Source organism: Dunckerocampus dactyliophorus, chromosome 9 (assembly GCF_027744805.1).
Source record: "Dunckerocampus dactyliophorus isolate RoL2022-P2 chromosome 9, RoL_Ddac_1.1, whole genome shotgun sequence".
NCBI classification, from domain to species: Eukaryota; Metazoa; Chordata; class Actinopteri; order Syngnathiformes; family Syngnathidae; genus Dunckerocampus; species Dunckerocampus dactyliophorus.
In genome coordinates this window covers 23090469-23214533 of record NC_072827.1, presented here as the reverse complement: position 1 = coordinate 23214533, position 124065 = coordinate 23090469, and the positions used below count along the sequence as shown (strand labels likewise).

The window sequence follows — 124065 nt, the reverse complement described above, 5'->3', positions numbered from 1 at the left end:
ATTATTCATGTAAGAGTATGACTGTTTTGTCTTAACATATTGTTCATTAACATTTTTTCAATATGACCTAAAACTGCTTTATTTTTGTGGCATTACATTACATAGCGTTTTTCTTGCAGAGTAGCCACTTTTTTCTCAGAAGGTTACAACCTTTTTTGTAAGCTTTAAACTTTTTCCACGTAACATTACAACATCTCTCTCGTAACACTACGTTTTCTCGGTAGTTTTAGACTTTCCACATAAGATTACAACATTTTGATGGTAATGTTACAACTTTTATAGAGTAAGCTTTGGACTTTTTTTCACGTAACATTACAACATTTTTCTCGTAACGTGACAACGTTATTCTTGGAAACTTCAGACTTTTTCCATGTTAAATTACATTTCTCTCGTAACGTTACATTTTATCCTTAATTTTAGATCACAAGTTTAAGATTACAACATTTTCCTCGTAATGTTACAACTTTTTTTTGTAAGCCTGACACTTTTTCCACGTAACTTTCCAACATTTCTCTGGTGTTGTTACAACTTTTTTGTTGTAAATGTAGATGTTTTCTAAATAACTTTACAACATTTCACTTGTAATGTTACAACTTTTTTCCCCAGAAGCTGTAGACTTTTACAACATTTCTCTCAGAATTTTCCCCTTCATTGTGGCCCTAATACTTTTAAGCAGCTGCTTGGTTACACTGGCTCTGGTCTTTTACGCATAGATGATTTCATCTATGTTATGCAAAAACGAATGCCAGTCGTGTTCTTTCTCTTCCCCCCATCTTGGTGGCAGTCACTATGGATGAATGGCTGTAACTTTACAGTTGATGGGACGCGTTGTGCTTTGCAGGAAAACTTGAATAGGCGACGTCACAATCAATTAATCAATAGAATGTCGAGCAGATTTGTCTACCATGTCCTCCAGCTGATGATTGTACCTCATGTAAGGATCTCTTATACAGTTTATTTCGACGCGCATCACCATCTGCCAACGGGTATAGATGTAATACAGAAACATATTTTTATTGTACAGATTAGACAGTCTTGCGCTCAGAGAAGCATCCACACTGTTTTGATTTCAGGACTCAACATCCTAACCTCAGTGACATTCACTGTGTTGTTGCCATGTTGTATCCAGGCAGATTTTGACATGCTCCTCAGCAGAAATACTTCATTTATGATGATTGTTGTATCCCACCAATGTGTCTTTTTTTAAATTTTGACTTTTTTCAAAATTGAATTAATTAATGTACCAACTTGCAGCTCCACACAAATTATGATTGTCTGCTTGTCTGTTCCAAACAATGGGACTAGTTTTTTCATTCAAGAATACTGTTTTTTGGGGGTTTTTTTACGTCTAGTTGCAATCAGCAACTTGTCTGTTGGAAAGTGTATATATATATAAAAAAAAATGTAGACCATTTTTGGTGGGACACAGTGTGGTCGTCTATAATGCATTTATTTATCATTTTCAAACACTAACAACACTTAATTCATCCATGCATGCCTGACACTGTTTTTAGTAACTTTAGTATTGGAAATCATGGGGGGGAACAGCGTATGTTTGGTGGGATACATTGTGGTTGTCTATAATGCATTTCTGCATTGTTTCTTTTCATTCAAAGACTGTTGGTTTGATGTGCATCTTCAATGCATTTAGATTGTGTTTCTTTGCATTCAAACACTGCTGGTTCTATTTTTCACTTCCAGATACACTTGAATTTTGTTTTTAGCAACTTGTTTATTTGCAAATCATCGGGGTGAAATACAGATGTCTGATGGGATGCATTGCAGTCCTCTACAATGCATTTATACTGCGTTCTTTGCATTCTAGCACATCTATTTTTTACCAGCCTTTTTGTGTTGTCCATTATGCACATTTCCTTTGCTATGTTTGTAAATCCTATAGAGAAGATTCTATTTCTATTCTAAGTCAATTTTATTTTCTAGTGTGGGTTAAAGTTTACCAAAAGGGTCAGTAGAGATTTATCAGTACACACTGCACTTTGTCATACAGATTTACCCCCAAAAACAAAGGTCTGTTGTCTAGTCAGCTGTCAAGGGGTTGTTTATACTGTAAAAACTCTTCCTCACAAGTTATTTTTCTAATAAGATTGTAGTGGGTGAAGTGACCAAATAACTTGACTTAGCTGGACTGGACTGTCCTCTGTATAAAAAATCTCACCAGCCTTTTTCTTGAATGTGGACGCCACCGCCGCCGCTTTCTCTGAAGTCCATCAGCACAAGTGCAGGTGTTCAATCCTGAGGTCTCCGAGCATGACAAAGGTGCCAGAGAGGTCACGTACCTTCCTTACAACACTGTTTGTATTATTATTAACCAGTTGAGAGTTTTTTTTTTCCTTTGAATAAATAAAAGATTATTTTTTTCCCCTATATTGACTATTTTTGCCAGCCTGTCTGTAGCAACTGAGGGTTAAAGCATTGTATTGTCATTCTGCTTGGAATAAAGAAATAGTGAAAACACTATATGAAGATTTCTTGTATTTATTATCATTATTTATTATTTACGTTATTATTATTTTTAAGTGAGGGATTCTGATGAATAGTCAGGATTACCTATTAAATTGTATTTTTAACGTTATTATATTTAATGTACTGTATTTAAAAATGTATTTGTCTAGTTTGACCCGAGTGCTATGGAAAAACCTCACTATATTACTACTATTATGTGTTGTTAATTACCCACGTTTTAAATACATTAAACTATGTTTTAATTATCAATGATTTAAGTTCACGGTATGGATTTCTTCAGCAAAATGCAAAACTACCCTTAAGTGTAGTGCAATGTTTCTTGCAGCCAACAGGGGGCGACGAGGTCTGATCGCCCAAAATAAGCAAGGCTTTGGGGTATTCTTAATTTGCTCACGTCATTTGTAATCTTAAAAGACAATGACAGAGGCTATTATCAGATATATTTAAACATTTTTTCCAGGTGAAAAGTTTTCAAAATACGGTAATGTAAGCCACCTATTTAGTATCTATTGGCAAATTTGCTGTTGTTTCGCACCTAGCTAGCTAATGTATAGGTAGCGCTGACCGTAAATAAAGCTTAAGGAGATATAAAAAATGTGATCTTTTATCGTTTAGGAGCTGAAAGAATGGGTCAGAATAGCGCGTCACACATACTTGTGCAGTACGTTCGTTCTTTGTTATATTTAGCCTCGAAATTTAACATTTTTGAAAATTGACGAAGCGCCCTTTTTTGTTTAATGTTTACTGTTTTCACTATGCAAACTCTTCCATATTACTGTGTTATTCATTGTGACAAAACAGGACATTTTATACCATTCATAAAGGTCCTGTTTGCAAGAAAAGACTGTGGGCTCCTACTGTTCTTATACTTGCCTGTGCCGAGCTCATTTCACTGCGGGCTCTAAGCTTGTACAATTTGGACACGTGTCTAGTCTCTTCCCACTTGTTTCTGTGTGAAGTGTGAAGTGAAGGTTTGTTAAAGCATGTTTACACGTTGTTGCACGTTGTTGCATGTTACGTTTAATGCAACGTTACGTTTAATGCAACGTACAACTAAGTTTACAAACGATAACACTGTCGTATCATTATAATTTGCAGTGTGGGGGGCATTCAACTGACGACCCGCTGACGAAATCATGAAAGACATCAGGTGGGCCCCTGAGTTCACTTCAATTGCAGTAGATCCTTAAAAACAGGAGAAGCGGCATAGAAAAGGAATGGATGGAATAACTGGTGTAGGTCCAGTAAATGTTATTGTACGTGCATATTTTGCCCACTAGATGTCACTCCTGTATCAGTTTTTATATGTGAAATCGAGGCTGACCTATTGTTTTCCCTCCCCCACGCTAGTGTGCCAACAGTGCACAGGTTTGCACCATCACGCGTGTCGCAGCTGATGCATCACCACCATCATCATCCCGCTCCAGCTCCTCCCTGTCTCCTTCTCCACAGCACCCTCCCTTTCTCCCTGGCGGAGGACGTGTCAAGGTAGCCTGGCTTGTGTGGGGCGTCGGCATCACTTCCTCCTCAAGCATCCTCTCAGAAGCCGAATACACCCATGCAGATTCAACACCCTTATCTATGATTCTTACAAGACTGCGACTTGAGAGACACATCTTGAGTTAGCTGGAGCTAGCCACCGTCTTTCCCCTTCTCCCCTTTCACCACCCCCCACCCCCACCTCTTCCTCCCTTTACCAACCACTCTCTGAGGAGCCGTCCAGTAAAAGCAGGCAAGCTGTCTCTTCTCCCCAGGAAAGTGTCTCTCGGCTGGGCTGCTGGTCTCCCGCTGCCCCTCTGGAGGATGATCCTGTGGATGAAGACAGAAGAGATGGACCTGGGGGAGCTGCTGGAGAGGCTGAGGACGGTCACCAGGAGCATAGGTGGGTGACGACACCCTACACACGTACATATAACCTGTATACACATAATTAACACTATGGATCCATGAAGAGGTGACACAATGATACGTACAGGGCTTTGGTCTTTATGTCCTTGTGAAGACGCAAGGGGTGCTAATACTGTACAATATATAGCAATGGCCATGCTATCATTTTGCCACACAGTTGATCAGAAATTAGATTAAATGTACTTAAGCTTAATAGGTGTTAGCACATTCTCTTCATTAGGTTCAAAAACTCATGAGATCCAATACAAAATTCCTGCCTTTGTTTAGGTAATGATACTAAATATTGAAGTTAATGCTACTAATATCATTTCTGATCCATGAGATAACTCCAGAGTTTAATTATGGAGCATTATGAGCAAGCGAATACGATAATGTGGCATTACACTGCAAGTGATAGCGACTCATAATACTGCTAGCCCCTCAGCTTTGAAAAATGGCACAACATAACTGTGTAATAAAACCGGAAGCCCCTTCCTCCCCTTTCCAGCTTGCAGTGAGTGGGCAGACCACCAGAGCATGATGAGAAAATGCAGTTCAATTAATACTGCACTCACTGAATGTGCTTGCAGTAAATGTGGGCCGGTGTCTTGCATGCAGTTGTTACTGTGAAATGGCTCGAGTTATGGTGAAAGAAGAAGATAATAATCGAATAGGACGGGAGAGAGAACAAGAGGCAAATAGAGATTCAGTGAAGTCAAAATAATTTAGTACAGTCTTCTAAGATGAGGGTTTCTAAGATGAGTTTAGTAGTAACTCCGTCCATCCATTTTATATGCCGCTTGTTCTCACTAGGGTTGTGGGGGTATGTTGGAGCCTATCTCAGCTGACTTTGGGCAAGAGGTAGGGTACACCCTGGACTGGTGGCCAGCCAATGGCAGGGCACATATAGACAAACAAGCATTCACACTCACATTCATACCTATGGACAATTTTGAGTCTCGAAATAACCTAACATGCATGTTTTTGGAATGTCGGAGGAAACCGAAGTACTGGAGAAAACCCACGCATGCACGGGGAGAACATGCAAACTCCACACAGAGATGCTCAAACGGCGATTCGAACCCAGATCTTCACGATCTCCTGACTGTGTGGTCCATGCTAACCACTAGGCCACCGTGCGGCCTAATAGTAACTAACTTTGTTAAAAAGAGGAGGGCGTGAGCCTTGCACTCAAATTGACTGATCTGTAGAAGATTGTCTTAACATCTTTGGTTCCATTATTGCTTTCGCCATACCTACATCTGTCCAATAATCTGTCCTGGCGTTAATCAATCCCTAGTATCTATCCCTGCAGCCATCCTGGCACATGTCCTAGTATCCATCCTTGCATCCATTCTAGCATCTGTACATGCACAAATGCCCAGGGGAGAATCGAACCTAGGTCTTCCCGATCTCCAAGCTGTTACTGTGTTGGCCAACGTGCTAACCACTAAACCACCGTGCAGCCCAGCCCGGCCCTGTTGTAGTATCCTTTCTTTCATTCATGCATCCACCTGAGCACTCTTTTACTATCTTTCCTAGCGTCCATTCTTGCATGCATGCATCCATCTTAGCATCCAGTCTAGTATCCATCCTTGCATCCATGCATCGACCCTAGTATCTGTCCTTGCAGCCATCAGTGCACCATAGCATTCTTTCTAGCATTTGTTGTAGTATCCTTTCTTTCATTCATGCATCCACCTGAGCACTCTTTTACTATCTGTCCTAGCGTCCATTCTTGCATGCATGCATCCATCTTAGCATTCAGTCTAGTATCCATCCTTGCATTAATTCTACCATTTGTCCTTGCATCCATCTGTCCATCCTAGCAGTCTTTGTAGCATATCATTGCATCCATGCATCAATCTTATCATCTGTTCTTGCTTCTATCAGTCCATCCTTGGGGTGTGTCTAGCATTTGTCGTAGTATTCATCCTTGCATCCATCCTAGCATCTTTCCTTGCATCCATCAATCCAGCCTAGCATCTTATCAATCCATCCTAGCATTCTTTTCTAGCATTTGTCATAGTATCGAACCTAGCATCTCTCCTCGTATCCATCCGTGCATCCATGCATCCATCCTTGCATCTACCCTTGCATCCATCAATCCATTCAAGCATTCTTTGTAGCATATATGCTATGGTAGCCATTGTTGCATCCATCCTAGCATCTATCCTAGTATCCATCCTTGCATTCATGCGTCCTCGACTACTAATGGCTCGTTTGACCTACTTCCAGTTGATTTAGAAGGATGCCCAGATGATCAGTGAGTCACATGCCTCCTCCTTTCCTGTAGACTTGTTTTCATACAGACCCAGGCATTGCTCTTTATTATTACACTGCATAACAGACATGACACATTTATCTGTTCATACTGGATGTGCTGGTTCCCAGCCTAGGTGCAGGGACAGGAATTCTGTAAAAAGTGGGACAGAACCCCCAAATATTATATACAGTATATATATGTTTGTTTGTGTGTGTGTGTCTGGTTCTGGTTCCCTCTTTTAACCTCAGGACACAGGTAGCCATGGGCCGGTAGATTCTGACAGTATGGCAACCTTGGGCAAAAATATCAGGGTTTGACGGTTTCACAATATTGTAAATACAGCTCTAAAATATGGTATTTAAAATATCTTTATTGAAAAGAGAAAATAAGTCAAGTTAAAACAGTCATTTTTACAACACATCATATAACACGATGAAAGTGGAACATACACTCCCAACATTTTTAAGTGTTAAGATGGTCTGTCTCGCTTCCATTGTTAATTCCCTTTTTTCTTGCCATTTTTGTAGCAACAAATTACTTTCTCTAGTACAATGTTGTTCAAATGATGTTCACGAGTATATAGTAATACAGTGTGTTCCGAACACTGTTTTTATGCAGACAGAGGAGGTAGTAAGTACTCCAGAACCTGGAACACATGTAGGAATTATTTGCACCAGCTGCCAAGGCTTGATCAACCTCCATTTCTGCAGAACAGCTTTAAATTGTTGACCCATTTTGTGGTCCCCGAAACAGGCCTTTTTGTATAATTCTGAAATACACATTATTTTTCAGTTTTGGGTAACCTTACCTTTTTTTTTAACCTCTGGTACTTCACCACTTACCTTTGTACCATTTCAATCTATTCATTCGACTTGAACCACACAATTTTAATAAATAGCTGGAAAAAATTGGGGTGTTCTAAAACTGTATTTAAAATAAATAACAAAAGCTAACTAGAATTCTTTCTAAATAAATAATAAATTCAATGCCATTCTCAATGCAGTCTACTGTGGCTAAGCCTGCAGATCAAGTCAACACAATAAATATAAAAAAAAAAAAAAAAATGCAAATAATTGCAATTATATGGCTCAAGAAGGTCACAACATAAATAATAAAAAAAAACCGCATAATGTTACGTTATTATTTTGTAGTGGCAAGGCATACTTTTCCACAAACGTCTGTTTCCGGGGTCATGTGATAAACGGGTTATACCACTTAACCTCGATTCCTGTCTCGTTCTGAAACACATCTCCACATTTGGTGACCCTCGATGTGAGTAATGTGACAACCGACAACAGCACACCATACCGGCGCCGCTAAATGCTAACGAGGCAGGTAACGACTTTTGCCAACTTTTGTTGGCAAAAGTCGTGTGTTGTTTTTTCTTTTTTTTTTTTTTTTTTTTTTTTACATTTTTTTCATTTTTTTTCTTGTTTCCATTTATATTGTTAATTAGGTATACTTTAATTTCCATATCTGACTTTCACTTTATGTTTTAAAGCAGCCTGTTGTGGCACTATTTTATCCTGAAAATTTACTCGAAATTGATGCCATGTTTGTTGTAAAAAAACACAAGCCTTTCGGTCCCTTCAGCATCACAAACTCGGCGTAACACTTCCCGTATTTGGTACCTCTGGCCATCAAAATGAAAGCACAGCAGTAAAACATGCACCGTTACGCGACACAATCAGTCCACACTTTTCATTCAGAAAACTGGCTTGCTTTGCAGCATGTTTTATAAAGCAGCGTTTTCTCGTTCAAAAAATCTCACCCAGTTTCACCTCTTGTTCTTCTTTGCACATACTCCAACACCCATCTATACAGGCATCGATTTTCTATGCCGCTTATCCTCAGTCTGCTTGCTGGGGTATGCTGGAGTCCACCTTAAAAGAACCGCTGTTTTTTACTTTGGCTTGTTGAGACGCTGTTGCACTGCCCATTTGTTTCGCCATCATACAGGGTTAGCAAGCAGCATTAGCTATATGCTAACCTGCAAAACAGCAGCATGTACCATGTAACACGCTGTTAATGAATTGATTGGCTGTGGAAGTAAATATGTGCAAACAGGATCTTATCATTGGCTGGACAGTACTAATCATTGTGGTATATGTTACCACTTGCTGTTGTTCCCTGTCCTTCACTGCGTTGCAGTGCAAAATGGTACAGAATAAATTGTTGTTCAGGTTGGATTGTATTTTGTGCGCAGAATGTTTTTATGGTGGGCAGAGAACAGTGCACGATTGTGCATGCGCTAAGCTTAGAGGGAACATTGGTCACCAGATGGATTGTATGTGACATTTGCTAGTGTCAAACCATTTGAAAGGAATTCTGTGCAGCCCGGTACCAAATGACCCATGGCCCGGTACCGGGCCACGGCCCGGGGGTTGGGGATCCGTGCTGTAGACCACCCCTCTGCCTTGGTCAATAGATCTAACTGTGCATGAATAGATCAAAGTCGGCATGAAACCGTACCTGCGAGTCCTCATTGTAGGCAGAATTCCCCATGCAACACAACGTGAGTTGGCGCAGTGAGATGCTCGTCGCTTTATAGCGTACTCTTCTCCAGCAGCTATAAAGGTGATCTAGCTGTGCGTCGGACAGACGGCACGTTAAGTTTGTGCTCGATGTCCTTCCCTTCCTGCTCAAGCTTGGCCAAGTCGTTTACGTTAACCTTTTACAACTTCAGTGGTCAAAGACCCTCAGTTACATTGTGCTTGTGTTTGTTGTATACACAACACATAATTAATAAATAGCATTGCATTACATATATTATAACTCCAGCAATGCCTTCTTTTTACACATAAAGCAATTAGAGTGGCCATTCAACCCTGCTCTCACACACATCAGCTCGCCTGCTTCTGCTTTGTTGTTCATCTCCTTTCTTCTTCTTTTGAAGTTAACGTCGGTTGGCAACCTAGCTCATATGCGTATTACTGTCAACTACTGGGCTGTGGTGTGGAGCAGAAGTTTGTCAGCAAAAAAAAAATTCAATAATAAAATAAAATCGGGAAAATAACATATCGCACAGTAGATGAAGCATTTACTCGCTATGTCTAAAATTTTAGTTGCAAAATGTGACCATTTAGTTGCAGTTTGTAGCTCTGGGTTGACTCCACTAGAGATAAGTTTTGGAGGTATCTGTGAAGACAGAGAGCGGGGAAAGCCAAGGCAGATTAGTGGAGGGGTGGAAGAATATAATTAGCCCAAGCAACAGAAGGGGATTTGTGCTCTACCGGCTGCCTTCCCCACCAGTCCTCCTGTCTTCGTCTATAGCGAGACTGTCAATAGTTACACTTGCAATGAGGTATGTGAGTCCACCGCAGTCTGTGTGTTCATGCAAAGCAGGGCCTATTCTTGCCTCGAGCGTCAGCAGCGACCATTTGTCTGTAGTGACTCAGCTCTTCAGTCCTGCCAGCTTTGCACTTAAGTCCCCGATGTGGATCTGCAGGAGAAGCCGGACTTGTGTGGCGTGCACCGTGGTGGTCTCGACTTCGCTGGAGGCATGCAAGAGCATGTTGACCTGATCCTGAGTGACGGTGGAAGTTTGTGAGGGTTTGAGATGTCTCTGCACGAGTTCTTGCGGGAGGGCAGCGAGGCGTCCTACCGGATCATGAACAGACTCAGTCTTCTGATACAGAACTTGGACATCTCAGGACTTGGTTCTTCTTTTCCTTTCAGCCCTGGCAGCCGTAAGAATTCCTGGAGAGAGTGGGATGGTAAGAGGAGAGGAAGGACAGGCAATTCCTAGTGGGGGAAGAGTGCAAAACTTAAATCATGGCGATATTTATGTTGTGTTGTTTGTAGAGCTTATTATTGTTAGTGTCCTGCCTAAGCTACAGTAGCTCTAGCTATAGAATTTAGTGGCCATTTGCACACAGTACAATAGAAAACACTCATATTTTTGTCCATCAATTTTATATACCGCTTATCCTCACGAGGGTCACGGGGGTATGCTGGAGCCTCTTCCAGCCGACTTCGGGTGAGAGGTGACAGACAAACATAGACAAACAACCATTCACACTCACATTCATACCTATGGACAATTTAGAGTCGACAGTTATTCTAACATGCATGTTTTTGGAATCTGGGAGGAAACTGGAGTATCCGGAAAACACCCACACACGCACGGGGAGAACATGCAAACTCCACACAAAGATGCCCAAGCAGAGATTCGAACACAGGTCTACCTGATCTCCTGACTATGTGGCCAACATGCTTGCCACTCGGCCACCGTGTGGCCCTCATATTTTTGTTACTGATTAAAAAAAAATTACCTCTGCAAGCATAAATCACAAGGTGGGAGGTCATGTTTTGGTCACCATTTGTTGGCTAGTTAGTTAGAAGGGCCTGCTAATGTCGGTACAGGTCTGGATAAGAGGGCAAGGAATGTATGTTCACCATTACAGTCTGCTAGCATCGTGGCTAAGTGGTGGCAGTGACACACCACATCCAGCAGACGAGTGTAGCTAAGTTAGTTAGCTATCAAAAAAGTGTGATCCAAACGGTAATGTAAGTTTGATCGCCATTTATCGGCTAGTTAGCTAGAAGAACTTGTTAAATGTTGGTGCAGGTCTGGAAAAGGGTGCAAGGGATGTATATTCACTTTTACAGTTCGCTTGCATTGGCTGGCAACCATCCCAGGGTGTTCCCTGCCTCTCACCCAAAGATAGCTCCAACATACCTGTGACCCTAGTGAGGACAAGCGGTAATAGATGGATGAACAGTCCACTTGCATCAGGGCCAACCAAGTGGGGGCAGTGATGCTTAATAGATGGATGAACAGTCCGCTTGCATCAGGGCCAACCAAGTGGGGGCAGTGATGCACCACATTCAGCAGATGGAGCAGTGGTGAGAAAAAAGCTTTCTGTGTGTACAGCAGTAGGTACTCATTTTGTAGTGCTTGTTACTGCCACCTACAGAAATGGAGTAGAATCCTCCTGCACGTTACCTTTTTGTTTGTTTTTAAATCATCTTTGTTGTATAAGGAGTTATTTTGTAGTGTGGAGCTAGTATAGTTGCAGGGATGTTCGTGTTCACTTTCATTCATGTCGTGTTCATGTTGGTCGAAAACATTGCTTATTTTTTGTACTATTTTCTACTAAATCATCGCACAAGCACATTGTAAGTCACCATCAAATAAGTGTGCATTAATCTTGCTGGTGTACAACTCTCTCTCTCTCTCTCTCTCTCTCTCTCTCAGTCCATTGCTGTTTTTGAATGCACCACAGTGTGTGTCCATGTGTGTGCGTCAAGCATATAAATGTGAGCGTCTGCACAGTGCTTTTTGCTGCCATTTGGGTTTTTGGCTGCAAAGACAGCAGCTTTAGTGCGGCGAAGGGAGTGTTTGCCGTTCAGTTTGTGTCAGTGTTTCCACTGAGACCCTCTGTGGTCCTTGCAAGACGCAGAGGAGGAAAGAATGGTGAGGAAAGCGAAGAGGAATGCTTGGAAATGGGAAAATGGCATGCCAATGGTCACCCTTAAGTCACGTAAGTCAGAAGAAATACTGATTTTCTTACTTGTGCTCTGGCTTCTTATGCGAAATTACCTTGTATGGTCAATTTTCGGTTGTGCACTACAGTATTTCATGGACATCCTTATGGGTGGTCTTTCTCTGGAAAAATACCAGGGTGTCCACATTTAAGAGTCTCAGATGAATCTGTAATATAAACGCAGCCTAGGGGTTGTATATACAAGAACAGTGCTTTGTTTCTGCCAGTAGTTTACCACACTAAGACACTTAGGAACCTAAAAATGCATTTGCAAGCTGGTCTCAGAGGCATGAGACTATTACCTGGAATCATTGTCGTGTTGGTGGGTTGTTTACCTGACAGCAGCATTGCCTGCGTGTTGCACATTTTTTAAAAATGTCTAAAACACTAAAAATGGCACCAAGTGAAGTCGCCAACTACTGGTCTGGCATGATTAGGCTCCAGCACACCCACGACCCTAGTGAGGACAAGGGGTATAGAAGATGGATGTATGGATGGATGGATTGTTCTGTGTTTGTAAAACTTTGGTTCCTTCTTTGAATCTGTGTAGTACACGTATATGTGTATCCGTTTACGGGACAACGACAGCCAAACATTTGAAGCCCCAAGAATCTTTTTAACTGAAAACATTGTTTTGGCGGGTTAGTTACATGACAGCGTTTCACAGCCTGGATGTTTAAAACATTTTGAAAATGAATGAACAAATCGCCAGCTACTGGCCTTGCAGGCATATTACAGTGTTTTTATAGTTTTGTGTGAACACTGTGCTTGTTTCTGTACTTTAGTAGACCAACTTGTGCATGCATGCATTTAGTAGACCAAGTCGTGCATGTCTCCAACCTGTTGGCTTTGGTGTTTGCTCTCCCCATGTTTATTGTACTGATAACCATGTGCGTACCTTGGATTCATAGGGGCAAACCAAACCCCCCATCCACACGATACACACTTGTTTAAACTACCCAGCTGCATTAAGGGTGGACTGTATCTTCTGATACAAGTCACTGAACTTAAATTGTCACATTGCAGTTGAGGAACAGTGCTTTTCTTTGAGGGTCTCTTGAGAATTACTTCTTTCAGTAAGATAGTGATAATGGAGTCTTTTGAGTGGTGTAAACAAGGCAGAGAGCTCTCAATGGTTAATCAATGGTTAAAGGGGGATTCAGGCTGTTTAAATGGAGGCTTTGTACTTTTAGGTCCACAACTCCTGAGATAATACAGACAAGGAGGCTGGCCAAGTATTGACCACCTGACTACGTTATTATTCATCTAACCTGTGCAGTGCAGCATAATAGAAAGCAAGCAAACATAACTATTTTTTTTTGGTGTTGACTACTTTTACAAAGATTTCAAAGACCACTTCATCAGGTATGCCTACATACTGTATCTAAAGAGATCCAATAGAAGAACCGTATCAAAAATTATGCTTTTATAAAGATAATGTTCCCTTTTGATTGGTACCTTTGAGTATGACATAGTGCATCTCTACACCACTGCAAACTACAACCACAACAATAAATATATTTTCAAAACTGAGCTTTATTATCTCAGTACACTGCTACCTCGGTTTTTGTTATTAATCCGTTCCAAAGTGTCTGTGTGAAACCAAAATGTACGCAAACTGAAACAATATTTCCCATAGGAAACAATGGAAATCCAATTAATCTGTACCAGATATTCAAAAATGTTAACACCAAACACTTTTAATATTGAACAATTATAGTTTTACATGCAGAAAATGCAAATGCATTTAAATGACGAATGAAAGGGATAAATCAACATTTACCGTCACCTTGATTTGACTTTTGTTCATAAGGACTGGCACGGACCGGAGAGGCAGGATGGGAGGAGAGAGCCACGCTTTGCTATGATTTATTTCTTGAGCTCAGTAGTGTTCTCACCTTCTTTATCAAAGTGCTGGCTTTTTTGCGGCTGTACTCAATAGAAAAGTGGACAATTGTGGTGTAATTGTGTTAGTTTGCAAAGAAGGTACATTAGCAGTGTGCTGCTGAGCTGGGCGAGGGCAGCGCATTACCCTGCTGGAGGAAGAAGTTATGGGTATCTAGGCTGGAGGGAGGGGTCAAACATGACAAGGTGGCTTTTGTCTGCTATGGGGAAGGTAACCTGAGGTAGAACAGGGAAGTAGTACAGCACAGTTACTGCAGGCTGTAGATTGCTTTGAATGTGGGGAAGGGGAGTAAGGGAGGGGTCCGAATGAGAGGGAATCTTTTGCGATGACTGGAACAAGTGCAGCGAGTCAACAAGCTTGGAGCAGCAGGACGGAAGCAGAGGAGATGTCGGATTCCGGATCTTTTATGGACGTTGAGTTGGACTCTGGGTTTTGCACTGAAGCGGACTCAGAGATGAGTCCTGCAGGACTTGAGAGGGTGGCTTCAGATGAGCTTCAGGACAGTGATGAGCTGGATGGGTTTGGATATGAAAAAAGGGATAGATGTTCAAAAGGCGATAGATGGAGGAGGAATGAAGAAAAGGGAGAAGGACGACCAGAAGAAGACACGAGTGGACAGCTGGATGTTTGTTTGCAACCTATGGACATCAGCTGGGATCACGTACGCATCTCCCTGGAGGAGGTTGAAAAATACTACAGATTTTCCCGCTACTGTCACTGGTTGAGTGGTAGGTGTCAGATATCTTCTCGCTTTCTTGGCCACTTCATTAGATACACCTGCATAATGTAATTAGATTGACTTATGTTACCCGAATTCCAAATTGTATGACTTCAGGACAATTTAAATTCAGAGGTTCGACTTAATCTGTTGGTTTGTTGTGTCCAGCAGGACTTAAAGGAAAACTTCACTTTTTTTAGAATTTTGCCCATCATCCACAATCCCTATGTGAGACAAGAACACACGTCTTTCTCTTTTCTGTGCATTCTGGATTCATCAATAAAGCCCTTTAAAAAACATCCAACATCTAAAGATCTCCAACAACATTTTGTATACATGCTGTACCATGTAGTAACAGGCACATTCATGATATCATGTAGAGTTTTATTCGTTTTAAGCATTACCGGAACTTCTTTCCTGGGTGCATTGATTTTGCAGAGCGCATAGCAACTAAAGCTACTTCCGTGAATAACAGCATCGAGAACACATTTGCAATCACTAATCATGGCAGACTTAATGACAGCGATTACTACTTTGGGACAAATGGAAATCCAGAAACCTTACCTTTCGATCCCAAGTATACAGAGGATGAGTTGTAAGCAGAGCGGCCAAGAAGAGAGGCCACCAGACGGGGGCTGAGAGAGTCAGGACCGGCATGACTTGGAGCTTTCCAAGCCATGCCAACAGAAATCAAGTGTTTCTGCTGCACTGAGTGGCACACAATGTTAGCATCAATTGTAAGGCTTTGTGTATCTGGCGAGGACACTGCTCCAAGAGACTGCACTACAACGAATGGAGAATTGTTGGCCCTAACAAACCCTTCAGTGGTCACCACATTCAGTGGACATGTGCAACTGTGAATTGTAATATGTGATGTATTCCAATGTAACTTGTATGCATGTTCAAATAAATGTAACCATAACCATAACAATAGTTTCATATTGTAGAGTAAGGAGAAATATGAAATTGGATTCAATAGCTACAGCCATTGTCATTTAAAGTAGTTAAGAACGTTTTGAGACAAAACTTGGCGCCACTCTAATGTGTGTCAGTAGTAGCAGGCGGTCCAGTCCAGGTGTGTGACCCACTAACGTTTGACTCGTTTCCCCACAAACACGAGCTGCACAGTAATCCCCTGTTGTTAAGCCCTTTAAAGAACATTAGCGCCTCAAACAGCAGGTGGCGTGCATATGTATGCATGCATTGGTGTGTGATAGGCATGAAATATAGTATCTTGCTTTGCCAAGACAAGAGCTGCTGTATTTTGCAAACATACAAATAGTAAGCTCAGTAATAAGCTCACTTTTAATTGGCGCTTGCCTTGTAAGTGTGCGTAATAACAAAAAGAATGTATTACACGCAGGTACCTAATCACAAAGTGTCATAAGGTCTTTGTGACATCACTGATACTTAGCAAATGAGTAGAGTAACACAAAAAGAGGTCTGAAATCCGACTCATGGACTCACAATAGTAGAGTGGTTTCACTATAACGTACAATGGTGTTGGTCTGGTCCCATTCTTATTGCTCGCAGGGTTTGGAATGATGCGGATAATAGGCGTGGATGGTGAGTGGTGTTAAATCTACATTATGTTGCTTTAATGAGCTGAGTTATAACAAATGCATTAAGTACAGGACTGTCGAAAAAGCCTTTAGATCTGTTGTTTTAGCAATGCTGGATTAGCCTTATCTGATGATTGCTCTGCCTCTATCCTACAGTAAAGTCACAAAAAGGAAGACAATTATGAACATCGTGGTGCGATGATTGTCATTGTTTCTGTCCTACTATTTACTATCAAAAGGATTGCAGTGGAGAAAGGTAATAAAAACATCAAAGCTAACGGTGGCCACAGACTTTTGGTCAGTATTGAAGATAACTTAATCTAGAAGCAGAAAATATATTGTGAATTTTTGTATGAACTATAATCATTGTAAATTGGAATACAGATATATGACCAAAACTGACATTTACTGACATTTTAGGAGGGGGGATTTTTACTCCTTTTGAAACAAAGCACAGTGGGTGTTGGTTTCGATCTTATGTGTGGGAGTCGCCGGGGGGCTAGGGTGTGGCTGTCTGACTGAGTGGTGCGACCGGGCCTATTTGAGCACCCTGCAGATGTCCCATCACCTGGGGCAACAAGTGGCCATTATCGTCCAGGCGGCACTGCTTTCTACCAAACATCAGAGATGAGGTCGTTTGTCTTGTTTCATTCATCCATGTCCACTGTTGCTTTGTTCGCTTTGTGCACACCCCCGCTGCAGGTTACAATGAAAGGAAACAGGAAGCTGTTCCTCAAATGCCTGTTCTTACTTCACAATCAATAACTGTCTCTTGGAAAATAAACCAGTCAATAAGAACAAGCTTTATTGGTTTACCTGGCAAGTGAATTTGAGACTCTTTAAAGCAGCCATCACCAAATGGCGGACCTCGGCCCGCATCTGGACCCAGTGATGGCCCTTCCAGACCTGTGATCAATTAGAGCAAATGGAAAATTCACTATTAGAGAAGCATTGGTTAAAGGGTGATGTGCAGGATTTCATTACATTTGATATTCATGTGAGCTCGTCTGTTTGATGCAGTTTAAGACAAAATAAGGTTTGGACCTTCGCTCTGAAAACATTTGCATGAACGAACCTTATTAAGACCCCTGCTTTAAAGCAACAATATGTAGAAGTTTAACTTTAAAATTAGTTTATTTACATCTCACAAAAGTGTACCAATGTAATTGCGTCTTGCCCACAGTCAAGCATGGTAATGGTAACATCATGATCTGGGGCTGCGCGATTGCTAACAGCACTGGGGAGCTGCCGTTAAGGAAAACATGAATTCCAACATGTACTCTCTTGACTTATTTAGTTCTTGCTCCTTTATGGCTATTTATGCTACACCATTAGCACTCAAAATATGAATTGAACAGGTAGCTGCCACCATCTTAATTCTCTCAGTGCTTCACCAGATCCCTGATTCCATGTACAGTCGTTTCAACATCCTTCCCTCACTCTATTGCGGTTTTTCGAAAATTAATAAATGACCGCTTTTTCATGGTTGACGATGAAGTACTAGTCCAAAAATATTGAAAGACAAGTTATATGTAGTATGTTACACTGTAAGACATTACCTTAAATGACATTACCTTAACACTGCATGGTGTCAGCCATGGCATGTCCGACATGACATAGTGAAAAAAAGTTCTCCCATTCCGTGTAGAAGTGGTAGATTTTTGGCTTCTAACTTTGTCCTTCTTCCCCACTCCATTTGAAACCTTTTCTTGTGTTTAGAATAAACAAATTGGAGGCTAACTAGTTAGCTTGGTACAATGCTATGCTTAAAGCGGCGGCCATCTCCTGTTGTAAACAAAGAATAATATTAGCGTAAAGGTGACTATAGGGGTGTTATCTCAAGTCTACAGGGCTCTAATAATGGTAAAAATTGTATTTAGAAAGTCAAACAGGTTTTCTGTGTTCTAACAATGAAAATATTGCATTTATTAATATTGAATGTACTTAGCAGAAATTGACTTTTTGCAATCGGGTCTGGAACGAATTAACCGAGATAAACGAGGGACGACTGTACTCTGATTTCCTCCCACATCCTAAAATCTTGCATGTTTGGCTAATTGTAGGCTGCAGGTTGTCTATAGGTGTGAATGTGTGTGTGAATTGTGGTTTGTCTATATGTTCCCTATGTTTGACTGGTGAGTCATCTGGGATAGGCTCCAGCTCACCAGCTGACCCTAATGTGTACAAGTGGTATAGAAAATGGATGTATGAATGAATGCATTCATTGGAAATCATAGTAAAGTCAATTTTGAACACTTGTTTTGCTTCAGTCACCAAATATGGTTCACTCTGCCATGTCTGGTCCACTCAGGGTGACATTCAGGCCCATCTTAACCAAATACCTTTACAAATGGAATGGTGCTTGTGAACGTCAGAATGACCTCATGTGGTTCGTTAGTCCACTTGACTGTCCTCTTGACAGTCGCGAGGCTTTTGTCCAACGAGGCTCCTCTGGTTTGACCACAACTCATTAGTCTTTTGATTTTTTGGCTTCTTCCAACTTTCAGCTGTCATTTTCACTCTGAATCCTTTGCTACTTTCCATCCAACAAACACTGCCTAATAGGTTTTACATGGTCTGAAGTCAGTGTGAGGTACAGCAGATGGTGATACACTCCTGATCTAAATTTTAAGACCAGTTGAAAAATTGCACAAATTTCCATTTTGCATTGTTGGATCGTAAGGAGGTTTGAAGTAGAGCTTCAAAATGCAAAAAGAAGAAATGGAAGTGAGACAAAAAACATTTTCCTGGTAGACCCAAAAAAATGTCACCGGCCCTGAGCCAGAGGATCCGATTCGAGTGGCTGTCCATCAAGATACGGGACGTCCCTCGGTCCAAATGAAGGTTGTAACTGGTGCCGAGTGCAGTCCAAAAACCATTAGATGTCATCTGCGAGAGACGGGTTTTAAGAACAAAAATGTCTTCAGAGGCCTCGCCTCTTCAATGCCACAGAATTGCCCGTTTGAAAACACTGGTATAAAGTATGTCCGAACCAATTTTTTGGGTTCTTAACAAGAAGGGCGGAACTACCGGTACTCATTACTGAGTCCTTTTTTGAACATTCTATTTCTATTTTAGGGGGGTTTCTTTTGATTTTGAATTTTTATCAGGAGTGTATCCAGGTCTAAGTTAAGAAAGAAATAATTGCTTATTCACCTTAATTTTTTCTGTGTGTTTCTTGCCTCCAGATGAGATCATGCAACTGGAGAGCAGTCCTCTGCAAGCTGCTGATATCACGCCTGAACTCAGGAAGCAGTTTGCCTTTCTTACAGGTGACACATTCATTATTATTACTTACAGTACATGCTTTTTTAACCTTATGAGTCATATAAAGTGTACATGCAAGCATTATGTCAGGTCGCATATCTCAACCAAGCTACTTCTCACTTGGAATTACTACTAAGAAGAAATCTGTTCATTTATAATTACCATATTGACCCAAATATAGTACCACCCTGAATATCTGACGACCCCTTGTATTTTCTTCTTTGGTTTAAAGACAAGATTGAGCTTTTTTGTTTAAATGAGGTTTTCAACAACTGGTGGAACATAAGGAAAGACATATTGTTTGCTAACTTGCTAACAACCTTAGAGACGCTTCATTCCAGTTGGTCTCAATGCTGCGTCTCTCCAAGTCACTTGTGTGTGTGTGGATGACAGGAAGAAAAGCTCTGACTCCCTTCGGGAGAAGTCATTTTGTACCAACTTGATGCTTTGCATGTGTAAATGTGTAAATCTCTAGACCTCGAACACAAAACATATTTTTCAGACTTTTTTGAATAAAAAAAATATTTTATACTGGGGTCAATATATTATAATATTAATGTTTGTTATTATTTATTAACATTATTAATAAATATTAGTATTTTTCAAAGGTTATTATTTCTCCAGGAAACAGCATCAATATGATTGTCTGACCCAAGATATTCAAGGTAGCTGAGGTCAAAGGTCTCCTTTCTTCCTCAACTGCTCTCAGTTTGTAACAAATGTCACCAACCTTTTCTGGGATTATTTTCTGGTGTGTCATTTATTTTGAATTATGAAGACTTGAGCTAGCTGATGTCAAACACCAAATCATGGTATTTTTTGGTGGTATTCTAGCGGGTGCATCTTTTAGCACAGTTTTTCAGTGATGGCAGCAGTTTTCCAGTCCAACGCATCAGCTTTTTTTTGCATTGGCATAGTTCCCGTGACCTATTTTTGTTCTTGCCAGTTAAAATGTCACCTAATCTCTTTCTTGAAACACAAAATGGTAATGGATTAATTCAAAGGACATGATCTCATCTTCTCGATTTTATGATTTATTTTTATTGTTATTATTATTATTTATTTGCTTAGAGATGCATGTGTTGTGATACTTATGTTTTTTCTTTAACGATAAATCAATATGTTCCTCCACCTGCATGCATTTCCTCCATAAACCATGCTGTTACCTTGCGGCCACAGCAGGGTAACAGGAACCATTTTGCAGACAAGCGGACAATATTGGAACCATGACCGTGCACTTGCTGTTGCCATAGCGACAACAGAAGAAAAGGCAGGCGGGATTGATATTCCGGGCACATGTGCTGACAGAGCAGCTGTTAAACACAAGCAGGGTGATTGTGTGTGGAAAAAAAGTGTGATTGGCAGTGTAGTCAATAATGAAACCAAAAACAATGACCACTTCAATTTTTTACTGTTTTATTTTTATGTCAGCTTTTGTCAAATGTATACCATTTTATTATGAATATGCAATTACAATACATTTTGGAATGCTACTGTAAATGCGTGACCTAAATATGACCGTCTTCGACTAAGGGTTTTCATAGTCACATCTGATTCATGAGCTTTTGTCCATAGTCCATAGTGGGTTTTTTGTAAGAGCAGAGCTAATGACGATCCCGACAAATAAAATAAATGGCATTTGCGGCTTTTTCCACATCAAATAAAAAGGCTGAAGCACACAGATTAACAAATAAACATGGGTAGGTGTGCAAACAACAGTACATTAATTTATTTAGCGACACAGAAAGCAAGATAAACAAAACTGAACAACGGTCATGAGAGTCCTGTTGGGTAATACAAATGTAAAGGTGAGAATATGGGTGTTGTTTCATGTCTAAAGGGCTCTAATAATGTTAAAAAACGTATTTAGAAGATCATAAACAGGTTTTCTAAGCCATAACTAGAAAAATATTCCATTCATCAATATTGACTCCTATTAGCTGAAATTGACTTGACTATACCACATACAGCAATGTAACATTAAGTGGGACAGGAGGATAGTGGGAATGTTGCTCCAGGAGCCAACTAGCAAAGCTATGTGAACTACTGTGCTAACATTACACTCAAATTTAACTGCAACAGCATGCTTGATTAGCCTATTTGCTGAAGAAAAACATGATCAAACTTATAGCTCCCATGTCTGTGGCTGACTGACAGATATTTGGCAGTGCAGGGATTCATTTTAATATATGTATTGAAGCCAGCCTTTTTGGTTTTGTTGTTTTTTTTTTAAGCCATCCAAGAAATGGTGAGCATATACAGTACACGGGATGAGGTCATGTAACTATGGTTGGGTCAGAGGTGGTATGACGCAGAGGTGTGGACTCGAGTCACTATTTTGATGACTTTGGACTCGATTTGGACTTTGACATCACTGACTCGGTACATAACGACTTGACAATACGTCAGACTTTCAGTGTGTTGAGTAAAATGCGTCCCCATTCAAAGTATCAACTAACCTGATGATCATTATGTAGTTTGCAGCAAGACAACATATTTTCCCTTTGAATCTGCCTCATTGAATGTATCTATTAATGTCCAATCAGGTTTAAGAAAAAAACAGCGAGTGTGGATTACATTTCTGTGGTCTGACTAAATCCTGAATGCTATGGTAGCACTCTTTTTCTGTGACTGTGAAGTCTTGTCACACTGGTCTTATTTTATATTTAAAAAAAATAAAGCATTTCACAAAGCATTCATTGTATTTGTCAAATTTAATAGATTGCCACATTGTTAAAAAAAAGCATTTTATTCGGGAGACACCAAACACTGCTTATGACTTGTATGGGCTTGTAAGCCTATGACTTTGGACTTGGACCGACTTTTCTTATTGAGACTTGCACGTCTTTACTTGAGACATGACTTGAGATTAAAGACTTGAGACTTACTTAAGACTTGCAAAACACTGACTTGCTCCCACCTCTGGTATGATGTCAGAGAGGAAGGAGGTCATGAGGTCATGAAAAGCCCCAACTTCATCAGCGAACGTTTGACTGCCTCTTCTCTCAAAAGTGGAGCAAACGTGAGGGACATGATAGCTTTGTCTCACATTTGGTGCGTATGATCAGGATGTAGGGACTATTACTTTTAGAACATCATTGAAAAAGTCACTTGCATAGTAGGGTACCATTAAAAGCACAGGTTAAAGTTGCAACAACAAAAACAAACAACTGGATGTTTTATGTATTTTGTTTGTCTTTGTATGTACTGTATTGTGTATGTGTTTTTCTTTTTTGCAGGAGGCAGAGGAGACAACGGAAGCCCCATCATTGTGTTCCCAGAGTTCCCATCCTTTGGCGAGATCACCGACAGAGAGTTTCACAACGTGCTCACCTACCTGACAAGTGTGCCCAGGTATGCCACCTCGATATTACTGTATAGCAGGGGTCACCAACGTGGTGCCCGCGGGCACCAGGTAGCCCCCCCATGACCACATAAGGTGCCCACAAGCCTGCTTTTCATTCAGGTTTTCAGTTAATAATGAAAGAACAGTAGAAAGAAATGCATTCTGAAATACAAAATGTGAGTTGTGGACACCAGCATTTTGTTAATGTTCTGGTAAAACAAGCATATTCGCTTTGTTTGGGTTTAAAATAAGCTCTGAAAATAAATGTTACAAAAATGAGTAGCTCTTGGCCATTTTCATTTTGTAAAAGTAGCTCTCACAAGGAAAAACGTTGGTGACCCCTGCTGTATAGGCATGCTGCTGCACACACAAATTGAAGGAATTAGTCATCTTCATGTCTGCTTCAGGATACAGCTGGGTGATATATCAATATTTTTAAAATATAAACATTGTTCATATCGATGTAGACTTAATTTGCGCTGTTCCCATGTATCTTGACACGGATGTCTCACTCTTCACTCTGGGTGTGTCAGTGCTCTGAGCCGGGCTCCTGCTTCGCCCCCCTCCATGCATAAAGGAGGAGCTCTTGGTGACAAATGTAGCTACTTGGAGAGTTTTCTGGTATTTGGGGACTTAAAAGTGAAGTACGTATTGTTGTACAGTTTGTGTTTTGTCCACCCCGCCCCCAAAGCAGTTGCAAGCCGTCTGTTCAGCCGTTAGCTCTCTTGAGGCACGATGCCACTTTGGTGTATCTCACCCTGTTTTACAGAGCGGGATCTAAAATGTAAATGTTTCCTAATTTTCATTAAATGCCTATTCATTACACACAAGCCTCATTCGGACTCAGTTAACTGTTAATGTGTCAGAACTTGTGATGGAAGAACGATGTGTGATAAGTAAACAAGTAGTCCTTACTAGAAGACACAAGCTGGAGGCGAGTCTGGATGTAATTATTACGCTGTCTGGACTTTGAGAGGCGCTAGCTGAGATAAAATATGAAAATTATTTTATTTGGATGGCCAATTTTAAATGAACAAACTAAGAATCAATATTTGTAGTTCTAAATGGAATTAAGGTGTTTTCACTCACTTTTTTGTCTCACCTACAATGTTCAGCTTTATAAAAAAAATTAAAAAAAATTTAATGTAACAACTTTACATGACATATTTGACTTTGACTTTGTCTACACTCACTTAGTGGAAAAAATATCGGCATTCAACATATATTGAGATAGGTGTTTTGGTCCATATCAACGAGCACTACTTCAGGAAGACTGGAACTAATTGAAATGACGATTGATCACCATGAAGTGACATTATTCGGTGTACCATTTTAAAGGTTACTGGTTCATGGGGGTGTAATGAGCCTCAATTCGTTTTGATTATTAAAGACTAAGAGGTCTTCATCAGGGGCCACTGTTTGACACCTATCATTAGCACCGCAATTCATGAAACTGGCCTATATTTTTATTTTCACAAGCCATTTCATTATACTGTATAAAGATTGGACATTTTTTAGGCACGCATGCACAATATAATGAGGTCGAATACAAAGTTAATAATTGTATATGTTTGTCTATAAGGATGAAAGACCATTATGACTAGATAACACTCCTGTTTACAGGGAGGCCTCGTCTGAGACCGCCCTTTGCTCTTGCTCTAAGAGCTGCTCATCACTTTGCAGCAACCTTGTGATTGGCTCACAATTCAACAGCCTCCATCACTCATTGGACAGCTGCCAGATGCAGGGGAGGGGAAGGAGGTGGGGCTTAGGCTGAGTATATGCAGTGTTTACACAGTGGGATCTACTGTACCTTTGTGGAAGGTGACTTGAGTTTTGGGACTGCTCTTTTATTCTGTTGCCTCGCTGGAGAACTGCTGTTCCTGTTACCCCCAAAAGCATGCAGGGAGGATGTTTGCTGATGAGACTATAAGGATTGTCAGCTGAGAGTGTTTATTGTCTTAATTACCCTTCGGAGTGGGCATCCATTGTGGAGGGTGGGCACAGGGAAGGGGGAATCCGGGCCAAGTCATCAGGAGGTGCGTCCTTGTTTGAGAAGATAAAGAGCGACACAACACTCTGTAGCTTCATCACTTGACTCACAAGGAAAAAGTGTGCACATTGTTTTGCATTTGGCTTATAATTTTATAGTAAATCTTCTTTTGTGAATGGGTTTTCCTTCACTGTGGTACTAGTTTGCCATCAACAGACGTGGGCTTCATCCTCGTCATTGATCGCCGGCAGGACCGATGGGCGGCCGTGAAAGGGACTCTGCTTCGGATCGCGGTGAGCACAGTCTTTGTTTTGGGAATGTTTGCAACTCCCTCTCAGTGAGAGACACTTACCTCTACGTAGTCCGATATCGGAGTACAGCAGGAGACCATTTGTGTCCCTTGGAGTACAAACTACATTAATGTACCACATAATTGGATTGATTATTGGACCGCTATAAGTGTCAAAGGATCAAATATAAAAGGTTACATGATGATGTGATATGAAAATTGGAGCTCATTGAATATTGGAAAAGCTGTGGATGTGTCTGTCTAGGCTTTTCAGTACAATATGCCAAATTTGACATTAATTTGACAATGAAAGCAGGCTACGTTACAGTACTGTATTTACCTACATCCTAAGACAGTGAAACCTACAAGGTTAAACATTCATTCCAGGACGCTGGTTGACCTTTGAATTGCTCATATTTGAAATCAGTTTTTCACCATCATCATGTAGCATACCCTAAGTTAAGGTTGAGTTGCTTCACATAAAGACTAGAGCATTGGTCGGCAACCTCATTTTTGGCGTTCATGATTATCTTACGACGGGGGAAAAAAAGACTTCTCGCTACCGCACGCAGACAGGTACACTACGACTTTCCCTCCCTCAGAACTCAGCCAGGATGCATTAACAGACTTACAAATACAGTCGTCCCTCATTTATTGCAGTTAATTGGTTCCAGACCCGACCGTGATAAGTGAATTTCCACAAAGTATGATTGAATTTTAAAAACAGATTATTTTTGTAGACGACCTGTTTTTGATGTTATATATGGAGTTTAACATTTAGAGCCCTGTAGACATGAAAAAAACACCCCAATGGTCACTTTTACACTCCTATTATTCTTTGTTTACATCACATTGCGTCGGCTACGGGATCACTGCAGTGACATATCAGACGTCCGCCTCTAGCATAGCAAGCTACTGAGCTAACTAGTTTAAACAAACTTACCACTTCCACATGGAATGAGAGGAGAACCTTTTTTTCACTCGATCTCAGGCATGTCGGCTCGACTCTGCTGGCTCAGTAGCCAGTCTCCATGCAGTGTGAAAGGCAATGTTATCTAGCATCATGACTCATAACATCACTGATGCCTAGTGACCAGAATACTACATATAACGGGATGCCGACAACTGGACTAAAGTATCTCACAGAAGTTACCACACCCCTCACATTTCAGCCACCATTTTATTACAGTATATGGTTTGTAGGGACAACACTAGAGAAATGAAGCTTGATACTACTTTACAGTAGTCTGGGTTTTTAGTTTGTACAGCAATATATATATGTTTAGTTTGTATAACGAGTAGGCACTAAGTAATACAAGTTATAATAAAAAGGTTGCTGAAATGTGGGGGGTGTGATCACTTCTGTGAGATACAGTATGTGTGGCTACTTCAACCCTCCAAATTGCAGTCCTCCATCGCCGTGTTTGATACTACATTATGGTGACAGTTTAAGCTTAGAATAGATTGTTATAATTTAGATTACTTTATATGGGAAACAATCTTGGAGGTGCCACTATGTTATGATTTAAGTAAAGGCTGTTTCCCTCTTTTGTCCATCCCTCTATGTCGCTACCAATGAATGATGAATAGCGCCTGTGAAGAGAGATGATATCAGAAAGTGACGTCATCCTCAGCGATCTGAATCTTGCATCTCCCCTCCCAGATTTTGTTTCCTTTTGCTGTTTTTTTTTTTTCAATTCCATGTTGAATCAGTCATGTTATACAGTGGAGGAAACAAAAAATAAGAAATAAAACGGGATGTGATTATTTTCCGCTCAAGCTGCTCTCTGGAGACACTGATGGAGGATGGTCGCTCGTTTTAAATTAAATCAGCTTTATCTCCCCAGCACAGCTTGTGAAGAGGAGCTTTCTGCCCTCCTCTGCTATAATGTTCTGTCTGAAGTGATACATGGCTGTGTTCATAATGAATACAGACTCTATCTTGTAATTAGATTATATACTGGTATTGTTTTGATTGCCGTTGGTTTATTATTTTTTTGTTAGCAGAGTTACACAAAAACAACCTAAGACATTGCTGTGTATTAGGAGGTACATGTGACAAACAAGACCCTGTTAAATTTTGGACTTAATTGGGATGAAAATGCTGATTTTTTTAATGTTTTGAGTCACAATGGAACTAATTGGAAATAATTTCAGAGTTCAATTGAGACAATTGAGATGGAAGCGTCACCTCAACCACCAGTTAAAAATGGTACAGCCCAATCATCCTCCCTCTGTCATATGTTATGTTTTGCCTTTTTGCGTTTGACTTGTATTTAAGATTATATGTTGCCTCGTGCCACAGTCTCACCACATCACCTACAGCGGATTGTGGAAATGAATACTTGCCATGATGTAGGCAGACAATTAAATCTAGCTTTTTTTTACATTCGTTAATAGTTCAATCTTTGCAGATGTCTGCACTTCAGAGAAGAGGATTGGCCCTATAATGATTATGATTCACCTGAGACACCTGGCTGATCAGAATATGAGCATTACAATCCAGGCAGAATTTTTATCCATCTCCTGTATTGGATCTCATCTTATTACACCGTTCTCTTACCTTAGGGTGCATTCCCTGGAAACCTCCAGCTGGTTCTGGTCCTAAGGCCCACCACCCTCCTCCAGCGCACACTCTCTGACATCCTCTTCAAGTTCAACAAAGATGAGTTCAAGATGAAGGTGCCGGTATGTTTACACGCATGGCTTTTGCCTTATGTGACATGGTTCCTTTTAGCAAAGTTATTCTGGCGAATGTATTGTGTGTATGTTCACCATGTTCTTCTTCTCCAGGTGATCATGCTGAGCTCAGTAAGTGAGCTTCACTCGTACATTGACCACACGCAACTGACCCAAGAACTCGGGGGAACGCAGGCATACTGTCACGAGAAGTGGATCTCTCAACGCACGGTATTTACACACAAACTGGCTTTTTACACTTCCAACAAGCCATTGAAAGGTTTTATTGAAATACAATACTGTTGACGGATTTATTTTAGACAGTTTTAAACTCTAAATGTTTTCTAATCACTTAGAAAATTACCGACTCATGTTAAAAAAAATGACTAGTTAAAATTGTAAACAAATAACCTAAGATATAAAAACAAAGCTCTAAAAAAGACCTCAAAAAGTCATGTGTGGATTTTTAAATAACCAACATTACTAAATCAGCCAGATAATTAATTTAATTTAATTTAATTTTTTTCTATTTTGTTTTTCTATTTTTTCAATTTTATGTCATATCTATGCAGCTCTCAATGCAGTATCACTTTGTGGTCACAAGATGGCAGCAAATGACCATAAAGTGGCATCAAGGCACAAGTCTCCGTGGTGGGGCGTGGATTGTGTTTGGCACCAGCATTTTATCACTCTTTTATACAAATCTTCTTGATTGTTGTGTTGGCAGGCCATTGAAGGCTTTGCATTGATGGTGAAGAAGACGGCCCAGGCTCTGCAGTCATTTGGCGCTGAGCTGGCTGAAACAGAACTCCCCAATGAGACCCAGGCCACCACCGTCCTGCTCAGTGCACACGGCAGTAAGAGAGACAAGATGAAGGTAGAACACACAGACACACACATACAATTCTTTTAGATTTTATACAAGTAGACCTTTGTGGAGATTATAGTTTGGTGTCTGTGTGGTTGTGCAGGATGACCTGCTGGTGGCTCTGAGGCAGGGCAGCAGACTGCTGGAGAGCATAAATGCCCCTGTGATGCAGAACCCAGACCACAACATGAACCAGGACGAATTGGAGAACCTGGCAACAGTGCAGAGGTAGGTCGTGTGGCTCGCAAAAGAACCAGTCAGCGTCTCTTGAGCGGCCATCAGTTTTTAACCATCATTCCGTGTCCTCTACCAGACTCCTGTCTCAGGTGGACGAGACTGAACGAGCTTTTGACGAGTTCTGGGGGAAGCATCGGTTCAAACTGGAGCAATGTCTCCAGCTGCGTCACTTTGAGGACAACTACAAGGAGGTGAGTCAGTCACATTAACTCGCAGCTTGACTCGCGCTGATATCCCTGTTCCTCGTCTTGAATGTGTTGCACTTGTGCATCAGGTCAGCATTCTGCTGGATCAAGTGTCCGAGAAAGTGTCCACCTTCTCTGAGGTGGGCATTAGCCCTGCCCACGCTGACCATATCTTCAGCGAGCTCACAACCTACGAGGAGACAGTCTGCGTAAGTGACAAAGTCAACAGTTTCTTATCTCACATATGAGTCAATATGTGCTCCTGAGCATTATTCAGATAAACAACAAAGACAACAGGGTGTTAACTGAAATCAGGTGATGATTGAAGGGAGGGTATACTTTCAGAAATTTGAAAACTCGTTGAAGGGAGTGTATAATTTCAGAAATTATATATAAAATTATATATATCTATACAAGTTCATTTTTTTTACTTTAATAATGATTTGCAGTGCAAAAGAAAATGCGTCTCTGTTTGACCACGTGGTCATTTATTAAGAAGTATATTGCACAACAGCAACAAACCTAATGTAATTGCAGTAAGCCATCCTTAATAGCGCTGATGAGTTCATTGTAAATATCAATAGCATAAGTTTAAAATGCATGAGTTTCAGACCAACAGCTCGTCTGTCACCATCATCTTGTGAAGTTCCAAAAAACTACATCAAGAGTGCCTACAGCCACAGCCACTAATTTCAATGTTTTTTGACCTGGCTTGAATGAGATACATGGGGTTATTTGTTTTTGTAGACCACGCGCTCGATGACATTAGGAGACTCAGCGGTTAATTGAATAGAGGCGTTAACTGGAGCATTTACTGTAAATGACTAATGCATCATTGGACTTCAAGGGAGAAATAATTAATTTTAAAAAATCACACTCTCACTTCATTATATTTCATTATATTTCACTTGTGAAATCACATGGTTCTACTTCTTGGTCTATTTTTAACACCCAAATGGCCTGATAAAGTGTTCCTGTGCTCCTTCAAGTTAGCAGTAATACAACCTGTGATTGTGGTCCACAGGAGGTCCTGGACAGAGCTTTGTCTTTGGCACGTGAAGGTGATGACCTCATCGAGAAGGCTCACTATGCTCAGGATTCTATTCTGCCCAAAAGTAGTCAGCTCCGAGTGGTGTGTCAAGACCTGAGTGCCGAATTGAAGGCCAAGAAGGAGCAGCTCCTTAAAGCCCGAGATCTGCATCGCTGTTTGGAGAGGGTGAGAAATAATAGACCCCAACTCACTCACACACAGTTTTCTCATGTGTCGTCTCATTGTCACCTACAGGCTTCAAAGTGGTGTGACGATGGTATTTACCTGCTGGCGTCTCAGCCCGTGGATAAGTGTCAATCACATGAGGGGGCAGAGTCAGCTCTGCAGGAGCTGGAGGGTTTCCTGGCTGACACAGGCGAAGAGCGACTGTCAGATCCGAGTAACATCTGGACAGATTATGAGGCAGTGCTCAACCAGCAGCTCAAGGTAGGACCCCCAGCCTGAACATCTATTGCAAAATGGGACACCCACCTACTGTATTGTCCTGACGTTTAAAACCTACGCCCACAGGACCAAGTGGAGAAGGTCTTTCAGAAGCAGGCGTCAATGCAGGAGATGTTTGACAAGAGGAGGGTCAGCCTGAAGAAGTTGGCGGCCAAACAGACCAGGCCAGTGCAACCGGTTGCCCCCAGACCTGAAGCTTTCATCAAATCACCCCTCAGCTCACCTGGTCAGTCCTACCATCTTTTCTCATTTATTGTGGTTAATTGGTTCCAGACCCGACCGCGATAGGTGACCTTCTGCAAAGTAGAATTCAATGTTAATAAACTGAATATTTTTGTAGTTAGAGCATAGAAACATCTTTAAGACTTTCTAAATATGTTTTTTAAATTATTTTACTATTATTATAACACCCTATAGTCACTTTTACGCTCGAATTATTCTTTGTTTACACCACAGTGCGCAACACTAATGTGCAGGCCACATGATCACTGCAGGGACAGAGAGACGGCCGCCGCTCATAGCATATAGCAAGCTACCAAGCTAGCTAGTTACTTTACTGTAGCTTCCAATTTATTTGTTCTAAACTTAAGACAGTATTTCAAATGGAGTCGGGAAGAAGCCAAAAACTTACCACTTTCACACAGAATGGGAGGATAACTTTTTTTTTACTCCAAGGTAATGTAATCTAAGGTAATGTCTCATCAGTGTAACATCACTGATACTACATATGACTTGTCTTTTGATTTTTTGACTAATAATAAGCCATAGTCAACCATGAAACAGCAGTCATTTATTAATTAATACATTTTTGAAAAAACGCAATAGAACAAGAGAGCATTGTTCAAACCGCGATGTAGACTTTGCGGTAATAATTTTGTGGCTTGTTTTGTGGTTGAATACTGCCTATTATTAGTTAAATCATATGCATATCTAAAATACAATTATAAGGCTTTCAAAAGACGCATTCAAAGACATTGACGTAGTATTCTACACTAGTCACGAGGTGTCAATAATGTTCGATGAGACACACAGTATAGGTGAGATTGATATAGTGAACCTGTGTTTGATTTGCCCGTGTGGGCATCTCTCTGTGGAGTTTGCATGTTCTCCTCGTGCGTGCGTGGGTTTTCTCCGGGTACTCCGGTTTCTTCCCTTATTCCAAAAACATGCATGTTAGGTTAATTGGAGACTCTAAATTGTCCATAGGTATGAATGTGAGTGTGAATGGTTGTTTGTCTATATGTGCCCTGCCATTGGCTGGCAACCAGTCTCTTGCCTCTTGCCCGAAGTCAGCTGTGTTAGGCTCCAGCAAACCCCCGCGACCCTAATGAGGATGAGCATAGAGAACGGATGGACGGATGATATAGTCCATCCATCCATTTTCTGTGCCTCTTATCCTAATTAGGGTCGTGGGGGAGTTTTAGTTCACGTGTTATAATGGGCTCTTGTAATGTTAAAAACTGTATTTAGAGGGTCGTAATCAGGTTTTCTATGCTCTAACTATGAAAATATTGCTTTTATAAATAAGCAATGCTACTTCACAGAAATTCACTTATGACGGTCGGATCTGGAACCAATTAACAGCAATAAACTAGAGATTACTGTAATAAATAGAAGATTTGGGTGTTCACACTAGCCCAATCCTACCGGCCTGTACCCATTTCACACTTCAATCTGACACATTTGACTAGCGTGAGCTCACTGATACCTTTATTAGGTACATCTGCACGGTCCTCTAAGATCCAAAACAAGAGTAGTGAGGAAATAGAAAACCTTAAGACTGCCTTAAGAAGTAGAAGTCTGCCGGTCATCTGCTGGATCTGACAGGCCATTATGGAATTTGCTAACTAACAAATGGCAAAGCAATACCTCGTGTGTTTGGCTGGGTTATCTTATTTAACTACATGACATGGTCAAAATATTAGAAACACCTCCAATGATGCAGTATAGTTACATCTTTGCAAACATATTGTTAGATTTACAGCTCTGACAGTGCCAATCAAACTGAGCATTGTCATATTTATAAAAGCACATTTCTGGGGTTGAACCTCATTATTAGATTGTGCAGGTGTACCTAATGTGGTGACCGGTGCGTGCAATATTTGTCCTCATCATGTCATCATACTGTAAATGTTTTGACTCATCTTGGGCTGCAGCGCATCGAGGTAAACTTGATAGAAGCGCCTCTGAGGGAAACAATGGAAGCTCTGACAAAGTGAGTAGGCATGATTTTACTTGGATCGATGAGTATCCACTCCAGGTTAGCTCAATCATTTTGTTTTCCATCCCAAGGCAGACGAGCAGCTGCAGAATGGACACCGTAACTGCAGACACGGCTCTCTGTCGGAGGAGGATGAGAACCTGGCTGTGCTGAGGAGGTGAGGCATCAGCCGTAAAATCGTCCTCATCATTACAACTGATGGATTGAGAGCTTTTCTCCCACATCTTCCCTGTGCAGGCATGTCATGAACGAGCTGTTGGAAACTGAGAGGGCTTACGTTGAGGAGCTGCTGTGTGTGTTACAGGTGTTTATCTCTCCCATAAAGCCTTGTTTTGATTTCTGACACGTGTGTGTCATTATTATTACAATAATACGTTTATTTCAGGGTTACGCCTCCGAGATGGATAACCCAGCCATGGCGCACCTCATCCCTACTTCTTTGCAAAACAAAAAGGAGGTTCTGTTTGGCAACATGCCTGAAATCTACCACTTCCACAAGAGGTGAATTCACTAAACTAATTGATTTCACTTGAATTGAATAGCCATAAAATAATCATAATAATTAAATTCAGTAATTCAGTAGTAATTCAAAAAACATTTTCTGGTACTCTCACTCACATCACTTGCAATAGGAGAAGTAGCACGTCTACTACTACCATGGCAACACTAGACCACCTACTCTAGTTGTCTTCATTATTTCTGGACTAGCCTGGCTTGATCTTGTAATGCTTATTTTAAGACAATATGTGAGAGCTCCGATGGCTTTTACACCTTCATTCACTCAAATGTCAATCTCTCAAATGTCATTTGGAAAGACTGATAAGCACTGCAATAAAATAATGCATTAGACAGTCATGCAAATTAGTCCGTCCCAGGGTGCAACTGTCATCGTAAATGATTGTTAACTGTACAGGCACTGTATTGAGTAACATTAAACTGTTCTTGGCAGGAGCTTCGTGGCAGTTTTAGAGAACAAAGTCCTTCGAAGCCCATAATGGCGCCTTTGTTCGTCAATGTAAAGTGAAATTGGCAGAATGTGTTTTCTTAAACATGCGATCTCAGTATGTATAAAACCAGCAATGTAATGTTTGCCATTGCACACATTAAATTGCACTTATCTAGTGTGGAAATGACGGCAGGTAATTCTTACGTCATCTGTCGGCAACAAGCCAAAAACTCACCGTCCACACACATAAACTGAAGCTACACTTTTCAAAAATCTTCACCCTGGCAGGAGTTATCCAAAACCTCAGTTTTTAAGGACAAAAACCTACATCTGCGTGTGCATGAGAGGCCAAAACGCATAGAATTATTATTATTTTTGTTTAAGTTTTTTAAATATGTTTGTTTGGACATAGTCTTATTGTTGCTTTAAGCCATATTGTACTGAGTAGCCAGGACATAGATACAATAAATTCAGTTTCCAGTTCTATGGTCATTATTACACTTTTACTCTTTGCCATCCCTGGCTGTGGTGTGGTGTGGTGGCTCCACAAAACATAAAACAGGCAAAGAAAAAGCATAACACACTTGTGGAGTTAATCCTTCAGATTCTTACTGGGTTCCAGTCTGGCATGATTACGGTATTTTCACTGGACTCCAAAATGTAACCAACATTGTTTTTGGTGTACTTGTACTCTAAAAGGCAGAACCTGCATCAATAGTCTCTTAAAAATGTTTCTTTCTATATTTTTCAGGACGTTTTTGAGGGAGCTGGAGCTGTATGCCGACTGTCCAGAATTGGTTGGCAGATGTTTCTTGGAAAGGGTGAGTGAATGGTTATATTCTACCAGCCCAGTATGCCAACATTAAATGTTCTAGACACAACCTGTCTTTCCTCACTCAGATGACAGACCTACAGATCTACGAGAAGTACTGCCACAACAAGCCTCGCTCCGAAAGCCTCTGGAGACAGTGCTCCGACGCTGCCTTCTTCCAGGTACTTTTTCAGCACAGTCACTGTTGTCAGCGTTTTGCTTTGTTTTTGATGTCCTTAATTTTTTCCCCAGGAGTGTCAGAAAAAGCTGGAGCATAAACTGGGTTTGGATTCATATCTGCTGAAGCCTGTACAGAGAATAACCAAATACCAACTGCTGCTGAAGGTAACATGTCGAGGAACTGCTAATATACATTTGTGCTCAAGAGTAAGGTTTTTTTGTTGGTCCCTGAAGGAAATGCTTAAGTACAGTAAAGGTTGTGAAGGGGCCGAAGACCTGCAAGAAGCTCTGACGTCCATCTTGGGTATTCTCAAGGCTGTCAATGACTCCATGCACCTCATCGCCATTACAGGATATGAGGTAAGATGTTAACCAGAACAATGGACCAGCAAAATGCAGTCAGAACAACACAATTCACAACAATCAGATTCCATTGCATACCACTTTTTTGTATCCTTTTGTTGGACTACAAAACCACCACAGTATTTTAAATGTGAAGGAGATGCACTGTATTCAGTTAAATTACTAAATGTACAAATGGGTCATTATGAATGAATCCCAGATTTAAAACTCTCAGATGTTCTCAGCAATGAGATCAGGCATTTTATTATTTAGTGCAATTGGAGTCCACAGAAAGATTAATTCTACAATATTGGGCATTTATTTGTTCAAAGTGGATAACCTTTGTGGCCATTAATTGAGACATGGCATTTACAATTAAGAGTGGAGGTTCCTATTTAAGGAAATATGGTATTTGCAATGCATGTATCGTCTTTTTTTGTACTGTGTTGTGCTGAAGTGACTTCATTTAACGTGTTAAATTCAAGAAAGACCTAGAACAGTTTCTCTTAATCCTCATTGTCCTTGATCAGGGGAACCTGAGTGAGCTGGGCAAGCTTCTGATGCAGGGCTCGTTCAGTGTGTGGACTGAACACAAGAAAGGTCACGTCAAGGTAAAGGATCTGGCCCGTTTCAAGCCAATGCAGAGGCACCTCTTTCTGCATGAGAAAGCCCTCCTGTTCTGCAAGAAAAGGGAGGAGAGCGGGGAGGGCTATGAGAAAGCTCCATCCTACAGCTTCAAGCAGTCACTCAGCGTGAGCATTGCTACTTTTTTTAATTAGTTCCTTCCAATATTGATTGACTTTAATTTCCCTAGTCTGTTTGCCACAACAGATGAACGCTGTGGGCATTACCGAGAACGCAAAGGGAGGAGATAAGAAGTTTGAAATCTGGAGCAACTCCAGAGAAGAGGTCTACATTGTGCAGGTACAGATGTGGATGGATGTAAAAGAGTGTCTGTCCTAGGCAAAGTCCAATTTGCACTTTTCAGTCTCGTATTCTTTGTTACTCTGACATTTTAGGCACTGACGACTGAAGTGAAAACCACCTGGGTGAATGAGATTAGAAAGGTTTTGACCACACAGCTGGAGGCTTGCAGAGGTAAAGAGGGTACTCTTATTTTGGAAGCACCTGTTACATTTTTGTCCTCTATCGAAGAAAAAAACCTTACTAACATAACTATGCCCGACTAAAGATAGTTTGCACTGCAGAATACGCTCTTTTAAGGGAGGAACGTGACAATGGCAACAGAATAATTAGTATCCTTAGGAGCGATTGAGATGACATAACAATAGAACTAAAATGTCTTGTTTTCTGTGATAATTACAAAAATAAAATATTCTACATATGTGTCTGTCTGTCTCTTTCTTTCTTTCTTTCTTTCTTTCTTTCTTCATGTCTTACAGAGGCCAGCCAGCAAAGGGCGCCGGATCAGGTTATCCATTGTCCCCCTGCAGCAAGTGGTCCAGAGAACGTAAGGTAGGTCTGCAACTTGCTTGTAACTGTGTCCAAATGATGTTCTTAACATGTTCCTCTGGGCCAGCAGCAGTCCATTCAAGATGCGCCAGAAGAGTCTAAAAAAAGGAGACAACAGGAAAGAAGATCACTACGGCCTTGATGGCAGTTCCTCTCCTTTGCCAAAGTCAGCAGGAAAAGGTGAGCTGTTTCAAACTCAAATTCATGCATGCATATTACACTTTTAGTCCAGCCTCTTGTCTTGATCAATATATTCCCTTATGTTTGCTTCCTGCCTCTTTTAACCCTTGCCTTGCATCTTTCCTCCTCTTCTTTATCTGTCCTTTCGTTTTGCATTTCCTCAACGTCAGATGAAAGAGCCACAAGCCCTACCTCAGACAGAACTGCCATGGCTAAAAAGCGATTTACTTTACAGGGCTTCAGTAACCTCAAAGCCCAGAAAGGTAACTGCAGGTTGTTTTTCATCAGATCAGATCAATATGCCACTTGTGGGACAATCACATTCAGCGAGGCATCTTTTGTGCCCCAAACGTACCCGTCATGCTCACTAAACTGTTTTCCTTAGCAACCTGGGCAACAGTGTTTGACTGTCCACACAACAGAGAAAGGACAGAGAGTGGGCAGACCTTACAGGATTTCGCAATGTTACGATCAATAAAGGCCTCAAGGAGTGCTCAAACACGCACGTTAGCTGTTTAACCAGTCAGCGTCCCTGCATCACCCACCCACGTCCTCACTTCCTTGTTTACATTGACAATGATGTCGACATGTGATGATAATCTCATAGTTTCTCATTTAACAACAAAAATCACTGCTGTAGGTCACGTTAAACAGTTCCCCAATGTTCTCAACAAAAGCGTGGCTAAACTATGCAATGAGTTGGAACATAAACAAAAGTTACCTATGGACAAGCACTTTTCAATCCCAAAACATACAGAGGATGTCTGCAACTTGTGGACGACAAAGCAGACAGTGGACAATAATGGAGCCTCTGGTGGTGTTTGTTTTGCATGCACTTCTATAAATTGGTCACATGTACAAAAATGGCCGCAGATGGGACACACTGTAGGTAACTGAAAATGACCTTACTAGGTATGTGTCCATAAACAGTATCTCACTAAAGTGAGTATACTGCTCAACCATTTTACTACAGTACATGTTTTCAAGGGAGGATACTAGAAATGAAGCATGGATATGATGTAGTCAGTGTACAGCTGGTAATAGAAAGTGATAAAGTGTCATTTGTATAATAATGTTCCTAGTGAACGTCAGCATAAATGATTTAGAACTATTTGTTTTCTTTTGAGATATAAGATATCATTTTTACTCTTTTCCTTACAGCAATACAGGCGTACTTTGTTGTGGCCGAATAAAAACTTCTTTGCACATTTTTGTGTGCCACGTTGGTAGGATGGTTTTCTCAGTCTTTTTGTTCTTTTTATTTGTTAAGTAATGACTATTTTTCATTGAATGTCCCAAATATAATTACACAAAGTGAAAATCACAACCATCTATGGCAACTTTCACTTTCTCATGCAAATCCTAAAAAAAAACATCCATTGCAATTTGTCAAAAATGGCCTGTGAGATCCTGGGGGAACTGGAAAATTGCTGCAAATATTCAACAATGTGGTCTGCACTTGAGTTAAATGTGCAAATTAAGCATATATTTGTTTTGATTTGTTGAAATCCTGTGCTTTTTTAGGTTAAGGTTAAGAACAGTTAAAACATTGACAACAAATTCATAAGATCACAAGCTGATGCAATGTTACAAAAACAAAAAGGCTCAAATCTTTGCAACTTTTTCCCCAACTTTGTGAAAAGCCTGCCACAAAATCAGACATTTTTGGCCACAGCAATCACAAAAATAGCCTGTGCCAATGAGTGTGGTGTAACACGTTGAACAGCTGAATAATACAACATTTTAAAGCACATGCAGATGTAGCTAAAACTGCTGGATGCTAACCACTCGTGATACTTCAAATGTAGCTACCGCCATATTGTAGAGTAAAAAAATTACAACCGGAGGTTGCCTACAGCCACAGCTGTTTTTGACCTAATTACAGACCCTCGCCATTATATGCTTTTATAGCCCACGCACCTACGATAAAAAACTCAGCGGTGAATTCAATCGGGTTGTTTACATTGACATGGCTTGAGTATTTTGAAGAGGTTTATAGTATGTAGTTTATTGCGAGATCATGGTTAGGTCCAACACTTGCATGCTTCCCTCCACAGAGGTGCCGACCACAGATGATAAGAGTTTCACCTTACCCATGATCCCTCTGTTATCTCCAGGTATCACACAGCAGCTTTAGTAGTCGGAGTAGTAGCAGTAGATCCTTTCAGTGTGGCACAATTTGATTGGATAATTACATACTGTATTAATCATCCCATAAATCAGATTAGCGAGTCCTTCATTAGGATTTGGATGATGTCTTCTTTCCTTCATGCTCTAACACACATATCCCTTCCTCCGCGAATATCTGTAGGTTCTCCAACTAGCCCCGATCACAAGACGAAGCGCCAGAGCGACCCGACACCATTTGGCTTCAAAGGTACCGTCAACGTACATGCCATGTGAAGGTGTGATTGGCTCAGCCAGGCTGTGTTTCCTCAAATGCAGCTCTTTCTCTCCACCTGAGCAGGGCGAGATGGTTGAACACCTCTTAGAACCTCTCTTAGAGGCTAAGTTGAGAGCTACTCTTGACAGCAGCCAACCTTTCGTAGACCCACCCTGAGTTTTGCCTGCGTCTCTGACCTTTGGGGCTTTTGTCACAGAATTACAAGCTGTGGGTAAAGGAGGTTAAACTGAAATTATGGGATACCCGCTTTTCCTTCTTTTTCTTGCCTTATACACCTCTCAACACAGGTTGAACATATGTTTTTTTTCCCTCTATCACATTTCCTGATACTTCTTTTTCATCCATTCAGGCTGGAACAAGACGTCTCTATCGCTGGATGCCTCGGAGGAGCATGAAGGCTACTCTAGTGGCGAGGATCCTCTTAACTCTGACCCAGAGGATGACAATGGCAAAAAGCTAGTGAGTCACACACAGACTGAAGTTAACAAGCCAAAGGTTTAAAAAAAAAGGTTGTGACTTTAACCCTGAAGACGGGTGTGTCCAAAGTCTGGCCTGCAAAACAAGAGCTCATTTTTTATTGGCCCGTGGGATATTCTAAACACAAAATTAAACATGGCTTCACATAGAAACAATTAGAAACTATTTTCTTTTTCTCCTATAACACAAAACTGAGTTAAATGTATTTAATTGCATCGCACATTATGACCTACATTGCATTGGTTTATGCATCTAATTAAGTAAACAAAAGGTGACGGATATCCCCGCATACTTAATTTGTTATGCATATGGTGCTTGGTGCCTTTATAGGTCCTTTAAATTTTCCCCAAATTGAAACAAAAACTTAAAAACTAAAACTAATCTAACAAAATTATAAAAGTTAAAATAATGACAGCAGTTATAGCTGCTGCTACTGATCATTTTTTATTTCTATATGTAGGTATGGAAAGACACATGACACAGATTGCAGTAGATTAGTTTTATGTTTAGGCTAAAAGAACTACAGTTCCCATGATCAGTTCACATGTTTGATAGAAGTCTTATGCAGCAATTGTGTTTTGATCTGACAAATCTCAAGTTTTGATCAAGTGTAGAATTACTGCAGCTACTGCTTGGACCGCGGCAGCTGTTGAACTCCGGTGAAAAAAAGCACTTGCTGAGAGTCACGTTTTAATCTTGCGAGATCCACTAATATATACATATACATATTACACACACACACACAGTGTCATTAATCCGTTCCAGAAGGTCTGACTCTGGCTGAAATGTACTCTAACCAAATACATTTTTCCCATAAGAAATTATGTAATTCCGATGACTCCAGCCAAAAAGCCAAAAATATTAACAAAAAACACATTTTTATAGTTTGTATAGTTTGTAGTAAGCAGTGATTGTTGCCAAAGACACAATGTGGCAGCGAGATCAACACGGACACCACCATAGTGTTATACTATGCAAGTTATTTATTGAATTCAATAGTGTTTTTCACCTCAAGTCTCTGCTTTTCTTTTGATCACGGCTGCAAAATTACCCAAAATTAAGCCAAAGAAAGTTGAAATTGCCAGCATTTTGATGAAGAAGATGAGAAACACAATTGAATTCAATAAATAACTAATGGCAAAACACAAAGGTGGTATCCATGCTGATCTTACTGCCACATTGTGTCTGGGAACAATCACGTCTTCAGTGAAAGTAAACGTAACCTTATGATCATTTATCCCTTTCATTCATCATGCATTTACAATTGTTTTTTGCATGTAAAACTATAATTGTAAAACTATAAAAATGTATTTTGTGTTAACATGTTTGAGACTTGTTGCGTAATTGTGTTAGCAAAGAACTACAGAGTCAACCGCTGATGACATCATAGATGGGCGATGGCGCTGACTTCCGCTTCCTGTTTCCATGTAGTGGCAAGCCAATAGGCGGCTAACAATGATGTTTTGTGTTAAAAATATATTAAGAACACAATTGGAGTCATGCAGTGTGTTAACAACACCAAAAGACACTAAATGAGGAATGCTTGCAAACCGAGGCAAAAAAGGATCTTTTTTTATTGAAAAAAAAATATATTTTTTTAACATTTACACCATAATCCAACATAAATAGCAACACACACACACAGTAGCAAGGCAGAAAACAGTAAAAGGTGTGAAAATGTTGCCGCATGCTTTGAACTGGAAAAAGTAGCAACAACTGGTGTACACATATAAAAATATAACACAAAAAATATAAAAAGGTGTGTTTTTGTGAACAGTGTGCTGGTAAATACACGGCAACGGGTGACTACGAGAAGGCTTCCACTCAAGACGTTGCGGTGAAAAGCGGAGACGTGGTGCAGCTGGTGAAGGAAGGGGAGGACGGACAATGGTGAATGCAACAGAAGACACTAATGAGTCACAAATCACTGATGATATTGACTGCCTTTGCTCTGGTTGTGGCAGGTTAGTGCGGAACCTGAACACCTCCATGGAGGGCTGGATGGCCTCTGCTAATCTGGTGACACTCATTGCTAAGTCCAAGTCGTGTCAGTCTCTCACCAGCTCAGGTACTCAACATACAGTAATATGGAGGGGAAACTACAGGGGTGGTCACATATACAGTTGACTCACTGGCCACATAATTAGGTACATTCTAATAGGATTCAATACAAGACATGCATGTCTGCCTGTCTTGTTGGAGAACTCAAAGTGCAAGGCCACACTGTTCCATTATAGCACTGTACTACAGGTGAAACGCCATCTGCTGGATCTGGTTGATTACTGCACCACTTGATCTTAATGCAAATGTATGGTAACAGCAAAATGTGAAATGACATTGTGCAATGTAGTCATGATTCAAATGTATGTAGTTTATGCACAGCATTATTAAATGAAACTTATTTATATAGCGGCAATTGACACTGGCAGTTATCTCATGGCACTTTACACATGATAGTCACATTCATAAATGAAAACAGAGAACCCAACTGACACCCCACATGAGCAAGCACTTGGCGACAGAGGCAAGGAAAAACTCCCTCTGGGGAAGAAACCTTGAACAGAAGCCATGCTCTGTGGGGTGGCCATCTGTCTCGACCAGTTGGGTTAAGATATAAAAATAGAGTAGAGGGATAGATGGTAGACCACGCCAGAAGTCTTAGCCTTAGTCCAAGGAACATAAAGGGATGTCTCTGATACATATCAGCGTATCACGGCTCAGTTCTAACTATATGCTTCAGCAAAGAGGTAGGATTTGAGTTGATTATATCACACTGTTCAGAATAACGTTTTGAAAATACAAAAAAAGGTCTGTTGGCAAAAAAAAATAAAGACAACTACTATGCACACAAGAATACTGCCACAGTTGTAAAACATTCAGAATGTGCAAATTGTTTTTATATTGTATAGATATGTGCCTTGCTTTGCATGATAAGTGCAATGCTTTTAAATGTGCAGAAAAGAGGTGAATTTGTCTGCATCTTTACCCAGATCGACACAGTGTTATTTGTACTCGGTCGGCATACTGTATGTGCCACCATGATAGTTTTTGTATATGGTAATGTGGTAAATGCCATATTTTATGTGAAATTGCTCAAAATTACGGCTGAGTTATGCCAGTGTATGAAGGCATAATCATAAAATACATTTTGTGTCACTGTCCAAATACATGCACCTAACTTTATGAAAGTGTTTTGCTTTAAATTTGGATGATTTGGCTGAAAAATAATTTTCTCTCATTTCTCATTTAAGTGTACCAAATATTGAATGTCAGTTTTCTTTTTAAAACAGAAGGCAGTGGATCAGGACACCTCAGCACATCATCCAGTTGCAGTGAGACCTGCGCGCCTTTCTCTGACATCAAATCCTCAGCGTAGCTCCTTCCCTCCTTCCTGCCTCATGAATGTTCTGTGGCTGTCAGTGATGTATTTGTCTACATTGAAACCAGCATATTTCACCCACCTAAAGCCTCATGTCCCCCTAATGTGAGTAAGGTTTTAACAGAGGATACATCCCATACAGGAATGAATATGTTTATTTTAATGACATATGATGAAGTTATAGATGTAACGGGCCAGCAGGACTGATCTCAGTTATTACAGTATTAGTGTATGTGGACCACCCGCATCAAGTCACCCACAATGAGAGCACATTTTAAAACCTTTGATAATAGTTGTGACACATTTTTATTTATTTGTAAAAAAAAAACACTAACTTTTGTCACTTTTACTTCTAATATCATATTTTTTTACTCTGTCCTTTCAGGAAAGTCATGACTGTAGATTATATTTTGCCATCAGCTTTCCAGACTTGTTTGTTTGTCTGTCAGGGTTCCCAAAGGCTCCTCAGCTGTGTTACCTGTACACTGCAACTAAAAAAGAAAAGAAAATATTGTTTATAATCAGAGGTGACTGTATAGCGCTATAACTTATTCCCTTCATGCTCTGAATGTAGATACTGTTCATTAATGCCTGTCCTGAGATGTTTATTATTGGAGCTGCTATACTGTACATTATGTATGGTGATGTCACAGCCCTGTGACATTTTTATATATATTAAAAAGAACTTGATGATAACGTTTTTTGCTTATTTCTGTGTAACATATCTAATACTAATATATTTGCGTGGCACCTTTAATTTTCTTCAGCGCTGGGTGTCTGCCCCAGTCCCCACATCAGTGGCAGTTCTAACTATGCGCCACATGGGCAATTGCCCATGGTTTGCTGCATGTAAAAATCCGAGACCATTTAGGTTGTCTCAGATTGACTCTTAAGCCATGTTGCCAGCTGTTATGTTAAAAGTTTATATTAAAATGCTTTGGAAGCATCTGGATTGCTGGATTCAAATGCTTGGAGGGCCGCATGTGGCCAGCAGGCCGTAGTTTGCCCATCTCTTTATGTAGACCATATCATGGAATGGATGTGATCAATAAGCTAACGTTACTTGGTGGCTACAGGCTAAATGTGGCGCATGCATACTAACAGTGATTGGATGTTTACTATGGGGGGATCTGGTATGTGAAGACATGCAGGAGCGCCAGAAAAATAATTGCCTATTCTAATTGTATTCTATTTAATAAGTTTTTTAAAAAAATATTACATTTTGCACCTTTTGTATAACTTTGGTTTTTTTTTTATTTTATTTAATTTATATGGGGGGAGGCGGTCCGTCCAAGGTGTCATACAAGCTAGAAACGCTACTATCACAATGCCTTCTCGCACGGATCCGGAATCTCTGCTCCTTCACCGTCACTGTTGCAGTGTTTCGCTGCGTGTCTATGCGTTGTGACTTTTTTATGTGAATCTCTTGACATCTTGTCCCCGAGATGCCTCCTAAAAGCTCTACTTCTTCCAAGGTTTCTGGCAAGCGCCAGAAGAAAGTTATGACGCTTCAGGAAAAGGTAGCATTGCTGGATATGCTAACGGAAGGAAGAAGTTACGCCGCAGTAGCACGCCATTATGGCATGAATGAGAGTACCGTACGGTACATAAAGAAGAAGGAAGCAGACATAAGGAATACCGTCGCGGTGAGTAGTGTCTGCGGAAGTGCCAAGACCGTTTCGACTGTTCGGGACAAAGGAATCGTGATGATGGAGTCGGCCTTGGCGGTGTGGATTACGGAGTGCAGTATGAATAGCATTGCCCTGGACGGTAAGGTCATCCGTGAGAAGGCGCGGGAGCTTTACAAGAACTTTACGAGTTTATCTGAAGGCGCCAACGACCCCAAAAAGAAAGAAACAGGACCGTCGTCGGCGCGGGAAGGTTTTCAGGCAAGCAGCGGGTGGTTCGATCGTTTCAAGAAACGCTTTCAACTGTGTAGCGTTTCTTTGCATGGGGAAGCTGCATCCACAGACACGAAAATCACCGATGAAATTGATTGCCGTCCAGAGCAAGTGTTCAATATGGACGAACCTGGCTTGGTCAGGAAGAAGATCGTGCCTTCGAGGACATACTTGATCAAGGACGCAGCCAAAGAGGTAGTACAGTAAACTTGATTGTTTCCTGTATTGTAGGCTACTGAATGTACCAATGTTGCCCCTATCTATACGTTAAAAGAAAACGGTAAGTTTTGAATACTATAGGAAATGGGCATCATACTACAGCACTGTGTGTAATTATAGCGGTAACTTGCCTTGTTGTGTGACTTAATTTTTTGCCGGACTTCCGGTGTCACGTGTCCAAACACAGTTGCCCCGGATGTTACGTTGGCGTTTGGACGGCGTTTGGACTTCAAGTTTGAAAAGTAACCGAAAGTCGGGCACCTGTCAAAATGGTTCCCGGGCATAAGTTGCACCGCTGCCTCTTTTGTGGAGGCATCGAAGAGACGACTGTAACCGGGGATCTGCTTCGCAAAGAAAATGTCATAGCTCACCAGAACTGTTTGGTAAATATTACTACCGTTCGCTTGTACGGATTGTGTTAGCAAAGAAGCAAAAGTTAGCTAGCTAACGTCATATACCATGTATAGCTGCGTTGAGTTTAACCTACAAAATTGGCAAACATTAGAATTAGTTGGTCATTTAGTTATGAGTCATGACAGGGTAGAAGACAGTAGTAGTCCATACAGTGGTCGAACACACCCCGTTTCCGGTCTAGCGCAAACCTCACACTTAGGCTGTATTTCAGTTTCAATTATGCTTCAGAATCGTGACTTACAATACTACACTAAAAAAACTTGTTGACTAGCTATTTAGCTTCCGTTGTAGTAGTAAACAATCGTAATCCAGATCGTTGCTGGAGCCCGAACTAATCGATGTGGAACGTCAATCACTTTTATTGTACATGCGGCTCTGAAACCACTCATTTATGTCATATTCATAGAACTTTCCATATTTGCATATTTATTTTCTGAGACATTGCTCCTTTTGTTTGGTGGACTTTTTCACGCTTTGGCGGAGAGAAAAAACCCGGAAATTATGTCATATCGAAAAGCCGACCAATCGCAGCTAGTGGTCCGCGTCACCTTTGACTATTTTGGATTTTTTCGGACGTGCATATCGCGTAAAAACAGTGCCAAAATCCACGCACATAATAACCATAATAGGTGCACATAAAGATCACTCTCTTCACGCTTGGGGTGTACTGTCTGAATAACCGCTCACAACAGCATAATAGTAATAATCATAATAACATGGGCTATTGCTGCGGTTGTAATCCACTCAACTCTAAACACCCATTGTCACTTGTCCTCCACACATTCGTAACACTTGTATTGCAACACACACTAGCGTGAATCTTAGTAATGTCTTAAATGTCTTATTTGCGCTGATTATGCCTACTATATTGGTATAATAGGAGTGTAAAAGGTGACAGTAGGGGTTTTATTTATCTAAGTTATTGCTCTAAGAATATTAAAAATCATATTTAAAAGGTTGTACACACATTTTCTATGCTCTACCAAAATACTGTATTTGATTTATAAATAAGGAATCCTACTTCACAGAAATTCAGTTGTCACGGTTGGGTCTGGGACCAATTAACCGTGATAAACGAGGGATTGCTGTATGATATATTGTCATTGGCTGTAACCTGGAGACAGTAGGCATTTAAAGTGACCAATCAGAAAGGAGGATGAGTTGGGGCTGTCTAGTCAATGCCCGCCCTCAGAGTGCCAAAAAATGTGCCAGGAATTCCAGGCCCCAAGAAAAGAAAATTTGGCCTCCCAAGCAGCTGTGGTCACTACATCTCTAGGACTTAACTGACCCTTAAAAGCTATTTTTATGCTATTTAACTCGAGCCTGAATTTGGTTAGATGCATGTTTTGGAGTAATATGAATTTGCCGTTAAAGTTCATGTAAAGCACCTCGTCATTCATTATTGCCACTGACATTTTACAGACTATTTTTAATGATCTTGTTCATGAAGCAAAAATTGTTTCCCTTTCAAACTCAAAACGGGACACGTACTTCTGTTTCTAAATACAGGGCCATTCTGTTTTGCAACGCAGCCCCAGTAGTACTATCCAATCTCCTCCTTCTCCCTTTCTCTTCTTTGTCGCATCCCTGTTTGAAAAACAAATTTTATTTCAGTACTAGGCAACATTGTATCTCTCGGGCTGCTACGAAGCACCGCCACGCTAAGGCAGGACCAAACCATTTCATGCAGATATAGGGGGTGGTTGGTCAATTTTGGCCAATATTTACTTTTACTGCAAATAAAGGACAAAGAGATAATTTTTGATTGTTTTATGACTGTATTTGAAAAAAATATCTCAACCCAGATAGCATAATCATATTTTAATTTGTACCTTTTGTAACTTTCCCCCCTTTATGGCGCCCAAAGCGTAACGCCTTCGAGGCATCTCCTACCCACTGTCGGATAAAGTCTTTCAGCATTCTATTTCTCCTACTTTTTATTACCGTAATTTCCAGTGTATAAGCCGCGACTTTTTTTCCTCACGTTTTGAACCCTGCAGCTAATTTGTGGTCGTGATCTGGTCTCGCGACATCTCGTGTGCTTCGGCGCAGTCATTTTGCTTTGTGTGCGCGGCCTGATCATTAGTCAAGTGTGATACCACTGATTTCTTTTCCTATTAGATGCTAGTAAAATTCAGGCTGATGTCAGCGATATCGATACACCTAACGTGGTGTATTCGGTGTGGTATGGCATGTTTATTTGTTTCAGAAATGCGTAACAAGTTATATGAAGCAATATCACATGGTTACTTTTGCACAATTCAACATGTCTGAAAAGCAGATCTTATATTTCATCCTACCACTTCCCTATGTCTATTACTGATAATTAGTCATTCATTCACACGTAACTTTTACTTGTTGACACTTACAATATTTCACTTTTTGACATTTGTCCTTTTTTTTCCACTTTGTATGCAAGGAATGAATGGTAAAAAAAACAAACTAAAAATAATCAAGAAGCAAATAGGAATTGAAATAATGATACTATCAACCTTGAATAGTATTAATTGAATAAATAAAACAAGAAAAAGTTTTACAATGTATAATAAACGTTTGATGGCGGCAACAGCTTGATGCCAGAACAGACTACATTTGTGTTTCAATTCGTACACGTCTGTACTTACACTTCAATATGTATACTATGTACACTGCGTACTTGGTTCCGGAAGGAATTCATTTTGACAGTACTGTATAGTTCTGTCCAAAAACAATTGCTGTCATTGCGCACATTGGAAATGACAATCTTAATATTTATCTGCTTCCTCTTCACTCCTTGTTAGGGGCCATCACTGCACGCTAACCTTTTGAGAATTAGTGGCAGTAAAACGACAAACAACATGGATACATGTATCCCAATGTCTGGCAGGAATAACAATACAACACAAGGTAGCATTGTGGAGGTGGAGGAGTAAGCTGAAACAAAGTTCTACATCAATGAGCATCTGACAAAACACAATGCTGGCATCGCAAAGAAGGCAGGTGACTTAAGGAAGCAAGGGTAAAAAGAAGTAAACTGTTGTATATTACAACTTTATAACTTACTTAATTTAGCAATATTTTACTGAGGAGATAGTTCCATTTGCTATCTTAGGTTGTCATCACATTTAAAAAACGTGTGTTAGGTTAATTGGAGACTCTAAATTGTCCATAGGTGTGAATGTGAGTAGTTGTCTATATGTGCCCTGCGATTAGCTGCCGACCAGTCCAGGGTGTACCCTGCCTCTCGCCTGAAGTCAGCTGGGATAGGCTCCTGTACACCCCTGCGACCCTAGTGAGGACAAGCGGTGGAGAGGATGGATGTGTGGTTGTCATTACACTTTTACACATGAGATGTCCCATATTCAGTTTCCCAGTTTTTGTGACTTTTGAGGCACATTTTTCCCACAAATGTTGGTCTCTTCCTGGACACTTTGAAAATGTTACTTCAATCTTACTGATCTTGTTTCTGGTTTCACAGTTGTTCTCCTCGGGTATTTACTGCAAGGATTCGCCGCAGTTTGACGACCTTTTTGGCTTTTCCGTGGAAGACGTGGAGACCGAGGTGAAGCGAGGAAACAAACTGGTAAGAAAAGAAAAAAACAAATAAAATAATAGACAAACCCATTCAATACCAGAAACAAATTTTTTGGTTCATTTGACTGTCTCAGAAGTGTGCCAAATGTAAGAAGAGTGGCGCCACAGTTGGTTGTGAGGTGGACAAGTGCAAAAGATGCTACCACTACCCTTGCGCAATTGAAGGCGGGGCAGAGCCTGTGGTGGATGGTGACAGAGGCGAATATGTGTGAGTTAAAAGTACCAGGGCTCCAGACTGCAACTAAATGGTCGCTTTTTACAACTACAATTTGAGACATTGCGAGTACATTTTTCATCAACTCGCCATGTGCAACCAGATATAAATATGCATCCCGTTTTGATTTAACAAGGGACTCACTTTGTCCCAAAATACCATGAGAATTAAAAATAGTTTGCAAAATGTGGAGTCAATTTATGACAGCTTGTCACAGACGAAGCCTATCAATGGCAGTGTTTGTGGTCGCTCACCTTTCAATCTTATTGCAGTTCAACGTTTCTGACATCTTTGTTTACACGTTTTCCCTGGAGGTCACTCTGCCTCACTGGCGGCAGCTAGTTTTCGGTCTAGCCTCTGGTCTTTGGACCCCAAATGTGACTTTTTCTTTTTTTTTTTACCACAGTGGCATTTTGTCTTTAAAACATACAAGCAATGCGGTGAGTTCAGAGCTCGTTTTTGTCCCATAGGGAAGCTACAAGTGGCTATTACGTTACTTACTTTTTAAAGTGTCACTTAACAACCTTTCCTCTCTTGTTATCAGTATAATAATTATGTCTTGTCTCCAAAACACTAGTTGTGTGTCTACATTGTTTTAACATAAACACAGAGTATCCAGCTTTAAAACAGTGACGCAATCACATGGGTCTCCAACAGATGGCTCGTGAGCCAGCAGTAGCTCGGCTGCTGATGTTGAGTAGCTCACCAAATAATATTTGCTTCAACTCTTAGTATTTTTTGACAGGCATCATGTCTGAATTGAGCAGTATTTAATAACAAATAACCATACTGTTTGAGTGGAGGTCTGCTTTGTAAATAAAGTACAATTTTTAAATGTTACATGTTATGACTGTTGACTGCATCATATTTTAAGCTACTGGTATATATGATGCCACCAAAGACGCCTTCCAGAAGCTCGGCAGAGAAACAGAGTGGTTAGAGAAGACAGTTGCCATTTATTGTTCAAGTATTTATTATTTTTATTGTCTTTTATTAGAGAGAGAGAATGTGAATATTTACTTTGCAAGTTGATTTCAGTGTGTGCTTCTAAAATGTATTGACATTTAATTTTAAATTATGGGCCAGTGTGCTCCTAGTAAAAAAAAAAAAAGTTAGTCTGGAGCCCTGTGTATAATTTTTAGCTGCTGTTTATCCTTAGTGTTTCATCTTTAAACATGTTTGCGTGTTCATCCCATAGGCTGTTCTGCTTCGAACACTCCAAAAATGGACAAAAGAGTAAGTTTGGCTTGTCTTCAATGTACATCGTGCACATTTTGATGTAACATTTAAGGCCTGTTCATGAACAGGAAAAAATGGTCCCACAAATAAAAGTGACTCTGTCAAGTCTGGATCAACCACAAATTCAAAGGAACCATTTAAGGTAAGTTGATTAGAATGACTCTTGTATTACTGATACTTTTATTTCCTGTAGATACACCTGTATAATCTAATGGGATACAATACAACTCTGTAAGGTATGATGTTTTGTATTGGCATGAAATAAGACTTTTCCCTTGAAAGACCTTAAACTCAATTTACCTGGGGGCCGCTAGAGGTAGTCTGGGTGAGAGTGAGCAGCATCAAGTATTGGGAGTAGGGCTGGGAATGTCAGGGAATTTAGGATTCTATACGAGTCGCAAAACATGGCTCACAATAATATGTCCATGCATATGACAATAAAACTCTTGAATCTTGAATGCGGTGATAGGGTGGGAAAAAATACAGTTTGGATTTTGCTCCATTCAGCTGGAATACGCTTCAGCTAACCCGTGACCCTACTGAGGACAAGCGGTATAGAAAACTGAATTTTTGCTGCATATTTTAACCAGAATACAACCAGCAATGCCCTGAATGAGACTGTTTTAGTGCAATTTAAGTGTCAACAGGATTTCAGGTTTAGGTGTCTTGACAAACAGTAAGGCTATTTTAAACTCATTCAGAAAACACATCTCATGTCTCTCAAGCAGATCAACTCTATAATGTAGAAGCATAACAACAATAAATATTTAGTGTAGTTTGGTAGTGGTGACATATTCACCGGAAAAAGATGCAACATGTAGTAATGCCAGGTAAAAAAAAAACATATTTTGCACAATCAGATTTTAATTAAATTTTGTCTGCAGATAGATATTAAAGTGTATTAATATCCTATAAACCTTTTATCTTGTCCTAAAGCTCCAATTCATGAGTTTGAAAGGCTTAAAGTTGTACTTAACTTTCCAAGCACTCTTTTTATTTGATGTGGTCCAACACTCAATAGAAATCTGATACGAAATTGAAGATGAAGTAATCTACCTAACAAATCGAGGGAAAGGCTGTACGACTCTTGTACGACTGAGAGCCTACACATACGCTACCTAACAAATATGTATACGAATGAAAATACACCCGAACACACATTAGTTCCTCATAAAATAATTATTATATACCTAATATTTTGATGGTGTTAATGTCATCATTACGTTAAACTTTCCGTCTGGAATTACAGCTATGAATTTTCAACATAACTTGATCCCCGTTTTAAGTGTTCAGCCACGGCGCGCCTCGTTCCACTGACGCTGTTGACTTGCACTCGCTCATCTTCCTCTTGTTGGTAATGCCACTGCTGTGTCCTCCAAATATTATCATGTTTTTACGGACCTCCAGCTCGCCAACTAAGATTTCCACCTCAGTTTCAGTGAAGTTCCGCTTCTTCGTCCACAGTTTCTCAGCAGCCATGATTCAGAAGAACCGAGCGAAATGCAGTCAAGGGTCATTAAATATGGACACCGCATTCATGAGCCACTTCGCATTGACCATTTATGGCAAATTGAAAGTGTGGAGAGGGTGTGACCTGGGGTTGAGTTGCGTATGCCACTTTTTTTTTTTTAGGTCTGAATATTTTTGTCCATATGCACATTTTGGGTTTCTGGCGTATGCAGACTTTGAGTCAGATTTCCACGCACAGTTTTATAAGTGAGGCCCCTGGTCTAGAGGTTTATACGAACCAACAGGTGGTGCCAAAATAACTTCAAGTCAGAGCTTTTCTTTCTGTCATTCACACACACCAGTGACCTGGAGACATGCAGCCATGACACAGGAACCGACTGGGGAGAAAGTGTGTCAGTAATTGTTAGGAAGTGACCAAACAACAGGAGTTACAATGGTCATTTTAAGATTATGCTGACGCAGTGTCATCTAACAACCATCCATCACCTAAGAAATATGCTATCCCGTCACCCTAATTCCATGCACCATCACATCCACACCTATATATGCAACACCTCCATACCGCCACCCAAAGATAGCATGGGATAAATGGCTCATACAATCATAACCCCTCCCTGATGTTTGCTAACAATCTTTGAGACACTTCTTTCCAGCAGGTCTCTGTGTCACTACGTCTGTTGTGCCTGTGCGTGTTTGTGATGGGAAGAAAAAATTTGAGTCGCTTGAGGACAATTCATCTGGTGCCACCTGTTGGTTTGCATGTATAAATCTCAACATCCTGACTATAAGCCAACGTGTCTTTTTCAGACTTTTTCTCGGGAAGAAATACAGTCTTGTATTCCGGTCAGTACAGTATATTATTGTGGGCAGTATTGGACCTCACTGACTGCCTCAATCAAAACTGAGCTTTATTTGTAAACATGTTTGATACGACTTGTCAGATTGTGTGACATAGTGGTGGCCCCTTTAAGCAAATGCCTTTTAAAATAAAAACCTTCAGCCTGAGGTAAAGTAATGACATTGTACTGTATTCTTCTTTGGGGGAGTTTTGCCCTACTTGTGAGAAAGAGAAAGGAAATATCAACCTGGAGTGTTCATCTCTCACCTTTATGTGAGTACTATGATGACTCAAGACATTTGTAACCTACGTGTGCGACCACACAAGCCATCATTAACCACATGCGTGCTTTCAGGCTGTATTGCGATAAACACTCCATGGCATCAAACAAAAAGGGGACGACTTCTGGTGAGACTAGAAGTATTTTCATCAAACCGTTGATCTTGTTGATTTGTAAAAATGTAATATTCTGTGTTGACAGGTGATTTAACAGCAGCCTATCTCCGCCCAGATTCATACCTGACTCAGCCTGTTGTCGCTTTAAAGGTACGATCCCCAATTAAGAGGTGCCACAAGATCTCATGCCATGAGATCTTGCAAGATTAAAGACGATATTTCTCATGTAGAGAAAAGCTGTCTCGCGGGAACAGAGCAGCTCGAAGTCTATCAGACTGTGAACTATGGCATTGCTACAGTGAATGACAATACACATAATATGGAAGTTGCAGTGCACGAGACAGGATTGGAACCACACGTTAAGTGCCTTACGCACACTATAAACCATGTAATCCTACCTTCACTCGGTGTTACGTGCCGCTGTTAATGTCCAAGCAGTATGCCAGATATTATTAGAGTGTCAAAAATACATTTTATGTCCGTCTCAATTCCGCACATTTATCGTGGGTGGTCTCACGATGCTCTTCTTGGCGAGTCAAGAAGCCAAGAAGAGAAGGGATCTGCTTTAAATGAAATGTCTTTTTTTTTGTCATGAAATGATTCCATTATTGTCCACTGTTCTTTTTACAGAGACATCGGGTTTGCACTAACAAGTAAGTGTGTGTCTACCCTTTTTGTGCCATGTGCAATACCATTAGCATCGACTGCTTGTGTGCCATCATTTTAATGAAGTATATTACCTTATTGACTCCAAGAGAAGACAACCCTGAATTAATCTTCAAGACCCGCTTTGAAAAATGTTTTCAGACAAAATTAATCTTTTATTTAACCATGTTTTCAACGTCAGTGAAATTGTATTCATCAAATTTCTTAGCTGATGGACAGTTGTTTGATGGCTCAGCTTGATTGATCAATATTAGCTTAAAGTTAGCATCAGAACGCCACCTCTCTTTACTAAGGCGGTATTGACACTTATGGTTGGGCATTTTGGTCCAGACAAAACATAAACATAAAGATACTTGGTGCACTTTGGAATGTGCAGCAATGGCCTGTTGGGTGCATGTATAAACATCAGTACCTTTTTAAATGTAAGATAACCCCCTTTTTCATCCAATACACTGAATTCATAAGGCATAGTATAGTAGCCAGGGAGTTGGCATTGATATTCATTCTTATACACCCACTGCCCACAACATTTAGGATACCTGTGCATGAAAAAGTGAGCCTTATTGTGCAGTACCTAATATTGTGGCCGCATTATTGTGTACAACAGGGGTGCTCACAATTTTTCAGCCTGCGAGCTACTTTTAAAATGACCTCCTTTTATGTAAATTCCACTGAACGTGAAGAATTTATGAAAAGTTTTTGCATCGTATTACGTAAGAAATTCCATATAACGTAAAGCGTCAAGTCGGTGCAAGTTCAGAAATTCGATTTGAATAGCGCGCGCGACAGAGTCATGGAAAATTTTTCCCTTTTTTTATTTCAATCAACTTTATTAATGCCTTACAAATTACACTAACAATGCATCAAACCATGGGCATTAACAAATAACAGTTGGATAACAAAAACACAAAATAAATCATACAGAAATCGAGATTAAAGAAATAAAAACGTAACAGAACCACAGATTTTTTTATGTAATGCGTCTTATTTTTCCATAAAAACTTGAACAACATCTGATCTATGCATTGACTGGTTTTACTGTTAATATGTAGTGAGAGGGCAGCATAAGTAAGTCTAGATATTCCTTCTGCTTTTGTTATTAGCGTTCTGCCTCTTAAAGACAGATCTCTTAGGAGCCAGAGATTAAACCTTTTCTGACCTTTTTTTAGCATTGGGATACAATTTAAAGCATTTCTGATCTTTAGCGATGGAAATTCCTAAATATATAACAGTATCTTTGACAGGGATGTTTGCTGTGGAGTGAGTAGCTGAGTCTTTTACTGCCATTAACTCACTTTTGTTTACAATCGAGTGTAGATCAGAAGCTTTAGAGAACACATTAATTATATTTAGAGCAAGAGGTATTTGAGAAGAATCTTTAAAAAAAAATGGTTGTGTCGTCTGCAAGTTGACTATTAATGAGTTCTCTTTCTGCTAGCTAGAGCTTGATTTAATGTGGACAGCTAAAAGGTGGGTGACAAGGAGAAAAAGGCAGGGGGAGATAGGACAACCTTGCTGAATTCCTCGTTTGACGTCAAAACGTGGGGTTGTGCCGGAACTCATTTTAATAGAGCAGTTACTATTTGCATATAATGTTCAAATCGCTTGGCTAAAAAACTGCCCAAAACCAATTTTTTTCCAAAGCACTAAAAGTAAACTGATGTTCAAAAGAATTGAAGGCTTTGTAGAAATCTAAAGATAGAATATAGCTGTTGTCAGAGATTAAGTCAGAATAATCTAGTAAATCTAAAACCAGTCTTATATGATTAGTTATGTGTCTGTTGTTCATGAAACCAGACTGTGATTCATCTATGACAGTATCCAAAACTAGCTGGACAAAAGCAATGGCTAGCACCTTATAATCATTATTCAAAAGACAAATAGGGCGCCAGTTATCAATAAACTCAACATCTTTTTTAGGCTTCGGAATAAGTGTGATTAAGCCTTGAGTTAGTGTTGGGGGAGCGATTCATTATCTATGCTTTCTGTGAAAACTTTCAGTAAAAATGTAGCTAACTGTTCCACAAATGCTCTGTAAAATTCAGAAGTGAATCCATCTACACCAGGAGATTTGTTATGTTTGAGGCTACTGACGGAATCAATTATTTCTTGTAATGTCAAGGGAGCATCACACAAATCTCTGTCTGCATCATTCATGTTATTCACCACAATAGAATGTAAAAAGGCAGATGCACTTCTTTCACAAAATTGAGAAGTATAGAACTTGCTATAGAAGTTTGAGCAATATATAGCAATTAATTTGGGGTTATCACATAAGGTATTATTAATCTTAAACTGCTGGATAGAATTAGTTTTGGAGTGAGATTTTTCCAACCTGAAGAAATAGGCAGAATTTCGCTCTCCTTCCTCCATCCATCTTTGTCTCAATCTGATAAAGGCACCCTTTGCTTTGAGTGTACAAGTATATACTGTAGGTTGTCAAGCTTACTTTGATATTCAGTGAGAATTTCTTTTTCGTTTGTAGAAAGTTAATCCGGGGGCTTTTGAGAGAGGGAGGTTATGATGGATACTATCTCATCCTCCTCTGCATTTCTACGTTTGGCTAGATCAGAGCTATATTTTCTTAAGTACTTGGCAGTTTCAAATTTCATAAGTTCCCATTTGCTACAATATTTATTGTCAACTTGAGCCTCATTCCAGTATTTTTGAATAAGTCTTCTAACTTCAGTCTTTACATAATTAAATAATTTAAAATGGAGCTATTCAGTTTCCAATAAGAAGAGTGGTTGTGACAGGCAGAGGGGAATGGGGAGGTGATGATATGTATAGTTTTATGATCTGTTAATGGTGTAGCTATAATTTGTACTGTTGTCTTCTCTTTAAGGCTCCTGGACATGAGCCAATAGTCAATTCTAGATTGGGAGGATCCCGTCTTGTTAGACCAAGTGTATACTCTGTCAGTCGGAAATGTTTCCCTCCAAATGTCTATCAGTTCAAATCTTTGCATGAAGAGCTTTAAATGGGAGCTTTCATTGGTGTTTTGTCTTGATGGCCATCTGTCTAATGCATTATCAAGAGCAACATTAAAATCCTCACCTATTAAAAGGAGGGCATTGGGGAACTTGTTTAACCATATTAATAACTTTTGTTCTATAGTGTCAAACAGGCTCTCATTTCCTACTTTAGTGTTATATCCATAAACATTATGGACAATCAAAACAATCTTGTCAATCACTTGACATACAAAATGACCATTAATATCAATATCGGAGTGTAAACTACTGAATGTTCTGATCCGTGTGACAACCAGATATCGTTTGCCCACTGTGACCTCCAGAAATTAACCTCATTAGCTGTGGAATGAGTCTCTTGAAGGAAGAGAAAATCTGCTTTAAATTTTTTACCATATTAAAACAAGGCTTTGCGCTTCCCACTATCCCTTAGACCCCTGGCATTTAACAAGACAAAAGATACACAGTTTGAGAGAGGGAAAAAAAACAACACAAACAAAAAAACAACTAAGTAAGCTATAGACAGTTAAGTCGCAAGTAACTTACCACAAACTATTATAGTACCATCGAGAACTGTACCATAAACAGTCACAATGGTGTGAATTTTAAAGCAAACGAAGTGGCCTTTATGCTTCTTTAGTGTGGGTAAACATAAAGATGAGCTGGAATAGGAAAGGTTAACAACTGGGCTTTTCATCTCAATTAGGGAGGGATGTAGTGTTCATAAAATATTCAGGTCCTCTTTCAGGCACTTGTGGTCAAAAAACAGAAACAAAATAAAAAAGTCCATAGATGCATTTCGATATAGAAAAGAGAGCAGCTTCACTTTTCCCTCCTGAGCTTGTATGCTGAGCTGCATAGCATATAGTAAATTTTAATGCTTTAGATTAAGACAAGCGAAAGAGCCCAGATGTACTGGACTAAAAGTAAAGTGCACTTTAATTGAGGTGCATTCAGGAATGTATAGGCACTGTTTCCCCTTTGAAAAAAAACAAAACGAAACAAAAAACGCAGCATCATGGGTTTTCTGTGTTCATCAGGACAACGGGAGACCATTTCTCATATTAAAATAAGAGTGAGTGCACAGTCTGATAATAACCATAGGCTAACAGTTTGAGTATTGAGGAGAGTGCATTCAGAGTAAAAAAGGAGGGAAAAAAAAGTCCCTTGGTTTTGCTAAAGCAAAGGATGAATATTTGGTAAATGTGCTGAGTACCTCGTTAGATATTTTCATTTTGGAGGAAAGATTTCCTTGTTCTCAATAAAGCAGCGACCACCAACGAAGTAAGCCACTTTTCCTTCCTTTCGGGCGGCTTCAATGCTTCCTATTCTCACTGTCGATCTGGCAAAGGTCCTCAGCGAAACGCAGACCATGTTCACGCAGGTACTGAGTTTTTGGCAGTTGTCCAGACAGCTGCTCTGTGGACCCGGGACGAGAACTGAATGATGACGCTTCTGGGCCCCTTCGGATTCTTTGTGCCAAGGCGATGGACGGTGTCGATCACTTCTGGTAGTCGTTTTTTATCCTCTGGCAATATGGCCTGACAGATTTTAATTACTTCCAACCGTACCTGCTGGTTCTCTACTGTCTCCGGGATGCCGTTGAGCCGCAAGTTCCAGCGACGAGAGTATCTTTCCAGGTGTGTGATTTGTTTCTTCAGGTCCGTAATCACCGTTCTATTTTCCTGAATTAGTGATTCAAGCTTGTGACCGAGTGTTAATTAGCTTGGCAAGTGAGGAGATAAACTCTGGAGCGTCAGGCAAGTTATTTTCCATGGCGTTGCCGGCAGTATCTTCATGTTTACCTTTCTTGCTGGGTGGTTTAGCTGGGGTAACTGGTAAGTTGGGAAAGTCATCTTCATCCATCACGCTGATTTTCATTCCTTCTTTTTGCCGCATAACCGTGGTAGTTGTCAATCAGAATATTGCAGCTAACGTTAGTTTTGTTAGCCGATTTTGCCTCGTTGCTAGCTTCTCCCGCCTTTCCGTCGCGCTGTTTTCTCTTGTCCATAGCCGTTTTCGGCATATTTCGCGTTTGTTTTGACAAATTGAAACGGAAAACGTACGTGGCAGTTCTTAGACAGAGGCAGGCTCTATAACTTAAGTTATTCACTCTTAACTTAGCTTTGGTAGCAGAGCTCGATTTAGGGGGAGTGCTGACGGCGCCATCTTGGGTTCCCCCGGAAAATGTTTCCCTCTAACAGTACAGTACGCTTAAGCTATCAAGACTATAAATCTGTGCTCCAACTTCAATATCCTTAATTCAATTTAATTGTCATTGCTCATGTCCCCCGGTGTATCTTATTTTAATTATTATTATTATTATCTTCATTATTTTTTTAATGTATTTATTTGACTTTTGTGTTACGTTTTTATTTCTTTAATCCCGATTTCTTTATGATTTATTTGATGTGTTTTTGTTATCCAACTGTTATTTGTTAATGCCCATGGTTTGATGCATTGTTATTGTAATTTGTAAGGCATTAATAAAGTTTATTTTAAAAAAAAGTACAATACACTTGGTGACGCCTTCTGACGCTTCACGCTCTCATTGGCTGATTATCGGGGCACCGCCTATGCTCTCATCTCATTGGCTGACGTACAGTGCGTGCGTGCCTTTGTGTGAGAGAAGGGCTTCTCCCTTCCTCTTCGCAGTCGCCCTTAAACTACTTCGCACGCGTTGAAATCTCTTAATTTTTTTTTACTTTTCTTTGTGTTAACTTAACGTAAAATTACCGTAATCATGGGCCCTAAACCAAGTGTAAGTTATAAGAAAAAAAGGGACAAGTTGTGGATAGAAACCAAGCAGGAAATTATCCAGATATATGAAGGTGGTATGAAATTAAGTGATGTCGCTAGACTATATGGCCGTACTCCATCGACCATACAAACAATTATCAAACAGAAAGATGCCCTCAAAGTGATGAAGCCTGCGAAGGGCGTCTGCAGGATGTCCAGCCAAAGGTCCAGTGTAAATGATGAAATGGAGAGGCTTCTCCTGATTTGGATCAAGGAGAAGGAAATAGCAGGACACTTTATAACTGAGGCTGTCATCTGCGAAAAAGCCACCGCCATATTTGATGATCTTTCCAAGGCCGAGGGTGGTGAAGGCGGTTCGGGAGAGCAAGATTTTAAGGCCTCGCATGGATGGTTTGACAAATTTCGAAAGAGGACTGGCATCCATTCCATTGTAAGGCATCGCGAGACATCGAGTTCCGACAAACAGGCAAGATTGTATTTGTTTTTCAGTTTTATTCATTTACAGTAATCTTATTTTATATTGGAATGTTACTCTACTATGTTTATGCTAAAGTTTTCTTATATTTTCCCGCCATATTTGGTGGACTTTGAATATTTTGAAGGGCCAAAGGGGTGAGTTTGGGAAGATCTTGGAACAGATTAGGCTATTTACATGTATTTTACGCTTCGTATAACGTAACGTATATTGTACATGTATATCAGATGTGCATGCACTTTTTCAGCATGTTATAAGTCGACATGATCTTTCTCTTACTATAAAACAAACTGGTGTGAAAAAGTGTTTGCCCTCTTCCTGATCTATCATACTGGAACATCTTATAATGCCATTTCTAAAACTCCAGCGAACCACAGTGAGAGCCATTATCCACAAATGGTGAAAACATGTAACAATAGTGAACCTTCCCAGGAGTGGCCGGCCAACCAAAATTACCTTAAGAGCGCAGCGATGACTCATCCAAGAGGTCACAAAAGACCCCACAACAACATCCAAAGAAGTGCAGGCCTCACTTGCCTCAGTTAAGGTCAGTGTTCATGACTCCACCAAAAGAAAGACGCTGGGCATAAACGGCCTGCATGGCAGAGTTCCAAGACCACTGCTGAACAAAAAGAACATTAAGGCTTGTCTCAGTTTTGCTAGAAAACATCTTGATGATCCAGAAGACCTTTGGGAAAATACTCTGTGGTCTGACGAGACAAAAGTTTAACTTTTTGGAAGGTGTGTGTTCCATTACTCTGGCATAAAAATAACATCGCATTTCAGAAGAACATATACCAACAGTAAAATATGGTGGTGGTAGTGTGATGGTCTGGGGCTGTTTTGCTGCTTCAGGACCTGGAAGACTTGCTGTGATAAATGGAACCATGAATTCTGCTGTCTACCAAAAAAATCCAGAAGGAGAATGTCCGGCCATCTGTTGATGACCTCAAGATGAAACCAACTTGGGTTCTGCAGCAGGACAATGATCCAAAACACACCAGCAAGTCCACCTCTGAATGGCTGAAGAAAAACAAAATGAAGACTTTGGAGTGGCCTAGTCAAAGTCCTGACCTGAATCCTATTGAGATGCTGTGGCATGACCTTAAAAAGGGGCTTCATGCTGGAAAACCCTCCAATGTGGCAGAATTACAACAATTCTGCAAAGATGAGTGGGCCAAAGTTCCTCCACAGAGAGAGTAAGAGACTCATTGCAAGTTATCACAAACGCTTGATTGCAGTTGTTGCTGCCAAGTGTTGCCCAGCCGGTTATTAGGTTTAGGGGGCAATCACTTTTTCACACAGGGTAATGTAGGTTTGGATTTTTTTTTCTCCCTTAAAAATAAAAGTTTCATTTAAAAACTGCATGTGTTCTTTGTGTCATTGACTAATACTGAAAGTTGTTTGAAAATCTAACCGGTAAAATTTGAAACGACGATACTAAATACTAATGATTAGTATTTCACATTCACCGTTTCAAAGTTTACAGTTAATCAAAGTAGTTGATATCAATAATTCTCAATTCAATATGGCAATAAAAATAATTATACATAATTCCTCAATAGTAACCTGAGTACCCGTAATATGTCAGTCAAAACAGCTACAGAGCGTTCATTAGACGAAGTTCATACATTACGTCCAGTTAGCATTTGCTATCAAACATTACAGATGTGCAGGAAATGAAAATGATTATGCAAAAGACACTGCAGCCGAAGTCAAGGCAACATATTAAAAAGTTTTCAGCAATGACACATTTTCCAATTAGTCATGAAATTCATAGTTTTACAAACAGAAGTGTAGAAAACCTGCATTTCTATAGTGGAGTTGATGACGCGAAGCAAAGCCATCAAACAATTCCCTTTTTTTTTTTTTCTACATACCAAGCCGCTACTAGTAAACGGATAGATTTTGTTGTAGATGTTGGCATCCTACCGCTGAGTTAGTTTATCCATAATGGGAATAATAAAGATGAAAGTTGCATCTCTGTGTGTAATTTGAGATGTCTGTTCGCCATTGTGAATCAGGAGGGGGGAGCTTAATGTCAAATGACTGATATCATATGACACATACAAAGTGACGTATATGCAATCGACCCAAACTACCTTGGCGATCGACTTAATGGGCACCCCTGGTGTATTAAACTTTCTTATGCTCTGTAACTTCACATCAAGTTGTGAGTTTAAACGTTGCACGTGTTATGACATCTCTTGCAGACAGGCTGACGCCCCCCCCAAAAGGAAACGTCAAAGCTTGAGAAGGAAGATACAGAACCTATTAGACTCTTCATATTCAGGTATATGTGACAAGTTGGTTAGTATTTCATTGTAATCTGCCAGTACAGTGATACCTCAGGATTCACCTCAAAGCTTCTAATAGGTGGATTTCAACACAAATTAATACCCCCCACCACAGGTGACGAGGAACCGTCTCAGTTGTTTGCACCCATAGAGGATTCCGATTCAGACAATAGTTCCGACTTGGCTTCAATGGACCAAGTAAGTCTTGGCTGTTCATATCATCGTCATCATGTGAGAATGACTACTAATGTGACACATTTCTTCCTTTAGTCTGTTTCCTGCACGGTGCTGCCTCAGTCTGTCAGGTACGATCACTGCTTCCTTACCAAGTACAGTGGAACCTTGGTTTTCAAACGCCCCAGTTTTTGTACGCTTCGGTTTTCAGCTTAAATATTGCCCCAGTTTTCATACACTTCCTCAGTTATCGTAAAACATTGCTTGTTAATAAATATTCAGTTTGCCCTGTGCTGTATCATTCCACGGAACTCAAAGTCCCCAAACAAAGCACTCACTTTACTTTACTGTCACTTTTTTATATGATTGGATGATTGTTTGTTTCCTGCTGCCAGTTAACCAGCACTTGCATTTTCAAGTGCGTGGCTTGAATTTGGTGCTAGGACCGCTTCTGCACGTCTGCCAACTTGACCGACTAGACAATGCCGGCTGATTAGCCACAGGTAGCAGGGGGGGCTGACTCCAATGGCGCCCAGCATTACTCCATCTCTCAGCTGCTTGGTCTCAATCGGTGATCCCAGTATATACACAGAAGCTTCCCGTAAAAGGTTCGTTTGCCCCTGGTGCCGCTAAAACAACAGCTGCTAACAATGTTGAGAAGTTGCTCCCTCACTGTAGTGTCAACAAGTCCTCAATGAAGGTGAAAGTGATGTTCATTTGTCCATTTAATTTGTAATTTTGAATTATTTTGCATTGTTTTCTGCATGTAAAAGTAATTCTTTAAAATGTATTTTTTGTTAATGTTTTTATTATTTCCTAGGGATAAAATGTCCCCTGCTTATGTACGTGTCCGTTTTCGTCAGACCCTTTTGAAATGGAGTCTTGATGAAAACCAAGGTTCCACTTTATACAAAGCAAGTAAAGACATGCAAAATAGCTTTGGTGTTAGAGTTGGGTGGCAGCAGTGGTTGATTATGGGGTGGGGTCAGGTTTTGGGTAGAGTTTTGAGGTCTCCTTTTGGTGGGCTAGGCGGGGGTAAGGATAAGGATTGGGCACTGAGTCTCGAGCATCGATGGGAACCGGAACTAACATGCTGATTCTCCCAGCGTCGTTCAAATGTTTTTATTGTGATACCTAGTTCCAATGAAATAGCCACGAACACCAACAAAGAAGAAGCAGCTAAAAAGTTTGGCTTAACTTCATTAAAAAGAACGGTCAGCTCAGTGCAACATAATAGCATGCAAACGTGGGTGCACAATAAACACGATTACTATTCACACATTCATGGTGTAGAAATACCACAGTACTTCATCTTTCATGCGCTACGTCGGACTTCCTCTAAGCCAGGGGTCTCAAACTCGCGGGCCATTTGCAGCCCGCCAAGTCACATTTTGTGGCCCGCGACTTGACGGGAAAGGCTACTGTAAATGCGGCCCGCAAGGTCTAAATTAAGCCAATAATGCTCACAGGGTTGGTAGGTACCAGCTCTTAAATTAAACTTCAATTTAAGAGCTGGTATCGAGCAACTTCCATGGTTTTCTTGATAACAACCAAAATTAGACGTGTTTCCTGCAGCATAACCGATATCGTTATAGATATTATCGTTATCGTGAGCCTTACTCCCAATACTTGATGAGGCCCAGCCTCACCCAGACTCTAGCTACAGTGGGTTTGAGACGCCTGCTCTAAGCACTCAGGATATGCCAGGTAGCCATCCACATGCATAGTTAAGCAAGTGCAGTATATCTCTGCCCGTAAGGGTAGGCCTCTCAACTGACCAACATTAAAGTTAGAAAGCACATGTGTACAAGGATCTTTCAAGATGATGTTCTCTTTCAGGGAAGATGAAGTGACCTCTGCTGGATCCTACAAAGGTACTTGTGCCTGCATGTTCTACAAAGCATCAAAACGACTAATGTAAATTCCCTTGTATAAGCAGCACCCACTAAATTTAGAGGAAAAAACAGATTTGTACATAATTCACACCGGTGTGTAAGATGCACATGTCATAAAATGGCATATTGTGGCGTGCACGAGTTCGTAAGGACTAGCCAGCTCTCTCAAATCATGAGCTATGAAAAAACTCTCGACAAACTTGTCAACCCATGGGAGATTGCAAGAGGTCATGGTGACATCTTAACCAACAACATTAAACTCATCACACAGCAACTTAACACTCAAAAGTTATAACTCAGGAAATATACAAACATGTTTTAAAAAAAAAAAAACTAATTTGAAAGTTTTTTCATAAGGCACTGTGTTTTCAACATTTCATTGGAGGAGCATAGACAGCATAGAAAATGGTGGATGGCGCTGCAATGTTGCCTCTGTCCACCGGAGGGAGCCATAGGACCCGGACTCCAAAGCCCAGAGGGAGGGTGACATCATTGCAGCGCCCCAATGAATGCGTTGCTCAGATGCAATACCTTTATGGGAAAACTTCAACATTTTAGCGTCTGTGTAGGCTCCCAGTCGTACAGGAGTTGTCCAACGAGGGAAAGGCTTCTTGACGTGACGCTGACGAAGCTCTTCGGATGAGGAGCGAAATGTCCGACACCTTCTTCACAGAAGTACAGATGACGTCTCAAGAAGCCTTTCCCTCGTTCAACATTTTAGGTTGTTTTTCATTTTAAACTCATATTGGTGCATGTTTGTATATTTGTATATGCACCTTTTGAGTGTTACATTGCTGTGTGATGAATTTAGTGTTGTTAGTAAAGTGTTCTTTGTTAGATGACACTGAGTCAGACTGTTATATATGATGACCTCCTGGGATTTCCAAGCTCGTTGTGAATGCACTGATAGCTCATGACAGAAAGAGTTACCGTTTCCTCACTGACTCTGATGTCACGAGATTAGAATTTAGCCATAAATTAGCCGCACGCTGTATAAGCCGCAGGGTTCAAAGTTTAAGAAAAAAGTAGTAATTTACAGTACATAGCCTACGTGTTCTAAAAATGATGACATGAGGTGCGGTATGACATTTTTTTCAGACATCTTCCTAGTAAATTTAATAAATTGAAAAAATATGTATAAAAGTCACAAAACATATCTGCCTCTTCCTTTCCCCAGAACACCAGACAGCAGACGTGAGTGGAGATGAGGACCCTGTGAGTTCTACTCAGTTGCACACTCTGGAATGTTCAGAACTGTTTGGAAAATAGCATTGAGTAGGCCTGCATCGCACACTTCAACACAGTGACTCTAATAACAAATAACACCCTTTTAAAGTGACATAGCCTTACAGTGATAGTACAACAAAGCATGCTGGGAAACATGTAATCTGCCCATTCCACTGCTGCAAACCCTTCCAGGTTAAACATGTCACGGATTGTGATGTGTTTGTTGATTATAAAATACTGGAGCTTTGGCTCGGCCACCACAGCTGCCTGGTGCATTATATTGGTATGTTCCAATCCCAGCACTGGTGTGCAGGGAACCTGGATAAAAGGTATGTAGGCTGCTTATCTATTTGTCGATGCTGTTTTCCTCAAGGTCTGACCATACCAACTATTTTTTTAGCCTGGATTATCGGGGCATGTTGTGTCACGCTCGTGACATCAAACGAGTGTGCGTGTGTGTGCACTGATGATGCATGTGAGTGTGATACATTCACTAAGAATGTTGGTTAAAAGGACAAGAAGGTTTTTAATATTTTCAATATGCAGAAATATACAAATGATGAAAATATCAGGATAAATAAGATACAAAGTGCGGGAAGTTTGTCCCCCGGCCTGCGACCTAAAATCGGCTTTAAGTTTTGGCCCCCTGTGCAATTGAGTTTGACACCCCTGTAAATGTGAATGTTCCCTTTTAGGATGCTGAGTCCCAGAGTCTATTTCCTCTTCCCAAGGAGCTCCCTGCTATGTCACCTGCCCCTCCCACTGCAGCTGAGGCAACAGATGGGAAAGACAAAGGTATTTTTGTACCTTTTGTTTTTATGATAATGATCTACAATAGACAAAATAGGGGTTTATGATGTAAAAAAAAAAAAAAAAAAAAAAGTACAATTTAATAGAAAAATACATCTTTTAGGGTATGTCTTAAAAACTGAGTTGTGCTTTTCAGGTGCTTATATAAACCTTGTTAAAAAAAGAATACTATTCAGTTTGATGCATTGATTTTAGGGTATATTATTGACTTTTTTTTTTTTTTACTTTGGGTCCTGTCTTTAGGAACACCACCTGCTTTGGACCCTGGTAGCTTCTGGAGAAGCTGCAACGCAGCAGGCTGCACGCAAGCCATCTTCATGGATTTAATCATGGAAATGAGCAACATCTCCACGAGGATCCAGTCGGACCAGGCCAGCCAGGAAGGTGAGCCAATTTGTGTACATGTGAAAAACAGACTTCCCACTGGACTTACAAAGATGTTTTCTGCTGGCACTGCAGATTACGACACTGCCCTGAAAGTCATGATGGCGTCTGGGAAGTTGACACACCTGGTAAAAAAACAGAAGAATGGTGAGTTGAATATTTTGCATCATTTAACATATAAACTTGTATGGTGGCAGTTCAGGTCACCTTGTCAAGACGTTTCAGATAGCTTCAAGGAGGTGTTTTGGGGTTTTTGTTTTTTTTAATATAAATTAAAATTCTAACTTGAACTTTTGGTTTTGGTTTTGACAGCACTGAAGGGTAAACAAATGGAGCTGCAAAAGTCACTGGCAGCCATGCAGGAAGTGGAGTCGGCACTGATGAGATGACATCACTTTCCTGTCTGATGGTGTCCCTCTCATTTTTGAAGAATGTGTGTGTTTTTATATTTAATTGTCATCGTACAGCATTAACTGTTGTATTCAACATGCTGACATTTCATTGACAGTGACAGTTATTGTGTCAGTACGAGCTAAGAAGATGTCGGACTCAATCAACTTGAGTCTTTTATTTTTTATTAAATTTTCATACAGAGGTCAGAAATTTCAAACTGGCACTTCAGAGTACTCACTGGGTTGTCCCTGTTTTGCTAATGCTATGAAATGAAACTGGTATTCTAACCTCTTGCTTATTTCTGCCTTTCAAAAAGACAAGTTTGTGGATTTAAAGACTGGTCTCCATTGGAATGAAAGTGTCACAGCAGTAGTGTAGCTGTAAATGCCAGTTATACAACGTCAGCCTGAATAAATGGAGGAAAGTCTCCCTAAAAACTCACAAGTTCAGTTCCAACATTAGACAAAATAAAATAGCTTTGTAGTCTAGCTGCACAAAGCAAATGTGATCCACATGTAAAATGTCTCTTTCCACGCCTGTAACAGACTGAATGTGTCTGGTAACCTGAGGTCCAATCTTGAGAGCAGCTATAGAAGTGTAAGTGCTACTAATAATAATGAAGCTGTTTGCCTCCAGGTGGTGCGTTTAGACTTTGAGAATAAGTTTAAAAAAGTGCAAAAACTTAAATAACTTGGTCAGCAAATATTGCAACATTCAAGTCTTTTGAATTGGGGGGCTGGGGGGCGGGTGTCCCTGAACCCATTGTTGATGTATAGCTCCAGGCCACGATCAGTTCTTGAAGGCGCCACAGCGGCTTGCTCGACATATGAAGTCTTTGAGCAGGTTGCCGTCGATCTGCCAGAAAGCTGCTGTCTGGGTCACCTGGGTCAGGTGGTTCACGCAAAATTTGAAGCAAAACTCCTCCAGGTCCTGGATCAGACAATACAAAGAATTGAGGACTGAAGATGGATGGATGTATTATGATCAAGTGGAGGGCGGAGGCCGACCTCGGCGTCGTAGCGAACGGCGGCGGACAGCAGGGTGAAGGCATTCTCCACCGTGATGCCCCTCTTGATGATGTGCTGGCACAGACGCTTCAGGCGGTTCTCGCAGTAGGAGGTGGCCAGGTCTAACAGGCCGATTGCATCCTCTGGAGGCAGCTCCACATTGTCTGTGTAGAGGAACTCCAGGAATGAGCGGTAGACTGGGAAGGAGAACTGGTCGATCTCTATCACCTCCTTCGTGTCTTCGTTCCAGTGGGACTGGAACATGGAGCGGAAGTGTTCACACCTGTAACACACAAGCACGCACAGAGGATCCTGTGGATACACTCGTGCAAAAACATCAGTGTGAAGCTTCTTCTCTCCCGCTTTCTCTACCTGATCTTGAGGACTGCTTTGTGTACGTAGATGTATTTGCCATCAACGCAGAACTTGAGGTCAGCTGTCTCTGGGTTGTCAAACTCTTTCTTCAGAGACTGAGCCACCGTCAGGAAGTCATCATACTCTTTAAAAAAGGTACACACACGCAAACAGTGGTATTCTAGTCCCAGTTCTTAGTGCTGAGTTATGTCCTAATCTACTTAGAATAAGACCCGTGACCTGATTTCAAGACTTAATGATAGGCATGGTTTCCACCATTGTGATACAGTCCAGTGTAGGCTCTTACCACATTCAAGAGGGCAATTTATGTTGAAAATTGCAGACCTTTACACCCTGCATGTGGTGTACGTAGGTGGCACAAGACAAACTGAACTGTACTTGATGTTTGGTACAAACAAGGGATGGGAATTTGATGACATTTCTTTGATATGCTATTGGGAAAATCAAGGATCAATGACCGTTCTGACATCCCGTGTCCATGCCAGTGTTGAAAAATAACACTCTCCTTAGGATGGAGGGGGTCGCATGCAGAAAAATTGAAGAATGCGGAAACCATTTTGATACATTTGAAGAATGCGGAAACCACTTTGATACATTTTGTGCATCAAAGATGCTAAAAGAACAGTAGGTGTTTTTTTGTTTTAAGAATATATATTAAAAAAAAAGCTTACCCATGGTCAGAAGCCTCCACATCACAGAGGGTGTGGCAAAGCAGGCAAAGACATCATCAGTGCAGGCGAAATGAGTGAGGTGGGGCAGCAGTATGGACTGGCCCCTGCACTGGCCCCACATGTACACCTGGCCGCTCTGGGTCTTTGCGGCCGACGTGTGCGTGGAGTGACAGGCAGCCACCTCCACGATCCTGCACAAAGATGTACTGTCAGTGATGATGTGTGGCTGGAGAGAGGAGGGAAGCAGTCTTGTCCGGACCTCTCTTTGTCAGTCATGATCTGAACCGGACTCAGCTGGTTGCTCTTGTTCCCGGTGCCCAGTTGTCCATACGTGTTGGCCCCCCAGGCATAGAGGAAGCCTTCATCGGTCAGTGCCAGTGAATGCGTGTAACCACACACAATCTAGTGGAAAGAGAAACTAACATTAGCTACAACTGTGCCATCTAATGTCAAGTGTGTGTGTTGACCTGCTCACCTGTTGCACACACAAACCCATCAGACCAATCAGTCGACATGGCGTGAGCTGGTTCCCGTTATTTCCAAGTCCAAGCTGTCCGTTGCCGTTATAGCCCCAACCGAACACCTGCCAAAAAATGTTAGGGTTACCATTTTTAGTGATAGCAGCAGCAAAAGTGATGATACAAATGAGGTCCGTCACCTCTCCATTGTCCACCACTGCCATGGATGAGGTCTGTCCACAGACGATGCTGACGGCCACCTTGTTCTGAAGGAGGCTGGAAACTCGGCGCGGGTGGGGCTGGTTGGCTGTGGAACCAGAACCCACTTGGCCGCAGTTGTTGTAACCCCATGCGTACACCTAGCAGGCAGCCACAGGTACAAGGAAGGACTGATTCATCACGGCACCACTTCTACCTCATGGGATACACAAGGCATGGCCCTACATGATTGTTGCAATGTTATTACAATACATCTGGCTTGTATTTCTGATGTCCACATCAAATAAACAGAATAAAACTTGTTAAAAAAAAATAAAATAAATAAAAAATGCGACACTTCCAATGAATGGCGAAATACCATGATGATTACAAAGACGCGAGAATCATCGAGAGCCAGGAAGTATGGATAGTGCTCAGCCATTGGCCACATTCAATCAACATTGGGGTTTTTATTTAGTCTTTTTATGCAAACAAAACACTGTCTTCTTCCTCTGTGCTTGTATTCACATGCATCTGCTGATGCTATTTGCCACCTACTGGTAACACTTTTGTTAAAGCTTCTCATTACAAGCATGTACTGTACATGCTATGCTTTATTATTTGTAACTTATTACCAGCAGAGTGAATAAGATGGGTTTTGTGCAAAAAAATAGGCTACTTTCAGAGAGAAAATGTGCTAATGAGAGGGATAAAAACAATTTTTTTACCATAAGCCATTATTTTTTTCAATGTTTAAGCCACACCCGACAAATTTAGAAAACACATTTGTTTTGATATAAGCCACACATGTCCATGTCATAAACTGACATGTTGCAGCGCACACAAGTCCATGAGGACCAACTTCGGCAGCTGTTTATCTGACACGAGTCAATTATGAGCTACGTGAAAACGCACAACGAGCTTGTCAACCCATTGGAAATCACAGGTCATTACTCCTGTCTACTGCCAGTCTGGCTCACAGTGTCAACCTACAAAAGGAAGGTAATATAATCACACAGCAACTAACACTCAAAATAACAACATAAATACAATAACATTCAAATAAAAATCAATTATTACATAGAATGCATCACTGCAAGCAGAGACATTCATTGGTAATAGCTGCCTGCTGTCGGGCTCCAGGTCAGCAGAGGGAGCTCATGAGCTCACAGGGAGCTTACTTTAATGTAATAATCGATTGTTATTTTCACGTTATTACGTTACGTTATTTTGAGTTTTAGTTGCTGTGTGACTATTTTAGCTTCCTTTTGTGAGTTGACACCGTGAGTCAGACTGGTATATTGTGTAATGACGTCCTGCCATTTCCAATCGGTTGACAAGCTCGTTGTGAGTTTCACAAAGCTCATAACGGCTTCTGCCAAAGAAAGAGCTACCGTTTGCTCGCTGGCTCGTGAGCAGCATAGAATTTACATGATTAGTGGTAGTTCTCAGGTATAGGAGATGTCACGAGCTGGGAAAAGAATCATAAGTTAGCCACACCGTTGTATAAGCCGCAGGATTCAAAGTTTAAGAAAAAAAAGTAGAGGCTTATACATCAGAGATTATGGTCATTATTTTTACAAGAAATCCGCCAATATGTGTGGGAGTGAATGCCAAACCACAAATAGGTGGGGTCTACCATATAGGTCATATCCTATACTAGGGTGGCATGATATACAATGAACGTACAAAAGGTAATCATGAATACTTTTGATTAATACGGTAAGAGAGGTAGAAGTTGCATCCTACAAATTGTCATTTCATTTGATCATAGATATGTACCTAATGTAGTGACCCACTACTTGGTCAGTACTACCACTCGGGAACTGAAGTAACAGTGCATACCTCTCCAGAGTCGGTGAGAGCCATGGAGTGGTGGGAGCCACAGGCCACCTCTGTGACCTTCTTATTGAGCAGGCTGGCTGACACGAGCACCGGCGCCACCCCTTGGTTGGTGGTCCCATTGCCCAGCTGGCTGTAGCCGTTGTGTCCCCAGGCGAAGAGCTCTCCGTCTAAAACATCATCATGAAAAAGTCATTAAACTGAAATTTCACTGCAAAAAAAAAAAAAAAAAAAAGGTTTCTGCGACCACACCCTCAGTGGCCAGCAGGACGTGCGGCCCGCTGCCATAGCTCATGCTGACCACCTTCCTGCCGCTCAGAAAGTCCAGCTTCTTTGGTACGATGGTGCTTTGGCTGTCTCCAGTTCCCAGGCAGTTACTGCAGTTGAGTCCAAACACATACACCTGGGGGGCAGGAGAAAGACACCACACCAGGACACCTTGTGTCAATTAACTGCCAACTTTTCATGGGTGCGTGGTCTACAAAAGCAAATAACAGCCAGCAGCTTTAATTAGGTCAAAAGCATTGACATTAACAGCTGTGGCTGTAGGCAGCTGTCTGATGTATTTTTTTCTATTGACTCCACAAGACGGCAGTAGCAGTAGCTGGAGTATCGTGGGTGACCAGGAGCTCTTTCTCTCCTCTGCTTTCACCTCTGCATGCGCTTTCAAATTGACGCTCAAAAATATGAAACCCCATTATGATATTCTATAGTAATAAAACAACACTGTCTTTCTGTCTACTTGTCTTTGTCTATTTAGTCAGCTGTCCTTTGATAGTTATTTTAAAAATTTTGAGTTTTTTCTAGTTATATTACGCCATTTTGCTGTACTTTTCCACTTTTGCTGGGTTTTTGTTGATTTTATTTCTGCAATGTTCCACAGATGGCCTCTGCGCCACACCTTGTATGTTTTGCCAGGAAGGCGAGGGGAGTGTGTCGAAGATCTGCTTTCTTGGTGGTGGTGGTCAATGGCTGGGTTGCATTGTGGAGGTTTTTTTTTTTTTTTTTTTTTTTTTTTAATAGCTTTCAGACCTACATTGCACGGCATTACAGAAGTGCAGCTCACTCCTGCTCAGCGGATACTTCACCTTTGTTGATCGCTTACATACCGAATACATGCATGACGCAAGAAACACTTAAATGTGCATCCTTACTTGCTAAATATATCGACCATGTCTCTAAATTGTCAACACGGATCTCTTCTATGTATGAGGTGTCTTATGAAGCAGGTGCTTGAAAGTTGCCGCTGAGCGTCAATACAACCGCTGTGTGATTATGAGTGCAGACAAGTCAAACACCTACATGGGTTGATCTGACAAATCTTAAGTAAAGTTGATCAAGTGTAGAATTACTACAGCTTCTGCTTGGACATCAACAATGAGCAAGCAGCTGTTCAACTCTGAGAAAAAAAACAGCCACACGCCACTCACTGACGCTGGAACACCGAGGTAGGTTGTATTGCAAGGTGTGCCTAAAGCACTTAATGTGTGTTTCCAATAATGCCTTGAGCACTGCCACTTTCACACTACTGTGTTATCATTCATAGTAGCCATGTTCACAGTCTGATTGGCTTCTGGCTGCCCTGTTCTTGCAATACATCTTTTCTCCAAACGAGAAATCTCGTCACTTTTTAATCTCACAAGATCTTGTGTCATGACACCCCTAATAATGAGTTTTCAAATGTGGGGAAATAACAGCCTCTCTCCAACTATTGCCTACTTCCAATTAACACACTATAATTAACGGCTAGAATTCATCTTTCATCTTCTTTATAATTAATGTTGCAAGTTCTTCTGATATTCAACAAAGTTGGCGGTTTTGAACACTTACCTCATCATCACCGGTGATGAAGATGGCCTCGTTAGCAGATGCTCCAAACACGCACGCTTTCCATATGGAGGCCAGCTCTTGGGGAGACATCAGGCTGAAGAGGGGCCATTTGGTGACGTCCACCATTTTATGTTGTTAGGCGCTGGCGAAACCCCTCAAAGCAAAGCCAAGGAATGGAGGACAGTCAGGCGGTGGTGGTTCAGGAAGGTGGAGGCAGTAAAGGCTTCCGATGCTGCAACATAAAGATGTCTCAATATTTTTACATGAAACAAACTTCACACACACACGCTCAAAACATCAGATTTGTGCATACAATGTGTATGCCGAGCCTCGGACCTCACTAAAGAGATTAGGAGAATGTTGGATCATGCGACCCCGCAGTCTGGCCAACTATGAGCAACAGTAACTTAATCGCTTTCATAAAAATAGTTAGGAATATATAGATTTTTTTTTTTTTTTAAGTTTGTCAACTGCTGACTGTACAAGGCCAAGTTTTTTTTTTTTTTTTTTTTTTAAACTCATTCATCTTCTATGCCGCTTATCCTCACTAGGGTCACAGGTATGCTGCAGCCTATCCCAGCTGACTTCGGGCGAGAGGTGGGGTACACCCTGGACTGGTGGCCAGCCAATGGCAGGGCACATATAGACAGACAACCATTCACACTCACATTCATACCTATGGACAATTCAGAGGCGCCAATTAACCTAACATGCATGTTTTTGGAATGTGGGAGGAAACCTTAGTACCTGGAAAAAACCCACACACATGAACAATAAGCAAACTCCACCTAGATGCCCAATAGAGATTCAAACATGCTTAACCACTGGGACACCGTGCGGCCCCCTTTTTAAGAATTTACTACTAAATAGAAATAATGCACATTACATTGGTAGTGCCTGCTCCCTTTTTGTCAGCATATTTTCCACTTTATCCTTTGTTTTGGGGTCAGTGTTGAGAAGATTAGCAGATTTTGCTCCACAACACGCCACTCTATTGAACACCAACACTCCACTGTAAACCTCAGCTTTTCAGATGCCATGTCTGCTCTGCATGCTGTGTGTGTTGTAAATACTGTACGTCTGCACACACATGGTGGCACCCATCATCGTAATTAGGGGGCTCTACTTGAAGTGCTCATGTATTTAAATGGACAAAGTGGCAAGATGTCTATTAGAGCAGAGGCCACATATTTGAAGAAACTGGGTACTTATTTTTCAAGTAATTGCTCAATTTGCAATATCGTATGACTGGCAGGCATTTTGATTATTTAAAAATTGTAACCTAATCTGCAATCAATACTGATTAGTAGCAGTGGAACGTTCCAAATGACGTAATTTCGTTGACGCTCACGGGCAGCCTTTTAGACAACTAGCTCTTTTTGTACGGCTCACTAAAAAGAACCGGATCTTTTTGCTTCGCGGCTTTTGTTCCTTAAACTGATTTCTTACCAAGATACATGTAAATGTAACTTCTAATGTCAAAATATAATTACACCAAATGTTTACTGTTCATATATAAGGTCAATATGGGACAGAGTGTAACAAAAAACTCATAAAACACAAAAACACAGACCCATCATTTCGCGCTGCTTATTGTCCTCACCTTTCTATCTTGCTTATGTGTAACCCCTCCCTCTTCTGTTAGTATTGATACATAAAGCACCTGTACAGCACCCACATTTAAACCAATCACGCGCAACCGACATCTCACTACGAGCCAAGTAGCTAGGCTGCAGATCCTTAGAGAAGACGTACATTCTGCTGCTACGGATTATAAAAAGCTCCTTTCCCGTATACACTGTTAGGGTCCGTGATAACAGGATGGCTGGCAAATGGTGGCCATTGTTTCGCTAAACTGTGACAACAGGGTGCCATTAGCCAAAAAACACAAAGAAAAGTGAGGCGCCGAGTACTTGCTGGAAAGTGGTTGCTAAACTAGCTGACTGGCTACTGTACTTAGCTTGAAGTAGGGAGAAGCCACAAAGTACTTCGGACGTGTTTTGGCAAAACTCACCTGTTTTAAATGGGCATGGCAGTTGTTGTGGAGCGTCTCTACCGGTCACTTTCATCATGACTCAATGCGACGTCATGTTTACCGCTGCTGGAAGAAAACTCCACTGCTTTCTAGGCGCCGCTGACAATGCGGAAGTCACATGACGACTCGACCAAAGCAATCGATCCCAGAGTTGGCCTGTTTGGATGCACTTAAGACACTACATTAAATACTATTGTTATTGTCCAATTTACCGTCAAATTATCCAAGCCAGGATATGCGCTTCTAGTCTTTATGTCCCACTTCTGGCCTTATCTTATCTTGGCCGTTTGTGTTACACACTCAGTGTGTCATTTAATCATTACTCTACAAACACACATTTCTGGCAAATTAAAGGGTAGCTTTGGCGCCAATTGTTTGGGACGATGACAGAAATCCACAATCACCTTGAGAAAAACAAAGAACTAATTTATTATTCTGATAACTTGGGTTATATGAAAGGCAAAATGGAACATATTTTAGGTCGGCCAGTCAGGAAGCAAACAAAAGTAAAGCAACCAGCAAAAAATGAAGACAAAAAAAATGTTTTAAACCTGCTGCACTAACTGGGGCGATGTAAAAAATGTAACCATTTATAGGTCTTATAGTCGAAGGTCGAAGCTGAAAACTCCACAACCAAATTGCACGAAATGAAGATTCGCAAAAATGTTTCAACCTACTGCACTAACCTGGGATACGTTAAAGGCAAAATAGAAACGTTTGACCTACTCCTATCAAAAGTCCTATGGTCTGGGATGAGGAGAAAACGTCACTGGCAAGTTCAGAAAAATAAAGAAAAACATTATTGGAACGGTCCATGTTAACAGCCAAATTTAACATTTTTTAAAATCACAAATCAGGAAGCACGGAGAAAACTCCAAAAGCAACACGAGCAAAATGAAGGAAAAATATTTTTTTTTAAACCTGCTGTGCAAACATAGGTCATGTTAAAGTAAAAATGGAACAATTTTTAGGTCATACAGTCAGAGGTGAGCAGGAAAATCCACAATCCACATTTTTAAACCTGCTGGGCTAAATGTCCCAAACTTTGCAAACCTCTGCTCCATTCTATTATTAGTCTACTGTTTTTACTTGAAATGACAGAAACAAAAGGCACCAATGGGTTTTTTTCAACTCATATTTGTCTTTAATAATGCACAGGAGTTGAAAGCATCAATGAGCCACCTTAAAGAGAGAAGAGTTTCAATCTAAAATTTATAAAAAGATATAAACAATCAGAGGCCAAAACGCTGTCTGTTGTTTTTTTTTTCCTTCTAGTATTCATTTAAAACAACTTTTTTTTCTTTTTTTTCTTTCCTTCACGAGCAAGTAAAAATCTTGCGACAAACATAAGCTTGTATCCAATTTGGCTACAAGACAAACATAATTGTAAATCTTTAAAGTGGCTCGCTCTCAGTCTGCTCGTGCATGACTGACTGTACACCCTCGCTCTACTATTGTGTTCCATTATAAACGACTAGCACGACCCTCCCACCCCCCTCTCAGTAGTTAGCAGCCGACCAGAGGAGCGTTAAAATATCTCAATATCAGCTGGTATCAGCCCGACATCACTACGAAGGAAAAATTGTTCTGTTCCAATGATAAATCAGCATGTCATCACAATACATATGCAAGTCCAAAATAAAAATAAAAAAAACGAGCCTCGCCAGCCATCATTGACAGCGAGGTCATTATCATCACCATCATCGTCGTCGTCGTCCACCGAGTGCCAGCTGCAGCAGCTTTGTACAGGCGTCATATCAATATACTTTATATATTCATATATGTATATATGCGTGGAGATTTACACATCACATTTTTGTACACAAAGTGTTCAAATCGAGTGATGACACGTGAGCTTTGTCCACAGGCGTGAAGTAGTGCCACGCGAGGGCCATCCCCCTAAATGTTTTTGTTTTTTTAACATTGTGATAATTAACGCTTTTAAAGGACTATTAGGACCACACTGAAAAGAAAAAAAAACACAGTAAGTTGAGGAAAAAAAGGCATGACACTAAAAGTGCGATATGAGAGAAAAAAACTAAAAATTATAAGAATAAGAGTTTTAATTTTACAAGAAGTCGTAATATGAGACCAAACTGCAATATTGCAGGGTAGCTTTTTAAACTCACGTATGTGTTTTATTAAATTGAATCGTCACCTACAAATAACAAATCTATCTATCTATATATAAAAAGCATTTGAAGAATAATGAAACCCTATTTCTAGGGTGCGTGGAAATAAGGGTGTGTGGTGTGTGGAAATAAAACACTAGTATGACAAGAATAAAGTCATAAATGTACGCAAAAAATCTTCCTGTTCAGTTACAAGTCTTTCTATGAATACGCCAACCATTCTGGTAACATTGCCTTTTCACAAAAAAAAATGCAACTTCAGCTCTTTAATATTGCAAATTTGTACTCGCGATATTGTGACTTTGTTCTAATAACATAAAATTTGGACTTGTTTCTCATAATCTCATGATTTGTTCTCATAACGTTATAACTTCATGCCGTGATATGACTTTGTTTTTCCATCCATTCATCCATTTTCTACGCCGATTATCCTCACCATGGTTGCGGGGGTATGATGGCGTCGAAGGCTAACTTCGGGTGAAAGCAGGGTACACCCTGGACTGGTCGCAAGCCAATCACAGGGCACATCATTCACACCAAAGGACAATTTAGAATCTCCAATTAATTCTTGTGATATTAAAACTTTACTTTAGTAACAATGAGACTTGGTGCTCTAAACCTTTTCGGCTTTTTTTTTTTTATTCCTCGCATGTTTAAAATATTACAATGTTTTTGCCCGTAATATTACAATGCTATTCTCACAACGTTACACATTTTTGTCTGGTCAGTGTGGCCCTAAGACTCCTTTAAACATTGGTGTAAGACAGGATGTAGAAACAAGAATAAAGTCTTTTAGTTTAATAGAAAAAAGCCGTATTACAAATAAAACATTTAACGAGATAAAGTCTTAGCTTAAGAAAAAAAAAGCTATTTTAACCTAAAAAAAATACTTTAGTCATGTTGAACTATAAATCTTTTTCTGAACATTCTGACTTTATTCTAATAAAACTGCAACTTTTTCACAAGAAAATTGCATTTTTTTTTACTCCTGTTACTCAACTTCTCACTGTTACAATTTTTGACATTTTTTTTAAAATAGTGACTAGTTTTCAATCATATCATGATTTGGTTAAGGCAATGTTAGAACTTTTATCGCGTAACATTATGACGTTCTACTTTCAAAACAGAACGACTCATTTCTTGCAAAAACCTGACTTTTCCCGCATACATTTCCAACTTTCTTTTCCTCGTAATGTGACATAAAAAAAAATAATTTCAGCTATAACAGTTCCTTGTTACATTACCACATTATTATCATAACGTTACACCTTTTTGTTGTAATTGTAACATTTTTGTCTTGTCAGCGTGGCCCTAAGACTCCTTTGTACGTTTCCAGATGTTGGAGTAAGACTGAAGAGAGGGAGAAAAGGTCCAAACAAAAATGTTGCGGAAGCTCCAACCACAACTGACCACATTGTGAAGTAAAATTTTTAAGAAAATAATGTTTCAAAACACATAACCAAAAACGTCTAAATGATCAGATTCAGGTCAGTTAAAAAACTGCACTGCTGCCGTCCTCCCCAAAAAATGCCAGCGAGTTTCACATTGGAGGGGAGTCATGAACAAAGTGTCCTACAGTAGACATGTGACAGGAAGTCTCTGCACTTGTCAAACAACCTCTTATCAGTTCACTTTTTTACATAGAATAATGACATTAACTTGCATTTTTTAGGGGGAGGGAAGGGCTAAGTCAATTAAAAGTGGAAAAAAAGCGACATCATGAAGAAGTTTCATTTTAAAAAATTAAAAAAAAAAAAAAAAAAAAAAAGACTGCCATGTGGAGCTGTTTCACCCTTAGTGGAGTGGGAAGGGAGGGGGTTAATCATGGCTTAGCTGTGGAGTGAGGAGGGGGCCAGGAAGATGCTAAGAGTGGGTGTGGTGGGAAAAGCACAAAAACAAAAAGAAAAACAGCAGTAATTCTCCCCCATTAGTGACATGATGGCTTGGTGAATTGTCAGAATGTGTGTTTAAAGTGTGCTTGTGAAGACTGTTGCCATTGTGTGATATGACAGAGAAAAGAAGACAAACTTTGTTGTGGTGCAAGTTGCCAGATGGTGATTTTTAAAAAACAAAAACGCAGCAGCCCTCAGTGCAAGGGTACTGAAATAATCCCTCAGTGTGACTGTGAGGATCCATGTTGAAGGGATGCATCCAGGTTGGGAGCAGAGCTGGATGAATGTCAGTGTGTGCTGGGAAGAGGAAGAAAAGGGGATTTACAGAGTACCCGTGCAGCTGGTTGAAGCAAACATCCTGGCTTTTTTTCCCTCTTTTTTAGAAATTAAACTCCTTTGTTTGCATGTTGGAAGCAGGGTCAAAGTTGAAGGTTCCTCCTTGAGTGCTCTCAGGGATCAAGCTGGAATCTTCATCGATCTAAAAGGAGGAGATGCACAATGACAACACATAAGAACATATTAGAATCTATAGCCATGCAAAAATATTCAATATAGAAGAAACCTTTTTTTGGTTATGGTTTAGGTGATGTCAAACAGAAAGTTACATTGAAGTACATCCCATTTACATTTCAACAGGGCTTGAGCAGATCTTATTTAAGCCTACGCTTTCTTTGTTCACTTCCTATTTAACATGGACCAATTTAGCACTTTCTTATTAGAAAAAACATTGAATTTGTAAAAGTAAAGTTAACAGTTTGCACAAAGCTTAGTAATAAATTAAGTAATAAAGAATAAATAACAGAAGAACTTTTTGTTAATTATTTTACAGCGAGAATAAAGTAGTTTTACAAGATAAGCCAGAATTTTATAAGAACAAATCTTGTTCTTATACACACACACACACACACACACAGTCAAACTTGTCTATAGCGGCCACTAGAGGGAGTCTGCAAAAGTGTCCGCTATAGACAGGTGGCCACTATAGACAGGTTGGCGTCCAGTTTGAATGTTGTAGAGGGAAAAAAAAGGGATAATAATAATAATAATAATAATAATAATGTTGACCAGTAGAGGGCACTGCGGACTGCGGATAAAAGTTGTACAGCACTACTAGGCTTGTTATTATCATGGTTCATGGTTCATGATTTTAATTCATCCTGAACATGCATATGAGTCAAACAGTAGCACATCATATAGTACAATTCACAATTTTGCATGTCCAAAAAGGAGTAGGAAGAAGCAAAGCTTATTTAATCCTACCCCTCATCAGTTTCACATCAGTTGCAATACATTTATTCACCTCTTATTCTTCCAAGTGTACTTTGTAGGTCTACATGACAATGTAGTGCAATCATAGCCAAGGTTTTTACTTACTAAAAAGGAAGCTAGAGGCTTAATAATAACTGATAGAATATATCCACGACCCACAGAAAAAAGCTATGCTAGTAATGTCTTATGCTTGTTTTTAATATTTTACTTTTTATACGGCAGAGTGTCATTACAGCTTTAGTTCATCAGGAAGTGACGGGAAGTGACGGTGGGCGTCCCGAGCAGGAGAGCTTCGGTTCAGTGCTAGCTGTGAGTTTCGAGAGAGTTGGGAAGTATGTTTATGTTGGCGTGGATGTAAAGTCCTGCAGTGTTCTCTGCTGTTAATAAAGCGATTAAAGTGCATCGGCGACGTGAGTCTCTCCTTCTCCACAACAAGCGGCATTACCGTATTGACACACATTGTCTCACACCAGGAAATAAACGGTGTCACTTGTTACAGGCATTGCCTGGACAGCTATGTAGTGGGGCTTGTTTAACCTTTGCCTTGTGGGCAAGCAGGAAGGAGAAACGGTGCTGAGAGATGTGTGTGTGTTCTGAGCTGCTGCCTGGTGGCCGCGTTCAATAAATAAAGTTGGCAGAAGCAACAGGAGAAGTTTCCTTCTTTGCTTCGGAGCTGAATAACACTGACAAGTTAACAGACTAGTAGCGAACGGAAAAGGAAACGGCTTTTTTTGTGTCGAATACAGAAGATCAGGACTTTGATGGATTTGTGAATGAGGATCAAAAATAATGTGAGTACATTCTAAAATATTTCAATTAAGTACAACCGATCTCAGTTTTGCTCCCACTGCCGCATGCATGCTAGCGTATGTTTTTTTTTTTATTGTAGCGTCGCTGGGAGCACGTCCTGTTCCAGCCTACTTTGCGGTAATGTTTTGGTGCAAATGCTCTTAAAGTTACATGTTTGACCAGGAAATAGCAAGCTCAAAAGAAGACGGCTTTTTTATGTGGAACAACTGACAGTTTGTGTGGATCTTATGAATGATTGTGACTGAGCTAGGACTCATTAATTAAAGTCTACACAGACCAGCCACTGGGGCAGCTGCTGTAATAATTGGTTTGCATAACCAAAGAATTTCTGCATAAACTCAAAGAAACTGTCTCAGGGAAGGTCATCTGCATGCCCGTAGTCCTCATCGGGGTCTCTACCTGACTGCAGTTTGTCATCGTAACCGACTTGGATAGGCAAATGCTCGAATCTGATGGCGTCTGGCATATTAGAAAGGTGTTCTATTCACGGATTAATCCTGGTTTTCACTCTGCAGGGCAGATGTCAGACGTGTGTGGCGTCATGCGGGAGAATGGTTTTCTGATGTCAACGTAAACTGAGTGGCCCATGGCGGGGCTGGGGTTATGGTTTGGGCAGACGTACGTTATGGACAACAAACACATTTTATTGATGGCATTTTTAATGCACAGAGATACTGTGATGAGATCCTGAGGGCCACTGTTGTGCCATTCATCCCAGACCATCGCCTCATGTTGCAGTATGACAATGCACGGCCCCATGTTACAAGGATCTGTACACAATTCCTGGATGTTGAAAACATTCCAGTTCTTGCATAGCCAGCATAGTCACGTCAATGGGACATGTCACCCATTCAGCAAGTTTGGGATGTTCTGGATCGGCGTAACTTAGCACAGTCATTGAAGAGGAGTGGACCAACATTTCACAGGACTCAATCAACAACCTGATCAACTCCAGCTGAAGGAGTGGTGTTGCACTGCCTGAGGGAAATGGTGGTGGTCATATCAGATACTGACTGCTTTTCTGAACCCCTAGACTCCCCAATAAAGCAAAACTGCACATTTCAGAGTGGCCTTTTAATGTGGGAGGCCTGTGGCACACCTGTGCAATAAATCATGCTGTTCAGCATCTTGATATGCCACACGTGAGGTGGGATGGATTATCTTGGCAAAGGAGAAGTGCTCACTAGCACAGATTTTTGAGCAATATTTGAGAGGAATAAATAGGTGTCTTCTTTGAGTTCAACTCATGAATGAATTGAGTTTGAGCATATAAAACCTGTTTATGACCTTCTAAATGTGGTTTAACATTATCAGAGCCCTGTAGACATGAACTAACCCGCCTATAGTCACCTTTACACTCCTATTATTCATGGTTTACAACACATTGTACTATTATTATAGGGACTCGAGTAGAAAAAAAAATAGTATGAGAAGAATTAAGTCATCATTCTTGGTTGTAATGTTATGACTTGATTATCATACCATTGTAATTTCTTTTCCTCAAAGAAAAGTGTTGTGATTTTTTCTTATTGTTTGGACTTCTCATTTGCTTAAAATGTTTTCCCCCATGGCTACACACAGATGTCACACTATTTACGAAACTATTTACACAGCTATTCTGACGACATATTGATATCGTAATGTATCGGGAAATCATCTCTTGCTCTACCGTGTCCATTTTTCTTCTTCTCAATTATACAGCTACTGATGAATCTTAGATGTTATATCTGTATTGTTATATTGAGTTATTCTACGATTTGCAACTAATTACCATCCTGCCTACACACTGTTACAAACCATACCATGGCGAACCGAACCATATCAAGTGGAAATGTCTTATGTCCGTTGCCTCTGATGAGTTGTGGTAAACTTACATCATCTCCTGAAAAGTACTGATCAATAATCTCAAAGGCTAGCTTGTAGATGTCCTCATTTTCATGTTGCTGCAAGCTCTCAATCTTCTCCAAGCCTGAGAAAATCAGGAGAAAAAAAAACTTGTGTACAGTGAAAGCAGTCGACAAGTGTGGCACTTAAAAAGCCAAAGCAAAAGCAACACTACACACCTCCGCACTCCTCGATGATCTCAGCGATGGTGCTGGCTTCGTCACCCACCATGATGAGGATGTTCTTGAGGCCGTCCAGGACCACCTGCACCACCTGAGGATCTTTGACTAGCATCAGGTTACAGAAGGGAGGGATGACGTTCTGTTCCACCAGGTATTCCACCTACACAAAGAGAGACATACGAAACACTTCCATAGTTGATTACAACATACATAACAAAACACAACAAGTTAAAGCCATTCAGGTGCTCCTTAAAATAGTTACTTTTAGTCAGAAACAAGGAACATGCCTGAGTAGTTGATCAGAATATTTTTCCCCAGATACAAGCATTTGTAATTACCTGCCTTTTCAGTGGACAGCAAAAAAATAAGTTTCACTATTTAAAGGTAGGTGTGATGAAATATCAAAATATCAAAGTATCGTGATATTTAACCCTACGATGGATACGCTCTCTCCATGTATCGTTTCTTAAAATTATTATTAAAACATAGCCACGATAAACGCCTTTGACCGTTCCTCCTCAGTGAGTCACCATTTTACATGTCATGGTGGAGGTGCTCCTTGTGAGGGAGGCAGAAAATTGGGCGGAAGCCACAGAAGAAGAAAAAAACAATGGCGGACTGAGGCTAAATAGAAAGATTTTCCAGCATAGGTGAAATCAAGTGTGAACTCACTTTGTTTTTTATAGCGTTGACGGAACAAAACCGGTGAAGGAGTTTGTAAGAAGTTTGTAAGAAGAGTCTCACGAATATACAATACACGGGCTGCATGACAAATACCTCCAGTTGCCCACGGAAGAAAAAGGAACAGATGTGTACCCTGTCTCAAATTGGCTTGCGCCATATCACAATGAGGATGTCATTGCTGATACAAATATAAGCAACTAAAAGGAAATCCAAAGGAAACAATATAAACCTTCTGTATGGTTCCACGTTGCCACACTGTCCTTTCCATCACCAACTGGGCCAAAGTCACACGTGCCACAAAAACAGCAACTAAATTCATCAGTCTCCCCACATCCAACCTCACAGAAGTAAACAACAGGTCAATTTTTCCCATAGCCAACAACATAGCACAGGATATCACCCACCCATTGCATCAATACCTCATCCCACTACCTTCAGGGAGAAGACACAGAACGATTAACTTCTGGAGGGCCCGTCTTGGGAAAAGCCTGATCCCTGCAGCCATAGCCTCCCTGAATAGCAGGACATGCTGATCTGTCTGTCCTGCCTGTTATTGTTCTCCTGTTGTTGTTACTGTCATGATGATTGTATGTTGTTACTGTTGTCATATGTGATGTGCTTTGTTGTTTTTGTAATGTTGCCTCTAATGTAATAGACGAATTTCCCCCTGGGGACCAATATATCTAATCTAAACCTATTGCTGTTAGACTTTACTTGCATCTTTGTTTACACGCTTTGCCTAGCTATCACTGGAGGGAGCTAGCTAGAGTTATCTGCCTAGCTTGTCTTTGGGCTCCAAATTTGACTTTTTACCAGAGTGCCATTTTGTTTTTAAAACAAACAAGGAATGTGGTTAGTTCGGAGCAAATTTTTGTCCCACAGAGAAGTGGATATCACATTCATGGAGTACGTGCTAACTTTTTCAAGTGTCACTGAACACTCCTATTCTCTTGTTATCATTCTAGTAAGTATGTCTTGTCCTCACAACACAATTTGTGTGTCGTTGTTTAACTAACAAACACATAATGGTAATACTATCACATGGGTCTCCTAGCTCGCCAGCTGATTTTGAGTAGCTCACAAAGGGTCAAAGAATATTTGCTTCAACTCTTAGTATTTTTTTTTTATTTATTTTAACTGTTCAATTCAGACGTCATGCCTTTATAAAAATGACAAAAGACCACAAAATAGCGTAAAGACGATGTCCACACTGTTTGAGTGGAGATCTGCTTGGTAAATAAAGTAGTGTACAATTTAAATGTTGCCAGTCACAAATAAAACAAATAGTTGACAGCTCTAATAGTGATGAAAGTTGGAGACCCCTGCAACAAATTTATTCTATTTTAAGTTAAGGACAGATTTCTTTTTAATAAGAGATACTTATTTGTATTTTTTATCCTGTTAATTTTGTTATCTTGAAGTAAAAAAATGTATTATTGAACAATTTATTTACCATTTATTCATATTACTTCAAAACATGCATCAAATTAAATTCAGCTTTGTGTCAAATAAAAAAATCGTTGCACAAACATAAAGGCAAACAAGCAAAAATCTAGCCAATCTATCCAATAATTACCAATTTGCCAGGGGCCCTTGGAATTGTTTAACGGCGGCCCTGGCTAATAGCACTCATCAAAAATAAAATTGGAAAAATGTATAGTTAATCCATGTGATCGATATCAGCCACTCTCACTCATGGATGATTGGCACTGGAATCGACAGCATAAAACCCTGATCGGAGCATCCCTAATAGTAATACATCCTCATTAACGTGTTTTCACCGGGTGGACTAACTGTCCCCATGTTGCGCTGAAACGCTGACATATACAGTGTTCCCTCCTTTATAGAGAGGGATAGGTTCCCAAAATAGCCCGCAATAAGTGAAATACACAAAGTAGCCAACTTTATTTTTTTTTTAAACAATTATCATACATGTTTTAAGGCTGTAAAACACCTCACCATATACTTTATACACTTTTCCCAGACAGGCATTAACATTTTCTCACATATATCTGTCTTGTTGAAACACTCTCAAAGTTAAAATTTCGTTTGAATTTGAATGATCAACCTACTAGGTTGGACACAAAAATTAAGTGACTCACGCGTAGGCCTGTTACGAGTCAATAATTCGATAATTGTGCTGTAAATTACGATCATTTTGACCTTTTTTAAGCCATATTATCATTAAAGTTATCATTCAAAGATCATTGTGTCATGTCACATTTGAGCCACTAGATGGAACTCAAGTGCAGTGTACCTGTGTGAGGCCCAGAAATGACCAACTTTAATGTTGACAATAGTGGGAGGTCACCAATTCACATACCAATCCTCCTCATGGTGTCAAAAGAACTATACACAGCAACGCAATAGGTGGATAAAAACAAACAATACTAATGTATAATGCAGAATATTAACCAACTATTGTGTGAGCTGTAAGCATGTACTTACAGCAAACACCCTGGGGAAAGACCAAGTGCTCCCAGCGACGCTACACTATATAGACCGTCTCTGTTAAGAAAATAAACACTTCAATAAAATCTACACATGCACTTATGAAGTGTATTGTTAAACTATTGTTGGGGGGGGGGGGGGGGTCCATATTTGAGCCATGTAAAATAATGTATACGACAGACTGCACGACATGCATGACTTTAGATGATAGCTATCTTTTTACGTCATAATTTGCTTGAACACAACACTTCGCAACTTCACTACACAAGCTATGGCAGCTCAGGAGGGACACTAAAGACATTACCGCTTCTTACACACACACACAACATTACAAGCTGGACCACAGCCAAGTGGATTAAAATACAATGTTGCTGATATGTTCTTCAACATGTATTATGTCACTCACTTATATTGCGGTTTGTAGCATGTGCATGTACGTTCTCCCAGGCAATTCCTACTGTCTGTCTAACATTTCCCCAAATGTTGGCTTTTCAACCGTATTGAAAGGTTACATTTATTTTGCAATGCAGCTAGCGTTCGATAAATCGATTTATCCATTATTGTGACAGGCCTACTCACGCGTATTTCACTCCTCTGATCGTGCCTCTTCTTCTTAGCGCCGTTCGGCTGTAGCATTTCTGTATCATTGTTAAAAATATTGCTCCTGTCGTCATATTTTACTCCTCGTCCTCCATGAACCAAAGATTGATTTACAGTATTCGTAATGGCGCCCTACAGCCGTGTAACTTCTGCCTTCCTTCAGCATGTCCAGAAGTCCAACTTTTTGTCTGTATTTTGGGTGCAGAACTTTTCGTCGACATTGCGTGTTTTATTGGGGAGAAAACATGCAACCATGCAGCGTTCAGAGTCACACGCGGTTAGCTTTTTCTGTTTCTATTGTTTACATTATTGGTGGTTAGCAAGCAGCTCACATAGTTAGCTACACTAGTTTGCTAACCATGACCACAACAAGAGACGGCACGAAGAAGATTGATTGACAATGGTCTACAGCCAATCAGGACGCATAAGGCAATGGGCGGTGCAGACAGAAGAGAGCAAATAGAGACACACAGCCGCAGTGCTAAAGCAGAGAACTACAACGCTACATTCCCACAATGCAATTCTTCTTAAGGGCCTGTAACAGCATTCATACATTGTTAAAAAAAAACAAACACTAAAATTACACACCCCCCCAAAAAATCAAGATGCTTTGCTGTAGGTACTTCAGTTGTATTTTAGTGTGAAAAGGTTTCGCTCAGAGCCTCTGTTTTTCTGTCTTTCAGTTATTCTGACTTTTTTTTTTAAACATTTGATATAAACTAAAAAAATATAGAACACCATTATAACCTCATAAGAGACTGTTGGAAGGTAAAGAGCATGAGGTTCCCCAGACTGGCAAAATTAGTATATTAATGCATCTTGGACTGTCATTGTGTTGTGTTCTCATGTTGACTAGCTCACATTCCTCAATGTGAATCAGTTTCTTATGTGACAGTTGAGTGGATTTTAACTCAGAGCCTCAGGTTTTTCTTTTAGGTATGGTATGAATATTAGTTTTTGTTTGTTGTTGAATATTTTTTTACACTTTGAAAGTATTTTTTTTATTTTTACATATGAATAATTCAGGGGGTTTTTTGTTAAATAAATAACAAAAATATATACAGTATAACATTTGTTAACCGACCCTCACTATTTACAATTGTTAGGTTAAGATTTGTTGGAATGGCCCTCTCTAGCTAAGGCCAATAACTATAAAGCTACTTCAATGGGATTGTGTTGAAAAAGTTCACCTGGTCTTTCCTTCCACTGATGGTGAGGTTGCTGATGGCCCATGCTGCCTCCTTCTGAGTCCCAAAGTCCCCCTGTGGAGAGGAAGGCTGTGACTACATGACATGTAAGTGCCACCTCATTTCTACAATGCAGCCTCTAGGCCCACACAGCATTACTGTAAGTACAGCTGGTTACAAGGCCACAAGATGCAACTAATAAGTACAATAATACAAACTTTGGCTCATACTGTATATTAGAAACCGACCTTGGCCAGTTGGTGAATGATCATGGGGATGAGCCCGGCGTCGATCACAGCTTGGACCTGCTGCTGGTTCCCAGCTGTAATGTTGGACAGGAACCAGACTGCTTCCTATAAAAACAAAAGCAATCACAAAAACATTCAATACCAACTGGCCCTCAAATGCACAGAAATATTTCTTCGTGCCGGTGTGGATACGAGCACGACTGGCAACCTGAGATATGTCTGAAATTCATGTCAGAGCCAATAGTGTGCCTTTAGGAAAGCAAGACAGACTAAATAGTATTGTTTTGGGAATTCTAAAAGACCAAAAAAGAGCAATGCCTATATATTATAACTAAAATTGGACCTGCCAACCTTGAAGAAATTGTAACATTAAGGGTCAAAATGTGTGCCAACTGTTGGTAGGTCTGCAAAATGCCCCATAGAAGTTGTGAGCAGAATCGGATAATTCCACAGCAATCAGACTAAGCGATCCTATCCTATCCTATCCCACCTGTGCCATGTGACAGAACTTATTTTGCTGCTGAAAAAGAGCATGCTTAAAATGCATTGTTGTATTACCATGGTCTGGTATGGTGTATTTGTTTAGGACACGCTGAAACAACTTCAATTGAGGAACATTACATGATTACATTTACACAACTCAACATGTCCAAAAAGGAGTAGAAACAACCAGAGCTTATTTAATCCTTATCCTTTCTTCATGTTGATTACTGATATTTCATTCCCACCATATCTTGCGCATGCTGACACAATATTTCATTTGCTTATATTTGTCATGTAATATGAAATAATTGAACTTTTTGATTGATTGGGGTAAAAAGGGAGATATGTAATGGGTGTGTTCTGGCACTGACTCTGTTCCAAATGTATCCATGGTTTGTTGTGGTGCTGTTTATTAATCCATAAAGAACAGGTATTGTAATTGGATTGCCAAAATATAGTGAATAAAATTTGGTGCTTCTAGGCCTTCTGTTATTTCTTAAAAGAAATCATTGTTTTGAAATGTGAACAAAATGGGGAGTCGACTGTACTCATGGTTACCTTATTGATCTTTTCTTTTGGGTGTGTGAGCAAGTTGGGGAAGTATCTGAGGACCTCGCAGTTCAGAACAACTTGTGTTTGCTCGTCGGTGCCAGTTACAATGTTTCCCACCGCCCGCAAAGCTGCTGTCTGCAGATTGAAATACACCGAAGGCAATAAATGTAATGATCCTGATGAATTAGGCCACACTACTTAGTAGTAAGTCTCACCTGCACTTTCACCTCCTGGTGGCTAAGGAGAGGCACAAGATGTGGGACAACATCAGAGTCAATGACCATCTGGATCTGCTCGTTGCCGCCGTCCGTCAGGTAGGATAAAGCCCACACTGTGTCAACGAGAATCTAAACACAGAAGAAATAAAACTTCAACAAGCAGGTCCGACGACCATCAAATCAGTCATTACTGTTATACTTACATTTATATCTGTGTGATGTATTAGCACACGGAGGGCAGGCAAAATCTGTGTGACGGAGCAGAGAGAGAGAAAAAAAAATTAGGTTAGGAGTAAGCTCAATGAAGAGGGGGAGCAGTTTAATCAAATGAAGCCAAAAAAACATGGCAGAGTGGGGAAACAACACAAAAAAAGAATAGCTGTCAAGACTTCAAATTCTGCAAAGATCAATGAAGTTAGAACCTCCCCAGTGGGTGGCAGAGCTGCAGACGATCTCTGTGTGACTCACTCTGTCTGACACAGGCAGAATAAAAGTCTTACCTCTTGCACCGTCTCCATGGGCGGGGGTGGGTCCTTATTGCGGCAGAGGTTAACGATGACCCACGTGACGTTGCGTAGGAAGGTGATGGGGATGGAAGGGTTGATGAAGGACAGCAGCGGCTTGACCACACCCAGGGAGATGACGTAATCCCTGCACTGTGGGCCATCACCTGGAAAGTGAAGGCATGTGTGTGCAGTTTTGTTCAACTTCCTCTATAGAATCAAATGAGTCATTCTATCACTCACAAAATCACTATATGTAAAAACAGTCATACCACCATCACTAAAGGTCTCATTCGCAAGCATCACTTTTTTTCTCAAAAATGTACACATTATCACACATGGTCTACTGACCTATAATGTTTCCCAACGCCCAGACAGCCTGTTCACATACGTTCTGGTGGGGAGAGCGTAGCAGTCGCAAGAACAACGGCACTGCATCTGGACACACAAACATCATTGTTAAACAGATCACATTCGGGAGCCAAAAACCAACAAGCAATCAATGACAACCAACATTTGGACAACTGCACCAACAGAATCATTTGGATGCCATTAATAAGCATTTCCTCAAATAGTGCTCTAGAGGAGTTTATTTGCTCAACTGCAGAATGTACCATTTATTAACGGTGGTGTGTATTTGAGATTAGGCATTTATTTGCACTTTTAAAGAGTCTCGGCATTTCCCTTATTTTGTGGTAAGCGGTGTGAAAGCACAAATGACTATACCCTCACATTTCTGCAAATATTGCATTATATATTTTCATGGGACAACGCTGAAATACAATGTAAAGTAATAATAACGTTGAATTTATTTTACATATAATATATATATTTACCTTTTTACAAGGTACCCAAAGCACTTCACAGTGAAGTGAACCCATTATTCATGTTGCCACAGCTGCCCTGGGGTAGTCTGACAAAAGCTTATCACGGAGCTGGTGTATGAAGACACCAATTGAGGATGCCCCACAGATGATCAATAGGGTTTAGGTCTAGAGAGATTCTTAGCCAGTCCATTTTCTTTGGCTTCTTAGCAAGGAAGTGGTTGTCCCATGAAAAGATATCATCAAATATTTGCAGAAATGTGAGGGCTCTGTTGATGTTTATGAAATACTGCTCTAAGGTTTGCACTTGCTGCATGGCTGTTAAGACCACAGTCTAAAAACTTTTTAAGGTGTAGTGTACCAAACCAAACTGTACCGCCTCGTGTAAACAGGGTTATAGTAAAGGTAATCAGCTTTTTAGTGGCACCACCTGTTATTTTTTAATGGGTAAAAAAAAACAAGAAAGAAAAACGTCTTTATTTATACAAGCGGACGACCTATTAGTGCATTGCATCCATCGAGCAAAGGCCACAGAACTACAGCGCATACTAACCGAAACCCATCTTAATTTGCAAGAAAACCATGCATAAATAGTTAATAAAAGTTATCACCATAAACAACACAAAAATGTATTCCATAATGTATTCCATATGAAACTCCCTCATAAATAGTGGTAAAAACAAATATATGATTTCTAGGTCGTCAGCATGCAAACACAAATAGCTGGGGAACACTGTGGGGGTGTGGGGTCAACTTACTGGATTTAACCACAGCTTGAGTCTGTGCCGACGTCCCAGAGGCAATGTTGGTCAGAGCCCAAGCTGCCTCGAACTGAAGAGAGGGGCTGCAGGGACATCAACAAAGCCAGTTAGGAGACATTGGGTGAGGGAAGTTGGTGGTGGACAAAAGCAAACTAGAGGGCCAAACGAGTGATGTGATATGCAAACAAGAAACACTGCATTGTCAAAACTAACAGCAAAGCCTAAAATATAAACGTGTGTCCCATGTTAACATGACACTAGTCCGGTTGCGAGCAGCTAGAGTCAAATCCTTTTCACTCCTCCGTCTTTCAAATTCTTTTGGCCTCAATCTCGGTGAACACAAGGTCCTGGGAATTGTGGACCTCCCGAAAGGCAGGAATGCTGTTATATTTGGCCGGACGAGCTAACTGTCCGTTTCCTGCACACTCAATACATTTTCATGTTTACTTAGTTTAAAGGTTTTTCTTTGGAGGAGGCAGACTCACTTGTCGTCTCTTTCCAGGCAATTGACTAAAATGGGCAGGATGCCAGATTTTATCAAGTCGTCAATGGGGGGGTTTCTGTCACTGGAGAGCAGTTTTCTGACAGAAGGAAAAAATAATTAAAATCATGTTAAAATCAACTGGCATCTGAACATGTGTGTGCACAAATGTCTGTGATTCTCTCACCTGGCTGCCTGCACAGCACTGAGCTGGATGACCGCATTCTCGCTGGTTGCGTTCTGAAAGTGAAAAGAAGATTGGGAGCATCAGCAAACAGCAGAAGGGTCTTGGGAGGACATTGTGACTAAAATCGGAGGTCTCTACCTGTAAGATGGCATCTAGTGTAACGTTTTGCTGCACAGAGGAAAAAAAGGTGGAACATTAAAGGAACAAAAGGCCAATCCATTGGTTACCTCCATATACAGTATCTCTCAACAGTATGGATGAGAACCAAAACTCAGTTCCATACTGGCAGCGGTGCTGACTGGTGATGTATCGGTCACGAACGAATCGTCTCTTTGAAACGAACGAGAGGAGCTGGTTCGCGTAGTTGGGAGCCAATTAGTTTTTTCTGTTAAAGGCGAATTTCATTGGTCAAAATGTGTGGCGGCATCTCTGTGTCCACACTGAGCAGAGGGAAGGTCAAGGTTAAACATGCTGTGGTGCTCCTAGGGCCAATTCTTTTGTGAGAAACATAACATTATAATATATTTTTGTAGCTGTTCATTGAGGATTAAATAAATCCATTTGAATAGTAAACATTTGATATCATGTATTTTTTACATTAGGACTTCATTTTACACAATAAACATAATTTATACCGCTATACAAGCTGTATTTGGACTACTCTAAAGTATATCCAAGTTTCATTTCTACAGTATTGGTCCCTTGAGAGGCTATACCGTCATAAAAATGGTTGTTCAAATGTGAGGGGTGTACATGAGATACGGTATAATCCCGATCCATAGACTACCTTTTGAGCTATGTGGTTGACACACATAATCTCTGAGGTAATGTCACGACTCATCTTCAGGCCTCACTTACCCCTTTGAAGTCTGAATCGACATCAGAGTCCTCCAGACTCTCCTCCTGTGGGACGTTTCTCTTCTTCAGTAGATGTTCGTCTCGTTTATTCTGGCAACGGGACAGACAGTCATGAAAGGATGCGTGTAGAGGGGAATTCATGAATTCTTAAAGCCACAGTGAATTCAGGCCATCCTCAAAGCAATGGTTCTTTAAAATCTTTCATTTCTGGGGTGAAGCTTGTGCAATTGACATCCTAGTTAAAACCTGTATTCTGATCCACACACACACACACACAGTATTGTAATGCACTCATACACTGTTAAGAACTTACAAAACAAATAGGCCAACACACATTCTACCGGTAGGAGGAGATTCCCTTGGCCTACATTCCTCTGCATCATGCTTGTGTGCGTCAGCGATGACTAATCAGCCTTACAGCTCTGTTTGGTCCTGGTGCCATCCAGCAAGATAGAATGTGCTAGACTCGAGACCACCTCAGCAGTCTGCGGCCATGGCGACGATTTAAGGCTGCTGCCTTTTTGCCGCCAACTCCATATGCCTGCTACTAATGGCAATCTAAGTGCTTAATGACCAATAATTACCCTGTGACACATTTTTGCTAGAACAGACCACCCCACCCCTGTGCACTTTTAAACCAAAATGTGTTGATGCATGATGTTCTGTTAGTTAACTTCAGCTGCAGAAAAAAACCTGCTCAGCTGCATAAGACCAGAGTAGGACAAATAAATTTGCTGCAATGTGATCAGTCTATACTTCAGCGTCAACACACACTGATACATTACAATGTATGACTCGAGCAGTTGTGTGCATCATGTTTTACAGCAACCTATCTATTAGCACCACAAAATTCCACTCTGTTCTTAGACTGTAATGTAAGTTTTGATGCAAGTTGGATCTTATACCAAAATTATAGCTAAATTAAAAGGGTCACTGATAGGATTTACCAACTTCGCTTACATATGTTCTATATTGTTTGTAATTATGTTTGTAATATTAAAACAACAATCTGCCAATTATGGAGTATTAAAAGAGTTTTATGATTTCCGAATGTCTTTGAACGTGACGTGTCCTGACTGTGTGTGTGTGTGTGTGTGTGTGTGTGTGTGTGTGTGTGTGTGTGTGTGTGTGTGTGTGTGTGTATGCAGCAGGAGGAGGGTGGCTCCGTGCAGAGAGGAAAGTTGTGTTTGCTTATGTTGTTTTGGCCGACAGTAGCCTGTGTTTTTGCAACAAAAACATCGTTCATCGAAATGGGAGTCTCAAGCCAATACTGATATTGGATATTGGTCCAATATCAGCAAAACAAACAAGTATCTGATTATATCGGCCTGCATGTAAAACCTCTAATACCAGCACTCGGACACAAGCAGTTAAATCCAGGAAACCTATCCAGCAGCGCACGGATAGAGCCCACATACTCACAACAACAGCATGAGCCAATGTGCTAATAAACTAGCAAGGAGCAGGAGCGATGTCACAGAGACCCATCAATTCACCACCTGTGGGACCCGGGGACTCACTACATTGAAAACCTATGAACATCACTGCTTTCGGTCACATTAAGTGCAGGACAGCGAGTATAACTGCCTCACAATATCATCACATCTCCTCCGTAAACAAATACAATGCAGCCCAGCGTATGACAAAGCAGTTTTGTTTTGCATGTTGTTTTGTCAACTGCACTGAAAACAAACCCAGGTACTTACCAAACCGTGACTTTAGTGTACTGTTACACCTCGACTTGCATGACAGCTAAGAATGTTAAGAAGTTAACTTAAAATTGCTTATACAATTCATGAAGGCTTCATGATGCTGACAGTAGAGGATCCAATCTATGTTCTGATTTCTACTATCATCTAGAAAGAAATGCATCAATCCTAGACCGTGTGCATGTACTCTTACCTTTCTCAACTCGACCGTCACCTCATTTCGATGCCTTCGCATAGTCTGCAAAAAAAAAAAAAATTTAAAAACAGTTAATGGTAAATTATCTCAAGTAAACACACCTTCCAGACTGACTTTACGATCAAACAATAAAACACACAATAAAATCCTGACACATTATTTTAGTAGTAATGCTGTAATTTCAACAAAACTTCATGGCCGGGATTTCAGTTGGGGTAAAACATGTTTCCCTATCCCTATAGTGAACATAAATTTGCGTGGTCAACATTTACACATTTAAAATGTACATTTTCTGCAACTGGTCCCTGAAAACACCAGAGAGCTGTGTATAACACATAAGTGGGGCGAGAAAGTTCTAGCAACTGCTGCATTTGTGCATCTGCTGGCATTTTCAGTTTGAGATGGTCTGCGATCTTGTGACTGTTTAAACGGGGTCATGTTGCCTTCCCAAATAGCCTCTTGCGTAATGTGGTCACCACCGTCATAACTCGGGTGGCTGGGGTGGAGGCATCTCTCAACTGCCACCGCCGAGCAGCAACAAATAACAATGCCACTTGATTAATTGTTGAGGACCTCTGCAATACCTCTCTGTGTAATGCAGTGCAGTTATACACCACTGCAAACTACAGCCAAAATAATAAACATTAAATATGTAAAGATACAGTCATCCCTCACTCCAAGGTTTTTCAAAAATGTATTTCACTAAATGATCGCTGTCTCGTGGTGACTATGACCTGTTCATCAAAAAATATTCAAAGACAACTCATATGTAGTATTATGGTCATTAGTGTGTCAGTAATGTTACATTGATGAGCCATTACCATAATTTACATTGCCATTGATGTAGAGTCCGACATGACATAGTGGGGAAAAAAAACTTCTCCAATTCCATGTGGAAGTGGTACATTTTTGGCTTTTTACTTTGTCTTTCTTCCCCACTCATTTTCAAACCCTTTCTTCACTTTAGAAATAATTAAGAAATCAATTGGAGGCTTACTTGTTAGCTGGGTAGTATACTATGATTAATACTCCTATGATTAACACAGTGTCCATCTCCCTGCAGAGATGCCGTCGCCTGCATGTAAGAGTTGCACAATGTGGTACCCATTTCCCACATGGTACACATTACTAGTGAGGGCCAAGAAGTGTACATTCAGAGTTGTGATGCACCTCAACAAGCCCTAAAAGTAGACGAATATGTAAAACATTCAGCACAGAATTGGAGATCTAGGTGGACGGCAACAGCCTTTGGGTCGCGGGAGTCAGGGCTAGTGATAGTGCCAAGAAGAATCCAGGCCCTGGCGGCCCTCTTCCATTGTGAAAGTCTTTTTCAACACTTTGTAAATGGATAACTACAGTAGATACATGAATTACATGACAGCAGTGTGCCGATATTTTCAGTAGAGATGGAAAACAGGGCTACAACCTGACACTTTTCCTTATTGACTTCAGTCAATAAGGAACGTTCATTCACTAAAATTAAATAATTATTCACACCGTTCAAACTGCTACTCTTGCACATGCACCGTCCTAAAAAGAAGATGGAATATCCAAAGTGCGACCTGTGGCCATTTTCGGCTCACAGCTTGTTTTTTTTAAATTTTAATTTAATTTTTTAATTTGTCACCTATAACACAAATCAGATATAGCTTTTAATATAGTAAACTGACCTTCACTGGATTGGTTTTAGCATCTGTAATGCACAAAATGTATTTAAGTGCAACCCCATATCCTACATTTTTTCTGTAAGATTTATCCGTATTATTTTGAGAATTTTATATAGGCCTATTGGAGAATTGCCTGCCAGCAGATTGAAGTTTCGTTTAGTTTTATTTCGTTTTAAAAATCTGAAAATGCAGAAAATGCATTGCATTAGCATGTGCTTCTTTTGGTCATTCCTAGCCATGTTATGATGACGAAAAAGCTGGTCAACATGCTACAGGTGGACTTTGTAGTGCCCGTGAGCTCTGGCTGACTGCAAACTTGTGGATGGTTGGCGAAAAGCGCTGTCACGTTCACTTTAAAAGCTCACAGTGGGAGGCAGGAGAGGCGGCAAACACTCTTAACAAAAGGCAATAAAAGGCAATTAAGCCTATCAACATATTTGAGAGGCTCAGGACATGACCTTAACTGCAACACATATTGGACCATGCACAATATTACATTCAGTTGAGTTGCTCACAATAATTTTATCAGTGTAGTTGAAGTGATTTAATAAATAAATAAATAAATAAAAATTTGGTGCGGTGGAACCACAAAGTCAGACGTCCCTGGGGTCAGAATTCTGGAATATAATGTATCTGAAGACCAAATGTTTGGAGTGTAAACCACTGTCATGTTCAGCCAGATTTAAAGGCTTAACTCTAGTGTGTTCTGGATTTTCTTTGGCTTTTTTGCAACACTTATTCCAGAGCACCCACAAAAAAAAAGAAAATAAAGAGGAAGTATGGAGACTTAAAACAAGTATGCAGACTTAAAGCGGTAAGACTTGCCAATCAATTCTATTTCCTATGGGAAAAAATAGTGGTAGATAAACATTATACAGTCTGCCTTTGTCGATCGCGAGTAACTGGTTCCGGACCCGACTGCGATACAAGGATTTCCGCAAAGTAGGATTCAATATTAATAAATGGAATATTTTTGTAGTTATGGCATGGAACATCTGTTTACGATCTTCAAAATACGTGTTTTTACATTATTAGAGCCCTCAAGACATCAAATAACACTCAAGTAGTCACCTAAACATTTGCTTTACCCAATATTGTAAAAAGAATCGGAGAAAATAAGACATAATTGACATAAATAAGATAACAGACTCACACGTGAGCAGTTCCTTTTCTTTGGACAGCGTACTTCCACCATTACAATACATCAATGTATTGTAATGGCAGCTTTAAATGGCTTTACGCTCGTATTACCCAATATAGTAGAAAAAATAAGAGTAAATAATCCATTTAAAACGTAAATAAAACTCCTGCTCGAGCAATGTCACAGTAAATGTGTTCCCCAGGGAACCTTAGTGACGAGTCTAGTGCCTCTCTCACCAAACAATTACTGACACTTACTGGTCAATGCACAAAAAACAATTAGAATGCTGCTTCTGCCTTGTACCTGTATGTTTGTTTTAGCCATTTTAAACTCAAAAATGAATAAGTATAATTTTCTTAGATATGTTTTTTTTTTTTTTTAACTAATAATAATAATAATTCAACCACAAAACAGCGATCATATATTAATTTTTTGAAAAACCGCGATGAGAGTGAAGGAGCAATGTCCGAACTATGATGTAAATAAAAGTAACCCAAATGACCCAGCTGTAGCGTGAATCATCTGTTTAAGCAAACAACCATGCAGACACAGTCCTCTAAAGGAGAAGCCAGCAGCAGCGGCAGCTCAGTCAAGACATCCAAGATGCCTGAAATAGCATCAAGAATGCAATTGGCAAACTCCATCTGTCAAAGTGGCCATGTGCTTGTCACACTGGCTCCCAACACATTCAAAACAACTACTCAGTGGACAATGAACTGTGCAGGTTGACTGTGCAAAAGGGGTTATACACACACCATCACATAGCATTGTACCACATGAGGATTTCAGGATTACTAACAGATCAGGAAAATACTTTTTTTGGGGGGGATACTCAAAAACATGTTTGTGTAATCCAGATAATACACTGCCCTCTGTCCAGAAATGTCCTCATCTTGGCAAGTTTCAGCGCAAATGTTTGCCAAACAAGTCCTCATGCTGCTCGAACCTGATGGTTGATGGTATTTCACTTGTATAGCGCTTTGACACAGTTAGCACATTTACCTACTGATGACGAAGCATCAGGAGCAACTGGGGGTTCAGTATCTGGCCCAAGGATACATTGACATGATCACGGGAGGACGGAGGATCTAACCCGCAGCCTTCAGGCTGGGAGACGACCACACTACCACCTGAGCCATGCCGCCCCCAGGTCACGCTCATCCAGGTCACTCTGTCTCTCTCCGGTGATCATGTCACTATTTTTGTTATGCTTCTACTTAATAGATTTGATCTACTGTACTTAAGAGACATGAGATGTTGCATTTTCTGAAATCTGAGTTTAAAATAGTGTCACTGTTTGTCAGACACTTAACATAAAATCATGTTTCTATGGTGTTTTTCAAGAGACATGCGTTTGGGTGATTTTCACTCGACGTTAGTGATAGACATAACATATTTTACAGGTGGAATTTCCCCGATCTTAGCGTTAGTGTGTTTAAATCAGGTGCTCTTTGCACCAAAGAACTAACTTTGGTGTCCTTCCTCCATGACACAGCTTCAAAAAAGAAGCTTGTCCTACTTTTGTCATCCATGCACACTCAACCAAGTGTCGGACCCATTCACAAGCCTGAAGTAATCGAATTTTACAACCAAACAAAGGGAGGTGGTCAATCCGGCTGTGGAAGGAAAAGCAAGAGTTGGCCACTGTGTGTGCTATATGGCATGATGAATGCTGGTGTGATAAACTCATGGATCATACACAAGGAGAATGCCATGAAGAAAGGTGACACACAAATGAATAGGAGGCAGTATATGCATCATCTGCAACGTGTGCAACATCCCTACACCTGGAACTCTTGCGGTGAGGTTGGAGCAATGGCAGCAGAAAGCAGAGGTCCCTTAGTGAGGTGTGTTGACTGCCCCACAGGCTCGGACAGGCAGACACGACACAGGTGTCATGTCTGCTGTCGACCAGTGTGTCCTCGCCATTACTACCCTGCCTGTACCGACTGCATGTAAGGCATAATGGTTATGTTAGACTTGGCCCAGAATTTGCATGTAATCCTTAATTAGTATAATGGCTATGAATAAACATCACCATGGTAATTTCCAAGGAAATTCATATAGTAAAAAAAATGTGGTCATTTTTCCCCCAGTCAAAAAAAGGCATTTTTTGTCTCTCTCCCACAGTTGTCAGTGATGTAGGAAGACTGTGCCTTCACCAGACAAAGCTCACATGTCCCAGGAATGGGTGGACCGAAGAACAAGTTCCCAACTCCATTACTTTTTTTGTTTGGAAATTTCTCGTGAGAGATTACCTGATTTTTCAATAATTTCGCTTCCTTTTTAACTCTTTCACTGCCAAAGACGTCTATTGACGTCTTTTGCTTTTTTTCACGGGAGCTACAGATCAAAGTCTTATTCATCTTGTGTGTGAATTTCTGACTTGCAGGCAATGTATTTCTGTCCAAGTAGGGGGCAACATTTCTCAACAGTTCTCAACAGACGGATTGTGGGTTGAGAGAGGAAAATGGCGAAACACATGCAGAAATCGAGCGGAGACAAAACATACAGGCAGCTAACACTGTCACAGAGCTTGTCTGGCGGTGAATCTGCCTTTAGTAGCGACGCGATCGCAATAAGATAGAAGTGACGTGGGTGATGCAGGTGACGTAGACACAAATGCAGTTGACAATGGCAGCCGAAGCAACAGGCTAGTGGTTAGCGTTGCTGAGTCATGTGGCGCGACACCGGACGCGCCACATGGCCTGATTCTTCTGACGAGTGGCTGCCGTCTGGATCGGTCAGCAGCAGGGATTCATCCCTACATCCAGCAGGCCCCACCGAATTTGCTTCTCTGCAGAAACAGCTCGTTTTCTCTGTTTTTTGCTCAAAATCAGGTGTTTTTGTTGAAAGTACCCTATGTTCTACCGCCAAAATCAAATGACCCAAAAAGGCTAGAAAGAAACTTTTTTCTGATGAAAGAAGAGAGTCTAAAGGTTCCTTAGATAGTTTCAATGTTTATGTAGTCCTAAAACTCAATATTCTGTGGGTCTTGAAAGTTCAGCAAAAATGCCCAAAAACTCTGGCAGTATGGAGCTCTCTGCTCTGAACATGGCTGGCAGTCAATGAGTTAAAGGGTTCCTGGTACCTTTTTTTTTTTATTTTATTTTTTTTATTTGATATTGTACATTGGGAAATTAAACAAGAGTACTGCAATTTGGCATACAGATTTGTACTTTTACATAAATTGATAAAAACTGTATTTTATCCGGGATATTATATCAGGTAAATATAGCCAACGTCAGTGATGGTGTTACTAATTGTAACGTTAGTGTTCTAGGGTTAAACCTGATTGGATGCATTCAATGCGGCAGTTTGAAAGGGAAAACATGTTGCCTTGCTGGAAATGACATAACGATCACATTAGTTGGATACTTTGAATGGGGACACATTTTACTCTACACATTCACTGAATATCTCAAGTAATTTCAAGTCATTAGACTAAAGTACGCGACAAGTCATTGCTGTCAAAATCCAAGTAGAGTTGCAAGTCTTTGATAGCGAGTCCAAAGTCATCACAATTAGCCGCGTGACTCGAGTCCACACCTTTGCTAGCAAGTTATGGATCGGAACCATTCTTATTTACATCTTGCGAGTGTAACATAGAGGAAATACATGTAACAATAGCGTCACAACACGAGATGCTTAAGCCTGTCCCTCGCTTTGCGAGCTCACCTGGCTAGCATTTTGGATTAAGGCGGATTTTCCCCAACCCAACCTGAAAACTAAACCAAATGTGTGCACTACGTCACTATAATGTAGGAAATGCGCGATTTAGAGCAATACGGGTGCAAAAATAGCGAATGGAAGAATAATTACTAAGGGCCGGGCACACCCTGCTCGCTAGCTACCGGTGTCCATCCGGCTAATCGAGCAGGGTTAGCCGCCACTGACAGCTAGCTTCAGGTTTCACTTAATTCCATCAAAAATCCAGACAAACAAAAGCAAAGTGTTCTAAATAACGATAATTCGATTTGGGTTAAATGACTAAAAAAGTGCAGATGGTAGGCAAATGAGCGATGTTGATGCTATCTTAGTTCGCTAGCTTGTACTTGTGGCCGGGCTGCTCCTCCTTCTCATCCTCCTCCTCAAACGAGGCCCGAAGAGAGCTACTGTTCAACGGACAAAATGACCCACAGCGTATCGAGGAGTCGTCGGCTCACCTCGACATCTCGCCCCTTGTTCTTAAAGCTCTTGATGCGGTGGTTTTCCAAGCCGGCGTTGTCTGCCATGGCTGTGTGTGTAGAGGCGGGAGGGGGGTTTCTTTCGGGATCTCCTCCGTGAGAGATGAGGCACCGCAGGTCGTGTCCTGCTGCTGCTGCTGGGTTTCTGGGAGGTGAGGGGTAGAGATGAGCGAGTCATGAACGAGTCGTTCAAAACTCGCGAGTTTTTCTACTTAATCGCTACTCACAAGCTCACAGGTGCTCCTCTCTCTTAATTCGTTCACTTATTCACCCCTGCTACCGCTAGCTAAACTAAAACGGAAACATCTGTGACTAAAATTGTTCTATTCAAAGAATTGTGACTTAGCAACTCTGCAAAATACAAGCACAATAGTAATCATATTGTTACATTTTATATCTAACAACAACAATACAATGATAGTGATGCTATTTCACATACAGTCAAATAATGTGGACATCCCATGAGGTGAATAACACAGGCCCCTTATAGGTTGTGGTCTAAATGCTTTGGAAGACATGCTAGCATGCATGTACTGCAGGTACCCTCATTGTAATCATTAGACAAATGATCAATGACTTTTGGAGAATTAGGTTAAATCCCTCCCATGCCCTGACAAAGATGTTTTGCTTGATGGTTTCCATGTTTTTCAACCAATCTTGCACATTCAGCTGTGTGAAAAATTTCAAGTCAATCCAATTTACGGGCTCAAAAAGCACTACCATTTGGTGTGTGTGTCATGTGCATGTGTAAATAACACAAACAACAAAGTAGGAGTCTTGTGTGGACAAATTTTCACCTTATAGTGTGCAGCTGTTCAGGAGTTACACAAACAAATACAAGCTTAACGGACTGTTAAAAAATATTATTATAAATAAAATCAAATAGAAAAATAAACACTGGAGATTCCTGCAGAATCTTTAATCCATCAACAATATTTGGATTGGCTTGTACAATCACGAGTTAGTGCAAACAAAGATGTACAGTTAGAAAACAAATGTCACACTTGAGCAGCAACATTTGCCGATACCATATCATATAATTATAACCATACATGTCATTTTTAGACAAGCTGCACCACATCTGCTAATATTGAAGAATAAATACGCCGTAAATATCTCAAGACCATATACATATAGGAGCAGGGAATAGGGATATGTTTGTAGATATATGATAAATATAAATTTAATGTGTATCAGCTAGGCCCATCGCAATAATCAATAAGTCAATTAACCGCACAATAAATAAAAACGAACTTGGTAATTTTCCCGGCCGTGATAAATTGACATGGGCATGCATGTTTGTGGGCGCCAGTGAGTGCACACACAGAGTGCTGCAAGTGAGTGTAGTGAGGAGTAACAAGCTAATGGCTGATTTTCCTGAAAAGGGGTACCAGTGAATGAAAGTATTCACAGGCGTACCACCGATGGTGCAGTTACTTTCGAGGGTCATGACGCACAAACTACAGTGATTTGATGCCATAGCCATGTGAAAATATACTGCAAATATATTGAATAAACAGAGGACACTGTGTGGAATACTTTCTTCGTGCCTGTTGTGTATAAAACCACATCTGATGTCAATTTCAGCCCATTTGCACATCGCCGTTTGTGACCAAGGCAATGTTTCAGTTGCCGTGATTCCCAAAGTATAACGCCTCACTGTGCACCAAACACATTGTGCTGGATCCAAAATATGTACCAAACTCCGACAAAACGATACACCTCATTAAACGTAAACAGCGTATTCCACACAGAATTGTAGATGCAAATGAGCCGACGTCTGTCAACTTCAGAGTATTCCCAGAGTATTCCGTTGTATTTAGACAATAACAAAAGTGCCACCGATTCAAAATCAGAAATTGTATATTGTGATTATGATTTTTATTGAAGTGCAATTTTTGCTAAAAGAGACACTTTTATTTTAATTTGGGTGTTTTTGTCTTTATGCTGTTTAATTTTATTTAAAAGCTCTTGACATTCCAATTAGAGCCGCACGGTGGCTGAGTGGTTAGCATGTTGGCCACACAGTCAGGAGATCGGGAAGACCTGGGTTCGAGTTCGAAGTAAGCTGGGATAGGCTCCAGCATACCCCCGCGACCCTAATTAGGATAAGCGGCATAGAAAAAGGATGGATGGATGGACATTCCAATTACAATGTTACATACTTTAATTAAAGTTAATCGCTTTTGATATGGTGTAATCGCATTATTATGCCATACATTATCATTACATTTATGAAAAAAAAGGTCTCAAAATAATAATGTTGGCAATAATGTCGTTCATGTGCAATAATTTGTAGGACAATCCAGCAAAATGTGTTATCGTGACAGGCCTAGTGTCAGCTGTTTAAGATATTTTGTGTCAATTCCAACCATAAAGTGACAAAAAACAGAAGCATGAACGTGATCCCTATTCCCCTATTGCCAATTTGAATGACATATTTGAAGACAAGCGAGGGGGATGTTTCAGCATTGACAGTTTACCTGTGAATCAAATAAATAGAATTACATGTACAGTACATACAGTATATGGGCATGTGCGCAACTTGTGTAAATCATTGCTTATTCCAGAGCAGCAGTCGACACAGTCCCCCGTGGATGGCTACTCAAAGTAGGGATGGGCATAATAATCATTTGGTGGATTAATCGAGCGCTCGACTACTGTCCATTGTGTATAAATGAATTGTTTATTGAAGCAATTGAGTCAAAATGGAGTGCACTACTCAGCTGCAACCAGCAAAGGGGCTGTTGAGTCTGCCTCAGCTAATTTGCTGCCTAAAGAAGGTGCTGCTTAAGAAGACTAGCATTACCATTGGGAAGTTGAGCTACATCCACGCAGATGGCAGCATTATTCTATTCAATAACATGCTGGCATAAAAACAGGAGTCCAGAACATTTAGAGATAGATAATCCCATCTCTTTAAAAACAATACTTTAATCGAATAATTCATTGCTAATTTTCCCTTGTAGTCGATCAAGAAAATTTAGTCAAATGCCCATCCCTAAATTTTGATCACCTCAGACTCATACATGAGGACAACAATCATGAATCAACATTAACTCCTTCAATGCTACTCCTTTTACGTCAATCCGGAGCGATGGGGAGATATCGTCAGTATGGATGAGTGACGACAAAAAAGGCCTTTTGTTTAGAAGATTTGCTGTTCAAAGAGGATCTTCTCAAATCCTTGTGGAGGTGTTTGGTAGAAGTCACTAAACTGGCAGTCTAAGATGGCGCTGTCGTCCACTGGAGCAACAAAACAAGGAAACACATTGTGAAAAGCAAAGCAAAGAATCCCCACCATTGTTTATCATGTTTAACGTCTTTCTTGTATTTAGCGGAAACCTTGCATCAACACTCACACTTTCACATATGGGTCCATTCTTTTGTAAGTCGGTTAACAATGATGCTATATAATACACTTTGTATTTCACTCATCAACAATTATGAACTACTTCATAGAACTTTAGGTACGTTTAAGCTGCTGCCACACAAAGGATTAACCTAGTTAATAACCAATTTATAAATGTGCCTGACAGTTTGAATGAAAACTTGAAATTAAGCAATTTTTTTTTGTTTTGTTTAATATATCAACCTCAATGCTCCAGACTGCGACTAAATGGTTGCATTTTGCTGCTAAAATTTGAGACATTGCGTGTAATTGTTTCCTCTACTCCTCAATGTGTGACCAGTTAATTTGCAGATTTTATTTTATTATGAATGAACATTTTTCTGTGCTCCACACAGCCCGGAAGTTGACAGTAATACACAAATGAGATAGTTCGTCAAGCAACAAAATTCCAAAAGAAGAAACAAGACAAACACCAAAGGAGGAGATAATACCCGTTATTTCCAAACTGATTTGGAAATTGACATACTGTATTATTCAATATAGTTATTTACTAATGTTTTTATTTATTTATTTTAAAGCTGGTCTTTTTTTTTTTTTAATTATCATTGCTTCAGAAAGTTCTCCACGAGCCTAGTTTGGTTCCCGCCCTCGGACCGGTGGTTGAGGGCCCCCGTTTTAGTTAGGTCAGTTAGGATAATCCATAATGCTGTGTATAGAGAACTTACAAATCCTTTATTTCTAAAATCACAATTATTACAATTTGACGATCTACTTGATTTTCAAACAGCTAAAATAATGCATAAAGCAAACAGTAATCTGCTACTTACAAATGTCATACAATTCTTCTCGACAAGCGAGGAGAAATATGACCTCAGGAAAACTTCAACTTAAAACCTTTATACCCAAGAACAACGTTAAAAACCTTCAGCATCTCAGTATGTGGAATCAAATTATGGAACGGGTTGAGCCAGGAACTCAAACAATGCACTAAGATGAGAGATTTCAAGAAACAATACAAGCAGTTGATGTTTGCAAAGTACAAGTGTCTAAACACTACTACACTCACTACTAACTCTTCTTGTCATTTATTACTCTTTATTCTTTTCTGAGTACATTGTCAGCACTCACCCATTATCCAACTATGTTCTGTTCTATTTCATTCGTCAATGCTACGTCTAATCACTACCAAACTTACTTACTCTTCCTTTTTATGAGTTCATTGTCCTTACTCAACTATGTTTTGGTATGTCCATTTCACATTATTTATTAGGATTGTCAAATCAAGTAGTTATGGTGACAAGAAATCTGACTAAATTTGAAACTTGACTACTATTTTTTCTACTATTTATCACATTGTTACATTATCTCATTAATTTTCGATGTTTTCAAGTAGAAGAGAGCGTACTTGGAATACAGAAAGTGAACAAATGTATTGCAATTGATGTAAAATTAAATAAGCTTTGCTTCTTCCTACTCCTTTTGGGCATGTGGAACTGTGAATTGTAATATGTGATGTATTCCATTGTAAATTGTATGCATGTTCAAATAAATTAAACCATTACCATTAACAAGTGTGAGCAACTACTGACAGTGGAGCTAATGTCGTGAAAGCAGCTACCCTCAACAACTGGAATAGACTGGCTTGCTTTGGACACTCCTCACACAGTGCCATACAGTATGTAAGCTTACTTTTAACGTAATTATTTTTTAAATTATATGGGTTAAGGTTTGTAGCTTTTTACACAAGACTCCACTGAATTGAATTACATTGTCATATCGTGACACAATCCAGAGACATCCTGATACATGCTCAGGTCCATATCTCTCAACCCTCATTGTTATTAATTAATTGTTATTGTTAAAATTACTGTGGACCGACTAAATAAATAACAGGCAGCAGTGTTTCCCCGGTTTTGGGTAAAATATGCAAAAAACTGTGTCTTGTTTTTGTTTTTTGCCAGAAAACACAGTCAACATGATGTGGTGGAAAATAACCCACTTCAGCCCCCTAGTGGATGAAAAATGTAACGGTCGCAGCTTGATTTAATGAGATTGCATGAATAAGAAATGCACTTACCATAAACAACAGGGTATACAGTGCCTCGGATCCCTGACGCGGGACAATGCATGTTCTTTCCATTCAAGTACAAGTTCATTTCTACGTGGTCATATGTGACACCCTGCAGAACATAATATAGTCATAATATTAATCATATTGCACTTCCACCATCGCTTTTGAACTACAGCCAATATGTCAACATTCTGAATGCACTCACCACAATGTCACCCTCTTGAGGGAGATTGTTCGCTGGGAGGCGGTTCTTCTCTTCGTTGTTGTAGAAAATAGAGCCGTCATGCCTCAGGACCAGGCTGTTGGAATCTCTGCCTAAAGGCACTTGGTTAAGGTTGACCTTCTGCGTGGCCACACCGATTCCCCACACCCCTTGACACATAAAAAAAAAAAACAATGCTAAACATAATGCGTTCACATTCAAATACACTCGGTTAGGCATTCACATGCATGGAACATTACATTTGAGGTTCCACTGTTTACTACAGTACATGTGGGTATTGGTAGCTGAGGACTCACCAGTGGACTGAATCTTGAACTCAAAAAAACTTTTGTTCTGGTGCAAGGGAGCGTTCGCTAGGCACGCTCCAGTGCCACATATCCTCCGTCCACTCTTCACTATGACAACATCTGTGCCTGGAGGAGAAAAACATATAGAAAGCCCATTTCATTGGCACGCAGCACATTATGAAAATCCATTAAACAACAAAACATTTATAAAAACACTACAGCAATAACTTAAAAAGGAGAAAATAGGCATAATGCAACAATAAAACAGAGATATTCATACTAATAACACAGTTAGTCACCTGTAACACAAAGCTGACATGCGGGCTGTTTTTAATATCTTAGCACACATACAGGAGGTTGCTTTAGCCTGTTTAAAAAAATGAAAATGTATTTCTTTTAAAACACATTCGGGGAGGCAAAAACATAAATAAATAACAATAACAGGGGAGAAGGTAGCCCGGGCACCCCTGGTCCTTAACTATGTGAAAATGTGCCCAACCCCCCAAACAATATATTTCAATAGCTCTGATGTAGCTAGTAGCACGTTAGCTAACAGCAGAGATGCAAATACAACATATAGCGAATGTGCTAACGTAAATATCCCTACATAAACGCCTGCGAATCGATGAGAAAGTAATTTACCCATGTGATGAGTATCTAGCTGAACCGTGGGCATCTCTTTAAGTTGGATATGTCCCGAGCCTCCATCTCCGCAGCAGTTTAGACAACACGTAAACATGGCAGCCATTACTGTTTGCCCCAATCGCTACCAGAGCGGCGCAAATTCCGGAAACAGTTGACGGCCCAGAAATAAGTAGCCTATTTCAATCACAGCGACACTCAGCGGTGGAGTTGGGCGTTGGATAAGTCTACATGCAGCCCAAGCAGCGTCCAATCACAGTGGCAAAGATAGGCAGTTTTGCTCCTGATGGCATGGAAACAAGGGAAGAAAAAATCAGGGTCAACATTTCCACTCATGATTTCGAGACTATTGGATGCAGATGTTACATAACCACGCGTGGGTTATACAGCGAGTTTGAGGAAGAAAAATGTTGTTTAGAAGTTGCGAAAGCACACAAATTTTGATTAATAACAATAATAATAACTTTGATTTGTCTTGCAAAGGACGCAAGGACAACATTCCAATTATATAAGTGTGCATGTGCTTGTGTATGAATGTATATGTGCTGTTGTTCAATGTTGCACTGTATGTTGTGTGTGTTTATATACATATATTAAACATTAGGTACACGGAAACATAGAATCCAATACAAGAGCTTAGTTTTAGTACAGCGCTGTTAATTTAATATGTTCGCTTCTGTGGTTGTAGTTTGCACTGTTGTTATATTTTGATCACTTTTTTCGCTACTTGAGAAAGGACGAATAAAAAGACACACATCACAACAATAAACATATAGTTAAACCAATACATCTGTGAAAATAGAATCTTATCGATGCAACTCTTGTTTTTGAATGGTGCAAATAAGCCTAATGCTGTGACCGCTGATTATTGCTATATTGTGGATTATTTTCAAACGCTAACATATCTCATCTTAATTTTATAGTTAATTTGTTTCTTATTTTTATATTACCTGCGCCTTCCATCACGATGTTAACATGCAATAGTGGCAGAAGTGGGCCAACATAAGAATTAAAAAAGAAAAAAAGTGGGGATAAACCTAAGTTGACAAGTTTTTCCACGCTATAATGTTTTGCATAGCAACAGCACCTCCCCCTGCGCCTGACCTCCAGGGATCGTCACACAAGTACTCGACTTGAACAAAACGCAAAATGCTCATAGTCACTACTAAACTTTTATCCAAACATATTAAAATCACGTGCTACAATCATAATCACGGTACATTTGACATATTTTTTTTCATCGCCCAAGGAGAGATAAATAACTGTTTTTTTATTTTTTCCATTTTTCGCTTGAAGCACGGTGACGAAATGGTTAAACGCCAACCCGGAAGTAGGTTAAAGTCTGCTCGGCAACAAGCGCCATGATTGCGTCGTAAAGCACGTCTTCTTCTCAGCAGCTGGTGAGTGAGATCGTTTGCAAGTTACTAAATGTGTCACACACGCGCGCGCACTCTCTCTCTCTCAGAACACCCCTCGATTCCCCCAGCCCCTCTTCAATCGATCCCTTCCATTCAGTTGCGGTTATTTGGCAGCAACTGTCTGGACTCTTTTTTTGGCGCGTTAGTATTTCCGACTATTGTTTGGAGCGTTAGTTTATGTATCTGTCACAAAAAAAAGCGCGAGATGTCATGTGAGGTGACCTGCACCCACGGAGCCAACATGTCACGCCATGCAAATGAGTTCCAGGGTGGCAATGCTCCAACGTGACGATCGACTGCTTCTGTGTGTTTATGCTTCACAATGGCGCTCCGTGAAAATGTCACGAGATTAATTTAGTTGTTTGTGTCCACAGGAGAAACCATGGAGCAACTGGAGGAGGAACTGACGTGTCCGATCTGCTGCGGTCTCTTCGAGGACCCACGCGTCCTCCTGTGCTCGCACAGCTTCTGCAGGAAGTGCTTGGAGGGTCTCCTGGAGGGTCCCCGTGGACTGGCTTTCACCAGAGCCCCATTCAGGTGCCCTACGTGCCGCAAAGAGAGCCCGCACAACGGCGCCAACAGCTTACAGGTCAACTACTCCCTGCGAGGCATTGTGGAGAAGTATACTCGGATCAAGGTGGCGCCCAAGACGGGTGTGTGCGCCCAGCATAACGGCCAACCCCTCAACATGTTCTGCGCCACAGATTTGAGGCTCATTTGCGGTTGTTGTGCAACCGCAGACGAGCACAGAGGGCATGAGTTTTGTTCCCTTGAGGAGGCGTATGAAAGAGAGAGGTGTGCGTTTGAGGATCTGCTCCGAAGCGCGGAGGGGTGGCCCAGTGCCGGAGCCCTCGCCCGCTTGGAGACGCTCCAAGCCACCAAGAAGAAGGCTCTTCAGGCGGTGAACGAGGACGCGCAGAGGGTCTCCGACTACTTCGACACACTGGTCTCCGCGTTGGAATGCAAGAAGAACGAGATCCTCTGCGACTTCGAGACGCAAAGGCTGGCTGTCATGCAGGCGCATGACCCGGAAATCACCCGGCTAAGAGGCACGCTGGAGCGTCAGCGCAGCGCTCTCACAGCCGCCGAGGCGTTCCGAAGGGTGACCGAGCCGCTGGGATTTCTGGAGCACATGCACGACTTCCGTCAAACGCTGGGAGTTCTCAAAACAGAAGAGGAGGAGGGAAGGACGCCACCCAATCAGAAAGTCACCCGGCTGGTGCGCAACTTCGACGTCCGCAAGTGGGACGCGGTGAGGCTGCGTGACGTGGACAAAATGACTGTGCCCTATGAGAAGGAAGGCGAGGAGACAGCGGGGTCACGCAGATTCATACCCCGGCTTCTCCTGTTCTTTGTGGCGTGTTTGGTGCTGGTGCCCATCCAGGGTGGCCTCCTTGTCCTAGATGGAGTGACAGAGCACCTGGAGGCGGTGACTGCTGCAGCCCGGGAGCTCCTACGGGAGGTGTCCAGTGTTTCCAGTCGGCTGGTGGACGTGGTTCAGCAATGTATCGCACACTTAATAGACTCTGCTGTCGCTTACATTGGCAGCTGTAAATTGATATAAACGAGTTATTTACAGCAAGGAAACCACTTTTTGCACCATTTTGCGGGATCCCCTTTGGAGTCAAACAGGTTACATTCATTTCCTATGTTAAATACTGTATGTGCAATCCTTTTCTTACTAATATGCCAAATAAAACACCACCATCAGACGTGCATGCTTGTTTTGTAATTTAAGTTCCAACATTTGAATTTAACGCCAAATAAATCTGTCTCCTCCACTCACGCAGTGATGCTGTAACCTCTTCAAGGTGACATTGCATAACAAGGCCTGCGTGAAATATTCAGCAGGCTGCACAAAAATGAATAAACCCCCCCAAAATAGCATCTATTCTCCTCGATAGTAAAAAAACAAATGCAAACATTTTCTACGTATTTGCATTAGCATTGTTTATGTTAAAGTATAGAAAATATAATGTCGGTAATTGCCTAAAAGGGACAGGATGGTTGAAGTGTGTGTAAATGTGAGTTATGTGTGCAAAATGTCTTTTTTGTTAAGTAGGTCAATGAGCGTGATCTTTGTTTTTAATAATCTGTAAAGATGTTTACAATTATATGCAAAAAAGAAAAGCATGTGATCAGAGCACAAGGTGATGTCAGCCGTGACACACACACACCACATACAGCGTGTGTATATACTGTGTATGTATATATATATATATATATAGACCTCCGTTACCAGGCAAATATAGAATCAAAATAAATGCACCACTTTTATATACATTCATACTTTTTTAATTTCAGTGGGCATCCAAACAAATGGAATTTTTTAAATATACAAGGAAATAATGCAATCTGTGTCATTTTAGACGAAACCAAAAATGAACGCACATAATGTAATTGTTAAAAATATGTAACATGTTAATTTGTCAAACTAAAAGAGCTATTACAACAAATATCACAAGTCCATACGTAAGCACAGATCTGACACTTCAGTACCAAAGGTGATGTTATTTAAGTTTAAACCCCCCTCCCCCCCCCAACACATTATTTGTAATATTTGACTTCCCAGTGTCGTGCAATTTAAAATAAATGTAGAACCTTGATGAAATATGAATGAAAAAATGTGCTTTTTGTAACACGTGCAATTTCACCCCCCCCCCCCCCCCCCCCCACACACACACACTTGACATCTTATGTCAACATAAAAAAGGCCTATTTTAAAATGATTGCATTTTAGAAAATGCACAACATTGAAATAAAAGATAATAAATTGTGTTATAAAAGGTATACTGTATGGAAGACAGAGTAGAGTATTTGTCTTAGTGTACTCCGCAATAATGCTTCAATGAAAGTGCTCGGATGCACATATTCTTTTCTAAACGGCAATAAAATGACGGAAAGAAATTTGTGCAGGTGAAAATTAGGGGGAAAAATATACAACTCTAAATGATATATCGCATTTTGAATAATACAATGCATGTTCTTACAACAAAAAGCTTCCGAGGCCAAAATATGAAGTGGAGAAGGCCCGATGAGAGCAAAAATGCACGTAAGCAGCAGAATATTTACTGCTTTTACATTTACTGTTGCCTTTCATCACAGTTTCAATCGTCACTGAATATATGGTTAACTTTTTTTCTCCACAACACGACTGTTTTTTTATGACATTAAGACATAAAAAGGCCTGGAAATTCCACGTCTGATTGTAGATAAAAATATATATATATATATATCAGCAACGTTATTTCATTGAGCGTAATATAAACGTACACCCAAAACACAATGTAAATACAGGGAAAAAAGTCCCTCATAGTCGGAGGATGAAGCTTTTACTCTTTTCAAATGCAAAATGAATCTTTCTTCTGTTATAAATGACTGAAATGAAATGAATAAATAAAATGGAGAAGAAAGCTAATGGGGTATATATGAATACAATATATCCAGGCCAGAAAATAAAAATATACAGAAATTGAGATATATATATATATACAGAAATTGAGATATATATATATATATACAGAAATTGAGATATATATATATATATATATATATATACAGAAATTGAGATATATATATATATATTTCTAAGTGACTGTAAAAAAAAAAAAATCTAACATGTAATTTTAATAAGTAGGAATGATCCCACTGTGCTCCAGGGTCATTCAACTGGAGGCCCACGGGCCAAATCTGGTCCATAAATCACATTGGATTAGCCCACGAGTTCAGTTGTAAACTTGGGAGCAAGTACAGTAATATTTTTGCAGCAAATTCCAAACACCAGAGCATTCTTGTCATATAGAGCATCTTTCACCAGCAGCTTTGCAGTACACAGCAGAGGTCTTCTGTCATAGAGACGATCTTTGTCCAGTGTTTCTGCAGTAGTTCTTAAAAAAACAGCAATATTCCTGAAAGGTTCTTTGACTAGCATTTTTGCAGTAGGTCCTTAAAAATAGCGGAGCACTGCTATAGAACATCCGTGACTAGTGTTTTTGCAACAGAGAATCTTTGACTAACATTTTTGCAGTAAGTCCTTAAAAAACAGCAGTGCCCCTGTCACATAGAGGATCTTTGACTAGCACTTTTGCAGCAGATTCCTAAAAACAGCTAAACACCCGTCACATAGAGCATCTTTGATTAGTGTTTTTAGCATAGGTCATTAAAAACAGCAGAGCATATCAAGGATTTTGGACTAGCATTTTGGCAGCATGCCCTTATAAATAGCACGCTGTCTCTAGAGTATCTTTGACTAGTATGCATACTGGATGCATTTGAATTTCAGATTTCATTACTATATTAATCAGTTAGTGAGGTAAAAAGACAAATTAAATAAATTACAATAATAATAATAATAATAATGATAGTGGAGGGAACAGTTTGGGTCCCATGGTCCCGCGCTTCCTGAAAATATAACAATTTAGTTGAACATCCCTGATGTACTGTACAGTTTACGCCATAGGAGCAACAAGTATGGCATGTTCAGTTATGATTAAAACACATTTAAGACAGAAACTGTGATCAGCAAAATGTTTATTTATGAAGACATGATTAAAATAACAGGATTAATAAGACACTTTAGTTGTCTCCTGCGAGCGTGTGGTCAGCTTTGCTTCAGCAGCACGATCAATACTGGAGGCTTCGGCTTAGAGTCTACTCCAATATTTACGTGCTGCTACAGTGAAGTGACCTGATCATAAGGATACCGTCAGTGCGCGGCTGTACGGAGCAGATGGAAGGAGGATTCTGAAGACAGGTGAGCAGGTCGGGCTTTACTGTGGCAGCACAGTATGGCCTGCATCTCAGTGTAACCCACAAACCATTCCGTGCTGCTACGGCATTGCCACAACATCATGAGCATCATCATGTATCCGCATAGTTGAAGCGCAGTGTTGACAGCAGCCCGCTCGTCATACTTGCACTGTGATGCTGCAAAGCCTGAAACACACAAGGGAGAAAAAATGAAGGCGAGGGAAGCAACTTGACAGAATAGACTTTCAATTAAATGGTTGCATTTTGTTAGTTGCTGTGGTAGAATCCAGGTCAATACTGTCATGCGTTTATTTCAAGTCTACTTTGCACTGAACAGGAGGTCACTGTGTGCACTTTTAATGCTGTGTTACTAATAGTTATATTGCTGCTGCTGTTTCACGTTGCTTAGTGATGATGATGAAATTGACAATACACAAACACAAACTGACACATTTTTCATAGAAATGACCCCTTTGGGCAGGTCTATTCAAATGGCGGTCTGCGTACCACATCAGGCCCACCAAAGCTTTTCATTTGGCCCGCCAAACATCACCCAAATAATGAAACCATTCAATTTGGACGCCCCTGCTTTTATACAGTAGCTCTTCGTCAGGATTGAGTGTCTGACGTTCCGTCAACTCTTGAGAGTAACCATAACTCGTCCACTACGAGCCTCCTTTGTCGCTAGCGAGCGATGGTAATTAAAAGAGAGAAGGAGAGTGCTAATGCAGCCGCAACTAATCAATGTGTTAGCTATGCAAGAGGGTTTGCACGGAGCATTACCCAGGTTCCACAGATTGAACTCCAAACTAACACTGGAGAAATGCGAAAAAAAAATGCATATTTGGAGAGCAGCAAATCATACAAGTGTAATCAAGTGTCAAAATGTGTGGTCAATATGAAAAATTGCATCCATGTTGGTAGGTTTGTTGTATTATTTCAATTAAAATAGCAGAACAGATTACTTGCTTTTACATTATTTCCTAAGGAGAACAAGAGTACAAAAGGAGGAGGGATTCTAATGTCACAAACATCATTGGTTTGACAAAATAATTTTAAAAAAGTAACTATTAGTTGTTCTTCTGTGTAAACAGGAAGTGACATTTTAATAATTGATAGATTCATTAAAATGCATAGCCACAGCTCCAAAGTTGGTGGGGTGTAGCACACACCCTTGATTTTTCAGAATACATTTATTCGATGTGGGACAAACACAGCTGAGTAGTGTAATAAGAGAAAAAGTGAATACAAATGAATTGAAATAAAGATAATAGATGTTTGGTAATCTGCAGTTTGGTAAATAAATGCTTCCACTAGAGGAAATGTCTGTATTAAGTGTTGTCATTTAACATGAACGTGCCAAAGTCAGTCAATAATCACCACAGAGGACAAGAACTTGATAATAGTCTTCTAGTAGGTCAGACTTTTATGTTACCAGCAGAGGTCTCAATGGACCTGAAACCATGGTCTTAAATTGGGCTGATGGACAAAGCCTAATAACAGCACCCATTCTCACACATCCACGATAACGAGAGGTGGTTTTTCCACTCACACACATCCATACTAAGACCGTAGTGCAAGTGCGAAAGAACTACCCCCGCAATCTACAAGTACTGTATGTAATCTGCACACTACACTACTACTAAATTCCAAGTGTGTGGTGTTTTTTTGAATTAGTCACAGGAGAAATCTAGGCATGCACCATGCGGCTATTTCACTAATTTTAGGGTATCTGCAATCGGCCAATCCTCACATATGAAACTGATCTCATCCACCAATCTTATCTATCTCTGCAAAGGTAAACAGTCACTCCGTGTCGTCAGTCTCGCAGCATTACACAGTAAAAGAAAAAGAGAAAAGGATGGCAGCTTGTAATTTGGGGGCAAAATACATCATGGTGGGGGTGCAAACAAAATGTTCGATCCAACAAATCTCACTCGCCATTTAAGAAACCACCGCACCATAGAATATGCAGCCTTTGAAGCTAGCAATCACGCTAAGGCTAAAGCTAGCAGAAGCAAAGCAAAGCACTTCTGATATGATACCAATATTGATCTGATAGACGCGATTCATTCATACCATGTATTTTGTAGTGTAGAATATTGGAAAAGCATGAATCATACATACTTGTATTACTTACTTTGCACTGTGGAATGTTAGAAAAGGCTTGATCGAGTGATATTACTTAGAACAATAGTCCGCAACAGTAGATGAGGAAAAACTCAGCCATTTACTTCTTTATGCACGTGGGGTATAGTTTTATCCACAATGTATTGGCAGCTAGGCATAACAGGGTTCCCAGTAGGATTTCTTGAAGCTGTGGTGGTGGGCTGCATGGGAGGGTGGACTGCCAGCGCTGTGTTTGCATTTTTTTATGGCAAATTTTTATGATGTATTTATTATTAACTTATTTAACTTTTTTCAACAACCAGCAGAGCATGAACCGAGAACAATGCAAAACTGTTACATTTATGGCAAAGTTGCTGAGAGCACAAACTGACTTATAAGCTTAGCCTGTGACAAGCTGTCATCAATTGACTCCACATTTTATGGACTATTTTTCATTCTTGCGATAAGGAACAAAGTGAATGTCAACACAAGACAGGTAGTGTACTTTTATCTGGCCATACATATGCAAGTGCCAACAGGACAGACAGGCTATTCCGGTGCATGTTTATCAAAATAAAGCACAATGAAACATTTTTATATTTAAAATTGTTTCCAAACTAATTGTGGTCAACATGTGCGTAAATAATAAGCTATATACTGTATGTACCTGTACAGCATATATACTGCATATGCATTCATACAATAAAATAACTTAACATTGTTTTCAACCAGTATAAATTCTTCCAATGATAAGAAACGCACTATACTGACACATTGGTGCCTCAAGGGTATCGCAGCATGTAGGACCCTATGATTTCCACACTAACGGAATTGCGGAATTTTCATATAAAATTGTAATTTACTGTTAAACGCGGAATCTCGTGGAAATTGACATAATGTGAATGAAATGCTGTTATCGTGAGGAGAAGTATTTACTCAGCACAACGCTCATTCGTGGCAGAATCAATACCAAAACTAAACCGACTCCTCTCCAACTAAACATGTTGAAATGGCGATAAACACCAGCGAAAGTTGGCGGAACCACCTCTTCCGAAGCGTGAATGGAAGCTACCGGAGTTAGCTTAGTTTAGCATGCTAGTGCGGTTGTGTGCGTGCTGGAGGAGTATATTTTCACCGTGTTGTGTTTTACCGCTTTAAATGTAAGAAGCGTTTTACAATGCCTGATGACAACGTGCAGGTTCTGAGTGGGGAAAAAAAGACGAGAAGCAAGTTTATTCTTGCAACCAGATTGTCTTACAGACTTGTCTCTTGGAGATTAATAAAGTATCTATCTAATCTTAAAACACAGAGAACACACTTCTGGGCTTCAAAATAAAAGCGCCATTTGCCCCATGTCATTTAACAGTGTAGACAAAATAACAGTCATAAAAAATATCTTACATATGCAGTTGGAACTGCTTGGGTGACAAACATCTTCCTTAATCACAAGCACAAGCATTGCAGTGTGTTCAAGATTTTGTAGAAATGCGTGCGGAGGCTGATATCCCCTTGTTCATTCTGTTTAAAGCCGAAATATTCCCACACTGGGGCTGTGGCCTTCATTCATGTTAGCGTATGCTGGCTCACGAGGCTATCTTGCTGCTAGCACTCTGTATCCACTCACTAGGAGGAGTGTGACAATATCTCGATATGGTGATATATCGCAATATTTTATCTCCCGATCGATTATCAATATGCGCCCGCCAAGTATCGATAATTTTGATTTACTTACGTTCGGTATAAACTGCCTCACTCATTATTAGTTCCTTTTGCAAAATTCCTTGGCGGTCCGCTAGGGGCCCGCCTTGCGGGAGCGGCGGGAAAGTCGGCAAACGAAGTAAACATACAACAGGAGAGAACATGGTGGACACGAGTGAAAAACAGAAGTTGAAAGATGCACTGGCAGCCCACCAGTCAAAAGTGTGGATGCATTTCAGGTTTTACAGTACTGATGGTGGAACAAAGCTGGAGAAGAACTTTGCTACATGCAAGAAGTGTTTCACAAAAGTTAAGTATACTGGAAACAACGAATATGCACAGCCACTTGCCGCGCCATCACCCAGAGCTTGTAAGCCAAAAAGCCGTGGCTGTTAGCCTGCCTCCTGGGCCTGGCCAGACCACCGTGGGGGCTCTACTTCAAGCAAAACTCCCTTTCAACTCCCCCAAGTCAAAGTCGATCACTCATGGCATATCTGTGTATATTTGCAAGGATCTGCGTCCGTACAGTGTTGTCGAGAATGATGGGTTTCGCTTTATGATGCGCACTTTGGAGCCACGCTACGAAATACCAAGTCAAAAACATTTCACCAAAAGCTTGTTTCTCAAATTTTGTTGGTTCCCTCAAAGTGTGCATGTAGACGCCTTGCAGTAAATTTGCACTTTACAGCAGTGTTACACAGAAATGGTGTCGCTGTAGGTTTGTTACTGAAATGTTGCATGACAATAGTGACTGTGTTAGAAAGACACCCATTTGTTTACAGGAATATTGCAGTAAGTGTCTTAAGATGACACATTTGTTTACAGAAGTGCTGCACTAAAATATTCTCACTGTTAAGACGAGAAGTGTTAAAGTGATGGTGCCAAATAAACATGCTTTTTTTCTCTCATTTTAAAATATGTTTTTCTCTTTAATAGTGGTATCGCAGATTATCGTAGATTGATTTCTTGACCAATATATCGATAATCGCTGTATCGCCATATCGTGAGATAATTGTTATCATGAGCCTTGTATCGTGTATCGTACCGTGAGGAACCCAGAGGTTCCCACCCCTACCTACTAGTAGCCCCGCCTCCACAAAGAAGCTGAACGTGAGGAAGGTTCACTCTCTCCGTTCATTCCGCTATAGAACCAATGCCCACAGACAAATGCTGAGTGAACCCTCCTGTCACCCACCCTGTGCGGTTTAGAGAGAAGAGGAAATTAAACACGCAAGGCCAGCATAATTATTAGCAATTAATCCAGCAGAATCCAGCAGAAATAATTTTTATTAATAATTTTTATTTTTATTATTACACTGATTATTACATGGAATGCAGGAAGTGCATCAGGAAGTGAATGATGAATGATACTGTACAAGATGTGGAATGGATGGGGGGTAGGAATAAATACTCCTTTTGGACATGTGGAACTGTGAAAGGATGATTCATGAGATGTATTCCATTGGAACCTTCATGCATGTTCAAATAAAACTAAACCAAACCAGTCCAATTTTAATACTAGAGTAAATTTACCTTTCAAAGTTATTAAAATTTACGGAGCTGCACAGGTACTGTACAGGCTTTGCAAAACATATTGAAAAGAGTTTTCCCAATTGTTTGTAAGACTGAATGAACTGCCATATTCATTCTTTCATTCGTTTTCTATGCCGCTTGTGCTCATTAGGGTCGTAGGGGTATGCTGCAGCCGATCCCAGCTACCTTCGAGCAAGAGGCAGGGTACACTATGGACTGTTCGCCGGCCAATTGCAGAACTGCCATCTTATATTGAGATTTATTGTTAATTTGACATGACAAGGTGCATGGAACACCTTGGACCATAAAGAACATAGTGAGACACAATGTTGACAACAAATAATAGGATACACTTGTATCCTCACTGGGGGTGGGGGTTTACAAGGGATCCACTCTAAAAATCACACAAGCAAAATCCAGGACTTTGCAAGTTTTAGATATTTACCTACTGCTCACAACATTTCATCATTTATGTAAAAAAAAAAAAAAAAAAAAAAAAAAAACAAAGTAGTGGATAATTGAAGTCATTTCAGCTTGGACCGTCATTAACCTGACACTTGCTTGTTGTACTCTCCAATTCATTTCTTTGCAATTCACAAGGCGCTACCCTGTAACAACTCTCTCCCACACTTCTTAATAAAAATGAAGCATGCCCAGACATGTCAGCTTTGAGGCTGAGCCTTTTTATCCCATTACTAGGAGCTCCCCATTCAATTGCCTCAAAGAGTCACCTGACCCGGAGGTCGAGGGTCAAGTAACCGCTACACCAGGGCTCCAGACCTCTCATTTTCACTGTATCACTGATAAATACTTGAACAATAAATGCCAACTGTCTTCTCGAACCACCCTGTTTCTGTCCCTAGTTTCCGGAAAGCCTCTTTGGTGGCATCCTATACATTATAACTCTAATACTGCCCTCTTTTCACACATAAGCCAATCACAACAGCCATTCGCCCTCCGTCAGCCACTGGGCCACTGGGCTGAAGTTTGTCAGCAACAAAAAATATTCAATAAGAATTAAATCAAATCAGCAAATTGACTGGTAGAGTTGCCAACTTCTGCAAAAAGAAATAAGGGACATTTTTTTTGTCTTGAATTGGGTGAAACAAATTTTGTACTGTTTGACACAAACCTGAATTAAATTGGATTGTGCCATTGAAGCATCTGATTTTATTCATGTGTGGTAAGTATCAGTCTTCTGTTAAACAAACATCAATTAGCCTGTTTTGCATCAAAATGGGCTATGTATAACAAAACAAAGACACTGTTTGTAAAAACGTATGCTCAGCAGCAGCTGTAGCCACCCCCCCATGTAGTCAGAATGGTACATGTTGAGATTTTTATATGAAAGATGCATCGTTTGATAACTTGAGGAATCAAAACAAGCTTGAATAAAAAAAAAATTGTTAGTTGCAGCCTTAAGCTTTGTTTTTTTTTTTTTGCTCATATGTGACCGGTATCAGATTTTTTCATGTCAGTGTGAACACTACAATTTAGATTTTTTCAAATGCGACTCAGGCCTCATTTGTATGTAAATATAAATCCAAAATGAATGCAATGCGACTGCAGTATGAACGGTCAGGTCGCATATATCCAACCTATACGTCATCGAAAGGCGTGTATTGCCGTGCTTGCCGAGACTTTAAAAAGGTGCTCACCGATGTAGGCAAGCTCTTCTCGTCATCCGAAAATTATTTTTAAAAAGTGTAAACGAAGCCGCTCACGGTTCCTGCCAACCACACGCCCCTCGGAACGGATGTCACAGCAAGTTCTCCACAAACTTCCGTAGCCAAAATTCTTGCCCTTTCTTCTTAATCTTAACGGAAAAAAAATCCAAATTGGGCATCATACCCTGCAGTGTGAACGTAGCCTTAGTATATAGCAGAGTAGGAGTGAAGTCAGCCATGTAGCAGTATTTTTCATTAAAGTCCAAAAAAGACGATGCAGCTTAGTGCAAAACTTGTCGTGAACAAGTTTGCCGAAGTGGCACAGAACAGTTTAAAAACAGGGCTCCAGACTGCGACTAAATGATCGCATTTTGCGACAAAAATATGAGACATTGCAAGTGTATTTTGCATCTACTCACGCATGTGCGACCACATGAAAGCACGCCCGTTGACAAGTGACGCACTTAGTCCCTTATTACTGTGAGAGTAAAAAGTAGTCTGTAAATGTGGAGTCAATTGACAACAGCTTGTCACAGCCTAAGCCTATCGATGCCAGCGTGTGCGATCGCTCACGTTTCATTCGCATTCGAATGGCTTTTCTACCATCTTTGTTTACACATTTTGCCTGGCTCACACTTTCTTCTGTCTCTCTGGGAGCAGATAGCTAGGGTTATCCACCTAGTCTCTGGTCCACGGACTCCAAATGTGATTTGTTTTTATTTTTTACCACGGTGACATTTTGTCTTTAAAACAAACAAGCAATGCTACAAGTGGCTGTCACGTTCATGGGGTATGTAGTAACTTACTTTTTAAAGCGTCACTTCACCGTGCTCTCTGTTCTTGCTCTCTACGATCTGATTTTGAATAGCTCACCACAGAGTATTTGCTTCATTTCTTAGTATTTTTATAACTCATCAGTTCAGACATGATGCCTGTATTTAATAACAAATGAGCACAAAATAGCATAAGGACAGTGACCACACTTTTGAGTGGAGATGTGCTTTGTAAATAATTTACAATGTAAATGTCATATAAAAGAAATAGCTCACCTCTCCTTTCTTTTTGTTAAAGTAGATTTAATAGTGCTGGAAGATGGATACACCTGCACTTAATTTCTACTGTTATACTGTCCTACAGATTTCTGAGAGAAAGATATCTATCAAAATTATTATTTTATTCTGTTGTGTTATTTTTAACACAAATGGCACTTCATTTACAAAGCACACTATGCTCATTTGTCATTAAATGCAGGCGTCATGTTTGAATAACACTTTTAAGCAAAAGCACTTTTGAAGCAAATATTCTTTGGTGAACTACTCAACATTTGCTGGTGAGACACTGCTAGCGTAGGAGCTACCTGTTGGAGACCCCTGTGATAGCGTCACTGTCTGAA

The 124065-nt window shown here is 40.4% G+C and overlaps 6 protein-coding genes across 17 annotated transcripts; 3 read left to right on the top strand and 3 right to left on the bottom strand.

The window, feature by feature from the left end:
• Window positions 1-2879: 2879 nt before the first annotated feature.
• On the top strand, window positions 2880-43799 carry mcf2lb (mcf.2 cell line derived transforming sequence-like b). 7 transcript variants are annotated; one of them, XM_054787021.1, is made up of 36 exons: window positions 2880-2965; window positions 3583-3634; window positions 3835-3852; window positions 3937-4366; window positions 19501-19584; window positions 22819-22933; window positions 25121-25211; window positions 27776-27895; window positions 28001-28117; window positions 28614-28763; window positions 28858-28982; window positions 29068-29182; window positions 29266-29385; window positions 30201-30392; window positions 30462-30653; window positions 30738-30897; window positions 32828-32886; window positions 32964-33049; window positions 33130-33196; window positions 33278-33393; window positions 34590-34659; window positions 34739-34831; window positions 34902-34994; window positions 35064-35189; window positions 35702-35923; window positions 36003-36095; window positions 36191-36269; window positions 36575-36647; window positions 36715-36824; window positions 36995-37087; window positions 38882-38941; window positions 39136-39201; window positions 39578-39687; window positions 41483-41595; window positions 41670-41773; window positions 42996-43798. In XM_054787021.1, exons 4-36 carry the CDS (start codon window positions 4288-4290, stop codon window positions 43079-43081), a joined length of 3579 nt encoding a protein of 1192 aa, XP_054642996.1. In that variant the 5' UTR covers window positions 2880-2965; window positions 3583-3634; window positions 3835-3852; window positions 3937-4287; the 3' UTR covers window positions 43082-43798. The 7 variants fall into 7 exon arrangements, with proteins under 7 accessions (XP_054642996.1, XP_054642995.1, XP_054642993.1 ...); XM_054787020.1 differs by having other exon boundaries at window positions 3835-4366; XM_054787018.1 differs by lacking the exons at window positions 2880-2965; window positions 3583-3634; window positions 3835-3852; window positions 3937-4366 and adding an exon at window positions 7316-10353.
• A 582-nt stretch (window positions 43800-44381) lies between these two features.
• phf11 (PHD finger protein 11) lies at window positions 44382-67688 on the top strand. 5 transcript variants are annotated; one of them, XM_054787028.1, is made up of 18 exons: window positions 44382-45180; window positions 49076-49180; window positions 49269-49399; window positions 50604-50641; window positions 50713-50786; window positions 53161-53225; window positions 53308-53360; window positions 53434-53498; window positions 53979-54001; window positions 62435-62514; window positions 62634-62716; window positions 62789-62823; window positions 64532-64566; window positions 65765-65802; window positions 66510-66609; window positions 66868-67008; window positions 67084-67155; window positions 67321-67688. In XM_054787028.1, exons 1-18 carry the CDS (start codon window positions 44530-44532, stop codon window positions 67395-67397), a joined length of 1866 nt encoding a protein of 621 aa, XP_054643003.1. In that variant the 5' UTR covers window positions 44382-44529; the 3' UTR covers window positions 67398-67688. The 5 variants fall into 5 exon arrangements, with proteins under 5 accessions (XP_054643003.1, XP_054643005.1, XP_054643002.1 ...); XM_054787027.1 differs by having other exon boundaries at window positions 44384-45180; window positions 49266-49399; XM_054787032.1 differs by lacking the exon at window positions 44382-45180 and adding an exon at window positions 45385-45587.
• Window positions 67574-76554, bottom strand: rcbtb1 (regulator of chromosome condensation (RCC1) and BTB (POZ) domain containing protein 1). Its single transcript, XM_054787033.1, has 11 exons — window positions 75797-76554; window positions 73783-74014; window positions 72205-72355; window positions 71956-72122; window positions 70113-70271; window positions 69930-70037; window positions 69714-69856; window positions 69455-69645; window positions 68781-68907; window positions 68409-68691; window positions 67574-68331 (listed from the first exon to the last, which is right to left on the bottom strand). Exons 2-11 carry the CDS (start codon window positions 73906-73908, stop codon window positions 68191-68193), a joined length of 1596 nt encoding a protein of 531 aa, XP_054643008.1. The 5' UTR covers window positions 73909-74014; window positions 75797-76554; the 3' UTR covers window positions 67574-68190.
• Window positions 76555-78007: 1453 nt separating this feature from the next.
• On the bottom strand, window positions 78008-103069 carry LOC129187567 (importin subunit alpha-4). The gene is made up of 17 exons (XM_054787034.1): window positions 102903-103069; window positions 95926-95970; window positions 94024-94113; window positions 93304-93333; window positions 93166-93218; window positions 92983-93078; window positions 92495-92580; window positions 91264-91350; window positions 90910-91079; window positions 90613-90657; window positions 90407-90538; window positions 90198-90326; window positions 89157-89261; window positions 88912-88983; window positions 83984-84146; window positions 83795-83889; window positions 78008-80319 (listed from the first exon to the last, which is right to left on the bottom strand). Exons 1-17 carry the CDS (start codon window positions 102969-102971, stop codon window positions 80221-80223), a joined length of 1566 nt encoding a protein of 521 aa, XP_054643009.1. The 5' UTR covers window positions 102972-103069; the 3' UTR covers window positions 78008-80220.
• A 334-nt stretch (window positions 103070-103403) lies between these two features.
• On the bottom strand, window positions 103404-109663 carry spryd7b (SPRY domain containing 7b). The gene is made up of 5 exons (XM_054787852.1): window positions 109499-109663; window positions 108866-108982; window positions 108552-108718; window positions 108353-108455; window positions 103404-106169 (listed from the first exon to the last, which is right to left on the bottom strand). The coding sequence occupies exons 1-5, from the start codon at window positions 109602-109604 to the stop codon at window positions 106072-106074; spliced, it is 591 nt and encodes a 196-aa protein (XP_054643827.1). The 5' UTR covers window positions 109605-109663; the 3' UTR covers window positions 103404-106071.
• Window positions 109664-110825: 1162 nt separating this feature from the next.
• On the top strand, window positions 110826-114419 carry trim13 (tripartite motif containing 13). 2 transcript variants are annotated; one of them, XM_054787850.1, is made up of 2 exons: window positions 110826-110898; window positions 111291-114419. In XM_054787850.1, the coding sequence occupies exon 2, from the start codon at window positions 111299-111301 to the stop codon at window positions 112478-112480; it is 1182 nt and encodes a 393-aa protein (XP_054643825.1). In that variant the 5' UTR covers window positions 110826-110898; window positions 111291-111298; the 3' UTR covers window positions 112481-114419. The 2 variants fall into 2 exon arrangements, with proteins under 2 accessions (XP_054643825.1, XP_054643824.1); XM_054787849.1 differs by lacking the exon at window positions 110826-110898 and adding an exon at window positions 110914-111220 and having other exon boundaries at window positions 111291-114418.
• The last annotated feature ends 9646 nt before the right edge of the window (window positions 114420-124065 follow it).

What these genes read in the sequence shown, in the direction of transcription:
- LOC129187567 (XM_054787034.1), bottom strand. Translation starts at nt 102,971, where the DNA reads ATGGCAGACAACGCCGGCTTGGAAAACCACCGCATCAAGAGCTTTAAG. An exon ending in TCGATTCAGACTTCAAAGGG is followed by an intron (nt 93,334 to 94,023) that starts GTAAGTGAGGCC and finishes TCCTCTGTGCAG; the next exon opens with CAAAACGTTACACTAGATGC. An exon ending in TCAAGCTGTGGTTAAATCCA is followed by an intron (nt 91,351 to 92,494) that starts GTAAGTTGACCC and finishes TTGTGTGTCCAG; the next exon opens with ATGCAGTGCCGTTGTTCTTG.
- trim13 (XM_054787850.1), top strand. Translation starts at nt 111,299, where the DNA reads ATGGAGCAACTGGAGGAGGAACTGACGTGTCCGATCTGCTGCGGTCTC.
- rcbtb1 (XM_054787033.1), bottom strand. Translation starts at nt 73,908, where the DNA reads ATGGTGGACGTCACCAAATGGCCCCTCTTCAGCCTGATGTCTCCCCAA. An exon ending in CAGTGGTGGACAATGGAGAG is followed by an intron (nt 70,038 to 70,112) that starts GTGACGGACCTC and finishes ATTTTTTGGCAG; the next exon opens with GTGTTCGGTTGGGGCTATAA. An exon ending in CCGTTCGCTACGACGCCGAG is followed by an intron (nt 68,332 to 68,408) that starts GTCGGCCTCCGC and finishes TGTCTGATCCAG; the next exon opens with GACCTGGAGGAGTTTTGCTT.
- phf11 (XM_054787027.1), top strand. Translation starts at nt 44,530, where the DNA reads ATGCCTCCTAAAAGCTCTACTTCTTCCAAGGTTTCTGGCAAGCGCCAG. An exon ending in TCAAGGACGCAGCCAAAGAG is followed by an intron (nt 45,181 to 49,075) that starts GTAGTACAGTAA and finishes CTGGTTTCACAG; the next exon opens with TTGTTCTCCTCGGGTATTTA. An exon ending in ATTAGACTCTTCATATTCAG is followed by an intron (nt 62,515 to 62,633) that starts GTATATGTGACA and finishes CCCCCACCACAG; the next exon opens with GTGACGAGGAACCGTCTCAG.
- mcf2lb (XM_054787024.1), top strand. Translation starts at nt 14,358, where the DNA reads ATGACTGGAACAAGTGCAGCGAGTCAACAAGCTTGGAGCAGCAGGACG. An exon ending in CTACTGTCACTGGTTGAGTG is followed by an intron (nt 14,761 to 19,500) that starts GTAGGTGTCAGA and finishes TCTTGCCTCCAG; the next exon opens with ATGAGATCATGCAACTGGAG. An exon ending in AATACCAACTGCTGCTGAAG is followed by an intron (nt 34,995 to 35,063) that starts GTAACATGTCGA and finishes TGGTCCCTGAAG; the next exon opens with GAAATGCTTAAGTACAGTAA.
- spryd7b (XM_054787852.1), bottom strand. Translation starts at nt 109,604, where the DNA reads ATGGCTGCCATGTTTACGTGTTGTCTAAACTGCTGCGGAGATGGAGGC. An exon ending in GCTAGATACTCATCACATGG is followed by an intron (nt 108,983 to 109,498) that starts GTAAATTACTTT and finishes TTTCTCCTCCAG; the next exon opens with GCACAGATGTTGTCATAGTG. An exon ending in GTTCAAGATTCAGTCCACTG is followed by an intron (nt 108,719 to 108,865) that starts GTGAGTCCTCAG and finishes TTATGTGTCAAG; the next exon opens with GGGTGTGGGGAATCGGTGTG.